The sequence below is a fragment of the Maylandia zebra genome, linkage group LG7 (assembly GCF_041146795.1).
Source record: "Maylandia zebra isolate NMK-2024a linkage group LG7, Mzebra_GT3a, whole genome shotgun sequence".
Classification (NCBI taxonomy): Eukaryota; Metazoa; Chordata; class Actinopteri; order Cichliformes; family Cichlidae; genus Maylandia; species Maylandia zebra.
Window position 1 is genome coordinate 20,349,201 of NC_135173.1, and position 123,324 is coordinate 20,472,524.

Below are 123,324 nucleotides of genomic sequence, written 5' to 3' on the forward strand. Positions count from 1 at the left end.
ATAATTTGTCAGGCACAATTAAAAATACAGTTACATGGGTTCAAGTGACTCTGGCCTTTAAGTGTTGCTATCACCTTGTTTCCTATTGTTACTTTGCCATGTAGGAAAATCTTACATTTCCCAACTTCTAAACTGCAAAAAGATCACAAGTACTGATATGTCTGAATGCTCAAAATCAACTTTAGTACTTGTAATGACGATGGCACTCTAGGCAAAATTATAAAGGATCACTAATGTGATAAAAATACATTTCACATATGCTTACATTTAAAATATTTCTTCACTATTCTGAGCCATCAGGATACAAGGTTTGAATTTTTTTGTTTTGTTTAATTCCAGTTTTAGCTTGTAAATCCTGACATCTTTATACTGTTGTCAATTTCATCTCCATGTGTGAATTCTGCCTTATAATATATTTTATTTCAGTCTTTACATCTGTTTCTGAGATCTTAACATTTATGGATTACTTGTATTAAAACAGCCAGTAGTGAGCCTTTGAATGACATGAGCCCAAATAATATTTATACTACAGTTGGTATACTATGTTAAGGTAGTAAAGCAATTTGAAATTACTTTGCATTGCATACCTTGTTTTACATTAAAACTGTGTTGGGTATGTCAATGCCAAACATGATGAAGGATAGGAAAAAGGACTGAACCAAAGCTGTTAAAATAACAAACAATTTTGGTCTTCAAATGTTATCAGGAAAAAACAACAGATATAACAAATACTGTAACAAAAAAAATAATGTTTATTCCTTTAAAAAAGTTTGTGCACAGTAGGAAAGGAAAGGTAGGTGTTTTAAAAACAGAGGCTTAAACATCATGAAAAGAGTATGGCTGAATGTAATCCCCATATCCTTTAAGGGCCTCTCCAAATGCATGCACGTTCAATTAAAAAAGTCTTTTTAAAATATAAAGTTTCTTCATATTTGTGCACATAATGCTGAGCTTGTCATCAAAACAAAGTGTATTGCTCTTTTCAGAAGCAGCTAGGAGCATTTCATCTCAGCAACAGTCAAAAGCAATTCCATAGTCAACACATAACATTAAAACCTCAACACTGATATGTCCATTGATATAACAAAACCAATGTGTACAGTGTTGACAATGGATGTCTTATATTGTGATTGTTGGTAAAATCTTGACATTTTCAGAACCAAAACTCTGAGACAAACACATGGACGTTGACGATGTTATGGCCAGAGTCGCCCTGAATTGTCAGGTTGCGCATAGATAGCTTGAGTACTGTCATCGCTGGACCAATCAGAGGCTTCACCTGGCGAACAATACCTGGAAAAGACAAAGATGAATGAGAAAAAGTAGTATGGCTAAATGTGTAGATCCGTGCTAAGCAAGACTACTTGTTGTATCATGACATGTCTCAATAATCTCAATAAACAAAAAAAGAATTATTTTGTTCAGAAGCTTGAGAGTTGGTTAGCTTAAGGAACTACAATCAGTCAGAATAATTTTCCTCAAAGAAACTGTTGTCATTGTGGAGTCTTTTTGTCATTATTAATGTAGTTCTGTGTGTTTTAAATATGGTTTCTTTGTTCACCCTAGTGATATCTAGCTCTGGATAGTTTGGGTTTATAGTGTTGAGGATCAAAGTGTTTGCTCTTACCTCACTACAATTAAGGACAGTTTGTGATTGTATTTGTAATTTACCAGCAAAAGTGAAAAGACAGTAACATGTAGTCACAAGCTAGTCACAGCTTGCTTTAACTAGCCATTCTTCAGTCGTTAATTTCACATGTCTGATAGCTCTGTCAGTCTTGCATATCCTTAAATTATCTGTCTAGACAGGTTGCATAATAGCTTAGAACATATTTTTGAGTTTCAAGCTTATTTTCTTCCAACTTCAATAACTGAATTTGCAGCATACTATGGTTATACACATCTAGAGTCTTAGGACATGAAGTTTAATCAAAATTGAATTTATAAACTACTAATTTACAAAAACAGTTGTCTCAAGGATGCTTTATATTGTAAGATAAAGACCCTATAATATTATTATAGAGAAAACCCAACAATCAGACAATCCCCTATGAGCAAATACTTGGCAAGTGTAGGAAGGAGGAACTCCCTTTTAACAGGAAGAGACATGTGGTGGAACCATGATCAAGGAGGGCCAGCCATCTGTCATGACTTGTTCAGGGGTGAGGGTAGAACCTGAAAGCTGAGGGAAGTCCCTTAGCAGACTAAACCTTTAAGTTTCTAACCCATAGGTTTTTATCAAAAATCAAAGTCTTAAACCTAATTTAAAAGTACAGTTAACTCTGCTCACAACTGTGCAGCAATGCACAATTCGAACCACATCATCAAGTTCGCCAATGACACGACTGTGGTGGGTCTCATCAGCAAGAACAAGTCAGAATACAGAGAGGAGGTGCAACAGCTAATGGACTGGTGAAGAGTTGTCAAGAGCACCAAATTCCTTGGTGTCCACCTGGGGGAGAACCTCCCCTGGCCCCTCAATACCAGCTCCATAACTAAGAAGGCCCAACAGCATCTCTATTTCCCACAGAAGCTGAGAAAAGCCCATCTCCCACCATCCATTCTCACCACCTTCTACAGAGGGACTATAGAGAGCATCCTGAGCACGCACACCTTCATACATCAAGTTGCTTTTTGCATACTTCTCAGACTTTTGCACATTTCTATTGCACTGTTGTGTCTGCACTGTCTTGTGTCTGTATCATTCTGTTCTGTATGGTGTTGCACTGTCTTTGTTTTGTTTTGTTTGCAATTTTTGCACATTGCACCTTAAGTACTCCGGTGCTTATTGTCTGTTATATGTCATATGTGGCACCATGGTTTGGAGGAACGTTATCTCATTTCACTGTGTACTGTACCACTGCACGTGGTTGGAATGACAATAAAGCCACTTGACTTGACTTGTGTCTTTCCCAAATGCAAACTGGAAGCTGGTTCCATGGGACACAGGGCGAACAGTTGAAAACTGCCTCCCATTCTACTCTTGGAAAGTCTAGGAAACATTAGTAAGCCAGCAGCCTGAAATTGAAGTGGTCTATTGGGATAGTATAATACTATGAGGTCTTTAAGGTAGGATCATTCAGGACTTTATATGTAACAAAAAGGATTTAACAGTAAGTCAGTGAAGAGAAGCTAATACAGTATGTGAGATGTATAATCTTTCCTTCTAGTAGTGCTCTCACTGGGGTACTTTGGATCTTTAAAATATCCTGATGATAAGGAATTACAATAGTCCTGCCTAGAAAGAGTAGTATTACAGCAGGATTTTCCAAATTTTAGCAAAACTGTGTAGACGAAAGGAGGCAGACCTAGATATTTGATTAATGTGTCATATCCTATACAAAAATGACTCCAAGATTCCTCACAGTAGTATAAAACTTTGTTAATTTGTCTGGATTTATAACTTTAAAACAACACAGGTTTTTATGTTTTTTAAAGGGACATGTACACAGGAAGCAATTCTGTGGTTCCCTGGTTATATAACCCTCTAATGTATAAGTCAATCAACTGTCATGTGTTAATCAATGATATTATTTGCTCTCACAGGTAGTGGGTTCAACTCCTTCCCTTCAAATTGAGAAAGTTTTAATTCAGGACTCACTCAGTTTGCATTGCCAGTGGTTAATTTTTTGTTGGGACTCGCAGTCAGAGAATATCATTAAGTATCTACTATCTGGGGCTCACCCCATCACTGCAAATCACTTCCTGTGTGATTAAGACATGTCTGCAGTTTAAATAATTGATTTGTGCCGTTTGGCTTCATTAACAAAGATGACTATCATTTGAACGACACAAACTTTGTAGTATTTTTTTTATATCTGCTAAAGGTTTTATGTATTAAATGAAAACTATTGGACCCAGCACAAAACCTTGTGGAACTCCATGACTAGATTTCATTTGTGAAGAAGACTTTTTTATACAAAAAAATGGGAATCTATCAGATAAATATATTTCAAACCAGCCAGTGCATTTTCTACTAATGGTGTACACTATTCCCTGTAGTAAAATGTAGTAAAAAATTTCTGCCCACAGTCCAGTGTGCTAGATTGTTAACTTCCACGTCTAGGGTATACCTTATGTTTTACCATCCACTGACTGAGATCTATTGATCCATCCACAAAAAAGGGATGAATCAATAGTTGTTTCTTCAGTAGGAAATATTTAACTGTTCATTAATCAGGCTTTTGAGCAACAGATTTGGGAGTTTTTTAGCTCTATTCTTCACTGTCTGTGCAATCAGGCCTGTCAACTCAAAACAAAAAGTCAAACTGAATATGCAGAGATTCTATGTTCTCTCCCTCCTTTTCTCTCACAATGCAACGATTAATAAATTATAAAGTGTATATGTGACTTGTTTTCTGTCTTGAGATTTTGGCCTAGATATTGACCAGCAAACCTATTAAAAACAGAGCATGTTAACTACCAGACACCGTGATGGTAATAGATGCTACTGTAGAAACAAATATGTATAGTTAAAGATCACTATAGCAAATGAAAAGTTCTGAATAACAAAGTAAAATGAGGCACAGTTCAAACCACCGCACGCAAAGCTAACATATCACAACTCTATCAAAACTATGTCATTGAGAATAGAGTGGAGGCTGGAAGTTGGGTCGATCTTTAAAGAACAGTGAAGTAATCATCAATGAATACTGAATAGTATTTATTGCTTAAAATGCGTTTCCCTACTTTTTTGGCATCAGCTGATCAATTTAGATGAGTTTCAAATAACCTTTGCTGTTAATGAGCCAAAGATCTGCCAATGAACAACCCCATAAACAGAAGACACAGTGATATCATGGTAAAACAGATGGAAGAATAAACATACTGCAACAGAGCATTACTGAATCCCCATGGAATTCATTGGGTGCTCTTTTTAAGTGAACATGCGATTAGAGGGGGGAAAAATGCCAGTGTTTACACAAGCTGTCAACAGACTTTTCTCTGCAGAGGGCTGGGGACATTTCAGCTCTGGCCTGTTTGAACAGCTATCGGTGGTATAGTCAGGCAGCACAATCACCACACTGTCCTCCTATCACACCTTCAGCCGCCCTCTTTCTTTTTCCCCATTTACTTCTGCTTCTCATACTCATCTGAGTCAGTAACATGTTAAAGCCTTTAGTAGGATGACTCAAGAGTTTAACTCAGCATGGATCAAAATGACAGATCACTGCCTAGATCACTATGAATTATGAGGCTCTTTCCTGTGGTACTTGTAAAAAAAAAAAAGGCAGTAAAATCCATTTGGTTGTCATTCACTACAGGGCAAATGATGATCCATTATGAGCCATGCACTGGGTCCTGTGGGACACTGGCATTGTATGATGGCCCCCCACTCACATATTCGCCTTTTTTTCCCTCCCTTCTCTTCCCTTCCTGAGGGGGGCTGGCGTTTGTGGCACCATCACTGTGGCCCACAAGGCTAAATGAGTCCCATGTGTTTGATGGAGGGGAGCAGTTGCAGTCACGCGATACAGCCATGGAGGCATTTCTCCAGGAATCGATCTTTAACTCTGGGAGGGGCAAGCTATAGGAACTTAGACTGGCGTCTCTCCTTCTCTCTGTCACTTTATTTTGCTCTCTTGTCCTTCTCCGAGCCAGGAATGTGGGCACACAACAGATTCCAGCAGATTCTGGTGATAAGCACTTGGAGAAGTGTGGAATGGGGCCCACTTCTACCAGGGTTGCCCCTTGTTTTGGTGTTTTGGGATTCTGTTGCGTAGTGACACTAAAGGGGCCCGGGTCTGAGATTTTATTGTTTCCAAACCATTAGCGTTGTCAGAGAGAACTAACCTTTTCTTAAACCTAACAACAGCTGCAATATTAAGAAAATAACTGACATGGAAAAAGAGATTGGATTTTGAGTCGGAAAATTATTTTCAGACATAAGCCAGCTGAGATGGCATGCAACGCCAGTGGAGTTAATCAGTGCAAAGGTTCATTCTTTGCTCATTTGCTTAAATCAAACGAGATCTGATCAAAAGCTTCCGTCCTGGGATGAGCAATCATGCAATGAAGATGAGTAAGTTGTTATGAGCACAATATGGACCACCGCAAGGACAGATGGGTTTAAGTCCACATTAAGGGCATTTTTAAAAAATGTTATTATTGCATTAATTGTGGCCTATATCTAATTACGGCTAAACACTTATAATCAGGGCCAGCTGAGGTTAAGTTTTCCATTAAAACTCCAGAGGATGGTTTCCGTGAAAAGTAAAACAAAAAAAATCTTACCACATAAATAAATAACAAAAACACAGAGACTAAACTAAACTAAAATTTATTTAGGGCATCTAAACAAGGCTATGTGGTATGTGTGTCGGCCCCATTAGAGTTTTGTAAATTTGTTTGTGGTCTAATTAGCACATGCAGAGTGCAAAAGTGTGCTGTCCGGAATTTTTGCAATGGCTCGTCCAAATCCTTCAGTTTTCTCAGAGCATTTGAAAAGAAACATGAACCATGGTTCAGGGTGCCTCACTTCAGATTTTGGAATTTCTTTTAATCCTATATATGTTCATCTATATAAGATGTGCCACAGTTATCTTGCACACCTCATGTGAACTATTTTTTGTGAACCTTGAGGACAAGAAAGGGTCATTATGTCATTATACTGTGGGCTTAAGCGCCCAACTCTGCACGAAGTAGCGTGATACCATAGTCGTTTTACATGACCTCTCGGAAACCTCAGCGAAATCCCAACATGATGACTTTGTGTTTCCGTGAGCTTCCCATCAAAAGCACAGTGGTATCCTCAGTGAAGGCAAAGCATCAGCTAACAGCTGGGCCTCAACGCACTCACAGCGAACCTGAGGTGAAACCACAACCACATACGCATCTTTAACATTTCTTCCAAGCTATAAGGCAAAGGGCCAACATCCACATAACAGGTTGACTTTGATTTGCTGCAATGCCACCTGAGATTCATATAAATAAAGACGGGAAGGTTTTCAAACCTCTACAGCTGACAGCATGCCCTGTGACTGGGTTGCAAAGTTGCAAAGTAATGCCGGAAAAGTTTGTGGTGTCTTTCCAATTCTTTGAAGTATCTGCCGCAGGGTGCAAAGGTGACCCCACTGGTTTTTAACAGCCACCATCACACTAAACCCTAACAGCTGTACAGTTTGTCCACTCCCCAGAAGCATCCCACCACACAATAAAGTAGCCTCCCATGAAGAAAACAGTCCTAAATAAACACATAGTAGTAGCAGAGACGCTGCCCCCAAAACAAAGTGAAGCAAATGCCAGGAGGCATTTGTCATCCTTCATGGCCACGAGGTCTGCAATATTGAAGGGTTACATGTAAACAGTACAATTTCGGGGTTTTCTGGTTTCTACAACTCAGCAAGGAAGTGTATGACAAAATCCAAAATGAACGGGTTTAACACCAGAGACAAATGAAAAGTATGCATTGGCTTCACCGCAGTATTGTATAATGACATGCTGGTTGTGGCGCTATGCATGCTCACTGCAGTGAAACCCCTGGAGAGCATCCAGGTGCTGTACAAAGTTCCAGTATACAAAGAGGGTACTGGAGGACATTCTTGAGCACCCTCACTGTAGTAACTGTGAGATCATCCGGATCTCTCACTGATGTACCAAGTGCATCTCTTACTGATTCACAGCTGCTGGCATTTGTATAAACAGAGCAAAGAGTGGTTTCTTTTTCAATAACTCTTTTTTACTGCCTGAAAGGTTTTCTCCATAAAAACTCGAAGGCAAGCCAAAGAAATTGCTAACTAGCTCCCTTGTTACCCCATTAGTAAAACAAGCAATTTCAGTTTTGATAACCCTTCAGTTTGGCTGAAATATAATACATTCAAATGTCCCGGCGCGGCAGGATAATCAACTGTACGAAGACAGCGTACAGACCCCTCAGGGTCTGACTTTGTATTTATCTTCTGACTGGTGCACTGATGGCCACTCAGGTCAGGCTGTCCAAACACAACTCTGACCACTCCAAAGAGGGAGTGGGACCCATGTATACCCCATCCATGTCTGTGTGGCTTGGTATTTTAAGGCCAATTAACAGTGATTCACTGTTGGACAGTGGCACGCATGGGCTGTGACATCACTGAAGTGGCCTTAGGGAACTGGTTGGTTCTTTTCTTGGACTTTCTGTTTTAGCAGTTGTGGGCCAGAGCAGCTGAGATGACATAACATGCACCATTATCTTTACCACAACCTTTGCACTACATTACAACTGACCTTTCAAAGCGAAAAACCATAGCTCAGGGGCATAAAATAGACTTGAATGTAGACTAAATGGATAAAAGCGTATGTGAGGAAAAACTGCCCTGTTTGCATTTTAAATCATTGCACTTTATTATGCATTAGAACTGAAGTATACAGCGTGTTCATGAGCTTTTAGCGCACTTTGCTATCTATCTGGGCAAGTCACATCATGAGCGTGGATTAAAAACAGGCATTAATTTTGGGAATTGAGTGGTTAACTAAACACAGTTGGTTTTTCTTAAAAACACAGTGCTGGAAAGCAAAGAGTAATGATGAGTGTAAATTAAATGGATCACCAAAGCACGGGAGATAAGTGTATCATAATGAATTATTGCGACAGTTTTATTGCGAGCAATGTGTACTATATGTGTTCACACCAGTGTCTTGGTAACTTGACTTACTGACTGGGTACGCAGAATGTCTGTGCGAGCTTGACATTGCTGCATCGCTATCTCTTCATCAGTACATTTGAAAGCGGTGGACCACCCGAGCGGAGCGCTGTGTGTTTGATTGTGGGATTACTGTGTGGAGGAGAACGTGTTTTGATTAGCCATACTGTAATCTCCCGACAGGGATTCTTCGTGGGCTTGGCGCACTCTGGTGGGCCGTGTAAAGATCCAGCCAAATAACAGCCTCGCTCGAAGCAGAGCGGCGTGTTGTCTGCTTATCGCCACAGCTGTCCTCAGCTTCTCACCAGCAACAGCCACAAGCTAGAGCTGCAGGCTTCACTGGCTCAGAGGCGGTCATGTCTCACACAGAAGGTTCACATTCCGCCAGTCACTGTGGACGGCAGCATCGAAGACCACGACTACCTGCACAGAGGCGCTTTGTCCATGGCTACCTCGCTTGCTGCCAACATCGTGCCAATGGGAGTGCGAAAGATATTTATCTCTGGACATCGTATAAACCACTAAGGCATATTTCCACCTGCCTTTCAAACTGGAATGGAATTTAGCCCCAGCGTCTCAAACTCACAGATTCTCTACATCATGGCTGTGATTCATAAACAAAGTCATTACGTAATCTGTTGCCATCCAGCAAGATAAACATCAATACTACACAATAAAATCTGTTTTTCCAACTTAAAAGAAGAAGAAATGCAGACAGCAATGATTAATGGCACATTAAAATCCTTCCATGACAAATAATTACTCATGAAGAGGAGTCATTTGAACAAATCCAAGGCATGACTAAATGTGTGGTGACTGGTTCATTCAATGATTGGCTACTGATTGTGTTGTACATTGGATTTACACACAAGGATCCTGGTCAGGGGTTTGGCTGTGTCAACTGAAAGTGGAGATTGCATAGCATAAGAGCTGTGGCTGAATGTATAGTTACTTATAGTTAAAGCGGTCACATGAAGAGAAGCCTTCTCAGTAACAGTTAAAGTCAAAAGAACGCTTCCATGCTCTCTGAGCTGGCCTTGATACGTGGTGATAGAAAAAGCATGACCATTCTTGGATGATAGTTCGCTGGTAGACAATCAAACAAGGGAACTACCAGCATTTTATTAACACCTCAAACCACGCTCGTGCTTCCAGCTGAAGCCACCGAGCCAGTGTTTTTAAAAGCAGGATTCATCTACCCTCCCGCTGACTGCCAGAGTCAATCACCCCGTCATCAACCCGACTCAAACAACCTGCCCCTAATCAAAATCAATGACTGCTTCCAACACTTTTTGACGGGTGACAAATAAAACACTTTGGAGAATCTGGTGTTTGTCTACCTGAAGAGATGTTTCTTTGTGTGGTCGCTGTTGCGCTACTGTTGTGGTCATCCTGGGAATTTGTCCACGTCTGATTGGTTGTGATTATGTTTTCCAAGTGCTGAGGGATGTCTTTGTTTGCACAGATGCATCAGGGTTGTTATCCAGATGTGACAGAGCTGTTGAAGCCAGTGATGGATGACCGGGAACTATGAAAGAGCGGTGTGGTTCTTACATTGTGGTGTGTTCTCAGCCAGTGCTGTACATGTGCGTGTGTGTGCTTGCGCGTGTATGCGTCCGTGCATATGTCTACGGCTACACCGCATGCATGTGCGCACTTTTAAAGTTGATGGGTTTTAAAATAGGGAGTGAAAGGGAAAAGAGCAGCAGCCAATCAGACCTTTTTAAGAATCACTTTTTTTCGAGTTAGCAACAGATTCTGTGGACTGCTAATTGCCTCTTTTGTCCCGTTCAATAACACAAAAAGTGGCCAAAAATAATGACCGAAGTCAGTTTGAGTTCACACACTTGTTCATTAGTGGAGCCTCAATGTCTGCTACTCTTCACATCCCACCAAGCTGTAATACCACTGTTGGAGACACACTGGAGATACTGGAAACTAAGCTTCCTTAAGTGACACGTCAGCTAGCCTCACAATGGTTATGCAACAGCTGCATCTGCGAGCCAAAGCACCAGCAGCACAACCCACTAAATAAAACCAAGAGGGCCTTCATCACACCATGGACGCCACACTTCACAGCAAGTAGTCAGTGACCAAAGGCTCCAGTGCGCAGGGCCTCAATTTGGATACGTGATGGGCAACTGGTGCTAACATGCAAGAGCTGCATCCAATAAGCATCCAATGGGTTTGGGAGAGAAGTGGCTCCTCACAAACAGGCCTTTCATGTGGTCGTCAGTTTAAGTGCTCTAATGCTCGGCGAGACACTGAGGCCTAGTGCAGGGAAATGGAACAATACATTTAACCACATGAAGCACAGCGCCCAGGATTACTTCTGCACATATTTTCTCTCTCCCGGCCTCTTTGACTGAACTGCAGTCTCTCGCTTTGTCTTTCTCTCCATACTCTTTTGCTCTCTTTGCTCTCCCTCGCGCAAACACACGCTGCCCCTGCAAATGAGCACCGCTATAAACAGGGAATTTCTCCTAAACCCTCTTTATACACATGCACACAGACGTGCACAGTGGATGACACATTACAAAACAGAGCTTATCGTTCATGTAGAATTACACCGTTGTGCATTCCAAGAAAAATACACCACTCGCAAGACAGTGCAATATAATTATAATTGGTTTTACAGGAATTTATGTGAGTTATTGCTGGTGATAAACTGTTTTTTTTTCTCTCCCATGTCTTTGGGTGTATTTGATAAGTACACATCTGTTTCTGCAAGTGCATGAAAGAGGAACACTTGCGTGCTCGCACCAGTCTGGCCTTAACCAGTGACAGCCACACACTCTCTCCTCCTCCTTCCCTCCCTTTAATTCTTTAAAGACAGATGTGCATACTGACAAGCCATCCCTTCATCCATCACTCGGAGAAGAAGAACAAGGAGAAAAGGAAGAAACTATACTTCATCTACCAACCCTGCCTGCATCTACACACCAACTAAACAAAAACACCTAAGCAGGTCCAACAATGTGTCATCTCAGGGCTGAGAACGCCCTCATCCTCCCTCAGCCAAGGCTCAGTTCTGCTCCTCTACAGACACCACCAGTAGCCTTGGGTCACCACCACACTAAAGTATACCAATGGCTTCTACCCAAACATCTGTTGTTGTTACACACCGCTGGAGATGGTATCTGCTGCTCCTACTTGAAACAGTGCAAATCCTTTTTTTTTTTTTGTGCATAGTGGCAGCTACTGACCAGGTAGTTATGATGAATTGCCTGTCAACAGCAATTAATCATGCACACATGCATACGAACACACAAATGTAGATTTATGCCCTCTATTCTTGCACGTTCAGGCCACCATAACTTATTGTGGAAAATAATGATCTTTGGGATAAGCATAGCCATGGATAAGTGAATTAAATGGTACTTTGCTTAACCACAAGACTGTGAAAACCGATGCCAAATATTTGGTCAGGCAGAAACAGGCCTTTGTCTGTCTCAGAGAGCCACTCAGAGGACAGCTCGCCGAGCACAGAGACACGAGGAGCCCCCGTGAAGACGATGACAGCTACATGATGCCACCACGCTGCAACGACCATAACAAGCTGCGTCAGATGTACTTATGTCAATACATTCATCGTGAATATATTTTTGTGCTGTTTTGTTCTTGCACTTTTTAAATGCACACATGTGCGTTTGATTTGTTGTAAAATAGATATATATATTTCAAAATGAGATGAGGTCAGAAAAACCACCTCCTTTGTCAAAAAGAAAATGCAATTTCCAGTCACAGAGACCATCGGGTGGTATGTGTTACACGTTAAAGTCACTCTTGTCTGAATGTGCTATTGGTTCACCCAGACAAGCAAAAAATACCCTGTACTCACCCACATACAGCCCATTCTCCACTCGCTTGATGATGTCGAAGGCGTTGTCCACGTTGCCCTCCAGGATGTCAAACTTGACATCGTAACTCCCGAAGTTATAGGACCCGTAGGCTGGCACTGTTGTTCTCAGGAAGACGATCTCTGATGAATTATTCAGGGAGAAGAAGTTAAGACAGTGGGATTGCTGTGCAAAGCCGGTCCCAACTGTTGTTTTTTCTGAATTTAATTTTTTTTTAAAGAAATACAATAAAGTGTGTGATGACAGTGCTTGTGTTCGTGATAGTCAGAGAAACCTTAAGGATTTTTAGCACTAGTTCTTTACACTCCAATTCAGGACATATGAGGAATGACAAGAAGTGACACTGAGAACAGCTGTGTCTGAAACACACACTGCATGACAGCCAAAAGATGCTTATCAGCTGTCGCAACCTGCAAATGATTACAGTTGTTACATATGTGGCAGCAGTTCTCTGGGGAAAGCCAGCTAAAACTGTCTTCCACTGAGGACTTCATGGAAAAGCTCATTTGGGTGTCAGAGGCAGCCGTACGGATTCTGGCAACTGTACAGAAAGCAGTTGATGGGAGCTCAGAGATTAAAGCAGATAAAATTAAGATAATAATAATAATAATAATAATAATAATAATAATAATAATAATAATAATAATAATAAGAAGAAGAAGAAGAAGAAGAAGAAGAAGAAGAAGAAGAAGAAGAATGACACTGAAAAAAAGATGAGATTTGGAAAGAAAGATAAACATTTTTTAAACTTGGTGATGCTAAAGGAATTCTTCCAGTCCAGAAAAAAATTTATAGTCATGGTAAAAAGAAAAAGCACCTCTGACAGTTTAGTGTATCAAGACATAATATTAATTTTTTTTTAAATCATCTGGTTTAGAATAGGTGTTAAAATCATTCAAGAACAACATGATATGAACAAAAACACTTGACATATTAATCATTATATTCCATAAAAATTAATCCAAAATGCAGAAGCAGTGAAAAACTAAGGAATTAAGAGGGTATACATGTAAGTAGCAGCCACATGCTGTTAAATCAAATGTACTGCATGTGTTGTTGTTCATCTGAGGTTGGATTGAAAGACCTGCTAAGGTCTTTTTTTATTATTATTATGACCGAGGCAACTGTCTATCTGTGTGACATATATGAAACAGGAGAGGAGGAGGAAATGAAAGTCAGTAGAAGTAGAGTACATGTGTGTGAATGAGAGGGAGACAGGTGTAAAAGGGAACAGGCAAGGAGTGGAGATTGTGAAGGTAGATTTTAGGTGGAGTTTAAATGCCAATGCACAGTCCAACCCAATGCACAGTGCAGATGAGAGATGAAGAGAAGAGGGGAGGCATGGTGGAGACAAGTGTCAGGGGTAATTTTGTGACAGAAGAATAGCAGCAAAGATGAAAAGAATGGTTTACCAAATGATGTATATTTTGGTGATGGCGACTTTAACAAAAAGACAGGAGGCCAAACTGGATGTGGCAGGGCTGTAAATGCTAATGCGTTGGTAGTGAGCAGGGAGGACAGAATTAGAAATGAGTACATTAGAGAGACAGCTCGGGTTGAGCAGTTTGGAGACAGTTAAGAGGTTTGGACACATGCTGAATGAAAATAATAAGAAGATATGTATATAAAACAGCAGCCAACCGCTTAGCTTCAGAGACCACAAGATATCGGCACATTGAAAACCTTTTTCTTTAAATAGAAAAAACCCCTCTTGTGTTTAGTGCTTTATTTACTTGATTATGTACCTTTTGTGTGACTATTCAAATAGTCGTGTACCTACCCTCAGGCCTTGGTAGTTCTCTGAAAGTAGGCAGAGAAATGAAGGTGTGTGACACTGAGTGCGTGGGGTCCAGAACGCAGGCGATGTTATTGGGCTGACAGGACTTTACACAGCGAACAACTTCAGACCGTTCAAGCCTCGCCGCTCTGAAGAAGTGAACAAACATACTTACCCACCAAAAACAAAACAAAAAATAATTGGAAAAGAAAACATGCACAGCCTCTGACCTTTTAGGTTCTGCTTGCTTAAAGCTAACCACCTTAGAACAAATCAGGGCAGCGCGATGCTGTTGCACAAACACTATTTGAATGAGGCAGAAGGGGCACTGAATGTAGCGCTCGGCACAAGAAAACAATCAAATTCTTCAAATTCTATGTGGTTTGGAAGAATAATAAACCAACAATGGCTAAGGCTCATGCCACAGTCAAACTTTGTAGCTTGTGGAGACTTGTGCTGTCATTGATGTCTTTCTGATCCACTATTTCAAGCTGTGTGGGAAATGAATTACTACATTTACAGAATGATCCACAACCTGCTCAGGAAAATATTTGGATTTGCAGAGCATCCCCGGCTTCACATCAGATAATCTCTTGAGGAGGATTTATGGGGAAAGGGAGTGTTCTAAAAGACTCCTAAATTGTAAGCCACATGACTAGACAACTCCCCAGCCTCTCCCCAGGGCAGCTCTCATCCTATTATTTAGGGCTTTGTTTATTCCACAGACTAATCAGTGACAGGTCGGAGGGATTGGAGTGCCTCTACTGGCTCCTAAAGCTAACGCCACCTGAAACATCACTATTAACTACCTGTCTGCTACATAAGACAGCTTTTTTAGAGAGGTTTCTAAGGCATTAGCAACCCCATAAATCAAGAGTTTGAAAACTTGTGATCATTTGGGAACTTTTGGAACAAAATAAAAGCCTTGATTATGACATTCAAGATGTTAAACTCAAGCTGAGCCTTGCTTGAGTTTAACAAAGGAGGCAAGTCAGTACACGGTTACACTGGGTTATGAAAACATCCATGTTGTCATGTATAAGTCCAGTTAATGTGCATGGCAGCCATATAGCCACACTGTGAGTCATGCCCGTGGATCTCTGGCGCTCCTCGGGGGACCTATCTGCTGCAGCTCAAAGCTCAAGCCCAAGCTTGGGTTGCAGGGCTCCTTTCATGGAGAGCGAGGAGAGAAGCCCCTGACAAAAAGTCAAGCCACCACTGGGTAGGGGCTTGTAATTAGCAATTAGCGGCGGGTCCAGGTTTTGCTCTGCTCTGGGCCAAACCCACAAAATGTTCTCCTAGTTTATAATACCACGGCCTGAGCTGCAGAAAGACCCAAGTGGGGCTCTAGAGGATGAGGTGAAAGCTGTTGGGGTAGAGAGTAAATTTATGAGAAGACAATGACCTAGAGTGAACTGCCCCCCCCCCCCCCCCCCCCCCCCCCAAACCCTAACCCTTTTACACTCAGATGGGCTCTTCAAAGCAGAGGCATCAGCTCAATGTAATTACAGTTCAGTGTAAAAACAAAAAAAACTTCTACGTCTTCATTTGTGAATATGTGTGCATTTATTTCATGCACACACACTTGGACACACATGAACATATGCGCGCCTTCTCCATGTCCCCATGCCTCACGTGGCCCAGCCCAGGAGAAAAAAACCCCAATATTCTCAGACCAGAAAGAAAAACAGACTTTTTTGGATGAAAGTCTTCTGGTCAAGTGTAGGGCCTTTTATTTTTTTGGTAATTATTATTTATAGTCAGCACATTGATAACGCCCCAACACAAACACTGCAGGGCATCATTCATTTTGTGCGCGGTGATGTTGCTGTACCGCAAATTGTTCAGACCACCGGCCAGAGCCCAGAGCCCCATAACTCAATGTCAAAAGGGGAGGAAAAAACTCCTGTACGCCACTAGACTCTTATTTTAAGGCTATCCCCAACAGGGACCAAGTGCATCCTTACTAGCCCAAACGTTCGGGACAGGAGGAACCTGAGAAATCTGCATTTACAGTTATTAAAAGCCACAGCCGCTCAGGCAGCACCCTCACAGCATGTCAAGCTATTTATAATCTCCGCTGGTGCACATTTCCCCTCTCCTTTCCCACTGCATCTCTTCTCATGTCACTTACTCAGCCTTCATTTGGAATTGTCTGTCTGTGTTGGGGTTTGCACCCGCAGTATGCAGTGGAAATCTGTGCAACGGGAGCTAAAGAGATGTGCACGAAAAAAATCACTGGTAATGGTAAGTGACATTTGGGAAGCAGGAGTAACAATGCAAAGTCTGGTGTCAGTCTGGCTTACTGGAATTTGAAGGAGTGGAGTCACTCTAAGTACTTTATATATTACGTGTAGTTAGTGACTGAAGGTTTTGCTGTTTGCGATTTTTAACAGGTTTTTTTAAAGACAAAAATACAGCCTGGTTTGCACATATGTTTGCAGATATAATGCAGGAAACCCTTTAAAAAAAAAACAAGAAAATTAACTTTAATGGCATCTAATAACATTAATAAATGCTGTTTAGCACTAAAATGTTTAAAATACTAAAACACTTTCTTGTAATTGAAGAACTTTTTTTTTTAATGACAAAACAGAATATACGCAATGTTCTGAAACTACTGGAATAATAGTAATATGAAACTTTGTGAGGGGAAATCTTCATGCCTCCATCTGTGACTTAGCCTCACATTCCAACTGCTCCCTTTGCTGTATTTGATTAAACCCCACAAAGCACCATTATCAAACACTGGTTTTAACTTGAACATGTGTTATTTCTATTGCAGTTTTAATAGAAAACTGTTCATCCAGCACATAAACCATAAAATACTGCAAAATGTCAGACTTTATCATGCAACCATCATCAAATTACACTCAGTTGTCGGCAGACTTGGGTTGTTACCATTTTGAGAGTTACACTGACCTAGAACGCCACCTACAGTGGCTTCTTTGACAATGCCTCACCTAAAAAGATGCATTCTGTTGGTCCTAATATAAACTCCTGAATAATAATCCATGTTTTTTTGTTTAAAACAAAAGCTTTATTGTGTGTAATGCTATACAACTACAAATTGTGATTGTTTTTCCTTCTGATTAATGTATTTTACAGTGTCATTAAAAAAATAATGTGCCATGTTTAATGTGCATTTATTAGGAGACAGAGTAGTATTTGAGTTCATTCATTTAAAAAACTGTAGTAGAAAAAAGCCTCAATAGCAGACAAGATAAAGGGGACAGCGGTACCATAGTTTTGGACCAGCAGTAGCCCTGAAAGGCCTGCACTTGCCAGAAACTCATGAAAATTTGAATTATATTTTTACCTGTACATGCTCTAACTATACTTAACTTGTGTAATCATTAATATATAGCAGGCTATATTGCATCACCATCCTTTACTCTTGCATGCATTTTGCAATTTTTCTGATTTCTTAGTGAGATTAAGTTAATATGCCACATCCATTTTAAGGGGGTAAAAACTTGTGCAAACCTATGAATCCCTTTTGTTTATTCTAGTAGGGGATTATAAGGTACTCTGGGCTCCTCCTGGGTAACAAACACCAGCACTTTAGCCAGGTATGTAGTGATTGTGCCATAGCGGCGCAGCCTCAGTTCCAGAGACAGCTCAAAGTCCTCTGGCTTGTTGATGAGCTTTGCCACTGACATCACACCACCAGTGGGCATCTGCTCAGTTCTGAAGAAGCCGCCCTCGTTGCCAGCTGTGATAGCAATGTGGATGTCATCGCCAGGCACGGTGTGGGAGGGGCCCATGCGGAAGATGGTGGTGAAGATGGGGATGTTGGTGGGGAAGGTGAGGTAGTAGTAGGTTATTCTCAGGGGCATGGTCAGGCACTGGACAGACTCATTGCAAAGCAAGCGTTCGCATCGACTGCAAAAGAAAAAAAAGAGATCGGAGGCAGGACGGGACAAGACGGAACAAAACGGGCAAAAAGAGAGAAAGAGAAAGGGAGATCAGGTGAAAATTTCATTTGCCGTGCATGGCATGCAGAGAAAGGAATTATCACTTTCAGTTATAGTGCCCTCTTTAGGATCATGCAAAACGTTCTGTCACTGGGTGCCTCCAAACAAGGGTGTGGGTGTACACACTGTCATCGTCATGTGCGCCAAAATTAAACTGAAAAACACCCATGTGCATGTCATCACTCGGAAACAGCAAAACATGCTACAGCCAGATTCATACTGAAATCATTCCAGCATTGAGCATACTGGACATGCAGGGGCTCTGATCCATATACAAACCAGGAGTGCTTTAAAAAGCCTGATATGTAAACTTAAAGCTCTTTAGATGGTGACTGTTTCAAATTTAACTATATGGAGCACAGACCGTGTTCTTTGAGTGTTGCATGAAACTATGTAACAAAACAGAAAATGTCCTGGCAATTGGTTATTTTATGCCTTTTTTTTTTTTTTTAAATGGTGATGGTCCATAAATAGTAATTGATAAATGCTAAAATTAAATATGTGGTTAAAAAAAATACACGAAAAAAATGTGAAATTTACTATATTTTTACGAATTTGTTTTAATGTGTAATAGGGGTAAACTCATTCAATTTAATTCTGTCGTAACACAGACAACACAATCATAGTTATGCCTGTTCATAAACATGTCCCTGCTCAGCAAAGAATCTGCACCAGTTCAAATACTCACGTCTCTCCGACCCGTCTGTAATTGTTCGGACACTCGAAAGACAGGCATCTGAATCCTCCCTGTACATTGAAGCAGCTTTGATTCTCTGTGCACGTATGGCTTCCTGTCACACATTCATCAATATCTGAAAGACAAAAAAGGGTCTTAAAAGTCACTAACATGATTTTTTTCCCAAAGCTGGGGAAAAAGGGCCTCCAACAAACGCCACATGACTGCAACATGACATTACAGAGAGCTCACCCTGGCAGCTGCGCCCGTTTACCGCCAAGGTGTAGCCATTGACGGGGCAGGAACAGTGGAAACTGCCAGGCGTGTTGTGACAGCGGTAGGAGCAAATGTGACCTCCGGTGGGCAGGGCACATTCATCTATATCTGGAAACGTCAAAGAAAAAGGTGAATTTGTAACACATTCATTTTATTTATATACACATAATAAGGATGGCCAACCACCATTAATGTCTGATCCATATGTGCCACACATTAGCGTTCTCACATACGTCTCTGTCAGGTCATGTCTAGAAAAATTCAAGGCTGATCTGCATGTTTGAATGTTCCTATTTGTGGAAATTCGGCTAATACCCCCAACTCGTCACAGCAGATGGCCGCCCTGGGTTCTGGCAGATGTTTCTTCCTGTTAAAAGGGAGTTTTTCCTTCTCACCATCGCCAAGTGCTTGCTAATAGGAGGTCATCTGATTATAAGGCTTTTTTCTGTTTTTTTCTGCTATCCTTCTTTTATTGTAGGGTCTTTACCTTACAATGTGCCTCGAGGTTGTGATTTGGTGCTATACAATAAAATGTCAACTGAATTAAACTGAGTATCAGTTGCAGTTCACATGCTTCAACTTTACCTTCACAAGTAGTGCCATCTAGGTCACTGAGCTGGTAGCCACGGCGGCAGTAACACTGGTAGGAACCGTACACATTGGCGCACTCTTGACTACATGGGGTGCTCTCACACTCGTTCAAATCTGCACAGAGAAAGTATCAAAGTTAGCATCAAAATGTATGCGTGCATGTGTCTGTAATGCAATATTTACCTATTTATGGATAAAGAACAAGTAACTATGAAAGCTACCTAAAAAATATGACTCCTAGATTGATGACTGGTAAAATGCTACGTAGGCTGAAGATATACAGCAACATATTTCTTAAGTTAGACTTGAAAGTGTACCCCAGTGTACACAGGGGTATCTAGGTGTATCGGTTATCTCTTTGTTGGTCTTGTTCCAGCATTACCATAATAATGTTGGTCCAGGATCAACATTGCAACTGAATGCTTCCCTGATCCTGGACCAGTATTATTATGATACAGGAAAAACATTAACACTGGGATGTCAGATCATGCAGGATTTCTATTGTGTAAGTCAGAGGGGAGACATGTTATTGACTGTCCCTTATACTATATGGCACCTTTCTTCTTTAAAAAAAAAAAAGAATCTGACATTCAGACCAACACTCCGTTAGATGCATCGGGGGCAAAAACGCATTTAGGAATGCATGGGGAGCAGGAGATTGATCCACAAAGATTCTGATTACCAGATCCACATAAACTCTGTCTAGTCAACAGTATCTAGGCTCTATAAAGTCTCCCAAATTACTTGATTGTCTTACCATCACAATTTCTGCCGTCAGCAGCTAACGCGAAGCCTGTAGTGCAGCTACATTTGTAGGATCCCAAAGTGTTCTCACACTTATGAGCACACAGACGACCAGGGTAATGCCTGCATTCATTGACATCTAAGACAAAAAGTCCAAAACTGACAAAGTAAGAAGCTGAAATTGTGACTTCAATGCTTATTTTAACTAGAAGTAGTACACACACATACATGCTGTGGGCATTTACATGCTCAGGATACACTTGGATTTAGCTACCAACGTAAGAACGCAAAGCAAAAGAAAAAGAAAAACAGTTTACCTTCACAAAGCCGAGTGATGCTATTGAACATGTAGCCAGCTTCACACTCACATCGGTAAGACCCCAACATGTTGAGGCACGCATGACCTCCACAGACGTTTTCAGTAGTCTTACACTCATCGATATCTGTAAGCAGGGGTGCAAGCGACAGAGAACACCATGATATCCACCGCAGGTAGGCTAGTAAGACACTTTGCATGTAGGTATGATGAGCTCTTCCGTACCAACGCAGCGTGTGCCCTCTTCATTGAGGTGGTATCCTCGACCGCAGTTAACCGAGTTCCTCTGGCAAGTGTACGAGCCCACTGTGTTGACACAGATCTGCCCCCTGTTGCATGGACCTGTCTGGCTAACACATTCATTTATATCTGAAAACAGGAGCACAGATGACACAGATGTTACTCTAAATTTTAAAAATGCCCTGATGTTCCACAGTTTCTGTTATATTTTTTTCTTATCATGTCTTATATTGTTACATGATCAATTCCTTCTTTTTGTGACCCATATATAGAATAGAATAGAATAGAATAGAATTCAACTTTATTGTCATTGCACATGCACAGGTACAGGGCAACGGAATGCAGTTTGCATCCATCCAGAAGTGCTTTAGTGATATAGATATATTACAATATATATTAGCAATAGTATAGATATGTAAGTCGTATCTGTCTTAGTTTCCTTGACTTGTCTTCTTTTTCAGTTCCTATTTTAATTGGATCATTTCTATTCCTTGTGTGTGTCATTCCTTTCAGCTGTTTGTCTTCTCGTGTAATGAGGCCCTGATTGCCTTGATTTAACCTGGTCTTGTTTCCTAATTAGTCCTCTGTCTATAATTTGGCTCCTCTCAATCAATGTAATGATGGCAGTGATTAACCTTACACCAGGTAATTTATTGCATGATGAGCTAAAAACATTTTTTTTTAATTTAAGTCAATAAAATAAATAATTGATAAATCAAATTTGACCACAATGATGAGGACAGGTTTGAGTTTAATAGCGAGCCCCAAAAAGACCTAAGTCTAACTACATAGCTGGAAATTTAACTGACTTAAGGCTTCAAGAACAGAAGTCTTAATGATGTTAATTTATTAAAGAGCATATGCCAGTCATCATTTATTTAACCCTGATTTTAACAGCTCCCAAAGAACCCCCACAGACTCGCTCTGTGAGCAGTTTGCAGACCACTTCAGGGGAAAGATCAGCGCCATCAGATCTGATATTTTATCTAATCGCGATATGATTGTAAACACATCTGAGGGCTCGATTGTACCTGAGGAGACACTGGACAGCTTTGTCCTGGTTAATGCTGAGAACTTTCAGAAGGTTTTCTCCACAGTGAGACCCACCACATGTCTTTTAGATCCAATTCCTTCTTCACTCTTTAAAACACTTTATGGATTTTTTGAGGCTGAGCTTTTATGCATGATGAATTGCTCTCTTCAGTTGGGTGTCTTCCCTGCTGCCTTTAAAACGGCGGTGGTGAGGCCCCTTCTGAAGAAGAGCAATTTGGATTGTAATGATTTTAATAACTACAGACCTGTATCCAACTTACCATTTTTAAGTAAAGTCTTAGAAAAACTTGTTTTTACTCAGATTACTGATTTTCTCAATGATAGACAGATCCTGGAGATATTCCAGTCTGGATTTAGGGTGAACCACAGCACAGAGACGGCTCTCCTAAAGGTTTTAAATGATCTTAGATGTAACTGGGACTCCCAAAAGCTCTCAGTCCTGGTGCTACTGGATCTAAGCGCAGCCTTTGATACAGTAGACCACACTATTCTTTTAAACAGACTGAAACACATGGTGGGCCTCTCTGGTGCTGTACACAGCTGGTTCACTTCCTATCTCTCTGACAGAACTTTTATGGTGAGTATGGATACATGCTCCTCTAAGATCCATAAAATGACATGTGGTGTGCCTCAAGGGTCGGTTCTAGGCCCTGTACTTTTTAATTTGTATATGCTCCCTCTCGGCGGTGTCATCAGGAGGCATGGAGTGAACTTCCACAGTTACGCTGATGACACGCAGCTGTACATCTCCGTGTCTCCTGATGACACCAGACCAATGGATGCCCTTTTTAACTGTATCTTGGATATAAGATCTTGGATGGCAGAAAACTTTTTACAACTTAACCAGGACAAAACTGAAGTTTTAATTGTCGGTCCTGAGGCTCAGAGAGAGAAACTCTTGCCTAAATTAGAGGCATTTTCACTATGTCCTTCGCTACAAGTGAAAAACCTGGGTGTTATTTTTGACTCTGAGCTTGGTTTTATCCCACATATTAAACATGTAACTAAAATTGGATTTTATCATCTAAAAAATATAGCCAGAGTCCGCCCTATTCTCTCTCGGGCCAACACGGAGATGCTGATGCATGCTTTTATTACCAGTCGCATTGATTACTGTAATGCCCTGCTCTCTGGTCTTCCTAAGAAGAATATTTCAACTTTACAACTCTTGCAAAACTCGGCAGCTCGTGTGCTGACGAAGACCAGAGGGCGGGCCCACATTACACCGGTTTTAGAATCGCTGCACTGGCTCCCCGTGTGTTTCAGGATCGATTTTAAAGTTCTTTTATTGGTTTTTAAATGTCTTAATGGTCTTGGGCCTTCTTATCTCTCAGATCTGCTTTTACCATACGAACCCTCGCGGACCCTGAGGTCCTCTGGTACTGGCCTTTTGATTGTCCCTAAAGTCAGGACACATACTCACGGAGAGGCAGCTTTTCAGTGGTATGGTCCTCGTCTGTGGAACAGCCTGCCGGAGGAGCTCAGGGCCGCAGAGAACGTACATGTTTTTAAGAACAGGCTCAAGACCCACCTTTTTAATTTAGCTTTTACTTAGCGTTTATTTATTTTATGCTTATTTATTCTATCCTGTTATTCTATTATTAATTTAGGATTTACCTAATATTTGTTTGATTTTATTCTTATTCGTTTTTTAATCTTCTTATTCTATTTATATTTATATTGTATCCTGTTCTTATTTATTTTATCATTTTACCCTATATATATTGTATTGCGTCATATCTCCAGTGTTTCCTTGGAGGGCGCTCTCTGCACCGGGGCTGTTATTGACCGTGGCTGCTGGGTCTCTGGGGTCCTCTCAGACTGGCTGGGGGGCTCCTTTGCCTCCCTCCTGCTGTGTGCCCAGCCTGGAGGCTGCGGTCTGTGACCGGCTCCCGGTGCAGACGGCTCCCTGTTATAGTGTTTCCTCACTTGGCTCATGCGAGCCCAGCCCAATTTTTACTCTTTAAGTGTGCGCGTGTGTGTATGTGTGTGTGGGTGGGGGGATATATGTGTATTGAGAGTGTGGGGAGTGAGTTGGAGGGTGGGGTGGGCTGCTTTTAACTATGTAAAGCACTTTGTGCTACATTTTCTCTGTATGAAAAGTGCTTTATAAATAAAGATTGATTGATTGATTGATTGAAATATTTTGAAATTTACATTAATATGAGGACATTTTGAGGGAAGCAATTTAAGAATCTCAATATCCTTACAAGTGCTCAAGTAAAGATCATAAATGGCAGCGGAGCTCTGTATGGGATGCTTGGCCACAATAAATCTTTTGGTGCTAATGCTTACCAATACAGTTTCCAAGAGCATCCTGGATAAAGCCAGATCCACACTGAACTTTGGGCAGACAACGGAACGACCCCTGGGTGTTTTGGCATTGAAACTGCGGTCCACAGTTATGGATACCGGTCTCACACTCATCAATATCTGGATGAAGACATCACAGAAGAATTGCCTGTCAACACGCTATGAATAGCAGCCAAAAAAAATACAGCAGATCAATGTCTCCCTACAAACAGCAGAGACCTTTGCAGTTGTTGCTGTCAGTGAGCTCATATCCTGTTCCACAGCTGACTTCTCTCTGGCAACGGAACGAGCCCTCTGTGTTGATGCAACGCTCTCCTCCCCGACAGTTGCTGGCTCCCACCAAACACTCGTTGATGTCTGCGAAAAAACAGGACAGACAGTAAAGGAATACATCACATGTCTCCTGCTGAGGCTCTGTTGTGTTAGTCTTTTCTAGTAGAAAAGTATTTTCTTTATCACCAAAAACAGTCCTGATATTAAAATATAAGACTGAAATCATTACATATATATAACAATACAAAAGGAGCTTACCCTCACAGCTCTTTCCATCTGGTTTGAGTTTATAGCCTTTGAAACAGGCACAAGTGTCATTCCCCACACAGCGATGAGCACACTTCCCTGAGAGGCACCACAGAAACATTAATATCTGATCCGCGCTTTTTAACGCAAGTGCAGAAATCACAATTGTTAGCTTTTATTGTGCTTTACCATTGCACTGATTATTTAATGCTGAATCTCCATTTTCAGTTGTCTCGTCCTTGTTAGGCACTGCAAGAGAGAGAAAAAAGCATGCTTATTCATGCTTTCATACCTTATGCATGAAATCATTTGGCACAACATTGTGTTACTAGTGAACTTCTGACTTTGATGGTCATTAAATTCTTATTTTATCCAGTCCAAAAGCTCATAATCAGCATGCTGAATCTTACCCATTTCCACATTAATGCTCAGTAGCTGAACCTAAGCTGCTTTATATTATGAGCTAAGAAAATGAGCATGCGATGACCATAAGCGTCCACTAGGGGGCGGTGTAGTCTTATGTTTGACACCAGTAGTCCTCCTATTTCTACTTCTAATTATTTTGTTGACTTGCATAGGTTTTCACTTACTTTAATCCACTTTTTTATGCCCACTCTACTTTAAATTACATATTTTGTTTGTTTTATTTAAAAAAAAAAACAATAAAAGAAACTGCCTCCTGCAGGATCACATTTTTTACCCACGTTCTCTCTGATGCGCTGTGGCTCTTTCCACACAGCAGGCCCGGGACACCAGATTGCACTGATGGCCAACAGATAGGTTGTGGTCACAGGGTAGGCCAAGCTCATGGGCTGTTTTACCCAGAGTACAACAGTCACAGCACATCTATCGAAAACAGCATACAACACAGTATTAGAGAACTTAGAAGGATAGACATGAAAAATGTGCAAATAATTGAAAGAAAACAAAATACAGATCTTTTCAGGATATTGTGTACCAGCAGAGGTAAAACAAAAACAAAGAATAGCTGACAGAGGGTTGGTATGCTGGTTGGTTAAAGAAGTGAGACAGCCTTTTAAAGTGACAGCTGAGAATAAGTTGCTTTAGACAGACAGCCAAGCTCTCAATCAACCAGACAGACAGAAAAAGAGCTTTTTTGAGACGATACGCCAACTGGCAGGCTTCAGACGGGACCAGAAAGGCAGTCAGTCAGTTAGAAAAAGAGAACACAGAGGGAGACAGTGATGAGATGACATCAACCCCCCTCTCCTTAATGCATGCTCAGTCAATCATTATGACAGCCCGGTAATGTCAGTTATGGACAAGAAAGGTGGGGAGTGTGACAGATGGGCATGTTTTGGCAATTTGGTTATGCAGCTGGAATCTGACTGTGTGTGCGGTGGTGCACACGTGCAGCGTTTGTAGCGACTGCAAGACTGAACACATGCTAAGGAGAGCAACTGTAAGAGTTGTGTACCAGTAGTGGCTGACTGCTACTCTCTGTGTTTGTTTGTGTGTGCTTGTTTATGTGTGGGTATATGCCTGTGTGGCCTTGACTGCTAGAAAACGTTTTGTTCTTAGGACTCTTTTAGTGTAAACCACTCACAACAAGCACACAAACACACTCCTGAACAGTTCGCACACACAACTGCTTTATATCTTGTTTTTGTGCAGCTTTTTCTTGCTTCTCCCATGCTTGCTTAGAGTAAGTGGCCTTTTTATTAGTTTCATATGTGAAACATCAATACAGCATTCTGCTATCATCACTGCAAATCTTACAAAACACAATAATGCAGTTTCTAAATTGAAAACATAAACCTTATCCAGACAGCACATTGAAGCAAATCCCCTTTTCTTCTCTCTGACTGCTTAGAGAAAGTACAACATTATTTTCACAGATATTGTCATTATTTATCATTTAAACGTACATTTTGTTCTGTCCATCTCGCATCGTCGTGCTTTTTCCTTGAGAACACACAGATTATTTGAAGAAGTTCGGAGTTATTGAATAAGCCACCCACAGTCCTGATTTCTTTCTTGTCAATCTGACGTCCTCCATATCAAGTAAATGATTTTTGTGGAGTGTTTGTGGAGTTTTGCACATTTGAGACATATTTTCACACTATGTAAGCACCTAGAGATTTTAAGCATATTTGAAAATGTGCATATTTTTCTCAAGCTTCTCGTGTTCCTTCTTCCTGATGTTGGGAAGGTCCACAGCTGTCTTTCTCTTCGTGTCCACGGCTACTATGTCCGGTTGGTTAGTCATCACCAGTTTGTCAATGCATTTCTCAATCATCCTTGGGGACGTGACCTATTTTGACCTCGGGACTTCCAGGCCATAATCGGCAGAGATATTCCTGTATACTATGCCAGCCACTTGGTTCATTTGTGCTGCCAGATGCTCATAGAGTTACAGTCACTTTCTTTAGCCCGTAAGTGTGACTCATGTCAGGGCCAGGTACTGTCTAACGCTTCATGCTTGAGACTCTTTCTTGGATGTCTGCCGCTGTGATGGTTACTGGATCCTGTTCAGGGAAGTTGCTGTGGTCTTCTCTTAGCTCCACTAGCCACTGAGCATTGTTGTTATGTGTTGCAACCCCGTGGTGGTGTTATTCTCATATTGTTTTCGCGCTACTAAAGATGCTCCAGATTTTAAGCATTTTAATTTCACAAAAAGGGTGTGACAGGAGAAACTTTGTAAAACAACTTGAAAGCACTGTAGAGAAAATTATTTTTGTAAGTGCATCATCATAGCATGCTGGCAGCCATGCCAGCAGCAGCAGCAGAGAGAGGAACACAGAGCAGCTGATGTTTGCCAGCATAGAAGAGGTTCTGGTAAATATGGAAAGTAATCAGCTTTGGTTATGTGTTAAGGTTGGCTCATTTTCCCTCATCAGAGCTACGCTGCTAATTTTATTTTAAAGCATATTTGTAGCATGCGGTGGCTGTGTGGGGCTACAACACCTTTAAAAGCTTCTATGCAGTATATAGTAGATCACAACTAAACTGTTAAAGGATAGAAATTCTAGAACAATTTCTTTATTAAGTAATTTATCAAAATACTTCTGAAAGACATAAAACCAGTTAAAGGGAACTAATGAAGGTGAGAAAAAGAACACATTTAAATCTGTAATCAAAGATGGAAGCAGAACTTACACAAGCCTAGTTTTGTGTAAAAGTACAAATTTTCATGCTAGTTATAAAGCTCACTAATAATGAGGTTATATTGGATTGTAACCCCATTAAATGACTATTTATTTCAATTTAAAACAAATGGGAACATTTCTCTATAATGTTGATGTTTGGTGCAATAGCTATGCCTAATCATCTTCACTGTTTTGGTCCTTTTGTTTCTAAAGGTTGACTTTAGTGGTGGTTTTGATTTTCCTGAAGGAGACACCCTCATTACTCATCGAGTCACACCACTGACCAGCCAGTCGGTGGCATGCAGTCTGTTGATGACACATTTTTGGATTGCTCAGATCGCTTGGATCCCCAGAGGAATCGCTACTAAAAAAGTCCTGGTACCAGGTACTTCCATCTAATGGAAAACCCTGCAAACCGTGGCGTGCCAACCTGAGTAGCTACTAATGGAAAAGGGACTTAAAATTACAAGAAAGTCTGGCTTCTTGGAAGCAAAACATAAGGAAACCAAGGGTGATTCAAGATTTTTTGCCAAAAACACTGTATATACTGTGTATATAGTACATATAGAATGAAAATAAAGGCAAGAATTTGCCTGAGTTTGGTTAAGAAGCATTTCAAATCTGAAAGGTGCTTAGTGCTTGGATATGGGCTGGTGAAATATTCCACAGTCACAGTTTAATTTATAATGTAGCAACAAGTTTCATTCCTCCCTACAGTGACATGCCTCATCCTGCTGCACAACACACACACACTCCCACACACACCCACACACATAGAGATGTACAACACTGCTCTCATCAATCACTTGCCATAATCATCGTCCAGCAAAGTGGTGAAAGAAGTTTTTTGGTGATTTACTTTTCTGTTTTGTCATTTCTATTAGCAAAACACTCATATACACTCATACAAACACACCTTTGTAGTCTTGGTGTCGCAGGTGTTGGTGAATAAAGAATCGCAGGCCCCCTGGTCTTTGGCAATGTTGATACCATTGGTGCACATTTTATCCTCGAGCACTGTTACACAGCACTGCTCCTGCACTATCCTGTCAGCAAGAAAAAACACAAAACACAGGTGGTGCATTTACTCTCCGCTCTATCAATAATTGGCTTACGGCAAAGAAAATCTGTCTTAGAAGTGCAGCTCATTAAAATTGGCCCGAGGCGAGCCTAAAGGGGATCTCATGTCACACTGAAAACTGACGAATGACTGGGCTGAGTATGTCTAGAATGAGCTCAACGATGGACATTGTGTTTGCAATGCTGACAGCTCTCTGAGGTCTGTTCAGATTGTTTAACACCCAAGAAGTTAAACCAAAGATTTTAGTCCCGAGCTGCACATTTGTCCAAAAATATCTCCATATTCTTTTGCAGAGCAAAATCACTAAAACAAACCTCATCCTACATACACACCCTATAAAAACAACAAACAAAAAAAGCAGAACAGCAGGGGCCCTAATCGGCTGACTAACATTTGCCAGTATCTGTAGTTTACTTGCAGCCACAATGACATCACCGGGACAGAATCAGTCTGCATTTCTTAAGAATTTGGTGACACAGTTAGGATTTGAGAAATAGCCATAACCATAAAATGAGTAACATCTTGATACAGGATGTATCGTAATTGACCTTCACCTCTGAGATCCCCTTAGGGATTAGCATAACACAAATTTTCTGCAAGAATCATTTAAAAAATGACAATAGCTGTTTAATTGGGAAAAGCAGTACTGGGAAGCAGCCAGCCCAATCTGACAAAAGAGTGTTATCATAAAAATATGTTTTACTTAATGTTTCTGTTCAGATCAGATTTCGTTGTATTGTCTAACTGTCTGCCCAATCAGTTAAGGGAGCGGAGGGGAGGTTGACTGTTCCTCCCTGGTCTGGATCTCTGTCTCCCTGCAGTTTTACAAGACAAAAAAACATAACAAACCAAGTTTTTTTTATCATCTCTTACCAGAAACCTCTTTCCACATAAACCACTCGAGATCCGAAAGTCACAACAAAGTACACACCTCCTCTGCAGAACCTTTTAAGGGCACAGTAGCGTGCTCCTGTTTTCCTTTTACCATTTTTCTCCTGTTTTTTTTTCTTTCTTCTTACGTTGGTGTCTGAAGTAATCTCTCAGATTTCCTGTTATTCCCTCCCTCTATGTCGGATTTCACCTCTAAGGTATTTCCTGGGTTTTGAAACAGCCCCTCTTCTGACCCCCCTCACCTTTTTCCACCCCTAAATATTACCCTGCTACCCCCACAAATCCCTGCCCCTTTTCCTCTCCACTCCTCACACTATAATTTAGACAAATTTGGAATCACTTACAGTGGCTATGGCAAATGTGTTTGCCATCAGTTTGGCTTATAGGCCCTGAACCTGTGGTAGCACACCTTCTATGGTTACCAGCAGACGTGTTATTATCCCATCACTATTAGCGCTTCCTGCTCTCACGTGAAGTGAATAATGTGCCTAGAGATTTATGGGAGTAAGGTAAAGTGATCTCATATTAAGGGCATTTAGACATTTCCTTAATATCCAGCACATGCCAAATCACTTGGGCCCAGTACCATGGATAGAAAATATGATTTTAAGAAATGCAGCATTTAACAGCTTGGAAGTCTATAAACTACCACACTTAAACATAACAGAGGAAGGTAGCAGTCAGCAGCGGCTTACCTGCATGTGGTTGACTCAGAGATAAGGGGCAGGGATGCACAGTCTTCATGATCGGTGCCATGCTTTTGCCCATTTTTACAGCAGTCCTCCATTGAGATTTGTTCTGCTCCTATTAAAAACAACATTGTTTTTACCTTTGCATGTACAGGTGAATCACAACAGGCCCCACATTATAGTGCTGGCCACCTGCCTGCCTACACACACACACACACACACACACACACACACACACACACACACACACACACACACACACACACACACACACACACATCAAGTGCCTAAACACACTGTGCCTCAAATATATATCAGATGGCAAACTTCTGAGCATCATTTGAGGGGAATGAGCAACATTTATCCGATGAGCATTTGTCTTTCAGCAAGACCAAACAGTTTTTATTAAGTGAGCAATGATGATCTGTTTTTTTGTCTCTCTTTCCTAAACAAAAGACAATCCTGCTATTGTGACCCAAGACAAATTGTATAGCAAATAAACAAAATTCAGAGTCTGTTTAACGATATGAAAAAAAGCCTTGAGAGATTTTTTTGTTTGTTTTTTGCCAAAGACAATGAATGATGGATATGTTTTTGCAGAACCACATGAGGCCTTTTGACTGGAGCGCGACCAACTCTGTGGTAATCTGGCTGTTTATTCATGTGGATTAGAGAGTTTGGAATGCTTCGACTCTCTAAACAATCAGCCGTAACAATCACATCAAGCACATTCGTTTGCCTGTGGTTAGTGTGTTATATGCCAAACGTGAAATAGCTTTGGCAGATCCACGTCTTGGGCTTTTTTTCCAGTTTTTTTGTTGCCTGTCTCAAACCAAGATCGGTCTACAAAATTGACATTAATCATCGTTATTTCCCCCCTGAGAGGAAAAAGAGAAAACAAATATTGAATTATCCAGAATAGTGATTGTGAAATACCTCAAACAGAACCATCTGCGTCTAGCAGGAGTAAGCAAGATCAGATAATAAGTTAGATTAGGCAGGTAGGGAGGGAGGACAAGTGTCTGGAATTGCAGTCCACAGTTTTATAGATTTGCTGCCCTCTCCCAGAGGTGCAGGAGGAATGTTTTATTATGACCATTAAATCAAACTAGTCAAGCTGAGGCGAAAGCGGGAATAGTTGTTATCACAAACAGTCTGCACACTGGTAAACCTCGTGGAAACACAACGCAAGAGCTGCTGTAAAACTTCATTTCTCAGGTTCATCACAAGTTTCTATAAGTCCCGCTTAAAATCTAGAACTAATATGAGGAGAAGCATAACAATGACACAAGAAAGAGTTCTTTAAAAAATGACACGTTTTGATTGTTGTCTGTTTCTTTATATCCCAGAAAGGAGCGAATATGGATATAGGATTTATTGGTAGACAGGCACATTAGCTGACTCACTACTGACTTCTGGAAGTCTGGCACATCACAGTATTCTCTGGCCAATAAACCTTGTAGCAGCTGGATGAAATGAGATGACATTTTAAAAGCTTTTCACATGGACCTACCAAGCAGGCTCCCCCAGCCTCTCTCTCTCTCTGTCTCTCGCTCACTGACTTAATTTGTTTTCTGAATGTGTAAGTAACAACGGGGTTTTCCAAAAAAGCTAGGAAAGCAAAACTGTGCTCACAAGAGGCTGAAAATATGGATGTTTATTAACAATAAAGAATCCTATTTAAATGTGCATATGTGTAATGTTTTGGGGTTTTTTTACCACTTCCAGTAACTGACACCATCTTGTCAAAACACATGATTTGTATTAGAACTGGAAAGGCATCCAAGAGGTGTCCAGAGTCCATAAAAATGAACTAATCCTAAACTCTTTCTTAGCTTAGTCAGTGCATTTTAAATGCCAGGAACAGTTGGTCACTTATTCTAAACTTCCCCCAGCGATCTGTTCTGGACTTTTCCCCTCACAGTAGCGTTCTGCTGATAACTAACTCTAACCCACTAGGCATCACTGACTCATTCCTTTGCTACCGCTGTCTGCTGACTTGAAAACCTAAGATTGAAAGACCAGAAGTGCTTTAAAACTGCATGGCTTCTTGTCTTTTATCAAAAAAGAAGAAGAAGAAGAAGAAGCAAACCAGGCACAGCTGTGCTCTGGTTTAGATACAGCCTGCCATAATTCTCAGTCCCCTCGGTGCATTGTCTGTCTGGAGAGGGCTAATTTCCATTTTGGATGATGTTGTAGCTGTGAGGGCCATTCTGTCTTGGCAGAGCAGCACATGTCTTGTCTGCGTCTAGACGCCTCATGTAAACAAGGCATAATGAGCATAATGAGCCTACTCGTGGAGCCCCGCCTACACAGAGGAGCTGGCCTCAGACAGACATCACAACATAGAAGTGTGCATCTCTTTCATAGGCACCACTCAAAGCTGACATGTGGAAGCTTCTTCCAATCTTACTGATATATACAAAAGGCTGAAACCAAAGTCGAGCTTATCTATCTGGAATGCATTTGGTTATGCAGTTGGTTGAGCTGATACCCAGCAGATCTGCAGAAAGACCTGCAACACAACCTCCTACAGAGAAGGCAGCTGAGAGAAAGGTCCCCCTGCTGTCTGTGAAATTGCCCCGTGTGTGACCACAGCACACTGGGCTTTTTAAGACACGGCTAGTCTTATGATTTGGTGACCCTGCTGTGAGGCTCAATCTCACCCTTCTGTCTAGGACCACCCTGCCCTGGTGAGATACTGGTTGCTCTTACATAGCATCACAGCATACCAGCACTCGGCCTTTGACTTGCAGGGCAGAGAGTGAAGAAACCTCAGGCAGGGATGACTTTTGCTTCACAACTGGTGTGAAACTACATTTTAACACTCTCCATGTGGGGTAACATATCATCACTTCATGGAATGGAGTGATTCCACTCCACAGTGTAACTAAATAAAACACAGTAGTGAGAGAGTTAAAGGTAGAAAAGGTTAACTGTAAAGTTCTATAGTTGTGGGTTTTGTTGATGCAGTGCACAAAAGTTGGAAAATGGTTTAGATGGCACTTTATATGGTCACACTGCTACTTATTGTACATTGTAAGTGGTAATAAAAAAAGAAAGAGGTGTGGGATTATAATATTATTTTATGCCATGTTAGACCTCTAATTAAAGTTTGTGAATTATTATGTAGTTTTAGTTTGCATTATTCTCCTGAATTAGAAGAAGGTGGTAACTATTGCATTTGTTAAACTGATTTGCATTATATTAGACTGCTGATTTATTGTGAATGAATGACATTGTTTTATGATGCATTATACTGCTGAGTTATAAGAAATACTGTTCGCAGAAAGTCATCGCCTTATTTGTCTGATTAGAAGAGAACAGAACATACTGGAGTTTTCTGCCCCATCTCAGCAGGAGCAGATAAACAGGGAGCCAAGGTCGTAGCTTAGGCGCTGTGTGAGAGAAAGCATGTGAATGTTTAGGCTTTTATGAATAGGTGGGGGCCACTAGAGGCTATAAGAGGTTGATCAATGCTCCACCATTTTGAGATCGGATGCTGTCTGCGTACGGTGTCCATCTCCCACGCGTGTGATCATTAAAATCATTGTTTGACTCAACCTGGCCGGACCAGTGTTGTTATTGTGGTTTTTCCTCTTGTATCCATCCCCAATATCAATATTTGAATCCGTAACAGAGGAAAAACAATGATTCTAAACAATAGTTTCAATCTTTTAATTTGAGATGTTCGAGCCTTAGCAATTTTAATAAAGACCTGCAAGCACCCACCTTTGCAAACTTTGCTTTCATCACATGCCCCAACTAGCCCCCAGACAAATGCATCACTTCCCCAAGTATCACCCTTTAGCCTGTTATCTGTCTGCTTCTTACTTTGAGTACTTTAAAGTGAAGCTGTCATGCAATATGCGCTATTCATCCAAATCACTGTCACATGCACAGTCTCACTGCTTGGCTCACCTAGCAGCAGTGATACCCAGCTTCTCACGCTTACCTTGGCCAAGAAGAACTCCGAACAGAGAGAAGAGCAGCGCTACGCGCAAAGCCATTGGAAGAGGTGAGACTCAAAGTATCAAAAACTGGAGAGAAACAGACGTGGACGAGGTGGACTTTCCGATGCTGGTTGTTCCGCGGGGATGTGTGAAAAAGCTGCAGTGCTCCTTAAAAAAAGATGAAGAAGAAGAAGCTAGACTGGGAAAAGAAGTGGATTTGATGGAGCTGAGAGTCGCAGTTGCAGCTTGACTGAAGGAATGAGCGTCTAATTACGGCACCGCGAGGGGCGGGCTGAGGGCCACAGGCGCACACTTACTGCTTATCTTGTTTGTGTGGCTTATTTCAAACCACATCGCAGTTAGAGTTTATGATTACAATATATAATTTACAGATAGTATATTTTAGCGAGTGTACAAAAGAGCTGTCGTTTTAAAATACCTCCTATTGCAGATCCTTTGTTGTTGTTGTTGTTGTTGTTGTTGTTAAGTGTCCTGAAGCAACATCTGAAAAACTGCCTCTGGAGATGGGACTCGCAGTCATCTCCGGGCTACTGTACCGTGAAGTGTGCGCTCACACATGGAAACTGCACTTCCATCAATGGCAGAGCAGAGTATTTCTGCCTGTGACTAATGACTGTAGTGATTACCCAACATCTGGAGCTGGTTTGGGGGTATTTTAAAAATGTGTTGTGGCTATGTCCAGACTGTAAGCCTTGAAACCTTTTGGATTCCTCTGAGGAAATAAGGGGAATAAAAAATAAATAAATATTTTCACTACCACTAACTGCTGTTATTCGCTGTTATTTCTGAGTTTGGTGCACTTACAGAGACCTAAGACCTGGCTCTGTGACACCCCCGCCTCCCAACCCATCCCACCCTTAATATTGTATCTTCACAGCAGTGTCACAGGTCCCTGCAGTCCTACTATAAAGCTTAATTTTCTATAGTAATGTGAATGAATTCAATCTTCCCTAAGTGTGCCACATGTGTGCAATCAACATCAGTCAAAGTGATCACGAGCTGTGAAAAGTGGCTACATATAAACAAGCCACAGACGCATGCACTCACACACGTCTACCAGAACTGGCAAGAAGTGGAGAAATAATTGATATAGTGCTTTATAAACATTTTGTACCAACTAAGACCCTCTGCAAATTCAATCAGTCTACTGGCTCTGGGCATTGTGACAGAGAGAGATTAAATGATCTTCTAATCAAAGCCATATGGCTCCACCACCACCAGTCTAACCAACAAGAAACACCACCAAGGGCTTGATATAAGGACACCACAGGCGTATAAAAAAGGCCACAGGTATATGACTGTCATAAAAGGATAACTGCCCTTTTAAATGTGTAGTGCTTGATGATCCGTGTCTTGATTTCTTTGTGCTTCCGTCCACTACAGTGTGTATTTTCTGCTAGTACTCTGACAATCTCTCTGTAAAAGTACATTTTAATACAGCACACTGGTGTTTTGAATGTTGTAGCTCATTTAATAGAATAAACAAATTGCACATTCTTGGCAGTTCTCTTTCATTTCACTATACCACACCAGTTTTACAGAGGTGGGTAACTGGGGTAAGTTGTTAGGATGAAAATCCACAGCTTCCTTTCTCAGTATATGTATCAAATTGCAATATTTCTAATATAATATTTTTGAAAATGGGCTTTATATTATAAACAAGCTTCGGGGGAAATTGTTTGAGCAGGTAATCCATCACAGAAAGGTTTTGTCTCTTTTTTATTTCCTCCTTTTTCACTTCACCTGCATGGAAAATGGGAAATATTTTTGAATCAACCTGCACTTGGACACTACAGTACAGCAATTAGACCTTGCCACAAGTAAAAGCAGACACGGTGGGGTGGCTTTTGTAATGGATTGCCAAATCATTTGGCAAAATAAGCAAAGTCTAGTATCAGCAAGACAGGAAAAAAAGTTGCTATAAATCCTAAATGGTGTTATCAAAAAGTATTTGGCCCCTTCCTGATTTCTTTGTGTTACTTTCTCACAGAAACAGAAACGTCCACGACGCAGGACTTTGTTGTGTTCTCAACCTGTGGGTTAAGCCTCTACTAGCAGTGCATATGTAGTTCTTGGAGACCTCTATGAGCCAAGGATCTAGGGGGGTTATCACAATAACAAAGGCAATTACTTTTTCACACAGTCAGGTATGTTTGGATAGATTTTTTTTTTACCTTAATAAAGTTACTTATTATTTCAAAATTGCATTTTTTTTTTTTCTTTCTCATAGTTACCACTGTTGCTTCACTCAAGGACATGAGTTTAACTCCACCATCTGGCCTTTCAGTGTGGAGTTTGCATGTTCTCCCCATGTTTGCATGGGTTGTCTCTGGGTACTCCGCCTTCCTCCTCCTCGCCAAAGACATGCAGTTAGTGAGTTTGGGTTAATTGGTGATTCCAAATTGCCCATAGGTGTGAATGTGAGTATGAATGGTTTTCTGTCTCTGTCAGGCTGTTGACCTGTTCAGGGTGTACCCCCACCTCTTGCCCTATGGCAATTAGGAAAGGCTCCAGCGCCCCCCAGCAGCAACCCCCCCCCCTCCCACAACCCTGATAAGGATTTGGTTTTTACTCTGGTTATTTTCATCTATTGTTAAAATGTGTTTGATGATCTGAAACATGTAACAAATATGCAAAACAAAAAAAAGGAAAGGGGGGGGGTGCTCTGTGTGCTGTACCTTTGGGTTAAGACTGTAGTACTACTATAGTAAAGCATATGTAGTTCCTGGAGTCCTCTATCAGCTGAAGACATAGCAACCCCTTCTTAGAATTATCACAACAAAGGGCAAGTCTTTAGTGCTGACCAATCCTAATCTTATCTAATAAGAGATAATATGCCATAAAAGGAATGAAGAATGTCCAACATGAAAGCCAGGACCCTGCCATGCTTCCAGTCCAGCTGGCTGGAGAACAGTCAGAGGGCAACTTCCCATGCCTTTCAGTCCACCAAAAACAACTAAGCCTCATTCCTTCACTCCACCTCAAATCTACATTTGGGTTTTAACAAGTAAACGCAGCATGAGCTGACTTGCAAGCTAATAGGTGAAGGAAATTGGAGTGGCCAAGGTCGCATTCAAACAGTGTTAATCTTGTTGTTGGGGGTGTAGCGCAGCTCCTTTGAAGCTCCTTAAAGCTGGTCTTGCCACGTCTATGTCAATCTGCAGAGGGTCACAAACACATCAAAGGCAGACTGAAATCTGCCCCGTGGGACACAAAGGAGTTTGTAGAACAACATTAAACTCTATTAACATGGAGCTACCGAGCAAAAAAGGCGTAGAACATTAAACCTTAGCTGGAGCTGCTACTCAGTATATAAGGAATAACAGTTACTATACTTGTTCAGTTATGCAAGTTGACCTGAATGCAGGAAGGTGTATGCGTAAATGTTTTGACCTCTGGTGATGAGAAAACCATTCTCCATGCCTTATGTTTATAAGAAAGCTTTTTACGTCAACATTATGCCCCTGACGGATATAATCACACATATTGTTACATGGGCAGCGTCACCAGAATATATAATATAAAGAAGCCAGAATATACATTAAAAGATGGTAAATAAAACTGCATTTTCCTTCACGATGTTCTGGCTGTGAGGGGCCTTGAAACACATTTTAACAATAGAAACCTGAGAGTTTGTGATTACTGTCATTTGATTACAGGAGTAGTAACAAAAGAACAACTAAAATGTCAGGTTTCAGTCAGAAGTAGAAATACTGCAAAACCTACTAGCTTTAATTCTGATTTGAACACAAAAAAGTACCATTTGATGTCTGAATTGATAATTCTTGTCATGCAATACCATTTAATCACTAAAACTAAAATGTATTTGGTAACTTGAAGGCAATATTTTTTAATAAAACAGTACACACCACACATTCTTTGTGCCATCTGGCACATATCCAATTGTTTAGGAAAATTGGAGCTTTAATCCAATACCCTCTTCTCCACTGTGACAGCTTGGTGCATCCTGGGAATCTGAATATGTGCGTTGGCGTTTTGCAAGTGGGAATATATTGTCAAGAGACTGGAGTTGAGAATCTTGACAATCGGGTGAAGCAGTCTGAAACATCTCTGGTTTGATTTCTGGAAAGGTCTGATCAGGGTAGATGAGCTTCAGATAATCTTCAAAGAGTTCTTTAAATCTCCTACATGTCACGGCAAGTTCAGTGTTACTCTGGCACTGAAGGAAGATAAAACGAAAAGGATGAAACAGTTTTAATAACAGGTGTCAAGAACTGAATAATAGTTATTGTTGCAGAATATTTGTCTATGGTACCTCACAGCAGGCCACACAGTTTCCAAAGATGAGCCTGATGTCTAATACAAACTCTGCGGGGTTTTGATAGCACATACTCTGCTCAGCCTCTAGACGGTTTTTCACTGTGGAAAAACTCACTGGTCCCTTTATAGTCAGACTGTCATCAGCATGTACCTGTAGTATTTAGAAAGGAAATGATAACAGAACAATAACACATTATTGTCATTTTAGTTTTTTCAAATCTGTGGTGTCCATCGACATGTAAACAGCATGCACATGGGACTATGGAGTTTTACCCTGTTTTGCCATGTAAAAGTTCAAATAAACAGCTATTTCAAGCCAAACCACCAGAATCACACTGACCCCTCAAGTCCAATTATCAAACACTGCAAGTTCTGGGCCTGCAATGAACTTACGGTTTATTTACAGTAAAGCTGCTCTGCCTCTGATTTCTAATTTCTGTCATCACTGATAAATATGGTGCATTACATACAATTAAAATTACAGTTACAGTAACTCCATCTGACAGTAATCCTGTTAATTTTTCCACTATAGTCAGTCTTACGTTCAGACTCACCAAGAGAGATGCAGACTTTTGAAAGACTGAGTTGAGCTCACTGCAAAACAAGTACAGCAACAGCCTCTCACACTTCTGCAACACAAAAAATAAGCCTGAATTAATACATGTCAGAACAACCAAACACATTTCTCCCATCTGTGGTGTGTCAAGCAGAATATTAAACTGGTAAGAGTCGTCTCTCAGGATCTCTCAACACCGTTCTGCTTTGTGTCAGCCCTTGCACTCTTACCAGTTGTTATCAGTTATTAAATGCATGATGCAATGTCAGGCATCTAGCCCTTCAGATACTAAGTTTAACAAACCACTGTTTTAAAGCAATGTAAATGTTTTACCATAAAAATAACAGCCTTGAAATCCTTTTGATGGTAAACTGATTTGTAACAGGGTGAATGACGTCTTTATTTCTACTCCCTGCCTCCAACGCCTGTTCTGGCAGTGTTGTACTTGGAAGTGCAGGTGAAATCTCCTGGGAAAATGAACTGCGTAGCTGAAGACTGAGCCAGCAGACAAGACCCTAGTGTGACAGCACAAGTCTTGGTTGCACGTAGGAGAAGGCAGTGCACTGCAGAAGCAGATGAGAATATTAGCTAACCTAACAGCTATCACGTACAGGATGACTACACATTTACTTTTTCCATCAAACATTTGCTTTATGCATGTTATTTTTTTTTTAAAAACAGAACTTTTCTTGTTAAGATAACAAACACAAAATTAGACAAGGAACTCCCTTCTAACCCAAGCTATTTCAATTTCAATTTTATTTATACAGCACAAATCATAACACGCTTCAAGATGCTTTATATTGTAAGGTAGACCCTACAATAATAGAAAATCCCAACAATCATATGACCCACTGTGAGCAAGCACTTTGGTGACAGTGGGAAGGAAAAACTCCCTTTTAACAGGAAGAAACCCCAGCTGAACCAGGCTCAGGGAGGGGTGACCATCCGCTACAACTGGCTGGGCAAGAGAAGAAAGACATGAAAAAACTTGATGGTTCATTTCCCAATTGACTGACACTCCTGTTCAGGGAAAAGCAGATGAGCTGCACTATTTTACTACTTACAATTACTATTTTTTATTGGTGTTTGTACCCATGATTTAAAATCGTACATTTAGGAACATAAGCGCTGGTTACAAATTAAAGTAATGTCGTATAAACTAACAAGTTTTCTGCCTCCTACACACTATAATCAAGTAACATCCCCACATAAACCGAGACGAGTATTTCTATAAATGTAAAGTTATCTGAAATGTGCTGAATGTGAGAATGAAAAGACCAAATTTGAACATTCAGACATTCGGCCTATATTAAGACAACATAACTGGTGGATCAAACTGAGGTAAGATGGGATGATCTATCTTATTGCAGAGAACGCAGCTGTATTTACGGTTTATATCTTATATAATGTAGTCATAATGATAACTGGTGATTCTCTGTTAATGAATGAGTGGATTTGTTTTTTAAAAAAGATGCTGCTTACTGGTGTTTTACAAAACGGCTGTAAATTTGGAAAATACATGACTTATCAGATTATGCTGAATTCTGAACTTAATTTGAATTACTTGGCATTCAAGTCATTTGGCTATTGTAGTATTATCATTATTATAATTACATAAATGGTAGTAAATCATTTTTTTTTTTAAAAAGCACTGACTCGTTTGTCCACAGGGGAAAATGCTCCTTCAAAATCCGTCTCCTTCTTTATCGTTTTGGCTTCAGGTTTGCAGACATACTCCATCTCAGGTATTAACAGGTCACAACAGAAAGTGCAAAACCATTCCCTGCTGAAAAAGAGACCATTTACAGACTGAAAACAACAGCCAGTAAGCAGTAACTCACATCAACAAGTGCATAATGCTGCAGTCAGATGTAAATCTCACACCTCCAAGATGTAAAAATCAACTTGCCAAAAGTGGATTTGTTCTGACGTGCTTTTAATTCCACAAAGAAAACAAGCGATTGAATTGCTATTAAAATGAAAACATATGAGCTGTGACATTTTCATCCAAGACCAGTAATAAATAAAGTTTGATGGAGCTGACCTTGGAGATTTGAGGAGAGCTGGAATGTGGCACGTCAGATGAAAAGCTTTATGACATTTTTGGCAGCACAACAGCTGTCCTGTAGTCTGACACACAGCACACGAGGCCTCATTAGAGTCTTCCAGTTGGGTTTTATTTTGCTCTACCTGCTGCTGTTCCCCCACTGAACTGATATGAGTTGGAGGTCCAGTCTTACTCTGGCCCAGTGGCTCACTTGGAGCGTGTGAAGAGCAACAGGGTTTGTTGTCTGTGCTATGTATACAAGTCTGGACATCTTCACCTTGGGAATTTATTTGGGATTGGTCATCTGTGCTGTCGGGGAGGCTGGCTCTTTGTTTGGGATGTACCTAAAAACAAGAAAACAAGAACTGAAAATAACATAACCAACATTTTACAGATTTATCATGGTGCTGAAAGTTTTCATGATTGGTTATTACTGCATTATTATTATTATTATTGTTGTTATTACTATTATTGATAGTAGTAGTAGTAGCTTTAGTTTACATAGCATTTCCCTGTCTATTCCTTCCACCGTCTTGTATTTGTCAAAGTCAAAGACCATATGTACAGTTATACACAGGAATTTGAAACTGCAATGCTCCCATGGCCCTCAGTGTACACAAAAAATCTAAAGGGAGAAAAGGGGAAAAAATAATAAAATAAAATAAAAGTCTTATGTACAAGACAATACTATACAATTATTTATGTATGTATTATTAAATACGATTTATGCATCACTGCCTTTTCCAGTCTTTGATATCATGTCTAGTTTGTGTCTAGTTTGAGTCTTCTTGTCTATGAGACAAGAAGACTTTGTCTTCTGGTTATTTCCTGTTTTACTTTGAAGGTGAGCTATCTGTTGTGCTTCCTCCTACTTTCTGTTCTTCCTCCCTCTGTGATTGCCATCCTTGCCCAAATTGTTTTCACATATTGCTCATTACTTTTACCTGTGTTCTTCTACTTCCTGCTGCTTGCTGAGTTAACTAGTCCCCTGTGTATATATATAATCCTGTGTTCCTCTTTGAGAAACACTAAGCCCATTTTATAGGTGGACACCTGATTTGTTGATGTACTGATCAAATATGGACGTTTAAAGGGAAACGTTGGTTTTCATTTGCCAGTCATTCATAATATTTAATTCATTTATGCAGCTCCAAATCATAACAACATCCACCTTAAGATGCTAAACAATCACAATCATCTTTTTAATCACTTTTAGCCAGATTGTTTAACACAATCTTGGAAAGTGGCAGGATGCCTGAGGAATGGAGAAGTGTACTGATATTGCTGTTCAAGAATAAGCATGATGTGTAGATCTGTAGTAACTATAGAGGGATAAAGGTGATGAGACATACCATGAAGTTATGGGAAAGAGAGGTGACGATCAGTAAGCACCAGTACAGTACAAGTGCACTGAAGTCTGCTTCAATCACTACTCTCTCCCTCCTGGGGACACAGTCTAAACACTTCATCCACCTCATTCCAGAATTCCCCTTTCTGTTCTGACATCCAACCTGTGAGACATATGCACTGACAACATTCAAGGTGACCCCTTTTCCAGCTTCATACTCATAATTCTATGTAATACCACCTTCACCTCAACAATACTAATCTTTTCCTTCAAGATTACTCAATTTCTCTTCGATACCATGGTAGAATCCACCTCCAATGGTCTTGGCCTTGCTTGCCTTCTACCAGGTTTCCTGCCCCAAAAAATAAATCTACCCTACTTCTCTCCATCATGGCATTCAATCTGCTCCCTTTATCAGTCATAGTACCTACATTTAAAGTCCCTACTCTCACCTCTCAAACTCCTGTCTTTCCTTCTTTCTCACTGCCTCCTAACACGCCTTTCCCCGTTCTTCTCTCTCTCTTGGCTCTCGGCGAAGGCGGTCGCACTTTTTTCCTCTCCTCCTTCCCCTTATCTTCCCTGCTTAGCCTCTTGTCCTTGTCTTGTCTCGTGTGTATTACTTTCCCTCGAACAGTCTCTCACTGTCGTTCTCTAAAACCTAAAAGAGAATTATGGATGGGAGATTGAGAGACCAGTGTCTGAGCTGCTCGCATAAAAAGAAAATTGACAACATCAACATGCGGACACCATGGCGCCAGCTGGGGCTGGAGCCGAACAAAAACTCCCTGATAACGACTGTGTGATGACTTCCCATCCCATGCACACGTTTCCCTTCCCCTTCCAATGCCTTCGATGCTTGTTGCCTCCTGGGAACACGAGGCGGGTCTGGGCCCGCGCTGGAGAGTCGGTGCGGTGGCAGGATGACTGCTGTGTTGCCTAGGATTACTCCTTATCCCCTACCCAACCCTCTTGCTGGTCACGTGCTCTATAATGTTGTACTGTGGACATTTACTGTATGTGCTTTTCTGTGCAGAGGAGTTTTTTTTGTTTCCTGTTCTCATGCTGTCCTCCTGTAGCCCAGCATGAGTAGAGGTCTCTTTTTTTCCTCTTGTACCTTTCCCATTGTAGTGTACATTTCAGTGTTTTTTCTGTAATGCAACCATTCTCTGACTTGTATCCCCATGTGATGTCCGTGTTGTATGTGTAAGGTCGGGGGGCGGGTTCATTCCACTGCAGGGCAACCTGCCACTGCATGTGGCAAATAAACTTTGAACTTGAACTTGAACTTTCTTTCATTGTCTTCAGCTTACAGTAGCACAGTTTTCAAAGGGACCCTATTGGCCAACAAGACCAAAGGCAGTTGTTGTTAATGCCGATCTAATATGGAAATCTCATTCTTTAAGATATGCATGGTTGAACTGGCCAAGATTTACCCTTCTTTATACAACCCTCACTGCTTATCCGGGCTTGGGAACAGCAGTAGGAATACACTGACTTGTGACTTGTGAAGTTACAGATAAAAGCAACTAGCAACAATACAAAATCTATACAGTATTTGAAATAAATCATTCCCTTCTTACATAACTACTTTCATCATCTGGCTCATCTTTGATGACAATTATAGGCCTTGGAGATGATCGTTGTCTCTTCTTTGCAGCAGATCCCACTGCTCCACTAGCCTGGTGTATTTCTGGGGCTTTCCAAAAAATGCTGCTTGGGAACAAAGCAAAAATCAATCAAAGATAAATTCACTTAAGAGACCCATAGCACAGAGTTAATAGTGCCATAACAGAACAAAGAGATAATCTGTGCTTGTATACTTGCAAAAGTGCGCATACTGCTCCCCCCTACCTTGTTTTTTTCTGGGATACTGGAGTGTACACCACTGAACTTTGATGTCTTGGTGCTTCAGAAAAGTTTACAATGCATTTGTCCATTATAAAAAATACAACATTACACATATTCTCTATGCTAAAAAAAAACTGCAAAAAAAACAATATGCAAAAATAATTGCAAACATACCATTTCTGCTTGACAAGGAAGTTTCTGCTCCCTGAGGATAGTTTGGTTTCACTGTATACATTGGACCAGTTGAATCATTTCTCCTGGTCATATATGTGGGCTCAGTCTAAACACACCATTGCAAATCAATTACTTAAAAGCAGATATTATACCATGACAATGCCTTCAGTCAATACAGGAAGTTGCTTACCCTCTGTTGTGAATGAGGTAAACTGACACTACCACTGAGGGGTGGCGGAGTTATTTGTGCATAGAAAGGTGTGGAGAAAAATCCATCCATGGGCTTGGTTTGGTAGGTGGAGCCACTTCCTGTCCTTCTCTGCTGATACTATGATGAATGGAGACAATACAGAAAAAGGGAGAGCATGCCACAATCATTTTACTGCATGTGATAAAAAAGGCCCCACCATTATGCCGCAATCTAAAAACCCAATGCAATGTGACCACAGTATGCTTTGAAAAGTCTCAATCAGCTTTCCAGATTTGTCTGCAGAAGACTGCTGCTCCTTTACTACTAGTTTCCTGTGCAGCTTTAACAACTTGTTCACATCAGTAGAAAACAAATGTCTGCACTTTACATGCCAGTATTGTCCTGCTGCAGAATTGAAACCCAAACATCCAGTGAAGCAGACTAAACAACTTGAATAAGAAGATATTATCAAGCCTTACTCAAGAAGTTTCCCCTTTGTCCTCTGTTACATGCTGGCTTGCTGTTTGTCATGCAGATTTATTTGATTTACTTTATTTTTGAGCTATAAGTTCATCCAAAACTAAAATCCTTCCTGACAAGGAAAGACATAAATTGCTCAGGATGTGAAAGCTGTCAGCTCTATTTAGGACAATGCCATCTGCTGTCTGTGCTTGTTAAGAAGGCTTGTCAGTCAAACTTAGGCAAGCACACATCCACACTCACACAAAGAAACGCACAGTAACCTGGGGAGAAAGTATGCTCCTAGTTGAGCTAACATGGTTGGGCAGAGGCCTTGTAAACCTGTGGTCTGGTTGGGGAGGCAAACTGTGGGAGGGAGAGCCTCTCTGTAGGGGCCCTGGGACAGTTTGCTGTAGTTGGATGCTTTGGTGCCATGTGCAGGGGGGAGGAGGTGGTTGGGGCTGCCAATGAGCTTGGGGGTTTAGCTTGTCCACCTGCATCTGGAGCTGAGCCAGAGTGCTATGGGGAGCTCCCAGGGCAATGCTGTGGGGTGAGCCTGAGGAAGTCTGCTCATGATGAAAACCACCCAGCTGGTGGCCTGGTACACTCTCCACCATTAAAGTGCCTGAGAGGACATACACACAGAGACAGGATGAGCATAACAGGGAGTGATGAAATATATACAGTACAGAAAGAAAATTCCAGAGAACTGTAGGGAGATATATGTAAAACTCGAGGCAGTTAGTAAGTAAAATTATGCTAACTTGGGTTACAATTGGATATAAGCAACAAAAGATAACAATTTCAATTAATTTGTTCCATTTAATCAGTTACTGTATAAACTGTGAAAAATCCACATGTGATGGTATTAGTTTTCTTGTTTTTATATTTCAAAATGCTATGTATCCAGTTTACAGTTATGGAAATTCTGCTTTCCTCAGACACTTCTGTTGACTAAATTAGACAAATGTTGCATTTCATTATGATTGTCAGCCTCAGATGAATATAAACAGTAGGGGTGCAACGATACACAAAATTCACGGTTCGGTTCGGTTCGATACTTTGGTGTCACGGTTCGATATTTTTTCGATACAAAAAAAATGTTCATGCCTTTTTAATTTGTCATTTATTAAAATTATAAATATATATTTTAACTCAAAAGTACAGTTTTTAAATTTAATGTTGCTGAAACAAAAGTAATTTAAAAAAATAAATAATCTGATTGAGGAATCACTCATCTTTGGAAAAGAGAGTTTATTACAGAGAAATGGCTCTTTCCAAAATAAAAGCTATACTATACGCTTCTTCTGGGCTATATTCTCAGCAGCATATTATAGCGGGTCAGGGCTGTTCGGGGTTCTGTTTGTACAGTTATGTTTTGTTTATGTTGCCATAGTGACGGGTGACGCCCTCTCACTGCAACGGTGTGTCCTTCCGGGGTCAGAGGGCGCCCTGTGTGTTGTTGTTGTTGTTGCTGTGCGGTTGCCGCGCTGAGCAGTTAGCTAGCGGCAGTGTTCTTCTGCAGATGTCAATAAACGGCTGTGCTCCCTGGCTAGCTCACGGGAAGCAAGACCAAACGATACCTCCGTCTCCTCATTGTCTGAGCTCGCCACAATATTAAACATATCAGGTCCCCATAAGGAGAATCATGTGCTAACGGCTGTCTAAATGACTCGGGTAAAGTTTGTAGCATGCATGCTTGTTGTTTTTGTCTGCTTCCACTTGTCTTTGCACTAGGATGATGTCGGCGTAAATGTGCAGTCATATTCGTTGTGTTCCCACTAGTGCTGTCAGCGTTAATCTCGTTGAAATGACGTTAACGCCACAACACGGCAAATCTCCGTTAACGAGCTATCCTGCGTGGGGCTAGATGGCCAACACGTTAACGAGCTAACTGCACTAACACACTAGCTCCCACCCATGTAATTGAGCATTGCGTGGCACATCCAGCATACTGTTTTACTTTAGTCCATGACGCGCTTACCTTCAGGGTCATACGTCACATGAAAACCAAAATAATTCCAAACGCCAGATCTGAATGAGGGTGGGGGAGGTTCAATTTGCCATGTTGCAAGGAGAGCTTAACTTCTGTCTCGCTAGCTTGCCCTGCGCTCTTCCTTCTGACTATGCTGTCTGTGTGGAGCGCTCAGTGGATCTGCGCTCGACAGTGCAGCCTAGGCGGAGTAGTCGAACGCAGATTCACTGAGCGCTCCACACAGACAGCATCGTCAGAAGGAAAGTTGATAAAATAAATTACAAATGTTGTATTGTTCGATACATATGCGTACCGAACCGAAAGCACTGTATTGAACGGTTCAATATCGATACGAATATCGTTGCACCCCTAATAAACAGCTAGACAAGGATTTTCATTTAATGCTGAGCTCTGCTCTCAATGAATCCTTCATTTAGATAGATAGATACGTTATTGATCCCACAAGGGAAATTTGTGTGTTACAGCAGCATGATGAAGAGTAAAAACAGTACAGTACATACCATGTAAACAACACAATTAAATAAAATGCCACAGGTGCCTAGTAAGGAGGCTTATAGTGTGAGATAGTCCAGGAATTTATATATTTACAACAGTGATAAAAAAACAAACAATTAACAGTAAAAATGAAGGTAGTTCAAAACAGTCAGAGTAAAACTGACATTGTGTGAGAGAGAAGTGCAAATGCATTAATAAATAATAGGATTTGTCATCCAAGTTTTACTGGCCTCCAGCTAACTCCCCGTGACCATCTGACTCTCCTCATGCCTGTTTATTAATACTGTGCAAGTCTCACTTAGATCACCACCACAGATACAATCTTATGGAAGAATGCCCCTAAAATTATTAAGTAAAATTGAAATAAAATTTCAAGGTATACAAGTTTACTGGAGCAGAAAACAAATAATCCATTCATTCTCAGGGCTGTGGATCACATCATTTGTTAATCTCTTACCCAAATCAACATTTGAGGCCCAGTAAGAGGCTCGGCACTGGAAGCGTATGGTGCTCTGCGGTACGAATGAAGCACTGCATTTTGCCTGAAGGAGGTTTTCGATCTGAAACAGAATCTGCAAACAGAAGGAATGTTATCAGTCATTTTCAGAGGAGGAACATGCATGCTGCAAAAGCCATATGCTTGCGCTTCATCACATCCGAGACATACTAGGCTTAAAGACAACCTGAGATCAGGAAAACAAGACTGTGACAAGATACTGCTTTATGGTTAATTGATTAAAGAGGCCTCACCAAACGTTTACAGTACAAGAGGGCCGTGCCCCCATTCTTGGCTGTGGCCCATTTGATGAAGTCGATGACATGATCCAGGTGTTGGGAGAGATAGCCAATGTCTTCCTGTTGTTTACGCAAGAGACTCTCATGATCTTTTGTAACAGCCTGCAAAAAAAGAAAACGAAAAAGAGGAGTGCAGTGTTAAAGCAGCTTGAGTGGCGGCACTCTGAGCCTCGAGGCCACACGAAACTCACCATACAAATAACATTCTTCTGGAAACAACTCCACAGCAAGCTACAGGACTACAGAGTAAAACTAGTCCATGATAGTTTTACTACACAGTATTGTTTTGCTGCATGTAATCGTCTTTGTCATACCTCAAGTTGATCAAGTAGAATTTTGCCCTTTTTGTTTATCGCGAGGATTAAACTGCTGACAGATTTCTTTATTTCATCACATACAGAAGTACGGTTCTGTTCCACCAGAAGAAGTCTGAAAAACATACATTTAAAGTGTGACTAAGAACAAAATATACAATTATTAATATGGAAGAAGTGACTTTTTTTTAACTAGACATCTTTAAGGAAAAATGAAATACATACCCACTATTTATGGAGTCTGATACCTCTTCTATCAGTTTCTTTTTCTCCTGTAACTGATGAGTCATATGCTCCATGTGCTCTTTGTGGTTTTTATAAGCATCTTCAAGGAACTGATAACTAATTCAAAAACATTAGTGAGTTAATACAGACAGGTTAATATGCATAATATGCATAATGAACTGGGGGGTGGGGGTGTAACTTAATCTCTCAGTGAATTTTTTTCTCCGCCTCAAATGCATCACATGGAGAGATCACAGTATCAATCAAATCAATCCATGAACAGTGGTGAAAAAAAATTGCAATAATAATGTATTGTGATATCATTTCGAGGGGTGCCTGGTGATTCCCACTTCTGTCAATCAATATTACTGAAACAATGCGGTACCTGTGGTCTTTATGCTTGGTGAGTTGGCAGTCCCGACAGGTAAGCAGGTCACATGTCTCACAAAAGAGTTTCAGTGGCTCTTGTTTGTGGATATGACAGAACATCGGCCTCTGATTCGACACAACACAAACGTCTGGAAAACAGCAAAAGGCTCACCATAGTTATTTTTAAACTAATTCTTACAGTATAAAAAGCATGCAGTGCATACTGATGTATACTTATCATTTTGCCCATTAAAATATTGCGGTAGCAAGAATCACATGATACGTCAGCACAGGCATTTAATTTTTTTAAAACAGCTAAATGAGCAGGTAGGTTTGAGTACCTTGTGATACTTCTGACTTCTGTCTGATCATATGGTCTTTGGTGAATTTGACTCTTTGGTGGGCCTCCACACAGGTGGTACACAAGTACTCCACACACTCAACACAAAACCCAGCAGCTTCTGTGTTGTCATTGCAGGTCATACAGAGCTATAGAAAGAGGAGTCAAGCATCAAAAGTTAATAAATATTTGGAAACATGACGTGGAGATGATGGCTCGGCACATGTTTTACCATTTCTTGTTCAATCAAGGGAATGCAATGATGACCCTTATCTGCTAAGTTGATATCAGTGAAGTTTCTACTGACAAGCATTGCTTCTGCTGCCCAGATTTCAGAGCTACAAACCAACAGAAGACAAGGTAGCTTTGTTTTTACAGATATCTCCTTTAATATAGTGTGCACCTGCCCATTAAATCACTGCAAATGGAACTCATCTAGTGCCTTATTCTGATTCTTACAAGAGCAATGTTTTTTTCTGCATGGCCAATGACAAATAAAAAATACAAGTAAAACTTACGTAGTTATATTTTGATAATTACCCTCAAAAACCCAGCCTGTCCCCAAATTGATATTAATTCATTTGTTACCAACCTGGACTGCTCTCTCCACCGTGCTGCTGGGAGCCTCGAATGACTCCTTCACGAACATATTATCCACCACATCTGCCGCCATACATTCCTGCCTGCACACCGGACAGCGGATCACGTTTACTGGAATCAAGCAGGAGCATAGGTGTTGGTGTAAATCAGTAAAACTGTACATTTCTGGTATTATTTACCATCAGATTATATTTTTTATGACATTTAGACATTTGGGTGATTATGGTTAGAGGTAGCTACAAGCATTTGTAAAATGTATGCAGTTGTGCGTGCAGCTGCTCTGGTTGTAGAAAAGGTTGACAGCCATTAATCGGTCCTTGATCTGTGTTTGTAAACAAAGTGACTCACGTGGTTTGGTCGCGCCGTCGTCGCTCTGGGAGACGGACGGTTCCGTCACGTCCAGATTCCTCGACGGTAAAGGCAAGCACCTCTCGCAGAAAGTGTGCAGGCACGGCAGAAGTTTGGGCTCCTTGCTATGGAAGCTTAGATGACAAACGGGGCACGTGTCCAGGTCATGTTGGTCGAGTGCACCGGACCGCTCCTCTCGCGTGCTCTCTGCTTCGTTCTCGACTGACAGGACAGCAGTATGTCCCGACTCCTGTTTTTCCATCGCATCCATCGGAAACAGTTTCTGTTCTCCAAGTCTAGTTTACTCTGATTCAACGGCACGTACAGGGAGGGTAGTCTGAAGCGTAGGCTATATGTCATTGCTCTCTAGCCGAAGAGAGCGCCTACTTCGTACCTGCGTTGTCCTCCGCGCGCTCTCTATCAGTTCAGCATTTGTAAGCGTCGAGGGTATTATTGTCTACGTGTGATATTTTGGGGAAAATAATTTTTTGGACTGTTGCAGCAAACAGGAAGCACTAAAGAAAAAAAAGGGTACCTGTGTCGCATGCTCGTGTGCCCCAGATGTTGTTGGTCAAATTAGAGCGCACGCGCTCGTTGAGGTAAGAGTGGGGCGGGGTCAAAATCTTGAGAGCCACTGGCTGCGTGTGCTGTGCTATCAGGAGGACAAAGTCCACTGAGCAGCAAGAGTTTGCCTGATTCTTGTTATTCTGAAACTTTACACAGGGTTCAGTTCAGTACAGTAATACTGTGTTATGCTTCTGGTGACGTTATTTATTTATGGCACTTCATGATAGGCTGTGTGAAATTCAAATGTATTAGGTTTTGTTGGCTTCAGGCTTCAGCCAGGCCTATGGACATTTTTTTGTAACGTTGTAACACTGTTTGCTGAAAAGATACTCACAAAGTGCTGGTGTCATATTCACATTTGATTATGATTATAAGAGTGTTTTGTTCTCAAGTTAAATGGCATTCTGAAAAGCTGGTGAAGAACTGTTTTAAAAATGGACACACTGCTCTGGTTCAGATCAAAGTCACTTGTGCAATTGAGTGGAAGATAATGTCTTCATGGTTCAAGGTTCATGGCCAATCTATGGGTTAGCCTTGAGAGAAGTGCGCTGCAGTTCAATTGTCCACATTTTGGCACAAACATGAATCTAACAGCGGAAAGCCACAGAATCCCTTTGAGTAATGGTAACAGTATTCCACTCCTGGGACTGGGCACCTATGGGGACCCTCAAACGGTGAGGAAAATATCACGTAGTCTCTCTATTTCTAGATTTAGAGTGCTGTGTTTGATTCCCCGTTTATGCGAGGCTTGTTTACCTTTAGTGATTTGAGTTTCACTGAGAAGTACACACTGTGGCTGTAGCTTAAAAAAAAATCAAATAAAATGTATATTTTCTGTGATTTTTTTTAAAGACACCCAGAGGCACTGCATTGGACTGTGTCAAGCTGGCCATAGATGTGGGCTACAGGCACTTTGATGGGGCGTTGGTATATTTCAACGAGCATGAAGTGGGTCAAGCCATTAGGGAGAAGATAGCTGATGGAACCGTTAGAAGAGAGGACATCTTTTACTGCGGAAAGGTAATATTTGTTAGCTTTTGTTTAATCAACTTTCATTCCTATAAACCTATAAGAATTAATCATGTTATTGCAATGGTCTGTTGCCTGGATGTTCAGGTTGTTTAAATTGTTTTTTAAATTTAGCAATGTTATTTTTCTCAGCTCTGGAATACCTTCCATCCACCAGAGTTGGTGAGACCAGCCTTAGAGAAGACATTGAAAGCCTTAAAACTGGACTATGTGGATCTCTACATCATTGAGCTTCCAATGGCCTTCAAGGTTTCTAAAAAATAATTTTACTAATTTTTACAGCAAAGTATTTTTAATTATTTATGCAAAATTAGATAATAGGGGTTCAAACACAAGAGCTGCATAGCAAATACTTCAAATCTGGCCGTTGCCACATTACACACATTAGAATCAGATAAGATTATGTAGACAGGTGTTAAGATTGGGTACCTGGAATCAGTATGTTTCTTTGTTTAAGCGTTTTGACCATGAACACATTGTGTCACCTTAGGTCACTATAAATTATATGCTTAAATAACCACTTTTAATGCAAAGTATTTAATTATGCATATATTTTAGCCTGGAAAGGCCTTTTATCCAAAGGACCAAGATGGAAACTACATCTACCACCACACAGATCTCTGTGCAACATGGGAGGTGAGCTCTATTAAAACAATGGTCATACTATGTAAAGTCTTTGCATGTCTACTGCTCATCTCTAATATAATATCACTATGAAATTAAAAATCTGTTGTTTTGTTATGTAAATTGAAATACTTTTTTACATTTGTATTAGCAGCTTGCATGAGAATATGCTTTTCCTCCACATGTCAAGCTAAGCATGACTTCATTGCAGGGCTTGAATGAATGAATCCCGATCAGCACATCAAGGATTTCATTCTTCATGTAGTTATGTTATCATAGGCAGAAAATATTAAAATCAACGAGCAGAACTTAACACAACCTTTGTAGCGACATCATAAAGCCGTCACTACAAATGAAATCTAACGATTGAGCTCTTGAGCCACCTCTAAGTTCTTTATACTTTGATTTTAGGAGCCAGACTTCCATGTGATGTTTAAGAGGTCTTGAGAACCAGTTCTCCAAGCTATTATTCTTAAGTCATTGGGTGGTTTTCATTTCTGCATTTCGGCCAGTGGTGTCGGTGATTCTGTCAAAAAGTGGAATGTAGAACCGAATGGTTATCACTCATTGATTGGCCTTCCGTGACCCCAGATCACAATGTTATTGAAGCAGTGTTGGATCATCTTGACAGAATGGAACAAAATGCAGTCAACACTGAAAGAAGAGCTTTGAATATCCTTCTAGCAGCCTGGAGAACTATTCTTGAAGACTACTTAAAGGAGTTGCAGACTGTGTTAAAGAATAAAATTGGGCATGTCTAATAAACTTTCAAGCTTGTTAGAATTCTAAAAACTCTATTTTGTTATATGTATAATTTTATATTTTGGTTAGTCTGCACCTATTTTCCATTTTGCAAAATATTTCTTTAAAAGGGAGATGGCTCACGACTTTTGTACTTGCATTTGTACTGCATGCATCTAATAAAATATTAGGTAGGCATTGTTTTATCTTATTCAAGTGTTCTTACATGTTAATACTGGTCAGAGTGTTTTTTTCTGCAGCACATTACTCTCAAGGACAGTGTCATAAACAGTTTTTTTTCCTTGTGTCTTGTATTTTTCTTGGCTATCTCAGTTAGCCTGTAAAGATTACTACTATCAATCTTTGATAAGATATTAATATTTTCTTCTGTCAGGCTTTAGAGGCTTGCAAAGATGCTGGACTGGTTAAGTCCCTGGGAGTCTCCAACTTCAATCGCAGGCAGCTGGAGCTGCTTCTGAATAAACCTGGTCTCAAACACAAACCCGTATCCAACCAGGTGATCCCAGTTTGTTTCCTGACCCCTAATGACATCTCAATGAGGGTAGTTTACAAAGTAAAAAAGTACTGTACGGCATACATTAGTATTCTGGGTTTTTAATATGAAGGCATTTCTAAAATAGACTCTCTGCCAAAAAATAGTCAAACACTATGCTGAAATACATTTTCTTTCATTAATCTAGATTAAATGGAATAGATTTTACTTTTGATTCCCATCCAGTTTCCTTCCTACTTGTAAGACTGAGCCCTGTCATCTTTTTCCCTTCTTCTTATTTACCTTTAGGTCGAATGCCACCCATATTTCACACAACCAAAACTTCTGGAGTACTGTCGTCACAATGACATCGTGATTGTTGGCTATTGCCCAATTGGCTCCTCCAGAGATGCATCTTGGTAGGTTTGAAAATATATACACTTATGTAGGCTGGTGTGAGGTCATTGTGATTTTATCCCCCCTGTTACTGCATTAATGTGAGACTGCAAAAATAAAAACAAATTATTGTTGTTACCAAACCCTCAACGTGACCCTAAGCAGAATTCATTTGGTAAATGACATGGTGCGTATTTAACTGTGTCTCTTTTATAGGGTGAATTTGAAATGTCCTCCTCTGCTGGACGATGAGGTGCTTGTATCCATTGGGAAAAAATACAACAAAAGTAGTGCCCAGGTGGCCCTGCGCTTCAACATACAGAGAGGAGTTGTAGTGATCCCAAAGAGCTTCAACCCTGAGCGGATCAAACATAACTTCCAGGTACTGTACCAACATTTTTAACTCTATGTGCACGTAAAGTCAAAGTTATGGTACCATTGCTGCCCGGTTTTAACTCTTACATGCATTTTTGGTTATATTTGACCATTTTGACATTGGAGAACAGTAAATATACCCAAAATGCCACCTTTCTGGCCTGAAATTTGATGATGTTCCCTAAAATGACCCAAAATTAAAACTATTTTAAAATGTTATACTTTTGAGCAGGTGCTACAAGTTTTTGTAGGCTGATGCGCAGCCCACATCCTCAACTCTGCTGTTTAAGCCCCAAATGCATTTTCCTTACACATGTGGCACATTCAAGGGAAATAAACAGGCCTTGCAACAGTGTGAGATTTATTGCCAAGAAGCATTGTTACAACAAACAAATAATCCACCAAACACAAATATCCGTAGGTTTTGCAACAAGTTTAGTTATAAGTGTAATTATATTATTAGCCTACACTGACTGGTGCTTGTGCTTTGCACCTGTAAACAAAAGTAAGCATTATGTAAGAAAATAATCGAACAATAAACTAATTAGGACCCATTTTGTCTGAGCTAAGTGAAATTAAAAAGAGATCGAAACAGGGATCAAAAGAGGAATTAGAGGTCATAAGATTATAAAGTCACCTGATCTGCCATTTCAGTAAATGTAAGAAACGTGCAAATGCTGCACAGGCAATGCTTTGAATGCTCAGACTATTTTGCAATAAGCAAGTTTTTTACTCTAAGTTTAAAATAATATTGAATTCACAAAGACATGAGGACAGCCTTTAATGTTTGTAGTGATTATACATGGTTATGCAATAAATCCAACCAGTTCCAGAATGGTTTTGCCATTTTCACCTTTAATAAAATCTCATGAAATCGTTATCGCTATTATTTTCATGTCTAAAGTAAATCAGAGCACGAGATTGTGCATAATATTTATTTTTCTCCCTGCTCTTTGAAACATTAATTAAAAATTAATCCTCCATTAATGTCAGCTAGACTATTTATACACTCTAAATAGATCTGTAGTTCAGACTTTGTTGTAGACACTTAGGAATCCTGGCATATCATAATGCAAAGACATGAAATATATACAGTATGTAAGGGTTAAACAGTTGAATGAATGAAATAATGAATGGATGAATTTAAACAGAAGCAAATTATTTTTTTCAGATATTTGATTTTTCACTGACTGAGGAAGAAATGAAAGCCATTGAAGCACTGAACAAAAATATTCGGTTTGTTGAGTTGCTGATGTAAGTACAAGCTTTGACGGACAAATATCTAAACATTTTTTTGTTGTATAATGCATGAACCAAATCCTCGATATTAATGGTAGTAAACACTTTTTTTTAAAACTCAGGTGGAGTGATCATCCGGAGTACCCCTTTCATGATGAATACTGACCTTTGTAACTTTTACGTGATGTACTTGATTTTTAAGAAAGATGGAATAAATAACAGAGAAATAAAAGTTCACACATTTGTTGAACCAGCTTAGTTTAGTTTGCTACCAGTTTGGTACATTTTCCACTCTAAACACTAGAGGTCTCTAGCTCACAGTGGATTAAAAGAAGTCTAACAGGCCCATAATTCATTGTTAATTTCACCAGCATAAACAGCAGCTGCATTTAAGACTAAGATCTTGAGCCACCCTTCATTTCTTTAGATTTGCATCCAAGGAGCCAGACATTTTTTTCAAATTTTTTAAAGTGGTCTTGAGCAATAGTTCTCCAAACTTTCTGCAGGTCTTTCAAAGTTTTTCTTTGGATATTGAATAATTTAAAATCATTTTAGTCCAGTACCATTGTCACAGGAATGTATCTTTGGGCACTTTGTTACTAGTAGCCTGTCACAAAAATTCATGATTTGTTCGTGTATTTGAAAAATGCCAGTGATAGCACAATACAATAGTACTAACGACAAAAAATGAAATACTATTTTTGCACCAATACAATGATAGCCAAAGAGCTATTGGCAAAACATTTGGCATGTCTCACCATGCCGTGCGCTGTGTCCTTAGAAAATCTGAGGAAACTGGGTGAGGAGAGGACAAAAGAAAAACCAGGCCTAAAAAAACTATTGGCAGCAAAAATCTGTCTAAAAGTCATGTCTTCATGAATAGGAAAATATCAAGCAAATGCCTGACATAAGACCTGAGAGATGCATCTGGCCCTTCAGTTTTTATCAAGTCTCATCAAAAATGTTCTCAGCGGAAGAGCGGCTGTCAAGAAGCCATTCTTATCAATCAGAATCAGAATTAGCATACTTTATTAATCCCTAAGGAAATTATGTGGGTGCAGTTGCTCCAGTACAGTAACAGAAACAATACAATATGTTACAGATTTAAGAAATAGCACAATATATACAAATCACTTAATATTAAATTATCAAGGATCAAGGACTGACAAAGGTGAATAATAAATATCAAGGATTGACAGAGGTGATTATAAATTAAACTCAACCAACTATATGATTGTGGTGGTTGTGTGAGTGAGCCGTGGTGTGTAAAATGCTTTGAGTGCTCAAGAGGAAAAGCACTATAAGAACCAATCCAATGACCAGTAACTGAAAATCAGTGGCAACATTTATTATAGAGTGAAGAATACACTTTATATTGTAGGGTAGAACCTACAATAATACATAGAGAGAAAAACCCAGCAATCATATGACCCCCCTTTAAACAAGTACTTTGGCCCAGTGAGGGGCGGCCATCTGCCGTGACCAGTTGGGGTGAGAGAAGGAAAACAGGATAAAAGACATGCTGTGGGAGAGAGACAGAGGTTAATAACAAGTATGATTCAATGCAGAGAGGTCTGTTAATACATAGCGAGTGAGAAAGGTGACTGAAGAAGAAATACATGCATCATGGGAATCCCCCAGCAGCCTACACCTATTGTAGCATAACTAAGGGAGGATTCACGGTCACCTGATCCAGCTCTAACTATACTTTAGCAAAAAGGAAAGTTTTAAGCCTAAGCTTAAAAGTAGAAATAGTGTCTGTCTCCCGAATCCAAACTGGAAGCTGGTTCCACAGAAGAAAACTGAAGGCTCTGCCTCCCATTCTACTTTAAAATACTCTAGGAACAACAAGTAGGCCTGCAGTGCGAGAGCGAAGTGCTCTAATAGGGTGAAATGGTACTACAAGGTCATTAAGATAAGATGGGGCCTGATTATTTAAGACCTTGTATGTAAGTAGCAGGATTTTGAATTCAATTCTGGATTTGACAGGAAGCCAATGAAGGGAAGCCAATATAGGAGAAATGTACTCTCTCTTTCTAGTCCCTGTCAGTAGTCATTGTAAACATGTACACAGGAGGTCATTAGAGAGATACAGCAGTGAGCGTGTACAGTCATCTGTATTACATCGTGGAAGTTCTGTCGTGGTTTTGAGGTGCATTTCAGAAATGGTGTTAGGGAGCTTGTCAAAATGACTGTCAGGGCACTAAAAGTATATCTGGATAGAAAAACACACACTATGACACCTTAAGAAATAGTACATACATATTTGTTTTGTCGTCTTCTTCCCAAATCTGATTTCTATGTTCTATTAGCCTCCCCAAAGCCCTCAATTATTGAAGCAGCATGAGATCATGAGATATTGACAGAGAACAGAATAAGCCCACAACCAAAGAAGATCTTTTAATGCCCCTCAAGATGCCTATAGAACTATTCCTGCGGACTACTTTTGCAGGAAAGTGTGCCTAAGGTGATCATTCCCAATATTGACTTTCATGCTTGTCAGAACTGTACAAAGTCTGTTAAGCTCTATGACCTTATGTACTGTTTTGATTGATTGATTGATTGATTGAATCTTTATTTTGAACATGTTGAAAAAGTATAAAATAAAAAAAAATAGAATTCTAAAAAAAAAAAAATAGAATTTTTGCATGTATCTTTGCAATTTTCAACAAGTCTCTGCAACAGTTTCGCAGGAAAGTATTTTAAGAGGAGGGGTGGCTCAAGACATTTTTAAAGTACACTAGTACACTTTATACAACAGATTGGAGATGGATAGGCTGAGGAGTAGCTCAATTCTTCTTAGGCAGGCCTTCTTGTAGGGTGTATGCGACTCAAGGAGGCCTGATTAAAAAAAAATTACATCAGAAATTATGCTTGGGCGGGGCTTTTCCCACTTGTGGGTATTTTCCATTCAACGGTTATTTAGAATTAAAGAATATGTAAAAGAACCGGAGGCATATTTCAGGGCATGTCTGCACAGGTTTTTCTCTCCCCGTCACATTTTTATTCAGTAAAGTCCTTTGTGTTATAACGGAATAAGATGTCGGGCCACTATGGCAACATGTTTTCTTAAGTTTGAGGTTTTCAGTTGTTGTGTTACTTATGTCCTTATCATACTCCAGAAAATATAGCAGTATTTTAATTTAACTAAAAAGGTATCAAGTGTGATACAAAGACCAAGATCATTTTTATCCATGAATGGAGGGAACTGTACAGCTCCTGAGGAAAGAACACTGTTGTCTATAAGATTATAATTTTCTCGTTGCAGTTCCTCCTCTGCAAGTTAACAAACTAACACATTTTCATGTTGAAGGTTCCAGTGTAGTGTTTTGGACAATGATCGGTGGGTTATCCAAAAAACTTAAAACCATTTTAAACCTAGCCACTCATTTCGAGAGGCTTAAAACTAGTGAGACAAAATGATATAATTTCAATATATGATGGGGTATTTTGTTGTTTTTTTATACTTTGATGAAAATCATTATTTTAAAACATATGGAAGTCACCAACTGCTATGTTTGCTCCCTTGCTCTGCAGCCACTTTGATCTTTGCATTCACCTTTATTCACCATTAAAATCATGGATGAGGCAAGAGTTGTCTGTCAAACATTGATGTGAATTGCCTAATAATGTCTGTCTTGTTGCTTTAGAGAGGGTAAATGAGTTCATTTGGATCAATTGGAATTACAGTTGTGGGTATTTTATGACTGGCCCAATGCTTCTTGGAAAAAAACGTTTTTGTAAATAGCTATATAACATCTTTTTTTAACCTTAACCGACACATTTTAAGGTCGCCCAATCCAGTCAAACTGCTGTGGATTAGATTTTAACCTATAGTCTCAGCAAGCATTAAACAAGATGTGTTTACACATATGGTTTAACCAGCACACTTCTGTTTGATCTGTGGAGACCAGATGGACCCTGGAGAATGCACAGAGCAAGCTTGTTACAGGTAACAAAAACTAAACTAAAAACTAAAACGTTGTATAAAAAAACATTTTGAATTAATGAAAATATATATTAAAGTTACACTTCTGAAAAAAAGAAAACTAACTGAATTGATTTTGTGAGATTGAAAAATGAACAAAACTGACATTAGATTTAAAATATACCGAGGATATATCATTTGTTGATTATTTGTTTTGCTTTATTTTATTTTTTAAATGAAATAAAAAATAAAGCCTATATATAGAATTCCAACCTGTAAGAACTCTGGCACAGGGGATAATCAGAGTTGTGATTTGTGGCTGCACACTTAAGGGAGCAGCAAAAAAAGACGAGGAAACGCAGCCCATTGCTGAGCTCTCCAGTGTCTTTTACCTGGTTTTGCTTGTCTACACATGTTGCTACAGAAGCGTATGAAGTAGTTGTAATAATTTAAAGCAGTGGTTCCACCTTGGTGAAGGTCAGAGCTGCATTTTTATCTATGGAAAGGGGCCCTATGGGCGGCGAAAAAAGCTTAGAAACCACTGATACCTGTCTGTACGTGTTAACAGCAGTTAAACTATTTTTTTAGACGAGTTTTTGAACTTCTAAGTTTCTCTTCTGTGTTTTCCTCTGTTTGTCTGACTACTTTACATACTCTGTATTTTTCTTTTTTGATGTAACTTTGAAAAAACTTTACTTACAATGCAATGCTCATATTTGCAACTTTTCAGATGCCCTGTGTGTTCAGTTTGTCACAGTAGAGGAAACTAAAGGGAATCACCGATGGCTTCATTTGTATGGATAATGCATACGTTTTAAAACGATGGAACAGTGGGGGAACAAAGGAGATGGAGTTTAGTGGGTTGGTGGGGGTGGGGGTGGAGTTAAGAACATCTTAACTCTGTCCTTAAATCTGTCTCCACCTCCACACAGATCCTCTGCATTGTGACCTTATAACAAATGCCTTGAACTAGACCGATCTGGACCCCTGTGGTGGGAAAAAAAATCTGAATGGGCTTCTGGGACTGTGAAGAAGGATTGAGGGAATAAAGCCTCCTTTTTCGTGGTCTGAATTAATGGTGTTTTTGGAGCCGGGACTTCATGAAGCAGGATGGATATTTTAATTCCCAGGAGTAGAAAAATACTGAAGAGAGACAGCAGAAACAACTAGAACGATTCGTTTGAGCAGATGATTCAAAGTTGCACATTCTAAGCATGATGCATTTCTGCATACCAGCCCCAGTAACAAACATGACTGAACATGTGTGCTGATGGTCCACATAGTCCAACCAGTGTCTCCACCGTACTAGTTGCTCTCAGAACAGACCCTGGGAGAATGTGCGCGTCAAAAGGTTACGTAATTATCCCACCACGGTAAGACAGCACAGACCTCTAGTGTGCAGTGTGTGTGCATTTCAGTCTGGGGGTGTCTGAATAGAAATGGATGGCAGAGAATGTGTGTGTGTGTGTGTGTGTGTGTGTGTGTGTGTGTGTGTGTGTGTGTGTGTGTGCGCGCGCGCGCGCGCGCGCGCGCGCGCTTATGGGGCAAAGCAGAGGGAAAATCACTCAGCTTCACCAAAGTTTCCAATTTCTCCGCCCCCTTCACTATATAACAAGCGTGTTATATAGTGAAACCTGAAGCGGCAGCAGAGCTCCATATGATCTGCTCTCTCCTGGAAACTGTCACACTTTAACACTATGAAAGGTGAGTAGCTTTGATTATTAAACACTTTATATTGTTCTGGGTTCACAGATGAAAAAAAATAAGTGAAGTCATTGCTCCAGAAAGCTTCAAACTTATTTGGTACAGAAGCTTAGTGAAAGCTCTTGGGACACTTAGTTTATTAACCTGATCTCTGCACTAGTTCCCGATTTGTCCATGAAGTACTGCTGTGTAAAAAGACAAAAACAAAAAAACGTACTAACATTTTTTCAGCAAGCCGTTTCCTTCATTGTCTGCAGTTATTAGTTCTGTTCATTAAAAAGAAAGCCTGCAAAACCTGATTAAATGCACTTCTCATCTAAAGCAAGAGCTTTTGATTAAAACGCAATTCTTATTAACTAGCTGTGCTTTTCATTGCATTGTGTCTATCAAGCATTAATTTTTTTTCTTAGATGTAACATCAAAAATTACAAAATGTCAGAAAAACTGATTGATTAGCTCAAAGGCTAAGCTTATTCATTTATCTCTGAGACGACTTCTCGTGCAGTATTTAACTGATGGCCGATAAATCCAGTGTCCACATACAAGCAATGCAACTTACAACGTGTAATTTTAGAGTAGATGGCGTGAGAGGATTTGATATAGTGACGACAGGAAATATACACAGCTGACCGACAGTGTGGTGTTCAGTATTAAAACGTGATTATGAAAACAAAGTGTGAGGAAAATAGCCTTGAGAAATCTCCGTGCTGTTGGTTCTTGGCATCTCACAGTCAAATAATGACCGGGGCTCCTCTTCCTAACACGTGCACTCAGAGCAAGTTGCACATAATGAGGCTCCGACCGTTAGCTAACAGCAGTGTGCGGTTATTTCGTAATGGATCTCTTCCGAGAACAGGTTATGGCAGGTGTCGTGCCAAGGTAGTTATCCCCGACAGAATTTGTTTCCAATGCGTCGGGAGCGCGCACTGGACAGGGAGCGCGGATCCAGTTGACTCCTCTACCATTCCAACCAAGCAGGCGTGGAAACTGAAATGCTTTAGTGAAAAAGTGAAAGATGAGTGTCGTTACATAACCGTTCAGTTTGTAGCTTGCAGCAGAAAACGTTACATTCAGTGTTCTTACGTGGTGTCGGAATTGATTATTCATCAACCCGAGAACTTGTTGCCTAATTACAGGATAATCGCAACTGTGTAAACTTAGTCTGATTGTTGGACATCGATGGAAGTTATGTCTGCTGGAACCAAAACTACACCTTTCTGAGTACATCACTGAACACAACCGTTTTAGTCTTGTAAAACACAACCTAACTAAGCTTTAGAGGGAGGAAAAATAACCCGTTGATTGTGAAATAACTTTGCCATAGATCAAGTTGTTGAGTTTTCTTCCAGCCTATCTGAGTGATAACAGATTTTTTTAATACATTACTGTTTACAGTCCCACTGAACTTAGAGCAGGGGATGTCAAACATAGTCAGAATCGATCAGCAAAGACTGCAATCCGGCCTGCTGAATGGGTTTACAAAATATTAAAGAAGGTACCGTATAAATATTGGAAACTTAACTTAAAAAAAAAAAAACTTTACAGTTTTCACTGCTGATAAAGACCTACCCTACAGCCATTCATTATGCACCAATGTTCAGTTCAGTAATAGATAAACAATTAAATGACAGAAAAATTGCTATATTTCACTGTCTACTATAGAAACGTCCGTTTTATGAATATGGGACAGTCAGTGAGCTACTGGAACCTTTTCTGTAATTTTACACATGTATCATGTAGAGAAACTGAGATGTGCTGCCAAAATTGTAATTGTAAATTGTAAAAATTTCATTATTTCATAATCTCAGGGATTAAATGTGGAAAGTGTAGTTTCACTCTTTGGGCCCACTTAAGATCAAATATCCAAAAGGCTGATTCTGTTCATCTGAACGTAGTGTTTTCAGTGGGAGGAACGCTTCGGCACTCATCCAAGTGACTTCTTCAGTCTCAGCTGACTGCAGGTTTTCACAACCTTATAAACAGTACATTTGCACAATGACTTAAACTAGGCCACTGATCAATGGTCTTTGATCAATGGTTGTTGATCAGTGGTCATGACAATTTGCACGTCAATGATCAAGTTGTGCACAACCATTACAAGTAAACTTTTTAACTTCTTTCCACAGGCTAATTTCCTTATAGATTTACAGTATTTATGTTCACAGTGTTACCCACTCAAAATTAAGTCAGTCAGATTTTGGATTTGAAAATAATAGCCCTGTGAATTCACCTATATGTGAATATTTTTTGACTCAGTTCAGAATCCTATTATAAGGACACAAAACCCAGATCTTATAATATAGCCCTACTTATCAGGCAACATTTTGAATACTAAAAATTTAGTTTACAATAATTATTTACCGACTTTGATGTATTTACAATACAGTACTGGACCACAAAGTCAGCCTAACCTTCAGTCAGTCGGCCAGTCATTCAGTAGCTCAGTCTGTCGGTCACTCAGTGGTTCAGTCAGCCCATTATGTTTCAGAAAGAGGAAATGTTGGCTCCGTTTCCTAGGAAGAAGGTCCTTTTTGCCTCCATGAGCTTGTTCCCAGTTTTGGCACATTTTCTCACAGTGTGCCTCTTCTCTGATGTCCTGTATTGAACGTGTGTGAATACCTACTATTTCAGCAAGGAAAGGCTATTGTAAGTTCGATCTTTTAGAGCCTATTAAAATTATGCTTTTTGAAGTGAGGCACTTGGCCCACAGAGAAACTGAAAAGGGGAGGTAAACTGTGATCTGGCTGCAAGGCCACTCCACTTTTGTTGAACTGAGCCTTCATTCCCACCAAGTAGCTTCCGAAAACAAGAGCTCTATTTTTTACCTCGGCCACAATTTGGCTCTGCCGCTGAGATTTTGGCTCCTAAAGTGGTTCTAACCTCCATCCCTATGTACACATCACATACAAAGTCACTTTTGTGCTCCACCTCTGCCCTTTATCAGCAGGAGCGAATTCCTGAAGATGGCTTCACACAAGGCTTTGTGATAAATGAACCTTCTATCCCCTGTGCTGTTTTCAGAAGTAAACATAGAAAACATGGAGAAACTACTCCTGTTAAACTAGGTCACACTACATGTAACTTGTGTTTGTGTGGATGTTTGGGGTGAAAAAAAAAAAATTGGTGCATTTTTGTAATCGGATTAGTGTGAGCGTGTTTCCTGCAGAAGGATGCAGGACTGCAGCAGTGACCATAATGTGTTCCAGAGAGGGAAAAGGGGTAACAGACGGACTGTGAGAAGCCTGTTAATGCAACCTGACAGGAGTGAGCACAGTCAGTGAGCTGTCTGTTTCCTCCATAGAGAGAAATTCTTTCAGTAGTGCTGGCCCCAAAACAGGGTTTGGCAGAGGTCCTGACCAACTTCTAATGTGGTCACATAACCTCAAGTAATTGCTGACCTCATTCAACGCACAAAAAAGATGGCATACATTTTGGCTTTTGTAAATACAATAATAGATGGCACATCATATAAATGTTCACCAAGAACTACCCAAGGTCCTGAAATTGCTTAATCTCCTGTTGAGGTTGTTGGTGCATTATCCTGAATGCAAACATTTTCACAGATAAAAATGCAGAAACAAATCTCAGTCAGAATTGTTGCAGCTGCGTATCACCACAAATGTATAGAAACACTTTTTATGAAGCAATCAAACGTGTTAATTTTATAGACAAAAAAGTTCAGTCTGTACGAACTGCTGTCATGGTTGAATTGAAATGAGAGTGACTGGGACAAATAATGCATGACGTTTTTCAGCAATCTACCTTTAAGCTCTACTGAAATTGGACAAGCCATAAATGCCTTCTGAATGAAAGCTTTATTCTCTGCCTTTAAAACAAATCCTGACACTATGTTATGTTCAATTTCTTAGGTCAATCAAACGATATGGAAAACACGTCCAAGGTGGAAGCTTCTAATGGGCACAGCAGGCCGCTGGACATTGTACCCAGTACAGAGGAGAAGATGACAGAAAGGGGACAATGGGGGAACAAGGTTGAGTTTATTCTGTCCGTGGCAGGAGAAATTATTGGCCTTGGGAATGTCTGGCGTTTTCCTTACCTTTGTTATAAGAATGGAGGAGGTGAGTGTCGCCAATGAACGTTTTTTGCTCGTTACCTCGTTATCTTTAGTTTATTTTTGCATTTACATAGTCATACACTGCATCAGGGTCTGGTGGCAAGATTACAGCCACAAGACACTTCAGATTAGTAGATGTAGTAGACTTTATGCATCATTTCCTTTGGAAAGAGTAGTCCACCTAGCATGCAAATTAAACTGATAAACTGCAAGTGCTTTGCTTGAAAGTTGGATTAATTATCATTTTTTATAATTACTATCGTATGCATTAGCGTTGAAAGAAAAAAAATACATGAGCTAACGTGTGAAATTCCAAGACAATCAATAAAATAGTGAATAAGTAGGCCAGGCTTGTTAAATCCTTTAAAAATATGAAGAATGAGCCAATTCATGCTTAACTTCTAGCAAAATAACTTTGGAGCAGGATGTTTTACTAGAAACTTTTTTGCAACCTTACCTTGCAGTATGTGTACAATAACTTCAAGATGCAGCAGTCCTAACTGCACCACATTGCTCGAGGACATGTTGAAAACAACTTAGTCAACTTTTCCTTCAATCTGTGTGTGTACAGGTGCCTTTTTTATACCATACCTCATCTTCTTGTTTGCTTGTGGGATCCCTGTCTTCTTCCTGGAGACAGCGTTGGGTCAGTACACCAGTGAGGGAGGCATTACCTGCTGGAGGAAAATCTGCCCTTTGTTTGAAGGTAATCAACTTGTGTTCCCAAGAAATCATTTTGTCACAGTCTGGCGAGGGCAGACTGTATGAATTGAAAAAGGACCCAAAATGCAGACTCCAAGGAACAGGGAACAAAACTTGAATGTTAACAAAAAGCGAGCCGTTTAATATGGCTGGTAAAAAAAAAAAAAAAAAAAGGTACAAACAAAGGGCAAGGCAAACTGAAGCAAAATTAACACAAACCTAAACTGGGAAATCTAAACAATCAATAAGAAAAACCTAGACAAGAAACTTGGAAGCATGGCATAGGAAACATGGCGTGGACAACAGACGACCTGACAATCACACACTGAAAACAGAGGACTTAAATACACAGGAGGTGATTAGGGGAAGTGGAGACACATGAGGAAACAGCTGGCACACATGAACATAATGACGTCACAGTGGGAGAGTAAAACTGAACATGATGAACACAGAACACCAGACCTCTTCACAATAAAACAGGAAACATAATGAGACATAGACATGACAACCCGAACTTGACAACGTAAGACACAGACATGAAACGCATGAAGAGCAGGGGAGATTTAACATGGTTGGAAACACGAGGGGAAAATAATAACTAGAAACACTTAGGCATAATAATACAAACTTGATAACATAAGACACGCAGCATGAAACACGAAGGGTGAGGGGAAGCTTAAATACAGGGGAAGAAAACACAAGGAGTCTAATAACCAAATGAACTTAGATAACCTAATGAACAAAATAAACTCAAACTTAAAACGCTGGGTCAAAAGACCCAGGACCATGACAGAGCCCCCCCTTCAAGGGCGGATTCCAGACGCCCAAAACCATGAAGAAATGCAGCAACAAGAAAACAAACATGAAATAAACCAAAACAACCCACCCAGGGCGGGCGGCGGGGGTCCAGGACGGAGGGCCAGAAACAAAACCACAAAAACAAAGAATCTGAAGCACTCAGTCCAAACACAAGGGCTTAAGAGTCCGAGACCCTGTTTCAGGAGGGCGACCATGATCTCGGCAGAAAAGGAGTTCATGGCGGCGTAGTTCAGGTGGCCGACCTGGAGGCCGATGGCACAGTAGTCCATAGTTCAAGGGTTCAGGGGGCCGGCCATGTGGAAGGTGGCAGTGGCGAAGCAAGCATGGCTGGCCACACTCTGGCGGCTTGGCTCGTGGCCGACGGCAACATGGACGAGACCTGTCGGGCGGCTTGGCGGGTGGTCGACGGCGTGGACGATAATCCTTGGATGGTTTGGTTGGTTTCTGTCGACAGGCTGTCCTGACAGGCTCCGGAAACAGCCGTGCTGGACCTGGACGTGGCTTGGCAGGTGGAAGGAGACAAGGCTGAGGCGTGGCAGGCACAGATAATGGCGCTGCAGGCGATGGCGTGGAAGCCGCAGGTGGCGGCGCTGCAGGCGATGGCGTGGAAGGATGCTGGGCGCGCTTGGCTGAACCTCCAGCTGGCACAACAGGACCAGGCGAGGCCGGGCCAGACGAGGCTGAAGACTCTGACGAAGCTGGACCAGACGAGGCGGCCGCAGGTGGCGGCTGAACGGTCCCCTCGGACCCTCCAGCTGACGAGGCAGGTTGCTTTTCAAGTTGCAGCAACACACAGTCTATAGTGGGTGAAATGAGTTCGTATGAGTTCTCAGACTGAGGTGTGGCAGAACCAGGTGAGGCGTCGTCCTCGGGCTGAGGCGTAGAAGCAGCAAGCAGTAGCGCAGCAGGTGGTGGTCCTGCAGGCGGCGGCACGGGAGCCGCAGGAGGTGGCGCTGCAGCCACAGGTGGTGAAGCAGAAGGTGGCCAGACGGGCTCCTCGGGCCCGCCAGCTGACGAGGCGCGAGGCTGGACGGGCTCCTCGGGCCCGCCAGCTGACGAGGCGCGAGGCTGGACGGGCTCCTCGGGCCCGCCAGCTGACGAGGCGCGAGGCTGGACGGGCTCCTCGGGCCCGCCAGCAGACACAGGAAAAGGCTGCACAAACTCCAACTTAGCCCCTGGCTCCAACCTGGCCTGGATCTCGGTCCCACAGTAGCTTAGCTGAGCCTCATGGCTAGCACTTCCAGTGCAAACAGTCTTATAATTTGGCTTCTTGGAAGCAAAGTTCATAGCATGATCAATACACTGGGATGCTAGGTAATTGTGCAGAGGGATAAGATATTCCGTGGAAGACTTGGCTGGTGATTTTTCAGTCTTAGTGATTTCATAAACATGCCCATGAACCTTTAAGGCAGTGTTTGTTCCAATATTGTCCTTAGAAAAAAACGCGTGGATTCAGAATACAATCACCCACCTCATGTTGCTGTGAGCCGTGGTGACGACCTGGACGCCGCCTCCTCCTGGAAGCCGTGGTCGTGGAGGCCGGCGCCGCTACGGCTGAGATGAATGTAGCGCTGGAAGCAGCCACCGGTTGAGGTGAGGAAAACGCAACACTTGTCTGCTGCAGTGGCGACATGGACATGGAGACAGGCGGGAGACTCAACACGCCAACTTTAGCTCCTATAGCTGGCATAGGGAGGGCTGCGTCACAGAGGGGCTGGAGTAATTCAGTCTGCATGCTGGGGGGCTGCTTTGGCAACACGGTGTGGATGAAGCCGTGCAAATCCTCCGACAATCCCTCCATGTAAGCCGGGTATGCAGACAGAATCCGGTACAGCTGAACTCTAACTGACTCCTCACTCTCCTGTCTGCACGCAGAATAGATTTTCCACTGTCCATGGAGAATGGTCACACGAGTGCTGAACTCCCAAAAATCCTCAAAGATGTCTGCTGGGTCCATTCTGGTCAGGTCGTTCTGTCACAGTCTGGCGAGGGCAGACTGTATGAATTGAAAAAGGACCCAAAATGCAGACTCCAAGGAACAGGGAACAAAACTTGAATGTTAACAAAAAGCAAGCCGTTTAATATGGCTGGTAAAAAAAGGTACAAACAAAGGGCAAGGCAAACTGAAGCAAAATTAACACAAACCTAAACTGGGAAATCTAAACAAACAATAAGAAAAACCTAGACAAGAAACTTGGAAGCATGGCATAGGAAACATGGCGTGGACAACAGACGACCTGACAATCACACACTGAAAACAGAGGACTTAAATACACAGGAGGTGATTAGGGGAAGTGGAGACACATGAGGAAACAGCTGGCACACATGAACATAATGACGTCACAGTGGGAGAGTAAAACTGAACATGATGAACACAGAACACCAGACCTCTTCACAATAAAACAGGAAACATAATGAGACATAGACATGACAACCCGAACTTGACAACGTAAGACACAGACATGAAACGCATGAAGAGCAGGGGAGATTTAACATGGTTGGAAACACGAGGGGAAAATAATAACTAGAAACACTTAGGCATAATAATACAAACTTGATAACATAAGACACGCAGCATGAAACATGAAGGGTGAGGGGAAGCTTAAATACAGGGGAAGAAAACACAAGGAGTCTAATAACCAAATGAACTTAGATAACCTAATGAACAAAATAAACTCAAACTTAAAACGCTGGGTCAAAAGACCCAGGACCATGACAATTTTATGGATATTTTATGGTGTTAACAGTACCATACATGGATACATTTGTCTAATTCACGTGTTAAATGTAAATGTGTCTGCAGCAGCTGCTTGTGAACTACAGAGTATTCCTAACAAAAATGTAGAACAACACTGAAAAAAGATACAGTACAAAGTAAATGGATATAGGGGATTGCAAGTTGTGCAGGGTCGAGTGAAGGAAACAGTCATGTAACTGAAACTTTTTCCTTACTTGAACTGACAACTTTGGGTGGATCACATCAGACACAGCACAATTAGCTTCAGTGGAGCTTTAGTGTTTACAGGCTGCTGTTAACAAGTGATAAAAACAGATTCAGTACATCTCCAGCTGTGCTTCGACTAGTACATGTCACAAGAATGTGACAATATTAAAGTACACCTCTGTGGAACTACACTAAACAATACATTTGCACAGTTACCTGACTGTATGTTGGTTCAGCGACAGGTACTGCGGAAAAATAATGACCTAACTGGCCTGACCAATCAAGTCAAAGGATTGGTAATAGTGGTATTTTATTGCTTATCACCAAAAGCGTGTTTTCTGTTTCAGGCCTGGGTTATGGCAGCCAGGTAATTGTTGCTCTGCTGAACATCTACTACATTATTGTGTTAGCCTGGGCCATCTTCTTTCTGTTCCACTCCTTCACCTGGGATCTGCCCTGGGCATCCTGCAACAATAGCTGGAACACAAGTAAGACAAAGATTTTGTATCTCTGCTTATCATATAAACTTAAGAAAATTCTTATTGGTGTTTATGACTTTGCTGTCCACATAGGGTAAATTTCTTTAATGGCCATATTCTAACACAATACATAAATACAATATTCAAGTATCTTACACTGTCACTATGAACAATAATGGAAGAGCATCTTTTTATTCTCAATAGACAAAAGCAGCAAATGTGACCTACACACAGTGTCATCCATGTCGGGCAGTTTGGATTGGTTGAAAAGCCCTCTCTGTAGGCTGTCTATAGATAAATACATATATAAATGAACACAATTGTGATACAATAAACTGAGAAAAAGGGATGCTGATCATTTTTATGTTGGTTAAGATCATAGAAACCAGCCAATTATAATACCTCATGGAATTTCTGTGATTGGTCCTTTCTGTCATACAATTTTTTGTATTCAAGTGTAGACAACCTGTCATACACAATATGCAACATTTCAGAACAGTTAATATCCATGTAAACCACAGGAGGAGTGGAAGGGGCAGACTCTTTGTTCTTCTTGTCACTGACAGTTCTTTGGCATCTGTATCTGTATGTTTGGAGTCACTGCCAACTGAATTACGATGTTTAAGAATTTTAGCATGTGAAGTGCCGAAAATTTTTGCCGGTGCTGCACATACTATTGGTGTAATCTTTAATCAAGGATACCTAGGTCAGCATCTCTAAAGGTCTCTAAAGACTACTTTTAGGGATGCAGATAAAACGTCCTTTTGTGATTTTTTTCCCATATTTTTGAATAAAGGGAGTGAATGCTGCAGGAAAACTGTTTCTGTCTGTCTCAGTGTCGGCACTTGTTTGTCTTGCCTGTGTGTAACTTGGAAACCTTGGAGAACGCTTGGATTTCTTCACAGGATTGAATGTCTTTTTGTCTGTCCTTCATTCAAGATTCCTGTATGCCATTGCAGAAGGGGAATACCTCCATCAATCACCATGAGAACACCACCTCTCCTGTCATTGAGTTCTGGGAGTAAGTGTCCTTTTGTTTGACCATGTCCTCAAATGACCTTACATACCAACAGATTTACTAAACAAAAAATTTCTTCTAGAGGTTTGGATTAAATTAGGTCAAACTACTTGTTCAAAGTTGTCTTATTTTTGTTTCTCTCCGCTTTTTAACTCTTAGCTTCTGGTTCCTAAGGGTTTGTATCAGTACATTAGGTATGATAATTAGTTTTTCTCCTGTGCGTATGTTTTCGATTTAGGCGCAGAGTACTGAGAATATCTTCAGGTATTGACCACATTGGTTCTCTGAACTGGGATCTGGCTCTGTGTCTTGCCTTTGCATGGGTAATCTGTTACTTCTGTGTATGGAAGGGAGTGAAATCCACAGGCAAGGTAAAAAAAGAAAAATAATAATAATAAACCCTCCCGTGCTAAACATTCACAGTTAGAACAGCATCTGTGTTATTGATGTGCACCATTAAATACCAATCTTCTGCCAGTCTTTTGTTGTTTGTAATAAATGAAAAACAAAGATTTGCGTTTAACCAAACTCATATAATGAAAATCTGCACTGCTTAATGCTACGAAAGATATTCTACTTTTTTTTCACATTTGAAATTTTTGCAGACTAAAGAAGTCACATTTTGGAAAAAAAGAGAGAAAATAACACGTTTAATTGAAATCAAAAAAATAGAATGGTAGGAATTGTTATAAAAGATGTTAGAATCACAAGAAAATGTTGTTTCCTTCCAGGTAGTTTACTTCACAGCTACTTTTCCGTATGTAATGCTCCTGGTTCTCCTGATCAGAGGAGTAACACTGCCAGGCGCCTCCATTGGAATCCACTTCTACCTTTACCCCGACATCAATCGACTGTCTGACCCCCAAGTAAGTTAAAAAAAAACAATACACTTGTGCTGAGGTGGTGAACAGTGGTTCACCTTGTCAGAAAAACATATGTCCAGGCATGCAGATCAAATCTGGGAAACACAGCCTTTCATCTGTTCCACTAGACAAGTACTGACTGATCCATCTGCTAATTTGGCAAGACTGTGGCATCTGAGAGACAAGCTAATAAAATTTGGGTTAAGGAGAGAAACTTGATATAAACTGACTTAAAACCTGCTCACAATGCAGAGGTCCCCAGTCAAAGTCCAGCATCCTAAGAATCTATGAAAAATAATAAGAAGTAGGGTGAGGGTTAGTGAGTGTCAGAGCCACAATGCAGGATTAAACAACAGAGTATCTGTGAATATATTAAGATGACGACTTTGAGTTCCAGCTGCTGGCAACCAAGCATATATAGAGATGGTTAACAAGAAGCATAAAATGTAGTTGTGATAGAGTCAAAGGAGCTTGCAAAGAAAAGCGTCTGGACTTCTTTAAGTTGCTTGAAGACGTTTCACCTCTCATCCGAGAAGCTTCTTCAGTTCTAAGGTCAAATGGTGGAGAGTCCCAGATATAAACCTAGTGGGAGTGACCCCCCACAGAGGGACAAAAGGACCCCCTGATGATCCTCTAATCGCCTGAGCCAAGGTGGGAAACTGGGCGTGGGTCCCAATCAGCCAGAGTTTCGGGTGTGTTCATTGTGAAACCTGGCCCCACCTTATCATGCGAATTCCTGAGGTCAGATGGCCCAGGATGTGAGTGGGCGTTAAGGCGTCTGGGAAGGGATCTCAAAACTGGATTATAGATGGCAGAGAGTTGGTGTCGTAAACCCCCGCCTCTGTTCAAAGATGGTCGCTCACAGTGGACATAGATGGCTTCTTTCACTCCTCTTTCAAACCATCTGTCCTCTCTGTCCAAAATGTGAACATTGGCATCCTCGAAAGAGCGTCCTTTATCCTTAAGATGCAGATGGACTGCTGAGTCTTGTCCTGTGGAGGTGGCTCTTCTGTGTTGTGCCATGCGCTTGTGAAGTGGCTGTTTGGTCTCTCCAATGTAGAGGTCTGAGCATTCCTCGCTGCACTGTACAGCATACACCACATTGTTAAGTTTGTGTTTTGGCGTTTTGTCTTTCGGGTGAACCAGTTTCTGTCTGAGCGTGTTGCTGGGTCTGAAATACACTGGGATGTCATGCTTGGAGAAAACTCTCCTGAGTTTCTCCTGTATTTCAGACCCAGCAACACGCTCAGACAGAAACTGGTTCACCCGAAAGACAAAACGCCAAAACACAAACTTAACAATGTGGTGTATGCTGTACAGTGCAGCGAGGAATGCTCAGACCTCTACATTGGAGAGACCAAACAGCCACTTCACAAGCGCATGGCACAACACAGAAGAGCCACCTCCACAGGACAAGACTCAGCAGTCCATCTGCATCTTAAGGATAAAGGACGCTCTTTCGAGGATGCCAATGTTCACATTTTGGACAGAGAGGACAGATGGTTTGAAAGAGGAGTGAAAGAAGCCATCTATGTCCACTGTGAGCGACCATCTTTGAACAGAGGCGGGGGTTTACGACACCAACTCTCTGCCATCTATAATCCAGTTTTGAGATCCCTTCCCAGACGCCTTAACGCCCACTCACATCCTGGGCCATCTGACCTCAGGAATTCGCATGATAAGGTGGGGCCAGGTTTCACAATGAACACACCCGAAACTCTGGCTGATTGGGACCCACGCCCAGTTTCCCACCTTGGCTCAGGCGATTAGAGGATCATCAGGGGGTCCTTTTGTCCCTCTGTGGGGGGTCACTCCCACTAGGTTTATATCTGGGACTCTCCACCATTTGACCTTAGAACTGAAGAAGCTTCTCGGATGAGAGGTGAAACGTCTTCAAGCAACTTAAAGAAGTCCAGACGCTTTTCTTTGCAAGCTCCTTTGACTACGATGACCTGGATGACTGAGAACCTTCACAGACATAGTTGTGATAGACGTGACAATTACAGCATACAGCAACATCAGGAAGAAGAAACACGAGAAAATAGAGAAGTACCAGAGCCTGAAGGAACAACTGGAACAGATATGGAATATAAGGCCAAAGCATTTCCAGTAGTTACAGGAACATTAAGAGTTGTAACCCCAAAACTGGAAGAACAGCTTCAACAGATTCCAGGCTCAACATCAGAGAGTCCTAGGAAGAGCTAAGATATTGTGCAGAACCTTCAACTCCCAGACCTTTCGTAGACGGTTGGCCTGATCATGTACTTAATGGTTCACTGTGAGACTGGCAGCTTTTAACACCAAAAATTTCTAAACATATGTACTGAATCATCTTTAACGTTTTTGTTGTATTGTACATTTGTAATTTCTTGGAAAGTCACCACTGTTTACGAGAAATTGTCAGCATGACTGTTTGATCCATCCCATAGGCAAAGATGTGATTTCAGGTTCAGATAGATTTTCACTGCTTTGCCTTTTTGCTCTTAAGAAAAGCTTTTCAGATTTGTCAAAAGCAAACACCGGATACAGCACTTAAGATTTTGAATTGAGTGCACTGTTACTTTGTGTTGTTCACTTTTATGGCCTCATAAAGTCACTAGCCACATTGGGGTGGTTGCTCAAAAAAAGCAAAAAGGAACATCCCAGCAAGCTCAGTATCGAGCAACACAATTAAAACAATAAAGCTTTGAAGGCTGTTACTGAATGGCCAAATTTGCATTCTATGTTTAGAATTTGACTTTATGTACTCATCCATCCACCTAAAGCTAACACAGTTACTCCACCCATCATCCTGTCTGTCTGAAAAAAAGAGATAGAAAATATGTTTCTCTTGGCATTGAGACATTACCAAATTGAGAAAAGTTTCCCTTTTTAGCTTCACGCAGAAGACTGACACACTTAAGGACTAGCTGGAGGATCATTGAACAGCTAAAAGATAAAGCCAGTTATTGTAGGTTTATGACAGGGGTGGGCAATTCCAGGCCTCGAGGGCCGGTGTCCTGCAGGTTTCTATATCTCACCTTGGGTCAACACACCTGAATCACATGATTAGTTCATTACCAGGCCTCTGGAGAACTTCAGGACAAGTTGAGGAGCTAATTTAGCCATTTAAATCAGCTGTGTTGGTCCAAGGACACATCTAAAACCTGCAGGGACACCAGCCCTCGAGGCCTGGAGTTGCCCACCCCTGGTTTATGATGAGGGACTGAATCCTGTCTCATTTTTGTGCCTTTAAACTAACTAAACAACTGGTTGCTTTAAACCGTTTTAACAATCACATGAGAGTGGGTTGGGAATATGGGTGGTAACAAGGACACTTGCAGTTTCCTTTGTGCTTGCTTTTGTTTGAATTCCAAACACTCGCCCCACCCCTCCTTCATTGTCCTTTAGAGAATGAACACAAGCCACGTGTATGCAGTCCTAGACAAGGCTGAGTGTAAAGCGTTTAAGAGTTCAAAATATCTGCCTTTGGTTGTAATGATGTGTCCAGAGTTACTGTCAGTCAGATCTTCAGTCCCGGCTGCCAGCTACCTTGAAAAATGCCTCAGTGCAGTGGGAGCATTTTACCAGAAAAGCAATTAGAAAGAGAAATCTCATTTACATGTTGAAGTGTGAGTGAGTGTTCCAAGAGTGCTCTGCTTTGTGCCTTAGATGTGGAAATGGCTTTACTAGGAAGCTCATGTCAGGGTTGTGGGGTGAGAAGAGATTTCAGAGATAGTAGCAGTACTTTTCTAGACTTTTTTCAAAAATTAAAAGGGACATGGGAGGTTTCGAAGACTGAGTTCACTATTTGCATTTTTGGGTGTGGTGCTGCCGTTGTGCAAAACAATCTTATCTTACCCTGATCACACAGTGATCTGGTGGGGCTGTATCTGGCCTTTTGTCCAGTGTCAACTGCTCCTGCAAACTGGATAAGAGGGCAAAGAGAATTTTATGGGTGGGTGTTAAAGGTTTCTTTTAATTCGAAGCAGAAGAAAGAAACAAAATAACAGCGAATGTAGTTCTTGCTTAATGTTATGGATTGAAGTCTGTTTCCAAACATTCAAACTGGACTGAGCCTTTCAGGAACACAGAAATATGCAAACCAAAATAATGTGTAAACTTGTCTGTATTTTCTTTGGTTGTCAAGGACATCTGATTATTCTGTTGGAAATATATTCTCTTAAGGTCATCCCATTTTTTTCATACAGGGTAGGTTTGGTTAGATTGGGTTTTTTCGTTAATAAATTAAATCATCATTTGAAAACTGCGCTTTGTAATATTAAACTGTATTTGATCGTCTGAAACATGAAAATATGACAAATATTAAAATCAAAAACAAGAAAGAAATGATGAAGGGGAAAATATTTTTCACAACACCGTAGAAAGCTGATAAACATTCGTTTTTTTCTTTTTCTGTCTGAGTTTATCCTTTTTTTTTTTTAAAGAGTCTTTAAAAATGTATTTCTTTCCTCATCTGGTTTCATTTCTGTTCAAAGGTATGGATGGATGCTGGAACTCAGATCTTTTTCTCATTCGCCATCTGTCTTGGCTGCCTCACTGCCCTAGGAAGCTACAACAAATATAACAACAACTGCTACAGGTAATGACTCTCTCTCTCTCTCTCTCTCTCTCTCTCCGTCTTTTGTCCAGTGACAAAAGACGCTTTACACTCATATATATATATGTGAGCATATCAAGTAATTCTGTTCCATGTAATGTCAGTAATATTTTCAACAATTTATTTTCAGTGACTATATTCTTGTTGTGCTGTTTGCAGGGATTGTGTGGCCCTCTGTTTCCTTAACAGTGGTACCAGTTTTGTTGCGGGCTTTGCCATCTTCTCCATCCTGGGCTTCATGTCCAACGAGCAAAATGTGCCCATCTCAGAAGTGGCTGAATCTGGTTTGTAGTTCTTATATTGTGTAGGTAGGTAGGTAGGTAGATAGATAGATAGATAGATAGATAGATAGATAGATAGATAGATAGATAGATAGATAGATAGATAGATAGATAGATAGATAGATAGATAGATAGATAGGTTTGTACATCAAGGTCCATGCCAGGGGTTGAGAAACCAGTAAATACTGATGTGGGTAGTGGAACAAAGCTAATATGGACAAGGACTTACAATGTGGAATTGATGTAAAGCTACTAATCCAACTGAGAGGTCATATGCAATACATGGGAGTGCAATAGCGTTTGTAGCAGTTGAAGACAGCTACTATTGAAGGTGAAGATCCAGAGCCTATAGCACAGTGGGAGGTGTATTGAGCACTATTGACATAATTCATTTCAATTCTGGAATAATAAGCTAGCCACATAAGGAGATAAATGCCTCTGATGTCAAGACACAAAAACTGCTCACAATACACTGAGGTCTCCAAAATCCTGAGGCACTATGAACAATGAATAGAGGAAGGGGTGAGGATTAGTGAGTGTCAGAGTCACAGTGCAGGATGAAGATAAGTGCCCCACCCCCAGCCCCTGTTGAGATCTGAGGCAGCTGAAGACAGACAGTGATTGGAACAAGAAGAGGAACCGTCATGGACCACCAAGCCCCAACTTGGCCTGTACCTCTGACAGATACCATCAGATCCATAGAGGCAGGAGTCCACCATAGACAACAGGACCCAAGTTGCAGACCGTACAAAGGTGTCGTGAAGACTATCCAACATATAATAGCAGGATGTAAGATGCAAGTTGATGCAGTATATCCCAGCTGGGATAGTGTACAGGGACATCTGTGCACAATATAGACTAGATGTCCCCAAGTCCCGATAGGAGACACTACCAAGGAGAAAAGGTCCTGTGTTGCAGCCTTTGAGTTCCAGCTGCTGGCAACCAACCAGATGTAGTGGTAATCAACAGGCACAACATCAAAGGGTCTCCGTCCAGAAGAGCAAAGTCCTAGGAAAAGCTTAGATACTGTGCAGAACCTCCAACTCCCAGGCGGTTTGTAGAGGGCCCGAGTTTGAGGAACACACAGAGCTTTCATGTATCCATATAGATGTATATATAAAGATACGGTGTATTGATCAGTACTGCAGGATGTTTATTGGGTGTGAATCAATGCATGGCAGAATACAATTTTCTAAAGCGCAGACAGTTGAACTGAACATGTCGGTATTATATCAAAATATGTGCTTGATTGAAAAGAAAAACACAAATTCTAACTTCAGTGGGATTTCTGTGTACGACAGGTCCAGGTTTAGCCTTCATTGCCTATCCTCGAGCTGTGACCATGATGCCTTTTTCCCCTCTGTGGGCCTGCTTCTTCTTCATTATGATTGTATTTCTAGGACTGGACAGCCAGGTGAGGCCAGCATGTAGCAAAATAACCCACACAAGAACACATACAAAAAGAAAATTCAAATAATAGTCATATGAACACAATCCCAACTAGTAGCCTTTGTACAGCTCTGCTATTTTTCCTCAGTTGCTCAGTACCTTTTTATTAACAGCTGGTCTGTGCACATGCATACACAAATGCAGTACACAACATCAAAAAGTACGCACATCTCATAACTTTGGCTTTTTTCCTGATTAGTTTGTATGTGTGGAGAGCCTGGTCACAGCCGTGGTGGATATGTATCCTTCCGTCTTCCGCCGTAAAAACCGCAGGGAACTCTTCATCCTGGCAGTAGCAATAGTATCCTTCTTCCTGGGCCTCATCATGCTGACAGAGGTTAGTTTGTGCAATTCTTTCAGTTTTAATACATACATAATTTCAAAGTGATACTGAGCATAAATGCTACCAATCCATGGTCTTGTGAATTTAAGTGAAGTACTTACTGGGGCATTTTGTTTGGGTTTTTTTTTTTATGATTTTTTCCTAAGTCAGACTGTCGCCAAGCAGTCTGCCAAACTCATTTAAAGTGCCTGAGTTCACCTACTGTAGCTTCTCTTTAGCAACCTATTAAAATTCCTTCATATCCAGTCACTTGGCACAAATCATGCTGTGACACAGCCAACTGTGAATAACTTTTGTTGTTGGCAAATTGTTTCCACTTTAGTAAAATCCAGGCACATAATGGATAAATGACCTGAAAGCAATATTTTGCGTCATGCAGGTTGTGTTTCATTTGTTTTATCTTACACTTGTGAACTCATGTCTGTCTGTCTGTCTGTCTGTACCCACAGGGAGGCATGTATGTCTTCCAACTCTTTGACTACTATGCAGCCAGTGGGATGTGCCTGCTCTTCGTAGCCATTTTTCAGACAGTTTGCATCGGTTGGGTTTATGGTGAGTTTGTTATTTAAGACTGTCGGAACTTAAAAATGCTCAGTGCTTAATTTGCTAATAGAGACCATCCATAAAATGAAAGGTGTAGATTGATGGTTTGAGTTCAAAGGAATTAAAGAAATGATCATTACTAGTTGAAAATAACTGCAACTTGTTTTATTAAAATAATAGTGTGCTGGGGTTTTTAAGCTCTCTACTGGTCAGGGGGAATCTTGACACTGATCCAACTTTCCTCTGACCACAGGGGCAGATCGCTTCTATGATAACATTGAGGATATGATTGGCTATCGCCCCGGCCCTGCCATTAAATACTGCTGGCTTTTCTTCACTCCTGCAACATGCTTTGTGAGTTTTGCTTTATTAACAGTTCTCTTCTGAAAGTAGAGCAACCTCTGCTGGTCAAAATTAGAAATACATGTCAATAAAACTGGGCTAATATCTTAAGATGATACCAAAATTATACAGTCAAAGTATTCACTGGTGTATTAAATGTCAGTTATTTATCAGTGTTATCATACTTCACACAGGGAACCTTTGCCTTTGCCTTAATCAAGTACTCACCTTTGAAGTACAACAATGATTATGTGTACCCGTTGTGGGCGGATGGGATCGGCTGGATCCTGGCTCTGTCCTCCATGCTTTGCATACCCCTTTGTATGGCATTCAAACTGTACAATACCCCAGGAACACTGAGAGAAGTAAGTCCGAAACTGTTTGGATTTTTCTGTGCATATGAAAAAACTGGCACCTTAAAGATTGAACCACAGAAACAAAACCAGTCAGATTCGTCATAATTCAGTATTTTTGAATGAACAATAGTTCAATTTGTTTGCTTCTTTGTTACAGAAGTATGTATACATATCTCAAGAGCATTTCCTTTTTGCTTTACTTTGAAAAAGTTCTGGATCATCCGTTCACTATTTCTATTGTCTGAAATTGGCAGCTGCCATAGAATTCATCACAATATTTGAATATATTTATTTATATACACCGTTATCTTAAGTGAATAAAGGGAACTTCTATCTTCTGTTGGTTAAGGTATTCACCAAATAAGAATATTGTTCCAGGTTTTCAGCAGGAAAACATCGTAACTTACCATGCCCCCACCTTCCCAAAACCATGTCCCAAATGCAGACACAAGCAAGCAGGTAAATGAGCAAGAGTACCTTTTAATGAGTTTACAGATAAATGACAACTAGTCCTGCAAGGCAGAGATGAAATGAATCCATTGCAAATCCCACTGAGATCATTCCAGCAGGCAACAAGATGAATCCAAAGAGGTGGTAATACGGAAAATCCAAATAACTGGGTGAAATGAAATGATGGCACAGAGAGAGAGGGAGAGAAACAAGACACACAGAGTTCAAGTTTCAAAATCATAATGAATGTCTTTAAGTTAAAAAAAGGTTTATTAGAAATTGAAGAACAATCAATCAGTTTGTCAGACATCATATCACTGACATGCTTTGTTTTTTAATCAATTTTCTGTTCACAGCGTTTTGTTCTTCTAAGCACTCCTTCTACTGAGTTACCAAAGACAAAGCAGGAGCAGGAGGCACTCCATGCCATCTTTGCAGCAGACGGTGAAAGCCTCCATCAGAAAGCACCTCCCTCTCGAGATGGCTACGTCCCTGTTGGTGAAAAGGAGTCTCATTGCTAGAAGTTTGAGGATTGGAATCGGAGTCTATTTAGAGGTCAGTTGTCACTGTGAGGGTCTCAGTGACTGGCCCCATCACTGTTCTCTCTGTATTACCTCACAAGATAAGCTGGTGAAAACAGACATGTATGCAGACTTTTACAGTCTGCTCACCTGCTATTGGCTGCTGGAACTTTCTTCTTTGCATGTTGTCTTCAGTACACAGTGTTGTGCAAATATCCTGAGCTGCCCTTCATTTCTTTATATTTTGCTAGCAAAATGTGAAATGGGTGCAGTGATCTACTGAAACATGCAACCATACATGGTAATAGAGCATGTGAGGCAAAAAGTAACCTTTGGGAATAGTTCTCCAGGCTTCCAGAAGGACATTTAGATGTTCTTTGGCTGTTGGCTGTCTTTTGTTCCATTCTCTGTTAAGATGATCCCACACCGCCTCAGTAATGTTGCCTATGTGGAGGCCAATCCTTGACTATTAGTGTTCCACTGTGTGTTTTTCTGTCCAGGTACATTTTTACTGTATTGACAGTGTGTTTGGGATTACTACTAATCAGACATGTTCAAGATTGTATTACATGGTGGGTGAAAATTTGATAGTACTTTTTTGCTTTCATAATTCCATCATTTTTGACAAGATTCCCAGTGCAAAAATACTCTTTCTATGACAATACTGTTTTTGCAACAGGCAGCTAGTAAAGTGCCTAAAGATACAATTCAAAGTGAATTTTTCGCTAAGTTGTCTGTTGTGTGTAGACACAACACCGGTTAATACCTGGAGTTGGGCAACTTAGGTTTTTGCAAATAATTCACAGGTCAGTGTTAAACAGGTCATATATTAAAAAAAAACATTCCTTCAAAAATAGTCAGGTCTAAGAATTGGGATGAATGAATGAAAAAGCAAACCATCTTCAGAAAGCCTGGAGATCAACCGCTAAAAAAATCAACAGTATAAAGAAACGATGGGGTGACTCAAGACTTTTGCACAGTACTGTACCATATGATGGCAACAGCAACATTACGCAAAGATTTACTTCCGTTATTTGAAAGTGGGTTGACATCTCATTTGCCTGTGGCAGAGTAACGTGACAATGTAAACACTGTTGTTACACAGTGGCAAAGAATTTACATTTGACTGTCTGCTTTCTAAGGAAGCATTTTCTTCTGTTGTGGACATCTCTAATGTTCAGTGAATCTCATTCTGGCTGCTTCATTAAATTTAACAGCCGTCTGCTGCAGACTGAGTGCAGGAAAGTGTCACATGATCGCACAGCTCACAAACCCCTCTGGGCTTAAATTAATCTGCTTAATGTATACAGAGGAGAACCACATTGTTTATCCACCAACAGTTGAGGTGTTCTCTCAGGATTGGTAAAAAAAAAAAGTCACAAAAAACATTACTACACAAGGTGTTTTAGTAACCAATGCTTCAGGATACAAAGACTGGTTACATTTCTACAGATCAACCCACTTAAACTCTGTTTGTTTATTTTTATCTTAACACTGTTTGTACCATTTTAAAGGCTTCTCTGTATAATTTTGGTCTGCTTTGGGCACTGCAGATTTGTATTGATGTTTTATATTAAATGTTTATGTTAAATGTTCAGATTCTTGACATGGATTTAATTTAGTCTTGTTTTAATGTGCCTTATGTCTAATTCTGGGAATGTATGAAATAAAGTTAAAAGGTACCCAAAGCAAAGGGACAGTTGATCCACTTAGATTATATCAGAAGTGAGTTCCAATGCAGGAGATTCATTCCAAAAAAGAAGAAGAAGAAGAAGCTTGTTATCTCTTTCTGCTGTATCGCAATGAACTTCAGCCTGTGTTTCTTTTTCTTTTCATGTTGAAATGAATATATGATCACTGATTTTGGAGCATGAACACTTTTTGTTATAAGATTTTATACACTAAAACACTTTTTTTTAAATGAATGAATACAAATACCTTCATTTGGAACATATATTTCTACTACATGTGTATATTTTGTGGGACATCTTCAGTGAATTTGTGTTGGCCTTGATTACAAATAAATGTTTTACATTTTAGCAATTGTGTATGTGATGCCTCATTTCCAGTTATGAACATTTATGTAGAATTTTACATTCAAATCACACAACCCAACCAGGACGTCTACGCTATAGGTAAAAAATAAATGCTGAATTTTATGTTTTGACAATTTAAAGTGTACTTAATCGTACTTAAAAAACATCATGAAGGTCAGTAAACACCCACAACATCACCTGTTCATACCTCTGCCCTCGGGCAAGCGCTACAGGAGTCTGACATCGAGGCCTAAAAGACTCAAACAGCTTCCGCCCACAGGCCATTAGACTCCTGAATAAAACAATTTACACAGTCCCTCTCTTACCTCATCACAGCTATAGAATGCAACTGTATTATTATGTTGTATTTATTATTGTCTGCTATCACACTAATCAGTACAGATCTCTTTGCAAACTTGCACAAGAATAAACAAAAAGCCTCAGGTCTCTGACTCATTTCACTGTTTGCAGATTTATTACTTGTACTTTCTCTGTGAATTTCTTGGACATTTTTATAATAATAATAATAATAATAATGTATACTTTATTGATCCCTGTGGGGAAATTCCTCTCTGCATTTAGCCCATTCACTCAGTGGGCAGCCATTGGGCGCCTGGGGAGCAGAGTGTGGGGACGGTACCTTGCTCAGGTGTGCCTCAGGGTAGCCGTTCAGTGGATTCGAAACCCCGACATTCCAGTCATGGGGCCACCACTCTACCTACTGAGCTATCCCTGCCCTTATTTACTCATTTTATTTATTTTTGCCTTATTACATTTTTATAACTTTATGCTATTTGTCATATTAGAATGTCTCTGACTGCTGTGTGAAGTGAGTCTCAGTATAAACTGTATTTCTGTATTATTATTATTTACATATGACACATATGACACTACTTCTGTTTCTAAACATCACCCCTGACACCTGTCTATGCCCGCTCCACCTTGCCTGCACTCTCTTCTTCACCTCTCTTGTGCACTGTGTGTTGCTTTGGAAGTCATTTAGCTCGCCTTCCTTCACTAAACCATGAACCCATCTATCACTCCTACCACACACCTCACCAATGTCTCACTCCTCTCATGCAGTGCCACCCTCATATACTTATGCTCCTAACTGATCGTTGCCCCTCTTCTAAACCCAGATTTAACAATTCTTTCCCATATCATAATGGTATGACTCATCAGCTTTATCTCAGCACTGCACATCACCCTTCTTTTTGAAAATTGCTTATCCTTTCCCCAGACATCTGCTCACTCTTCATCACTGTGTTAAACTATCTAGTCAAAACTCCACTGCCCTCTCTTCAGGACATATTCATACTTCTACAAGTTTGTCATCTGGACGCACTACCTTTGCACTCTTTTCCCACCTCATAGTTGCCCTCTCCTACCTTACTGAGCCTCTTCACTTCCTGATTCACAAACAGTCCTCTATCCTCCCCCTCATTTTCTTCATTAATCATCCCCTCAGTGTACTCCTTCCACCTTCTCAGCACACCCTCTTCATTTGTTTGTTCAGTATTTTTTTGTAGATTGTATTGTCATGATCCTTTTATTGTTTTATATTTACTACTTGTGAATAATCTTTCTCACTATAGAATGATGGACTATTTGGAAGTGGCCTCATAACCCTTCTCAGACTGGTGGGCACCGACAGTTGGTTGCCTGGGATAATTTTTGATGTTTTCCCTCTGTGGAATTATGGTAGCACACACCTGAATGCTCCGATGATCACATAATCAAATGCCTTTGATTGACATGACCTCTTAATTCCTCTGAAAGCCATTAAGGTGTGCTTAAATTTTCATGTAGACTGTGTTTCTGCATTTTTGGCTTAGTTTTTCATCAATAAATATTAATGACACCATGTGATATATCATGTTTTGTTCATGTCAGGTGGTATTTAGCTAATTTTAAGGCTGGAGAGGTCGGACGATATTTTATTTTTAAATCTCCTGGTATGTGAACCTAGAAGTGAAAAAGGGCGCACTTTCTCTTTACCATGACTGTAGATGTCATATGCCGCTACACATCATCAGCATGAGAAATCGATGCATATATGTACAACGCCGGAGTGTTAGTCAGTATCAGCCATCATACCAGGTATTCCAGGCAGATGCATATGCACTCCCGGTTGTAGTTTCTTATCATTTTCTGTCTTATAGTACACATATAAAAATGTAGAGGTTTATGAATTTAGTTTTAGCCCTTGGCTCTTCAAAGTAGAAGACATTGTCTTACATCAGTATAAAGAATGACAGGCATTTAACAAACTCAAAAACAAAACATCAGAATCTCTTATACAAGAAAGTATTTATAGGCAGTGACCCTGAGGAGATGGTATGACTAACACAAAAACTTCCTCTGTCGTTTCTTCAAAGTGGTGAAAATCCTCAGAAATATTAGTGAATTGCTTGGGGTATTCTCTTCTAGTGTTTTGACAGGATTCGGCATGTGGTCCTGAAGTAAAATGTCACAATTTGACATTTAGTGTCAGAAGTGTGAGTTACTGGAAAAGGTGAGGTACAGGCTGGAGTGCAGCACCAAGCTATTTGGTGTCAATTACTTGGTGTAACACCAGGTAAATGTGTTCTAAAGCTGTTTTGATACAGAAAACACTGAATTAATCTGGTTAATGATTGGTTTAACAGAACCAATATGTTCGAAAGTAATAATTCCACTCCAATTGTAAAAGGATTGTTACTGTGCTTCTGATAATATTGGGGTTGTTTTTCCACTCTTTTCTTGGCAGTTAAATGAGTCTAAGGTGTGAAACTTTGCACTCCACCTCCCCAAAGACAAAATTGCATTCCTTAGCAAGGCAGCACTGAAAGCAGCCGGTGAAGGGATCCATGTGAGATGCAGAACAAAGACCAAAATTTACATATTTATTTTGGAAATAAAAAAATCTGAACCTGGATGAAAAGAAAATCAGAAACTTGGTGCAGCTTTAAGTGGAAACTTACAAGCAGTTCTGGGTGACTGTAGACTGTAGATATATTTTTCTTTATTTTTCTTTTTATTTATCTTACAAACAATAGACACGGTGAATAATGCTCACGATTCATTTTCATGCATTATATCTTGTGATAACAATTAACTGGGAGGCACATTTATGTTTAAAAAGTGCCATTCATGAACCGATAGCTTCTTTATTTAAGTAAATGCAGTGACTACATTGATGTCAAGACAAACTACTCACAAATGCTTGTCTATTTAATTGCTGAATTAATGCACAATCAAGTTAAACATTTTAGGTTATATTCAGTTAAATTGAACCTTAATTAGTCAGTTAAACGTATTTCTTAAAATAATAAAATTTTTGATATTGTCAATAATCGTTTTTTTTCTTGTTTTTGTAAGCACTGCAAAGACATTTCTAGACAGCCTCCTGCAGCCTCTTTCCGGGCCAATAGGTGGTGTGTGTGTGGACAGGTAACCGAGCAGAAGCGCTGATACCGTGGTCCAGATCAGACTACTGTGTGCTTCGTGGCTATCTGTCTGTGCCGATCTCTTCCTGCAGGGGTCGCTGCAGTCACCTGCATACGCCACTGTTTACGGAAGTCCAAGTGACGTGTCAGTGTCCAGCGAAGCATTGTGGGAAAGAAAGTGGAGCTGACACGGCCGCTGATGGCAGACTGCTCAATTTAGCAGATATCTTCGACTAGTAAGCAGCCGTAAGAAGCAGAAATTTAGGGTAACGATGCGACTCCTTGAAGCTAATGTCAGCTGGCTGTGAGGAGGTCGGACTTATGCCGGTGTCATCGCTGCTCACCTGCGCACGGGCGCTCGAAGCACAGAAGTGGGATCCCGTATCAATGGACCGCAGCGTTTTTATTTCCTTTTCCGAGGGAGGCGAATAAAGTAGTGACGGATTATATCCCCCCACGGTGGATGGGTGGTGGGGGGGCGACCGCGCTCCCACATTCCTTTCAACGTTTAAAGTATTTCTGAGGTTTTCTATCGAAAGGCGCCGTCAAAGATGTCGACCAGCAGTCCCGAGGCGGTGAAGAAATTACTAGAGAACATGCAGACGGATCTGCGGTCTCTCTCCATGGAGTGCAAGAAGAAATTCCCCCCTGTCAAAGAGGTTAGCCTGCTAGTTAGCTTCACCGAGCCCCGATTTTTAGCAGTTTGCATCCGTTTGTGAAGTTTTATGTTTTTATTAGGTTTTACATTAAAAAATGTATGCGCTCGTTCTGTCACAGCAACCGTGGGGCCTTTGAGTTGTTCCCATACTGTACTTCTCATAAGTTGTATCAGCTGCTGGGCCTCCCTACGCTTAATATGTTTGGTGTAATGCGTTTAAACAGAAGCAGATTCACAAAAACACCGAGCTAAACTTTTTTACGTAGCTACACTTTAAGTATCTTTGTTAGATGTAACTTATGTCAAAGGCGTAAACACTGAAGTTAAATTTTCAGTGGCTATAAAAAGGCAAGTAAAAGTGAGAAAACGTGTATTTTGGGGATGGGGTGAACTAACTATTCAAGTCAAGCAATGTAAATGTACTTTATTTTGTATTTTATTTGATGCTAGCATCTTTGGGCAAGAGTGGTTGGGCCACTGTCACCCACCTTGCATAGGGTTCACATCAAAGTTATTATAGTTAAGTAAAACTAAATGTGAGAAAACATTTTAGTTAGCTAAAATAAAAACTAGACCTTCTAGAACTAGAAGCGATTTGAATGGGAAAAACAAACTAAAATAAAATGTATAATAGATGAAATATACTTAGTTTTGTTATCTGTTAATTTGTTAAAATTTGCTATCACAAACTGCCGGATGAGGCTTTTATGATCATGTTTTTTGAGGCTTTTGATGTCTACAAGACTGAGTCAGCATTCAAAAGGTTCTGTTTATATTTTAATATCTCTACAGATTTTTTTTAAAAATCTACAACTAACACTGAAATTAATAAAAACTAAAGTGAAACCAGTCAACCTGCTATGGAAACTCACTGAAACTTAAAAAGGAAAACTAACAATATAATAAAAAGTAATCAGAAAATACAAAACTGTATTAACTCAGACTCAGAGTCCATGCAGGTGTCTGGCTGCAAAAATCAAAGATACATGGGAAACGCAGTCATTTTTAAAACCAGATGTGATATGAGCATGGATGCCACAGATATCATTTGACAGGGAGTGATTCTCATGATATAAGCGAACAGGCCCTTAAAACCTTTATTCCAATTTATCTTTATTTTTTAAAGTAAAAAGTCTTTGTTTTTAAGGGCTTTGGTGATACTCGGCCTCTGTTGACCTGTCCTGTCTGCAGTCTGACACTGAGAGTTGGTTTCAACAGGCTTGCTAGTTACTGACACAGCCAAGTGATTTCACACACACATTGTTGTTTGAATGACTTACTGTATTATTAAGGCCTTCACACTGGCTTTGTTGCGTGGCACTGTTTTGTTGGTGACATTTCTGATTACTCAATGACTGGAGCACAAACAATACAAGGCCGTGTACAAAAGAAGTACACTTGAACATTTCACTTAGAAATGTAAGCAGTAGTAGCATGATAAAATGTCAAGTTTAACTGTACAGCAGGCATATGCGGGGGTATAGACAACAATGTCGGCAACACTTGTAACTCATCAGTATTCATATTGGAACAACCGCTGGTAGTCGAGGCTGACGTCTTTATGTGAGGCTTTTGTGACCACAGCAGCACTCGTCAGCCAGCTCAGCAGAGCAATTCATATCATGCCATGGCAGCTTAGTTTGTTTCCCCTCAGGGTTCACCTTGGATAGAAGCAACATTCCCATGGAGAAAAAAAGGGGAAATAGCTCAGCAAGTGCTTCCATTTCCTTTGTGTTTTGCTCACTACAGATTTAGTCCATTGACTTCAGTGGTTGATGTTTCAAAATGAGTGGTATGGCCATCAAAAGACATGGCACGCGACTGATCTTACGTGTTGAACTGATTTCTGGCCCTTGCCTAAGGGGTCTTATGAAGTTGCTTCAAATATTGATTTATCATCAGTGAGGTTTTCCCATCCTTATCAGGCTTTTTTCCCCCAAGGGATCAGAGTATTGAAGAGATCCCTTTTGATGTTCCTCCCAACCTGAGTTACCGCCCGCTCTGATCAATGGTGTTGTGATTGAAACAACGTTTTCCAATCGAAACTGTCATGGTTAAATTTGCGGCGATGTTGTCATGCGAGAAACAATCAGGGTACTGTGGTTGCTCTTTGAATTGATTTGTGCAGCTTTTTCATCGTGCTAATGTGGCCATTTTTTTCCCTCATCCTTAGCGTCTACGTTTTAGAGAACTGTTCTAGGGACTTCTAAGGGACTTATGTCTGTAGTTTAATTGTAAAACTAAAATCTCAAATCCTTGCAGCTTTACTACTGAAGAACAAAATGTGCTTTTTCCCAGACTGTCTTCATTCCATTTCCTCTCCTGTTTCTCAGTCCATCTCCCACAGTGACACTACATGCAAGAGAACGAATCACATTGTTTGTTTGTTTTTCTTTTTTTTTCTCCCTCAATCACTCATAGCCTGTCTTACAAAAACAGCACATGTAATGTAATAGAATAGAATAGCCTTTTATTCTACAACCAAATTATTATATACATTTTCAATTAAATAATGAATGAAATGGAAATAAGTATTTGATCACTTGAATTTTTGTGGTCACTTCCAAACAAATGAACAGTCTGTATTTTTTATGGTATATAATTTTAATGGAGAGAAACATTATATCAGCCAAAGATTCTGACAAAACTCATTGTATAAAAGTTACAAATTAATTTGCATGTCATTGGGTGGGAAACAAAATTGATCTGCTACAATTCAGAAAGAATCTGGCCTAAGCCTACCCCTAACCCATTGATTGATTCATTAGATTACAGATACTTCTGACCTCAACTCATTATGTGTCTAAAGCATACCTGTCCACAAAATCAGTTTCTTCCAATCCAACCTTTCCAACCACCATGTGTGACACCAAACAGGTGCCAAAAAATGCTGCACACAGCCACCAGCAAGAAGCTTGGTGAGAAGGTGAAAACTGTCAATGTGGTTATTTGGAAATGACCATCAGTCACCCTCTGTCTGAGGCAAGAGCTTGCTGCATGGTACAGGACTTCACCAAACTAAAGGGCTAATGGTTTGGGCCATATATCAACAGCTTCCTTTCCCTTAACTAGAAAACTGAAGATGGGTCTTGGATGAGTCTTTCTGCATGACAGTTACCCGAAACATATTACCAAGGCAACAAAGAAGAAGCAAATTACCATACCATACCATACCACCTTTATTTATAAAGCACTTTAACATAAAACCAGAGTTCACAAAGTGCTGTACATGCTAATAGCATAAGTAAAGAAAATTAAAATGAGATAAGATAAAATAAATAACTAAAAAACTAAAATAAATTGAAACATGTTCAATTAAGGTCATGAAGTGACCATAGCAAGTCTCCAGACCTCATTCCTATGGAAAATCTGTGGAGTGAGCTGAAGCCTCAGTCGCCAAGTGACAGCCAAGAAACCTAAAGGATTTAGAGTTTCTGTAAAGAGGAGTGGGCTAAATTCCCTCCTGAGATGTTTCAAACCTGGTGACCAACTACAAGAAATGTCTTCCCACTGTGCTTGCCAATTAGAGTTTCTCCAAATACTAAGTCATGTTTTGTAGGTTTTTGGTTGATATTCTCTCTCTCTCTCTCTATTAAAATAAAATTACTATTAAAAATTAGAGAATGTTCATTATTTTGTAAGAGAGCAATCCTACAAGAGTGTCAACTAATTATTTCCAGCCAGCCTTGAAAATTTTCAAATGTATATCGTGATAGATATTTTTGGACATATCGCCCTGCTCTATATACTATACAGACTATACTCTCACTGTTACATTGAAAAAGGCCTTTCAGAAAGTTACTCAGTTTAGAGTCTCACAGTACAACATGTTTAAGGAAGTAAATCTGTGAGTTTCGCTAATGTTGTTTTTAGACGACACAAGCTGTTTTGTAGATCAGGGTCAGTTTGACTTCGGCCACTCCTCAAGTTTATTTATATAGCACAATTCAACAATAAGGTGATTCAAAGTGCTTTACAGAGACATTAAAAAACAAAAGCATGATTTAAAATTGATTAAAAAAACAGTACATAAAATCAGAACGGTAGATAAGACCAGTAGTTAAAATGTAAGTTTTGAAATTTAAGCTTAAAAGTGTGGATTTGGTGTTTTACTCAAATGCAGCTGAGAATAGGTGAGTCTTCAACCTGGATTTAAATAAACTGAGTGTTTCAGCTGATCTGAGGCTTTCTGGGAGTTTGTTCCAGATATAAGGAGCATAAAAGCTGAATGCAGCTTCTCCGTTTCTGGTTCTGACTCTGGGAACTGATAAAAAACCGGATCCAGATGACCTGAGGGATCTGGAAGGTTCATACTGGGTCAGGAGGTCACTGATGTATTTTGGTCCTAAACCATTCAGAGCTTTATAGACCCTCATCAGAACTTTAAAGTCTATCCTCTGATGGACAGGCAGCCAGTGTAAAGACCTCAGAGCTGGACTGATGTGGTCCACTTTTTTGGTCTTAGTGAGGACTCGAGCAGCAGAGATCTGAATGAGCTGTAGTTGTCTGACTTTTTAGGTAGACCTGTATAGATGCTGTTACAGTAGTCAAGCCTGCTAAAGATGAATGCATGGACTAGTTGTAAGAAGAGTAAGAAGTACTAAATGACTTTTTTAGTTTTTCTGTTTGTGTACTCCCAGTCAAGTCCTAAGATTTCAAACTTAGCACTCATTCTTTATGTAATGTCCTCGAATCCCACATGTGGTCATGTTTACACAGTGTTTTGCACATGATACTGATAATGGTCAAATAATAAAATACTGGTGGTTGGTATCAGATTAGCAGATAAATGATGTCTATTCTGAAAAGCAGTAACCTTTTGACTTTTTCCTTGTGTTGAGCACATTCAGAATTTTGTTTAGTGATGGCCTAAATAATCTGCTTTGAAAGCTGTTAAAGTGAACACATACCAAGTGTCTTTGAAGGTGGATACAAACTCAAAGAATTAATTCTCAGCCAGGGATTCTCTGCAGCGTGCTGCTTAATGTGACTGATAATGTATCTGTTCAGTGATACCAGAATAGTTGACTTTATGACATGGCAAGGTTTTTAACTGATAAATTTTACTAGAGTAACACTGCAGTTACCTTTGAATAGACTTTCAGATACACCAATAAAAGAACTCATGTATTAACATAGACAGTTTCTGGTGTCTCTCTCTGTTGCAATGGCATCATCAGGCCAGTGGTATTATCCTCAACAGTGTGGAGGCTTTTTAATGCTGACAGTTTTCCAGAGACAAGTGGAGGGGATACTTTTTACGCTAGAAAGCTTAAACAGCACTTTCTATGAGGAAGCAGAGAGAAAGATCAGTTTGTCTGCTGGGGAGAAATGTTGCAACTTCCTGTCAACCACAGACTCTAACAATTAGTAGGCTAATGTGAAAATATTTTTATTGTGAAAAGTTTTAATGGTTTTGTGGAAACTCACTGGCATTTTTTTCATATGGGAGGGTTCAGTTGGAGGCGGAATAAAGGACACACAATCTGTTTCTAATTAGAGAACTTGCTTGTCTCTGTTCAACTGACACACAGATTGTCAGTTCATATATGCCTTTAGTTCTCTTTTCATTTTTATAGAGTAGTCACTGTGGTTATTAACAGATATGGCTACTTCGGCAAAGGCAGGCCTTTTAAAAAGTACAATCCACTCTCTCATCACAACGTCAAAAACTTTGACTTAACAAAGTGCGCACATATTTCCCACGACTTTGTCTGCATGCTGCAATATTTCTAGTGCTCTCTTTTGAGTTGAATAGATAGTTGTTGTTGCACAGGTTGCAAATACACTCACTGGCCACTTCATTTATTACATCTTGCTAGTAACAGGTTGGACCCACGTTTCCCCTCAGAACTGCTTTAATCTTCATGATGCAAATTCAACGAGGTGCTGGAAACATTCATCAGAGATTTTTTGGTCCATATTGACATGACAGCATCACACAGTTCCTGCAAATTGTTCAGCTGGATTTCCATTATACCAGTGTCCCGTTCCACCACATCTCAAAGGTGCCCTATTGGATTGAGATCTGGTGACTGGAGGTCATCTAGATGCGCTGAACTTGCTGTCAGGAAACCAGTTTGAGATAATTTGAGATTTGTGACATGGTGCGTTATCCTGTTGGAAGGAGTCATCAGAAAATGGTTCAACTGAGGCCATAAAGGGATGGAAACGTTCATGAATACTCAATAGGTTGCAGTGTATTAAACCTGGTGGAACCTGATGCGGTCTTCTGCTGCTGAAGCCCATCTGCTTTAAAGTTCAATGTGTTTGCATTTAGAGATGCTCTCCTGAAAAACACCTTGGTTGTAACAAGTGGTTATCTTCCAGTTAGCTCAAAGCAGTGTAGCCATGCTCCTCTGACCTCTGACATCACTGAGGCGTTTTCACCCAAAGAACTGACGCTATTCTCTGTAAACTCTAGAGATGGTTGTGCAGAAAATGCCTGTAGATCGTCGTTTTTTTGCAAATCCTCAAACATGCCTGTCTCGCACCGACATCTATGTTCACAGTTACTTAAATCACATTTCTTTTCCATTCCGATACTCACTTTGAACTTCAGCAGGTCTTGATCATGTCTACATGCTTAAATGCATCATGTTGCAGCCATGTGATTGGTTGATTACGTATTTATGTTAACGAGCAGTTAAACAGTGTTTATTGTATAGTTATAAGGGGTTCACAGTTGTGAAGATGGCACAACACATCCTGGCCTGCAGTTAACAGCAAAGGCTCATGTTTGATATGCTGTATAATTGTGTCGTAACTAATTGTTGCAGTCTGAAACTCTTTCTGTCACAGCTTATGCAAAGCCAGAATTTGCTGTTCTGATGCTGGATTTTTCACTCGTCTGTGCTGATGGAAATATCAAAAGTAGCAACAGGAAGGTTGCAATTATTTCAGACTAAAAAAAGCTCTCTGCGCTCCCCTCATTTTCCTGCAAGCCGCTATGGTTCGGTTTCTGGAACAAAAGGAGAAGAGGGAGAGAAGCTTTTTTTTTTTTTTTTTTTTTTTTAAGAGATTAACTTTTAGGGAGCTGTATGGTAAAAGATTTTCTGAAAAAGCTTAGCCATTAAGCAGGGGTTGTTACCAGCCGTTTAGTAATTTATGAATTGCGATCCTCCAAAGTGGCTCGACTTTTGTGACATGTTGGTGTATTGTAATCATGTTGTTACAGTATTTATCCCGTCAGTGGTGCCTAATCCAAAGAGGTGTGCCTTTTTTAAAAATGTCATTCTTTAGCCAAAATTATACCAGCCTTTTAAAAAGGCAGTGTGTGTACTTCTGTAGCCACAAAGGTTAAAGCATTATGTTGTTTTCGTGAGGAGAAATACAAGACAGATGGCAGTACTGGCCCTGCAGACGGCCTTTGAGAAGAACTGCTCATAATAAGTTTTAAACAGTTTTTTAAAACATGTCTAAACAGGTGTTTTTTGTATGTGGAACAACTGGGGCAAGAAGTGAAATTACAGTTAAAATTGAAACCATGTAGGAATGAGGAGTGGAGTATTGATGGGAAGCAAAGATGGGAAAGAAAACATCTTGAGAGGCTTGCCGTGGCATGCAGTTGTTGAAGAAAGATAAGAGCGGCCTCTCCGTCCCCACTTGCCATCCTCCTCCTTTTACCCTTCCCCATTCTTGACAGTGCTCCTCACAGCTGTTCTGAACATCTCAAGCTTAGAGGAATACCTCACTGGGTGTTCCTCATAAGATGAAGATGTTTTTCTACAACTGGGCCTTCCTATTTTCCGCTACACCCACCATTACAAGTAGCCATGTCTACCACCAGCGGTGCATGTATGCTGCACTGTCAGCACCTTTCAATTTGATGTCACATCAAACAGTTACCTAAATGTCTGTCCTCTTTCCTCTCTAGGCTGCAGAGTCTGGTATAGTGAAGATTAAGACGATAGCAGCCAGGAACACAGACATATTAGCAGGTGAGTGATAATAGAAGTACTTAGTTGTTCTTCAATTGGCTATGTGTGCAGAGCTAGTGCTTTAAACTGCAACAAGCTTATATTCAAATGTTCAGGGAGATGGCAGTATTCATGATTTTCTGTTCACACAACTGCATCCTGCATACAAGTGACAGACTGAAATAGTCACTGGGCTTTCATGTATTTTCCTTTCATAATGCATGCATTCAGCCAAAGGCAAGTCATGTACAAACGGCCTTTGACTCCACCCCAAAAAAACCAAACAAAAAAAGTCATTGTGTTTATTAAGTTATATGATAAATGAGTCTTTTATTTCCCTCCTCTCTGAGCTTTGTTTGCAGTCTTTTTCTGGCTCTTTCTAGCTTGTTGCTCTGAATTATTGAAGTATTTTCAAACGGGGCTGGTCTCTCAGCACTCGTATGGAAAATTGGTTCTAGCGCCGTCTCTGTAAACAAGTCTAGCTTTTTGGTAGCATTTGCAGAGTTGACACATAGTTGACATTTCCTGAGTTCCACTGATGACTGTCCACAACCTGCTGCCCCTCTGTAGCTGTGAACTGTACAGCAGCTCACTGTTCACTGTTTCAACTTTAAGTCTACTTGACGCATCAACTTTATGGTGATTAACTGGGAAACCTGTTGTGCAGGTGTAAATAACTGGTGAACCTAAATTCAGTTTACTGGAAAAGGAAATAATGCACTTTTCACTTTTAAGTGCTGTTTAAAATGAGATGATAAAAACCTCAGTGCAAAATGGGTACCTTTTTTTTATTATTATAATTGTTGAGCTAGAATAGTGTTGCATGATTCACACTTGAGAATAATTGTTATTGTAAGTTGATACCTCCATGTATTCTTTTCATTTACTCTCCAAAGTTTTCGTTCTGCAGTACCAGACTTCATGAAATCAGAAGCAAAACAAAAGCAAACACATGTATTTTTTTTTTTTTACTTTAAGGCATTTTATTAGAAGTAAATTGCATGATGACATCTTTAAAAAAAGATTATTTGTGTCCTTTATTTGTGTCCCTTTTTTCTGCAGCCCTAAAAGAGAACAGCTCAGAGGTTGTGCAGCCTTTCCTGATGGGCTGTGGCACCAAAGAGCCAAAGATCACACAGCTGTGTTTGGCTGCCATCCAGAGACTCATGTCCCATGAGGTCGTATCTGAGGTGAGGACTATAAGCTAGCCTTTTATTTGAAAATAGGATATTTATATTTTCATATGTATGATCTGCAGATGTGTACACAAGAAGGGAATCTAGTGTGTAGAAGGCCAAATAAAACCACAGTGTGGTAACAAGCAGTGCCGAATTGAGGACAGTTTGATTGATACATGTTAATTTACACACATCACAATAAATGCAATAATAATCATCAGGCTGTTAGACTAATGCACTCATTGGTGAGTTGCTTTTGGCAGGTGCACTCAGTAAGAGGCCTTTGCTGATCCGCTGTGTGACATTGAGCTTCACAAATACAGTGTGATTGTTATTTCAAAGAGTGGCGAGTCGGTGCGTGCGTCCTTGTTGGAAGGTTGTTCCCAAGCGAAGAAAACTCTTTTATAGAGAACACAGCCATGAAAAACACATTTTTCGAGTTTGTGATCGAACGACTCATTAAAAACAACGGAAAGTAGATGTGCTGTTTTTCTTTTTTAGCATTATTTGAATCTTTCGGGTTGTGGCCTTCTGTTGTTTTTTGTTTGATTACCTGGAAGTAAATAAAGACTGTTTTAAACCTCAATGTTTCATGCTCACCTTCAGTGTGTAAGCATGGACAAATTAAGGCTTGATTGATATCCAATTGGGTCAATACTGCAAGCACTGCAACACATCAATACCCAATCAAGCAGTGTAAATTTAATTTGACCTCGTTCCTGGCGCAAAGGCGCAGACCACCTTTACCACTTCCACTGCTCATTTTCGTGAAACCCGTTGACCTAGAAAATCTATTACTTGAACAGTTTAACATCATCTTTATGCGCAGTGGCAGTTAAACAACTCAGAAAAACGGAGTGGAATAAGGTACCGATCTCAGGAAAGGGGAGGCTACAATAACTTCCAAATTGAAATCGTCGTTTAATGGTAGCCTGTGAAATGGGTGTAGGGGTTTTCGACCTTTTAAACAACGCAGCTTTTGGCAGACCTGAGATGTGAGCGGTTTCCAAGATGTTACCCCAGAGGTGTTAGCACACTGCAAAGCAGGCTTTCTTCATTTTAATCATCATTTGTTGGATTACACTAAAATAGATTTCAAAGCTCTGTTTGTTTTTGTTAGTTTTCTTTTTTTTTTTCCTTTGGTGGGAGAAAAGATGCGCTCGGCATTCCCTGAGAAAATTCTTTGTCAGAACTGGTCACGCTGGGTTACTTAGCGCTAATTCTTATCAACTATTTTTGTCACACAGATCTCGCTCTCACGCTCTGTCTCTCTCTTTCCACGCAGTAGTTTACCTCAAACACTGAAATGTTCTGAATCCCAGGACATCCAAGAAGAAACTTAACTAAATTTAAACCCTTGTTGCTGACCAGAGGAAAAATGGCTGTTTCTTAAAGCTGTATCCTTGAAAATAGCTGTGAATTTTAACTGTGAATTAAAAGGAATAATACATTTTTAATCATTCAGATTCATTGTTATTTCCCCCACTCACCAGTAGTAGATGGGTAGTAATGTTAGTTAAACAGACTGAGAGTTTAAGCGTTTAGTATTTTATTTTACAAATACAAAAAAGTTTGCACACAAAAACAGCACAGCGTGGAGAGCGGGTTGATGCAGGTCAATCCAGTAAAACAGAAAGCAGCTTCTAACCTGTGCTGTTTCGTTTCATAAAAAGAAAGAAAAAGAAATCCTAAACTTCTTGAACCTCCATGGCCAAAACAACAAAACGATGCAGGAGTAGCTCCCCTAAAACGGTGGTCTCTAACAAAAGCAGCCAGGAGCAGAGGACAGGTGAACCACACCAAGTAGGCGGGACATAGGAGAAAGACAGGATGGTGAAGAAGTACAGGCCTCTCCAAACCAACTGAGATTTAGTTCCCATCTATCTCCCCAAGCATGTCTTGTCTATTCACGGAGATCTCAGCAATAAATTCACATCATTTCATTCTTGAATCCACCTGGACATTTGTGCCAAATTTGCAGAAGTTCCTTAAGGCATTGCTGAGATATTGCATTGAGGAGAGTAGACGACTAAAGCAGTGCCTTCAGGCAGGGCTGTGGCAGAGCATAAGACGCGTTCATATTTGAAAATTGAGTTTGTTTGTTATCTTGTGAATTGAGCCAGTTACACATAAAAGCAGCTGTTAGGGGGATGCATGTAGATTTATTTTGGATAGCTTGACCCTGAGAAAGGACGTGCGGTGTCACTTACTATCAGCAGAAACTGACAGTGAGATCTGGTGTTATTGAACTGGGTGATGTTGTAACCCCAAGCAGGCACAACCATCTGCTCCCACAAGAGTGTGTTTTTGTGCATGTCTATTATTTATGGCTGTTACCTTGGGCAAGCCAAAGGCCTGATATCAGCTAGGAACTCTGATAATGCCTCCTAAATTCAGAGTGTGGCTATGTACTTTAGTTGTGTGTGTGTGTGTGTTTGTGAAACAGGCAGCAGCAGGGAACATCATCAACATGTTGTGGCAGCTGATGGAAAATGGTTTGGAAGAGCTGAAACTTTTACAGACAGTCCTCGTCCTGTTGACCACCAACACAGTTGTACATGATGAAGTGCTATCCAAGGTAAAAGCATAGACACACACACTGTTTGCATGTATTATATGGATGAACAGTATAGTAGCAGTAGTTTGTTTTTTCCCCTGTGCCCAGGCTATTGTGCTGTGTTTTCGTCTGCACTTCACCAAGGACAACATCACCAACAACACAGCAGCTGCCACCGTTAGACAAGTTGTCACCGTGGTGTTTGAGAGGATGGTGGCTGAGGACGAGCGCTTTAAAGGTTAGAGTTCATTGGTTCTGAAAGTAGGAAGATGATACAGTAAAATTCTGAGATGCTTAATATTACAGATGGTGTGAAAAACTGAAAAGTACATCTTTACACCTTAAGCTATTTAAATAGAACATAGATAAAAATGCTTTTTAATTGCAAGCTAATTTACTGTGTAATGTATTTTGTATTTAACCTCAAGGCATTGTGGAGCAGCCCCCTCCTGTCCAGGGAAACACCAACCGCCGGTCTGTTAGCACTTTGAGACCCAGTGCAAAGGATGCATACATGCTGTTTCAGGTATGTCCACCAGGGGGCGGTAGCCTTCTATAAGCCGTCCTGCCCTCTTGTCAGAGTTGGTTAGATGCTGATTTTGAGATCTTTCTTATAATCTCAAATTGAGGTCCAGTAAAACTAATTCAGAAATATTTCTTTTCATCTCTGAAATGAAGTAATTTTTTTAAAGAGGGATTCGGTTGTCTTGAAGTCTTTCACCCACATTACACTTTCATGTGATGATGATTGTTCTTCACGCAGAGCTCGGTCAAAGCCCTGTTTCAGCCACTGTGATGTGGGTAGGACAACACTGCATTGTTTTGAAGGCTGTTGTTCACCTTCCTGCAGGACTTGTGCCAGCTGGTGAATGCTGACGCCCCCTACTGGCTGGTGGGGATGACAGAGATGACACGGACGTTTGGCCTTGAGCTGCTGGAGTCTGTTCTTAATGATTTCCCCGGTGTATTCCTGCAGGTAAAGAGAGAAAAAAGAGCGAGTTTGTGAACATCTAGACCAGGGGTGGGCAATCTCAGTCCACGAGGGCTGGTGTCCCTGCAGGTTTTAGATGTGTCCTCAAACCAACACAGCTGATTTAAATGGCTAAATTAGCTCCTCAACATGTCCTGAAGTTCTCCAGAGGCCTGGTAACGAACTAATCATGTGCTTCAGGTGTGTTGACCGAAGGTGAGATCTAAAACCTGCAGGGACACCGCCCCTCGTGGACTGAGATTGCCCACCCCTGATCTAGACCAAAAACAAGGTGTCAGACCAGAAGTGGCAAAAAAGAGAAAAGTCTGCTCATTGTTAGGTTCCAACTTTTTTTATTTTAAAAGGTTTAGATCCATCTGATCCATCTTGTCCTTTCAATAAAATTCTTAATGAAACATTCTACAATAAAATAAATTAATTCACAGGATGTTTTGGTCTCCCTTTGTTTCCTACCCAGCATCAGGAGTTCAGTTTCCTGCTAAAAGAAAGAGTTTGTCCCCTCGTCATCAAGCTCTTCTCCCCTAACATCAAGTTCCGGCAGGGCAGCAGCAGCGCTGCTTCACCAGCTCCTGTGGAGAAACCTTACTTCCCCATCTGCATGAGGTTGCTGCGTGTGGTCTCCGTCCTCATCAAGCACTTCTACAGCTTACTGGTAAGTAACTGATCCGTTGCGATGGTTGGGTGGTCAAAACAGTTGTCTGATGGTTGTTTTTTTATGTCTATGGGATTTTCTTAAGCACAGAGCTGATGCACTTAATTGATCCAGTCAGATTAGCATTGGCTTACCCAAGCAGTAGTTTTGTCTTAGTTCTCCTCCAAGCACTTTAATGAGCTTAACTACAATCGAGTAACTCAGCATTCCAGCTGTTTTTATTTAGTGGCATTTATTCAATTTTTGAGATGGAATTTTTTTTTCTTCTTTTTGCTCAAATTGATCAAAAAGCCGTTCCACTTCCACAAAGCCAGAAGGTATTCAGAGATTTTGCATCACTTTCAGTCTGATATGTGTGTGCTTGGCTTGCAGGTGACTGAGTGTGAGATCTTCTTGTCTCTGTTGGTGAAATTTCTGGATGGGGAGAAGCCTCAGTGGCTCAGAGCAGTGGCTGTGGAATCAGTCCACAGACTGTGTGTGCAGCCTCATTTGTTACGGTAAGCAGCTTTAAAAAAACAACACAGATTTTTAGTTACAGGGTCTGGAAACTTACGTTTTTTTTTTCCTACTTTAGTTTAAAAAAATATAGCTGATTCTGCACAATTACATTCATTAAACCCTTTTGTGACTAAGGTTGTTTAACTGTTTCTCAGAGTGCAGTTTGGCCTAATGAAACTTGGCAAAGTCTGAAGTGTCCTTTTTTTTTTTCTTTCTAATACAACCCCACACTGCTGTGATCTCACTCTGCTCTTTTCTGTTTCAGTTCGTTCTGCCAGTCTTATGACATGAAGCAGCACTCCACTAAAGTGTTCAGAGACATTGTCAATGCCCTGGGATCCTTCATCCAGTCCCTCTTCATCGTTCCCAATGCGGGAAACGTGGCTGCTGTCGGCGCGCCAGCTGGTAAGTTGACTGAGTTGTCCTTATTTAGAATTTCTATTGATGTCAAGGAGATGTGTTCAAATGGGCCTGAAATTCAGATTTACTGCACTTATACCCCCTTACCTCATTCCTCTCCGGCTTTTGTTGTAGGTGGGTCGGGTTCAGGTGCTCAAGGCACAGCACAAGGCGGTCCAGGCACAGGAGGGGTCAGCGGCACCCTGACTACCCAGGCTGCATTTGAATACCGTGGTACCTGGATCCCCCTTATGACTGTTAGTGTCCAGGGAAGCGCCAAGGCCACCTAGTAAGAATTTCTTTTGTACATACTGAATAATCTCCCCTTATTTATTGTGTGTTTATAAGGATGTAATTCCAGTCACAGATGCAGAAAGTAAACAGTTCCAGGACCGACTAGCTTTGTGCTGCAAAGTGGCATAAATATAGACAAGCTTGTCATTTTTTAAATTAATTTTTTCCCCCAAGATGTTGTTTCTGACGTTAATGATACAGCAGATCAAAAGTTATTTGCTGAAAAGAAATGGCTGCCTAATATGTTAATGGTCTTGGAAAAGGAGGCAGCTCTTATATGTCAATTTTCCAGACAGAAACTTCAGTTCATGTACTTCACCTCATTTCTCTTTCTCCATCTCTCTCCCAGCTTAGAGATGCTGGACAAGGTTGAGCCCCCATCCATCCCAGAGGGCTACGCCATGTCAGTGGCCTTCAGTGCTCTGCTTGACCTGGTGAGGGGCATCACCACCATGATTGAAAGAGAACTGGCCGCGGAGGAGGAGGCAGCTGCTGAATTTAGAGAAGCTCACCCTGACCAGGAGTGGAAGCCGCAACCTGGTGAGAATGTACAGAAGGAAAAAATGTTCTTTGGAGCGTTTTATTCTCATGATACACCCTGACAAGAAGGATATTAATCAGTTGAAAATATATGAAAGCAGACATATGGAGATGGGGAAGCAGGAGTGGTGTGTATAATGGTCTAGCCTGTCATGATTCTGGGTGGTAGCACTTGTACAAACTCTAGTGACCACAATTATAACCGAACCTCTTTATAATTTCAAATAAGAAGTGGAAAAAAATTAGAGATGATCAATTTCTTTTCTTTTTCCCCAACATGAGACTGTCCAGACTGATGTGATAGTATTTAGGAATAAACCCCGTAATGTTTTGTTTGTCTCAGGGGCTCACCTGGTGTGGGAGGAGATGGTCAACGCCTGCTGGTGCGGTCTCCTGGCTGCACTGTCTCTGCTGCTGGATGCCAGGTACGGATTCTGGAGTCAGCAGACATGTTATATATTTACAGCAGTGATTCAGACAGGAACGTTTTAAAGCTTTAGTCATTTGTAAATTGCACCACATTAAAGATTACTTTAAACGCACGATGTATGCTTAACAGATAAATACACATTTAATTTCCCGTTCAAGTGTTTGTTCAATAGAACTAGGAGGTGAGTTTTTGTGCTGCTGAAACAGACATTATCATGTTGTAGTTATTAATGAATATTAATAATAGCTCTGTGTCCAACATAACAACCCTCAGGTCAGTGGCTTAGAGTTTAATGGCCTATTTATTTTTTTTATTGGCTTGTGTTTTTATATTTTTAAATAGTCATGCAATTTAATTAAAACTATTTCAGATGATTTCACTTACAAAATGGAAAACGATACAGAAGCCTTGAAATTAATATGGCGTGACCATGGTCTCTAATGCGGTCACTTCTCCGTTAGCTGCAGGTGTCGCTCCCATGTTAAATAGGACGGCGCCCTCAGCCTTCATCGAGCTGTATAATTTAACCAGTCTGGTATCTGGTGTCAGACTAAGTTAACTGTTCATATTTTAATACAACCTGTGCACATCTTTCACGGTGTAAAACTAACAGCGGTGGATGGAGCAGCTACAGAGTTTGCTTTTCTTCAGTTTGTTGATCAGGTGGTTCGATGCAGGACTCCCGCTCACTTTTTTCCCAGTTAAGGTTTTAATGGTGATCAGATGTTTTGGTGCTGCTGTTTTGGATGCTAGAAACATGTTTTCTTTTACTCTGAGTTCACTGTCTCAGTAATGGCTCTGCCTATTTACTGTTCACAGCGTGTAACGCTGTAGACTCTGGCTCTGACATTAAACTTTGCCAGCATCACCATCACTGCTTCTGTTGTGTTATCAGCGTTTTTGCTGAAAAACTGGAGGCTGCCTGGACTTAGGGTTGTCATACGCTGCTCCTAAATATGTTTGTAGTGCAGGGTCTGTTTTAAGTCGCAAATGTGGGTTTGCATCTTTTAACACAACAGCCCGCTACACAGCCGTGCATTAAACCATTAGTCCCCCTGATGCCAACATCATTTTTTGCTGGTCCCCACAACATAATATTCCTAGCAATGTGTTTCACTGTGGGGATGGAGTTCTTGTGGTTGTAGGTTTCTCCCTTCTTTCTCCAAACATAAGCAGCGTCTCTGTGGCCAAAGAGCTCAAGTTTTATCTCACCTGATCAAAGGACGCACTTCCAGTCCAGGTTGTCCTCAGCATACTTCAGTGTCTGTTCTTCCTGTGTTTTTCTTGGTCTGCAACCTCTCAGCCCATTCCTGTGCAGTATTCTAGTGATTCACTAAGTCCCTAGCAGTTGTGACTTTAGACACATTTGTCACTAGTTTTCTTTCCAGCCTTTGAAATATTTAGCTTCCTGCCTCTGTCAGGCTCTGTGGCTCTCTTTGAATTTCTTAATGATACTTCTCACTACAGTTCTTGACACTTGGAGATGCTGTGATAGCTTTCTATATCCACCTCCTGCTTTGTGAGCATTAGCAATTCTTTTTGTGGAGTCAAAAGAGATTTCTTGTTTTTGACATGATGCTTTCTCATGTGACAGCTCAAACAGTGAGTCAGTTGGAAGAAAACCCTCAGTTTTAACTTGCGTTTACAAGTTTTGAGCATTACAAAGTTAAAACACATCATTGCAAAGGTCAGCTTTTCAGCTGCTAATAACACAAACTCTGCTCATTTTTATTATTGTGTGCAAACAGAAATAATTGATGGTTTCTAAAGAAGACTCATTTGTTTAGATGTGCTATGTTGAAAATTCTTCACTTGGTCATAAAAGTACTTCGAAAGAAATTCAAATTTCATTGCTGGGTTTATCTATACATATCCTATCATGTTCTAATAATGAATAAAGGTCTAATATAGCCTTGGCAGCATTTCTTAGGATATAAATATTAAATTAGACAATAAGGAATACAGTCTGCAGTGTGTTATGTTTCACTTTTCTGTCCTCTTTCTTCCTTTTCTCACGTCTTGCGTGTTCAGCACTGATGAGACAGCGACTGAGAACATCTTGAAAGCAGAGCTGACCATGGCCTCGCTGTGTGGCCGTCTCGGCCTGGTGACACCTCGTGATGCCTTTATAACGGCCATCTGCAAGGCCTCTCTGCCCCCACACTATGCCCTAACTGTCCTCAGCAGCAACGCGGCCACCCTCTCCAGCAAAGGTGGGTGACTGAGAATGCATCTAAAGATAAATACAAAACACATTTTCAAGGGGACTCAAGTTTCATATAACCTCTATTTTTGTTGTACAAGTATGTCAGGCATGTAGTTATTCACTTGTACACACCAAGAATTGCAAGAGCAAATACATGTTTTATACTGCAAACCATTAAAAGTCCCCATGTAAAGCCCTGAGGGATGGCCTCTGGTCACATGTGTTTAATGAGCAGGTCTAATCTCCCACATGGGTAAGATGTGCCCAACATGTAAACTGTTGGCACTCTGCCTGTCCCTGTTCTCCTGCTCTTGTTGCATTAATCCATAAGTTTTCACTGTGGCTTCTAATTAGACACACCAAGGAGAATGTGCCTGGGGAACGTAGGCGTCCACACACAGCTGCTCTCAAGCCGGCCGCTCAGACTCTCACTATTTGCATATCAGCTTGTAGAGATAAAGCCGGCAAATTGGGTCTTGACTCACCGATGGGATGTTTGTCTTGGAGTTAATTAAGAGAGCTTTTCTTGCATGTTGTAAGCTTGCTACAAAATCCCCTCAAAAACCTTGACTCCTCTACGTGTGCGCGTGTGTAACAATATGTTTGCGTGGGTGCGTGTGTGTGTTTTCTCCACAGCTTATTCAATCCAGGGCCAGAACGTGCAGATTATCAGCCCCTCCAGTGAATCTCATCAGCAGGTGGTGGCTGTGGGGCAGCCACTAACTGCCCAGCCCCAGGGCACTGTTGTGGTAAGGACGCACACATTTGGAAGACTTGGTGGTTACATACTCGATAAGTGTAACAGATTTTCACATTTTAATTTGTGTAGCAGTTTTCCCAAAACAAAGCTCACAAGTGTTTTTTATCAAAACAAGTTAGATTAACAATAATCTTCCATAATGGAGACAATGTCAGCGGAGCTCTTGCTGTTGGGCAGGTTAAATCCAGATAAAGCAGGAAGACCACTTTTCCACAATAAATAAACAAATAGCAGCAGTTTGGTGAGTCCAAACGGCTCCAAACAATCAAGTTTAAAAAAATAAAGTTTCGTGCACTTTATGTTCAATATATGTATTTTATTGTGCCTGAAATGAATGAATAAATGAAATAAAATGAAATGAATACATCCAACACTGAACTATGAGTTAAGTAAAAGTAAATGGTTTTAATTTGTTGGTACTTGAAGGTTTCGGTAAATAAATATGTTCAGAATCTCTGTAAACAAAACAAAACAAAAAACCCCAGCTTCAAAACAGGTAATACTGCTTAACCATATTAAGCAGTATCGCCAGTATCAATGTGCATAGTAGAGTATATTCCGACAATATTGACTATGTGAAATAAGATGCTTTTCTTTGTCAGGGCCTCGTTCAGGTCGATAGTTCTTAATAGATGCTGGACATGGATGCTTGTGCGCTGAAATGTTTCTTGAGGGCAAAAAGATTTAAAAGTACCTGCACAGTGACCTCGATCCTGACCTGGAATAATCATGCAGAGTTTAAAGTTTTCCCTATAGTAATGTTAGCATATTGTTTTCATTTCCTTTGCTTTTACACTACGTTTCCACCACCTTCTTTTTGTTAACACACTTTTCATTGCCTGTGGTGAGACGGAATACTGTCATAAGTCATAATAACTTGTTCTATAGATGCGACTCACTTGGTAATATACAGTGTGCCTTAGAATTGACTGTAACGTTACTCTCTCCCTCTTTTAGCTGACTGCCAAAAACATCCAGTGTATGCGAACCCTGCTCAACCTGGCTCACTGCCACGGAGCCGTGCTGGGCACCTCCTGGCAGCTGGTACTGGCTACCCTCCAGGTACTACAACCACCTACAGCCACACGCTTACTTACTTGCAACCACGCACATATGTACACACTCTCATGTAATTAGACGTCACATACAAATCCATTCCATGTATAAATGCACAAAACTGTTCTTGCACTGTCTGCATTGTGCTTTATGCACCTCTCAGAGAGAAAGTGGAATCATTCTTAGCACATTTACATAAAAATACATGTCTTTCAGCATGTTGGTGTACTTTTTCAAGACCTGATATGAACTTTTCTTCAACTCTCCTTCACCTTCTGTTTTTCTCCCAGCACTTAGTGTGGATCCTCGGGCTTAAGCCAGGCGTGGGTGGTGCCTTGAAGCCTGGTCGAGCAGTGGAGGGCCCCAGTACGGTCAGTGTTTTTTAAAACCTTTGTATTGAACTTGTATTGCACATTATGTTTCCCAGCTCATTGTTGAAGGTGATGGGCTTACATGCTAATCGTGTGTCTCCAACCTAAACAGGTGCTGACCACAGCAGTGATGACAGACCTGCCTGTTATCTCCAACATCCTGTCCAGACTGTTCGAGAGCTCTCAGTAAGGATCAGTGTGCCTGAGCATATGTAGATACTTTACTTACTTACCTGATGATCTTAAAATGGATATGTACAATAACCATTTGTTAATAAATATGACTGGGAAGGAGCACAGTATTTTCTTAGAGAGATAGGCTAGTGTTGCCTGTTGTAAAATCAGAATTTTAAGTTATTAATGCTAAGCAGAATAGGCACATGTTATCTGAAAAAAGTATTTTTCTGTCATCTAGGTACCTGGATGATGTGTCCCTGCATCACCTGATCAATGCTCTCTGTTCCCTCTCCCTGGAAGCGATGGAAATGGCTTATGGAAACAACAAGGTAAACGGTTTCTCTAGTTGACTGATGTTTAGGAAGAGATTTGAGTTTGATTCAAATCTTATAAGGAACTTGTGCTTCTGTGAAACATATCCAGTGTTTTATTTTGGGTTTTCTACACCTTCTGTTTTGTGTTATGTTTTTTTTCAGGAGCCGTCTCTGTTTGCAGTCGCCAAGCTGCTTGAAACCGGTTTGGTCAACATGGATCGCATAGAGATCCTGTGGAGACCACTGACAGGCCACTTATTGGAGGTAATGACTAGTTAGAACAGAAGCCTACACGTACATTTCATGTTAAATGAGGTACAGTCTATTTTTCCTGTACCTCTTTGATCAAATATCGCATCATTTTAGCTTAATAAATAAATGTACCTGTTAAATTGGTACTCAAGGTAAAGTCTTTGTCTTTGGAAATGTAGATTAATTATGTAGACATGAGTTCATGTAGTAGCTAAGACCAAAAAATGTCTTCATTTTTTTTTTGTTAAATAAACTATACAGAATTTAATCGCAGTGATTGGTGGTATTAGGTTTGTTTTTCCAGTACATATTTGTCTTAATACCACCAAATTTCCACTATACTGCTTACTGTTCTTTAGTGTTATATACCCAGAGTAAAACCTGTATGTTGTGGTAAATAATGCAGAACATAGGTCATATCAACCAGCAAGCTGACCTATCATTTCACAAGCAGTAATACAATATATGGACTGATATGAGCGATAAACTGCGTTTTTTTTTTTTTTTTTTTGTCATTTCTTCAGCTGTCATCAGAAAATCCCTGCTATGTATCTGTAAACATCTGTGTTTTGAGGTTTTCGTCACATTTTCTCTATCTCCTTTTTCTTTTGCACACCCGTTTGTTTTGCAGAAGGTAAGCTCAGATCCTCTCCTCAGTAAACACTGACTTTCCCATCTCTCCTTCCCTCTCTGCCTCTTGGTTCCAATCTGGTTGGTTTTTTTTTTTGGTTTTTTTGGTTGTTGCTTTTTTTTGCTCCCTCTCGATCAGACATAAACATGCTGGAGCTGAGAGGTCGCTATGCCACAGTGTGTCCACAATGTGTTTGTGCTGTTATCAGTGTTTGATCCTACATTATTTTGCAAAGCTTTTTCAGTGTGAATTCCTGATTTGTCTCAAAGTAGAATCCAAAGCTGCAAACTGGCAAAAACGTGCTTAGATAAAATGCTGAATATCTTTCTTTGCGACTTTGTCTACTATTCATACAGATAACGATAATAATGAAAAATGTGCGGCGTTAAGTAGATACTTAAAGCCACACAGTATACAAAAGGGTGCACATGGATCATCTGGGTTTTGAAGCAGTAAATCTCGAGAATCGAGAAGTCTGATGCCATAAAAGTAGAAGATTTGTTTGACAAAGATAAACAAGGATGACTGATTTGGAACACAGAAAACACGGAAATGTTTTCTCTCAGATTCTTCAGGTTTTGTACCACATAGTGTACTTTTCTTTGCTCAGCCTGGTCTCTCCATGTGTATCTATGCTTTCATGATTACACTGTCTAGCACAGCATAATCTGTTGCCACAGGGGGATCCCAGTCTCTATCACACAGTCTGTGGTTTATTTCACCGACTTGTTTCACACCCACCCACTGTGAAAACTGCTGGGAAACGCTGTTCTGAACCGCCTGTGCATCAGATCTGTCATTGCGCCTGTTTGTGTCTGCATTTGTCCGTAAATGCTGTGTCCTGCAGGTCTGCCAGCATCCAAACTCCAGAATGAGAGAATGGGGAGCCGAGGCACTGACAGCACTTATTAAAGCTGGACTTGCCTACAAACACGATCCTCCACTGGCCCAAAATCAGGTAGGCAACGACACGATGGGTTATTTAGAAGAAGAAAAAACAAAGACGAAAGCAAACATGCACTTATCAGACATAAGATTACAACCATTGATAGGAAGTGAATAATGCTGATTATCTTTTCAGCGTGGCACCTGTTAGTGGGTGGGATGTATCAAGGAGCAAATGAACATTTTGTCCTGAAAGTTGACGCATTAGAAGAAGGAAAAATGGGCAAGCGTGAGAATGTGAGTGAGTTTCAAAAGGGTCAACCTCTGGTGGCTAGATGACTGGGTCAGACCATCTGCAAAAATGGAGCTCCTGTGGGCTGTTCCTAGTCTGTTGTGGTCAGTATCTATCAAAAGTGTTCCAATGAAGGAAATGTTGTGAACCAGCACCAGGGTCTCAGGCGGCCAAGACTCACTGAGTGAAGGCTGGCCCGTTAGGTCAGAGTTAATGCTGGTTCTGGTAGAAAGGTGCCAGAATACACAGAGCATCACAGTTTGTTTCTGGGGTTGCATAGCTGCAGACCAGTCTGGGTGCCCATGCTGACCCCATCCACCACTGAAAGCACCAACAATGGACACATGAGCATCGGCACTGGCCCATGGAGCAGTGGAAGAAGGTGGCCCGGTCTGATGAATCCTGTTTTCTTTTACACCACGTGGATGGCTGGGCGTGTGAGCGTCGCCTACCTGGGGAACTCCTGGCACCATGGAAGAAGGCAAGCCTGCGGAGGCAGTGCGATGCTTTGGGCAATGTTCTGTTGAGAAACCTTTGGTCCTGCCATCCATGTGGATGTTACTTTGACACCTACCAAAGAATCTTGCAGACCACACACATCCTTTCATAGGAAACAGTATTCCCTGATAGCTGTAGCCTCTTTCAGGAGGATAATGTGCCCTGCCACAAAGTAAAAAAGGTTCAGGAATGGTTTGAAAAGAACATGTTTCAGGTGTTTACTTGACCTCCAAATTCTGTCGATCTCAGTCAAATCGAGCATTTGTTGGATGTCCTAGACAAACAAGTCCAATCAGGACTTAAAGGATATGTTGCTGACATCTTGGTGCCAGATACCAAAGCACACCTTTGAGACCAACACAATATTTGGGCAGATGGTCATAATGTTATGGCTGATCGGCATACTGCACAATGTGTATGAATAACACAATACTTGCCTGTATATGATGCTGATGTTCATCCTGTAAGCCACGACAGAAAGATAGAAAAGTCACTTTATCTTGTCATTAATAAACACAAACTGTGACCTTAACCTTGGTGAGACTGATAACAAGCCTTATCTAAAACAGGGTGTGTGGAGGTTATATGAATAATAAAAATGACAGCCAATGAAACAATATTTTTAAAGCATTTCCTTGCATGTGGACAAGCTTTTACTACTTCATGTTGTCATTGCCAAACAAATTACTAAGCATAGTGACTCATCATCAAACCACTGCGTTTGAAAATTCAGTAAGCCTTAATCCTTTCATTTTCAAACATGCAGAGTTAAAAAGTTTAATGCCAATTAGGAAAAAATGTCCAAACACATTTTTCTTTAAACAGTTTGTACTTCACCTGTTTACCCTTCCAATATGAATGTTATACCGTAGCTTTAATAAAGGCGCCACATTCTACTCTTTTAAAATTTAAAATACAAATTTATGAATAGAAAACTTGACAGGTAAGTTGATCACCGTCTCCCTTTTCTTGATCCCTAAGCGGCTGCAGCTTCTATTGCTGAACCCCCTGAAGGAGTTGTCCAACGTGCTGCACGCAGACATCCGGCAGAAACAGCTCGAGTGTGTCCTGCAGATCCTGCAGAGTCAGGGCGACAGCCTGGGGCCTGGTTGGCCCCTCGTTTTGGGTGTTATAGGAGCCATTCGCAATGATCAAGGGTAAGAGTGTAATAGAGGGGGCGATTTTTGTCTCCACCAAAGAGGTGGGTGGGTGTCTGTCTGTATGTATATTTAAAAAAAAATCGATGCAAAGAAATAATACTATTACTATTATGCAATGCTATTCCCGGAAAAGTAAATGATGCCCAGAGAGTGAGCTGCCTGTGTGAAAAGAAATCATTAAAAAAGAATTTTAAAGTGATTTTATGTCCACAGTTACACTGCACATAGTTAATGAAACTAATGCATGCCGCATGTCTTGTTCCTTCATCAGTGAGTCATTGATCCGAACCGCCTTCCAGTGCCTGCAGTTGGTGGTGACAGACTTCCTTCCCACCATGCCTTGCACGTGCCTCCAGATTGTAGTGGATGTAGCTGGCAGCTTTGGCCTTCAGAACCAGGAGCTCAACATCAGCCTCACGTCCATCGGCTTACTGGTACGATGACAGATGTGTACAGCTGTGGTAGTTATTATAAAGGATTATCAGTCAGACTTTTTTTTCCATGCTTTGCTGTCAGATGGTACCTGTAATTAAACAATCAAGTAAGTTTTTTGAGAGTCAACTAGCAGAGTAATGTGATGTAACTGGTGAATTAGCAAGTGCGATTGTAACTGTGAAGGAGAAGCAGGACGACTCTTGCTTGCGAAGGAGTGACAGGTGGCCCACGGCTTTACTTTTCAAACACTAGTTTTCAAATAGAAACCCGGTGTTTTTAATATATGATCAAACAATTGCAGTTCCCCACCTTTTTATTTATTTATTTTTTTGTCGTATTATTTTCTTCTAACTCAACAGTCTTCTAATAACATTAGATAGACACTTTATGCAGGATTCAGGACATATAAAACCTGTTATTGATCTGTGGTTTGCCAGATTATTTCTCTTGGAGTGTGCCAGTTCCTGTGAGGTTACTTTATGGTAATATGGATAGCAAAACTATCAGAAGCATCTTACTGCTTTCTCTCCCTAATTTATACCCCCACTTCGTTTTTGGTTTTTTTCTTCTTCTTCTTACCCACAGTGGAACATTTCAGACTACTTCTTCCAAAGGGGAGAAGCCATCACGCAGGAGCTAGAGAGGGAGGAGGAAGCGCTGCAGAAACAGGCCCAGGAGAAAGGAGAGACCCTCAACAGGCCGTTCCACCCCGCCCCTCCCTTTGACTGCCTGTGGCTGTGTCTGTATGCCAAGCTTGGGGAGCTGTGCGTGGACCCGCGGCCTGCTGTGCGTAAGAGCGCCGGCCAGACGTTGTTCTCCACTATTGCTGCCCACGGAACCCTGCTCCAGCAGCCAACGTGGCACATTGTGGTGTGGAAGGTACAATCCCTGAAACGTCTCCATATAAGATGGAAAAAGAAAAACACGAAAAAATGTAAAATTTGACAGTACGTGATTGTTTTGTCACTCGTCGCCTCCAGGTCCTGTTCCAGCTGCTCGACTGTGTAAGAACGTCCTCCACCACAGCAGACAAGGAGAAGATCGAGTCAGGCGGTGGGAACATCCTTATCCATCACTCGCGCGACACAGCCGAGAAACAGTGGGCGGAGACGTGGGTGCTGACGCTAGCGGGCGTGGCGCGCATTTTCAACACAAGGCGGTATCTCCTTCAGCAGCTAGGTGAGCCCGCACGTGATGCTCTGTGACATTCAGCAGATTGCAGTTGGTGCATTTCTGCTTCAACACCTGTCAATATGTTCTGAGCCATTAATGCAGGACATCTTTGAAAATGGTGTCAAATATCAGAGCGCTAATGTTTCCACGCCGCCATCTTCTGCTGTGTATCTGCAGGTGATTTTTTTGAGGCCTGGGAGGTGCTGTTGAACCATATTCAGTCAGCTGCCCTCAGCAAAAACAATGAGGTCTCCCTGGCTGCCCTGAAGAGCTTTCAGGAAATCCTTCAGATCGTTACACCTGTTAAAGACTCGGACAAAGCAGGCGACGCACTTGCTGCAATGGGCGTCCCTCCAGTGCTCATTGACCCGCTGTCAGCATCCGGTCCTGGAAGACCCCTGGTGCGTTCAGATTCACTACTGGAACGGTTGACACGGTACAACGGAGCTGAGCTGCAGGCGCCCCCGCCAGGGGAGGAATCGGCCTTGGAGGACTCGGCACTGTGGTGGTCTGCATGGAACACGTGGTATCGAATGGGAACGGACAGCACGAGACCACCTACTGGCCCAACAGAGAAGCTCTCTTTTATCCCCAGTCAGCCCTTCCTCACAGCATTAATCCAGATTTTTCCAGCACTCTACCAGCACATCAAAGCCAACTTCAGTATGGAGGATCTAAAAAAGCTAGGGGTCATCCTTCATGGGGCTGTTTCCGTGCCTATCAGCAGCGATGCCTCACCCTTCATCCTCCCCTCATACACTGAGGCAGTGCTCACCAACCTGCAGGAAGCCGTGCTCACCGCTCTGGATGTTTTGCAGAAGGTGGGAGAAGGATTATTTCCACCGGTGAAGCTTTTAGCAGTTTGATGTGAGGTGGTTTGTGCTACAGTGTAGCATCAAGATAAGAGCGGGGTCATGTGTGTAATCATCATCTGTTCAAATCCAGCAGGAGGTCCCATGTTGCATCTCGTTCTTTCCTTATTAATTACTCTAGCTTTTTCAGCATGCTTACCAAACATAGGCCCTTTCAGTTTAAAGTTAATTCCTCCCAGTTCGTTTCTATTCAGCCCAGGAAAGAAAAGAAAGTGTCAGTCTGCTAAATTGTGCAATATGCAGTCCTGTGGTGGAAGTCAGCAGTGTTTGTTCCTCCCTTCCCTCCCTGCTGCAGGCCATCTGTGTGGGCACGGAGAACCTGCAGGTCATGTACCCGGCCATCTTCGAGCAGCTGCTCCTTTTTGTGGAGTTCTCCTGCAAGCCGCCTCAGTACGGCAGGATGGAAACCAAACACGTGGCCAATGCCAAATACAACCAGGTAGGAAATGAAAAACGGACACCTAAATATTTGGTTTTCATTGCAGTTTATTTGCTTTTACAGTTTGTTTCATTAAGACTGTTGGATGACGCACATTGTTATTCACCCACCTCTCTTCAGCCATTCTCAATAAGATCATATCTGTTCTTTGATGCTCGTGAAGTCCCCCTTCCACTCCCTCTGCCGTCTTGTCCTTATGAAGCTTCTGTCACGGCTCTTCGTGAGATTGACAGATTGTTCTCGACCCCCATTAGAAGCCCCAAACCATTCCTTCCTCAAATTCCTTCCCTCATGATTCATCTTGCTGGGCGGTTGCCAGAGAAATGCTTCAGTCCAGCACAGTTCATAGTCATTTAAAAAAGGAAAAAACTAAGTGTTTCCAAGGCACCCAGTAATTTTGAGCAAGACTATTGAAGTCACAAAAACGGAGTATTTTTAAACGAGTCTGACGTCAGAGTCGTCTTAATCCTTGCTGTTCTGGAAACCTGGAAGTTCTGGAAACACGTAGCTCAAGCAGATGTTATTCCTGCACAGAAATCCTGAAAGGTGTCTCGATCAAATACTGAACGACTGATGGAGTCGGTCTAAATCCTGACCCTGCCTGTTTTAAATCTTGGCCGTGTGTCCGTCCTGCATTGGAGGTACAGTAAACTGGACATTTGTGTTGATCTGAGTCTGTTTAAATTGTTTAAGTTAGATGGTCAAACAAAATTCTCACCCAGCCAAACACCATTATGGGTGGTCTTTTTATTGCCTTCTTGGCTTTTATTCAGTCCTGATGTCAGATTGCGTCAAATGTCCTCAGTGCTGCTGGGAGGTTGTTTTGTTTTCCCCTCTTTTCCCTCGGCCCAGATTTTGGGATCTCGTTTAGCTGAGAGACGCACTTTAGATTTGATACAACTATAAAACATCGGTTTAATTTCAATCTTGTCTCATTCTGTTTCTTCGAACTACTCACTGGATAACCATTTTAGATCCAGCTGTTTGCGCCGGTGAGTGTCATCATCTCCCTCACCCCCACTCCCCCTCTCTGTAATTGTACTAAGCTGTGCTGAATGGTGATGATCTACCCTCTGCGGTAGATGAGATATCACTCCGCATGGTAGGCTCTCGCGTCTCATCTGCGTCTCTCACTCACTCCATGCTCCCCTCTTTCTCTGCCTGTCACTAACTGGTGGTTTTGCCTCTGTGTGCACAGCCCCACCTCCCTCTGTGGAGTTCATTTTCAGTTGATTTTGTGACTTTTGATGGTTTTGTTTTTGTTTTTTTTGTTCATATGCATACTTGTGGCTCTGTTTTCTATTTCCTAAAGACACACTTTGTAGAATAAAATCTTTAGTTTGGCTGTAACGTTTCAGTTGTGGTACTGTAAACCTAACAAAGCTTGAAGCCGACTAATAGCGACTGCAGTTTAAAAATAAAATGGCGTGTTACTTGCGTACTTATGCAAAGTGTGTCTTTTTTTTTTTTTTTTTTTTAAACAAATGCTTTCACTGTCGCCAAAAGGTGAGCATAATGCCCATTCCTGTTTTGTTTGGTTTTCTTTTGTTAAATCTTCTTTACCCCTACAGGCAGAATGGGTTGCCTTAAACTATGTGCCCTTTGCTGAGCGCTCCTTGGAGGTGGTGGTGGACCTGTACCATAAAACAGCCTGCCACAAAGCTGTCATCAATGAAAAAGTTCTGCAGAATATCATTAAGGTATTTATCCCTGGGTGGTGTACTCGCTGTTGGTGATGGTGAGAAAGAGAAAATGTTTGATGTGTTTTATCACTGTTCATGTTTAGTGCAGCGAAATTTACTGTTGAGCTGCTTTCTGCTGACCACCCAGTTATGTTTGAACCCTGCATATTCATCCAGTGTGGAAGATCACGAGAATGCTTCTTTCATTTTAACCTCCTAAGACCCGAACTCTTTCATGGCATGCATTTTAAATTTCTCTTTGCTATTTGGGCTGATTGGGACCCGATGAATGTAAAAACAAAGAACTACCAGATTTTTATGTTTTTTTAAAAAAAATTTTTAACCTGATTTTTGTTTCTGAGAAGAATTAGATCCACACATGAGGACATTCACTTTAAATTTCAATAGAACAGTTGCAGTATAATGATTTGTTTAGCTACGTAAAGCACTGCTGTGTGAATATTCCTTAAGGCTGCTGCAATTGTTGCTTTTAAAAGAATAATGAATAAACTGGCTGTTTGCGTCTGAAACAACTTTCTTTATTAGACCTACAGACCTGCTCAACCTTTTTAGGATTTTAAACTGGCAAACATTTAAAAAAAAGTTTGGTGTGAAAATTTGGAAAATTCAGTTTACAAAAATGGGTGGAGGAACATAACTTTAGTAGTATGCGATACGCCGCTTCAGTTTTGAAATCGTTTAATTCTGAGAGACCTCCAGCCTCTGGGCAGATTTTACTTGATTGCCCTTTGACCTCACTGTATTGATCGTAATATTGGGTTCATACTGTACATCAGTGGGCAGATGCAAAGTGTTCCCAGTATTTTCAAAACTTTTTTCCAAATTCAGTCCATCAAACACTAAAGGATACTGTCAGTGTAAGCGATCCAAAATCTGCCACTCTTCCTTTTCCCCCTACTTCTGACACCTGTGTTTAACTGCTCTTTTCTTCTCAGTGAATTTTTAGAAACCCAAAACTGAAATGAGTCAGTTTATCAGAGAGATGCTCAAGAAGCAAGGCACTGGTATTTGTGAAATGTCATTGTAGGGAGCGCCAAGCTGCTCTTGGAAATAAGATGACTTTGTTAAAATGTCGGTGGCTGACTTTCTCACGAGGTTGATGAGGCGTCTTTACATTCTCCACTTATATTAACTCTGTCTTTTGTCTAAAAGGAAGAGGGGTGAAAGTTTTTCGTGCACCGCTGTCGAGATTAATTTTAAGTGTTCCTTTGTGTTTCAATCTCATGAGCTTTTTTGTTTTGTTTTTTGCCTTCAAGACTTTAAGAATGCCCTTGAGTCTGAAGTACGCCTGTCCGTCAGAGAGCACCTGGAAGCTCGCTGTGTCGTCTCTGCTCAAGGTGCTGTCCATTGGACTACCAGTGGCACGGCAGCATGCCTCATCCGGGAAGTTTGACACTATGTGGCCAGAGTTGGCCAATGCCTTTGAAGACTTTCTTTTCACCAAAAGGTAGAGATTCCCCCCACCCCCATGCTTATTGTGCAGCTTTCAGAGGTTCTAAGCAGAAAACTGTTGTTCTGTTACAGTACTCCTCCAGATAACCTGTCTATCCAGGAATTTCAGAAGAATGAAGCCATCGATGTAGAGGTACGTGCTTGTTTCTAGACTCTGATAATATATCCCCAAATAGTTTGCAAGTTTTTCCCAAGTTTGCATCATCGTTTCCCTCTTCATTTTAGGTGGTCCAGCTGATCAGCACAGAAATCTTACCATTTGCCAATTTCATCCCCAAAGACTTTGTTGGCCAGATTATGGCCATGCTGAATAAAGGATCCATTCACTCACAGTCTCCCTCATTCACAGGTAATATGGGACTCTGGCAGCTAAGTTGCTTTGGCTTTAGCAGTTGTGTATTCCTGAAACTAGCGCAACAGCATGCTGGCCAAGTGTTGGAATCTTAATTTAGGTGCTTGGTTTGTTGCCGGAGTCTTTCTTGCGGCTTATCAGTAACAACTGTGCATGTGTTGAGCCGTACAGCCAAACCCTGTCAGTCCCTCTCACTGTCAATCGAAAATAATTCTTCCAACAGAGGCAGAGATAGATGTGCGGATGAGAGAGGAGTTTTCCAAAGTGTGTTTTGAGACACTGCTGCAGTTTTCCTTCAGCAACAAGGTTTCCACCCCGCAGGAGGGTTACATCTCTCGTATGGCGCTCTCCGTGCTCCTCAAGAGGTCCCAGGATGTTCTCCGACGATACGTAGAGGACGAGAGGTTGAGTGGACGCTGCCCATTACCAAGGTACCCAGCCACCATGGGTATCTATTTGTGTGTGCTTTTTTTTTAGCGCGTGTTGTTTTACACATTTTCCAAGAGGCCATTAATTCTGATGACTGTAATGCTACACTTTAACCACTGGGAGATTTAGCAAATGCAAAATCAAGACCAGCTCTGGCTTCATTTATCTCTTATTTCTCTTTTTAAACAATGTAAAACCGCCATACTTCTACCACATTTCTCCAAGACTCAGTGGAAGTTAAAGATGCCCATGGATAAACTGCACCACAAGCAGAGAAAATAAAGGGAGAGGGGGGAGAAGTAAAATATATTCTTATGTCTTCTGTATAAATACAAAGTTGGTTAAATAAAAGGGCCTGAAATAAAACAGTACATGCAGAGCTTAACAAATCTATTAGAGCATCTATCAAAACAGCAAAACAAATATCTCAGAAATCTGTCCTGAATTCATTTTTTTCAATTTTGAGCCGGCACACTGGACAACTTTGACAAGTCAGAAATTAATCAAGCGTAACATTCAGCCACTAAGTAAATAACTGTAATATGACATCTTAATCAAAAATAATGATGTACTTTACCATTTTTTTCTGCTTTTGCTGTAAAACTGAAGTTTGAAGATTCATGGAGAACAACAATAATTATATTTTAACATTAAAAATATTTTTGTTTTAAGAGTTCCTGGTTCTTTCTTACCAGGTTTAAGCAGTGTAGCCATTCTCCTCTCACCCTTTGCATTTTCACCCAGAGAACTGTCGCTCATTGGATGTTTTCTCTTTTCAGACTGTTCTCTGTAAACTCTACAAGTGGTTTCATGAGAAAGTCCCAGCAGATCAGCACCTTCTGTAATACTCAGACCAGCCCGTTTAGCACCAACAATCACAGTTCTGCAGCTCTATATATGTGTGAACAGTATTAACAGAGAAAAAATATATAAAATGTACAAATATACAAACCAGTGTAAAAAGTAGATATGTAATAAATAGTGTTATGTATATACATGATTGTTATTGGCTCTCCCCCTCGCTGTTTGCCTCTTCCACTTTTCTCCTACTGCCGTGCCTTTGTAGCTAAGCAAGGCCTTTGTTGTTTTTCATTTTAGGCAACAAGTGACAGAGATTATCTTTGTCTTGAAAGCTATCAGCACTTTGATGGACTCCCTGAAAAAAACACAGCCAGAGAATGGTGAGTATCAAACTATAAAAATGGATAAATAAGTCTTGGAAAGATAATAAAGGAGACATTTTCTGCCCATTCTTTGTATCATTGCTTGTGTTTCTGGCAAGGTCAGTTAGAAAAAAAACTAAACAATTTCCTATAACTGCAGAAGATTGAAGGTAAGACATGGTGAAATAGTGTTTTTGAAGTGCCCTTCCGCATATTTGCATTGCATCGCCCTTTGCTCGATAAAATTCCTACAGGCACAGGGAAACAGTTTTGTTCTGAATAAATTGCTTTGATTGTTTTCTATTCACAACTCATATTCCCTTCCTTCTTCCCTCCTTTTCTGATATTCTCTCATTTACTTCCTGCAGTGGATGGCAACACGTGGGCTCAGGTGATCGCCCTGTACCCCACACTGGTCGAGTGCATTACGTGCTCATCGTCTGAGGTGAGCTCAGCCCTGAAGGAGGCCCTGGGGCCCTTTAAAGACTTTATGCAGCCACCCGTCTCCAAAGTCCAGAACGGAGAGTCCTGACCAGGCTCGCTCGCAACCCGGCATTTTTTTTAGTTTTTTTTGGTCTTCTTTCTAAATGAAGAAATCCCGAAGGTGTCTTCTTGACTTGACTCATGCACTTCACAAGTGCACGGATGTGAACTCTGCGGTGACATGAAGCAACCCACGGTGAATAGCGATATCGAGGCTGCCTCAGACTATACCATTGACCCCGACCTTCATGCACATTTTCATATGCTTTTCGTGTGAGCTGATAACGGGCCAACCCCCCCGCTTTCACACTCATATAGACTGGCTGCACTTGCCTGTTAACTACAGAGAATTAAAAAAACAACGGCAGTGTTGCCTCTGGGTTTAGTTTTTGTTCTCCTGAAGAGACTGCATCAGTGTACAGTGTGTGGTGAAAGTGTTGATGATGTTATAAAGAGAAAAATGCAAAAAAACAACAAAAAACTGGGGCTTTACTGATCTTAAAAAGAAATGAACATTTAATCTTTTGCAACATTTTCAACAGTGAGGATTTTATGCAAGAAAACAAATCTTACTGTAACATTCCATGTCATCTTTAACCAGCCATCGGAGAAGGGATGTATGTGTCTGTGTAAAATAAATGGGACAATTCTACAAACAGCTCTTGAGTGTGCTCGATTAAAGTGCATGTAATGAAAATGCAGCTTCCTAGAAGCCCAGATATACCACTTTGTACACAATTATATTTCTGAGTCATCCTGGTTTGAGACCTTTGGCCTGTAGGTGGATGGTGTTGATGTCTAAAGGCCTTCTGTGTTGTCTTGTAACCTTCTATCAAAGACTGTATATAAAACAAGACAGCCACTGTAATTTGGAAAGTCAGATTTGGAACTTTTTTGAAATGAGACACCGCAGGTGAGACGTGGATCTGACTGAAACCAGTGATGCTGCGCGCTTATGAGGTGGTGACCTGCCAGTTACATCGACACCTCTTTGACCTGCATCGGTGCTCTGTCTCACAGTGTTTTAAATTGGAACATAATTTGCATAAATTGTGTGAAGCTAGCAATGAATATCATAGAATAACAAGATAATTTTTTACTCATAACTCAAGTTGAGAAAATATAAGAGAAGCATTTGGGTTTCTTTTAAATGTAGAGTTGCCTCCTGCTGGCTATTAGAATCCATAAGCCACAGTTTTCAGACCTGTGACTATATCGATCTTTTATATACAGTCTGTGGCGACCTTATACGTATATAGAACTCATCTGATAATAGCCAAATAACAGCCTGGCATGTAGGGAACAAGCTTGTTTAACTAAGTAAATTACTGGTTTCAGGAGAAAAGCTCACATTTGAAAATGAGACCCTGCGGTATTTTTCTCTATCGCCTGACATATTAGAGACAGAATTAGGAGAAAAATAATGAGCAGTTTGACTTTCACATTGCAGTATGGTCAAAACATTATTTGATTTTTGTATACATAGGTATACAAAATACGTAGGTGTCTAAGTATCTATTATTAACCTTTTTTTTAACACTGATAATTCTTTACACCATCCCATTATAGCATCTTTTACAGCAGGGGTGGCCAACCCGCGGCTCGCGATCCGCATGCGGCTCTTTGCCTGGTTTCATGCGGCTCTCACGTTCATATCAAAGTTTGTGTTTTGGGGTTTTTTTGTGTTGTTTTAAAATGTGCGCGTTCGCTTCGTTTGAGTTCAATACATTATTTTCATCAAATGCGCATGTGTGTGAGATGAAAATACCGCAAAGTTTCCCAGTAGGAGCAAGTTCGCCCTTAAAATGGCAGGAAAAAATGCACAGCAAAAAGAAAATATGAAGATGAACACGGGACGTTTTTAACAGAGTGGGAGAGTTTATATTTTTTTGTTGAACGCAATGGCAAGCCATTCTGCCTTATATGTCAGACGTCATTAGCGCATTTCAATGCTTCAAATCTTCAGCACCACTTCAGCTCACTCCATGCTAACATCGACCAGGAATTTCCAAAAGGGACTGAACTTCGCAAGCACGAGCTGGCCACTTTGAAAAGTCAGGCAGAAAAGCAGACACAGTTTTTCCAAAAATTTACGAAGCGGTCAGAGACGCTCGCATCCTATCAGCTGGCTTGGAACACTGCACGGGCTAAAAAGCCACACAATGCCTCAGTGATGTTGTTGAAATCTTGTCTCCTGAAAACGACAAATGAAAACGCATGGTATCAGACGTCCAACTGTCCCGCCACACTATTGAACACAGAATATCGGACATTAACAGGGCTATTGAATCACAGTTGCACTCTGACCTTCAAGCATGTGAGTATTTTAGTGTCGCATTGGATGAGAGTTGTGATATACAAGACAAGCCTCAGTTGGCAATATTTGCACGGTCTGTGTCAAACGATTGTGTGATCAAAGAAGAACTCCTGGATATTGTACCATTAAAAGACGGAACCCGTGGCATAGATGTGAAAGAAACCATGATGGCTGCATTAGAAAAAGCAAATCTGCCCATAACGAAATTAACTGCAATAGCCACGGATGGAGCACCAGCCATGATGGGATCTGTGAACGGGCTTGTGGGGCTGTGCAAAGCTGACCAAACTATTCCTGACTTTTGGATCATCCACATGGAGCAACTGGTGTCTAAATCATTGAATTTA

The 123,324-nt window shown here is 40.8% G+C and overlaps 5 protein-coding genes across 13 annotated transcripts; 3 read left to right on the forward strand and 2 right to left on the reverse strand.

The window, feature by feature from the left end:
* Positions 1–729: 729 nt before the first annotated feature.
* fbln1 (fibulin 1) lies at positions 730–35,260 on the reverse strand. Of its 2 annotated transcripts, XM_004563825.5 has the most exons (17): positions 34,690–35,111; positions 30,741–30,849; positions 28,990–29,119; positions 25,668–25,809; positions 25,153–25,212; positions 24,976–25,062; positions 24,664–24,801; positions 24,427–24,564; positions 21,064–21,207; positions 20,840–20,965; positions 20,536–20,661; positions 19,773–19,892; positions 19,164–19,295; positions 18,924–19,047; positions 14,262–14,407; positions 12,463–12,603; positions 730–1,293 (listed from the first exon to the last, which is right to left on the reverse strand). In XM_004563825.5, the coding sequence occupies exons 1-17, from the start codon at positions 34,742–34,744 to the stop codon at positions 1,154–1,156; spliced, it is 2,058 nt and encodes a 685-aa protein (XP_004563882.3). In that variant the 5' UTR covers positions 34,745–35,111; the 3' UTR covers positions 730–1,153. The 2 variants fall into 2 exon arrangements, with proteins under 2 accessions (XP_004563882.3, XP_004563883.3); XM_004563826.4 differs by lacking the exons at positions 730–1,293; positions 12,463–12,603; positions 14,262–14,407 and adding an exon at positions 17,085–18,143 and having other exon boundaries at positions 34,690–35,260.
* Positions 35,261–36,135: 875 nt separating this feature from the next.
* LOC101470651 (transcription intermediary factor 1-alpha) lies at positions 36,136–51,661 on the reverse strand. 6 transcript variants are annotated; one of them, XM_076886029.1, is made up of 19 exons: positions 51,097–51,659; positions 50,741–50,859; positions 50,150–50,297; positions 49,825–49,957; positions 49,440–49,556; positions 49,215–49,329; positions 48,856–49,002; positions 48,563–48,677; positions 45,899–46,239; positions 45,156–45,293; positions 44,966–45,071; positions 44,795–44,849; positions 44,524–44,656; positions 41,593–41,939; positions 41,205–41,334; positions 39,544–39,618; positions 38,985–39,140; positions 38,578–38,888; positions 36,136–37,866 (listed from the first exon to the last, which is right to left on the reverse strand). In XM_076886029.1, the coding sequence occupies exons 1-18, from the start codon at positions 51,365–51,367 to the stop codon at positions 38,616–38,618; spliced, it is 2,919 nt and encodes a 972-aa protein (XP_076742144.1). In that variant the 5' UTR covers positions 51,368–51,659; the 3' UTR covers positions 36,136–37,866; positions 38,578–38,615. The 6 variants fall into 6 exon arrangements, 5 of the variants coding, with proteins under 5 accessions (XP_076742144.1, XP_004563887.1, XP_004563885.1 ...); XM_004563830.6 differs by lacking the exon at positions 36,136–37,866 and having other exon boundaries at positions 37,882–38,888; positions 41,205–41,331; XM_004563828.6 differs by lacking the exon at positions 36,136–37,866 and having other exon boundaries at positions 37,882–38,888.
* Positions 51,662–51,699: 38 nt separating this feature from the next.
* Positions 51,700–61,975, forward strand: LOC101470353 (aldo-keto reductase family 1 member D1). Its single transcript, XM_004563827.5, has 9 exons — positions 51,700–52,337; positions 52,516–52,683; positions 52,825–52,941; positions 53,251–53,328; positions 54,452–54,574; positions 54,860–54,969; positions 55,163–55,328; positions 56,493–56,575; positions 56,683–61,975. Exons 1-9 carry the CDS (start codon positions 52,176–52,178, stop codon positions 56,723–56,725), a joined length of 1,050 nt encoding a protein of 349 aa, XP_004563884.1. The 5' UTR covers positions 51,700–52,175; the 3' UTR covers positions 56,726–61,975.
* A 75-nt stretch (positions 61,976–62,050) lies between these two features.
* slc6a13 (solute carrier family 6 member 13) lies at positions 62,051–84,016 on the forward strand. Its single transcript, XM_076886031.1, has 15 exons — positions 62,051–62,192; positions 66,062–66,271; positions 66,839–66,973; positions 71,080–71,220; positions 72,151–72,232; positions 72,468–72,600; positions 72,961–73,095; positions 77,571–77,674; positions 77,852–77,976; positions 79,275–79,387; positions 79,622–79,759; positions 80,215–80,317; positions 80,562–80,662; positions 80,845–81,015; positions 81,813–84,016. The coding sequence occupies exons 1-15, from the start codon at positions 62,186–62,188 to the stop codon at positions 81,975–81,977; spliced, it is 1,863 nt and encodes a 620-aa protein (XP_076742146.1). The 5' UTR covers positions 62,051–62,185; the 3' UTR covers positions 81,978–84,016.
* A 3,569-nt stretch (positions 84,017–87,585) lies between these two features.
* mon2 (MON2 homolog, regulator of endosome-to-Golgi trafficking) lies at positions 87,586–121,318 on the forward strand. Of its 3 annotated transcripts, XM_012922615.4 has the most exons (35): positions 87,586–88,100; positions 95,976–96,039; positions 97,081–97,208; positions 99,643–99,774; positions 99,862–99,991; positions 100,182–100,279; positions 100,604–100,729; positions 101,202–101,396; positions 101,769–101,893; positions 102,160–102,299; positions 102,429–102,582; positions 102,937–103,127; positions 103,471–103,552; positions 105,589–105,770; positions 106,400–106,512; positions 107,481–107,585; positions 107,870–107,950; positions 108,063–108,136; positions 108,366–108,456; positions 108,604–108,705; positions 110,172–110,282; positions 111,981–112,156; positions 112,431–112,593; positions 113,180–113,473; positions 113,575–113,773; positions 113,945–114,588; positions 114,935–115,078; positions 116,053–116,070; positions 116,650–116,778; positions 118,038–118,228; positions 118,306–118,366; positions 118,459–118,582; positions 118,809–119,016; positions 120,113–120,195; positions 120,546–121,318. In XM_012922615.4, exons 1-35 carry the CDS (start codon positions 87,993–87,995, stop codon positions 120,707–120,709), a joined length of 5,130 nt encoding a protein of 1,709 aa, XP_012778069.1. In that variant the 5' UTR covers positions 87,586–87,992; the 3' UTR covers positions 120,710–121,318. The 3 variants fall into 3 exon arrangements, with proteins under 3 accessions (XP_012778069.1, XP_012778071.1, XP_076742147.1); XM_012922617.4 differs by lacking the exon at positions 116,053–116,070; XM_076886032.1 differs by lacking the exons at positions 87,586–88,100; positions 95,976–96,039; positions 97,081–97,208; ... (2 more) ...; positions 100,182–100,279; positions 100,604–100,729 and adding an exon at positions 101,072–101,088.
* Positions 121,319–123,324: the final 2,006 nt, after the last annotated feature.

Excerpts from the sequence above, each read along its gene's own strand:
- fbln1 (XM_004563825.5), bottom strand. The coding sequence starts at position 34,744 with ATGGCTTTGCGCGTAGCGCTGCTCTTCTCTCTGTTCGGAGTTCTTCTT. Across the intron at positions 30,850-34,689 it reads CGGAGTTCTTCTTGGCCAAG|GAGCAGAACAAATCTCAATG; the intron begins GTAAGCGTGAGA and ends TGTTTTTAATAG. Across the intron at positions 12,604-14,261 it reads AGAACTACCAAGGCCTGAGG|AGATCGTCTTCCTGAGAACA; the intron begins GTAGGTACACGA and ends ATAATTCATCAG.
- LOC101470651 (XM_076886029.1), bottom strand. The coding sequence starts at position 51,367 with ATGGATGCGATGGAAAAACAGGAGTCGGGACATACTGCTGTCCTGTCA. Across the intron at positions 45,072-45,155 it reads TACCTCATTCACAACAGAGG|ACTGAGCCCACATATATGAC; the intron begins GTAAGCAACTTC and ends TGGTGTGTTTAG. Across the intron at positions 41,335-41,592 it reads GCTCTCCTCAAATCTCCAAG|CAGGGAATGGTTTTGCACTT; the intron begins GTCAGCTCCATC and ends TCTCTTTTTCAG.
- LOC101470353 (XM_004563827.5), top strand. The coding sequence starts at position 52,176 with ATGGCCAATCTATGGGTTAGCCTTGAGAGAAGTGCGCTGCAGTTCAAT. Across the intron at positions 54,575-54,859 it reads ACAAACCCGTATCCAACCAG|GTCGAATGCCACCCATATTT; the intron begins GTGATCCCAGTT and ends ATTTACCTTTAG. Across the intron at positions 54,970-55,162 it reads TCCTCCAGAGATGCATCTTG|GGTGAATTTGAAATGTCCTC; the intron begins GTAGGTTTGAAA and ends TCTCTTTTATAG.
- slc6a13 (XM_076886031.1), top strand. Across the intron at positions 73,096-77,570 it reads ATCGACTGTCTGACCCCCAA|GTATGGATGGATGCTGGAAC; the intron begins GTAAGTTAAAAA and ends TTCTGTTCAAAG. Across the intron at positions 80,318-80,561 it reads TTGCATCGGTTGGGTTTATG|GGGCAGATCGCTTCTATGAT; the intron begins GTGAGTTTGTTA and ends CTCTGACCACAG.
- mon2 (XM_012922615.4), top strand. The coding sequence starts at position 87,993 with ATGTCGACCAGCAGTCCCGAGGCGGTGAAGAAATTACTAGAGAACATG. Across the intron at positions 108,706-110,171 it reads TGACAGGCCACTTATTGGAG|GTCTGCCAGCATCCAAACTC; the intron begins GTAATGACTAGT and ends TGTGTCCTGCAG. Across the intron at positions 113,774-113,944 it reads GTATCTCCTTCAGCAGCTAG|GTGATTTTTTTGAGGCCTGG; the intron begins GTGAGCCCGCAC and ends GTGTATCTGCAG.